Consider the following 104259-nt stretch of genomic DNA (forward strand, 5'->3'; position numbering starts at 1 on the left):
ATGATTGGTTCTGTTCCTTAAACACGAATAAAGCAACCTATGAGATAATTTCTAAGAAAGCAAATTGGTCGATGGTGACTAGCGGCAGAAAGGATACAAGTGTATTGTGGCGCTACTTTATATAGTTAGATACCTATAAATATTAGTTGTCTACTAGTTAAAAAAAAATCAGAGAATATTCCTGCTATGCACCCATAACGTTTTTGGATGTGGTTCCTACCTCCATACCATACAATCGACCTTTGAACACAACATTTTGATGTTAAAGTAGTCATTGTTTTCAAGTACTCTATTTGCTTAGACCACTTTCCCCACAAAACTTTTCAATTTAAAAAAAAATGTGTGTGGGTTTTGTTTTGTATTTTTTATATTTTTTTGGTGTGTGTCTTCAATGTGTGTATAGAAAAGACATCAAAGCCATTTAGTTAAAAGTCTAAATCAATAACCATACAAAAAGGTTTAGCTAAAAAAATAAAACAAACGCAAGTCATGTCAAAAAATTTGTAGGGAAAATAATTCGTGATGCTATTTGAGCAGACATAAATAGTAACAAGTGCACTATGAATCAAGAAATCAATTTCTAAATAGAATATTAACTGTTTCCAATTTTGGAATGCAATATAAGAGCACGTCTAGAGATAAATAGTTAGGTCGCATTTAGTTGCGAGAAGACTTTCATAAATTGGTATCTATAAATTTTTTAAAAGATGAAAGGGGCGTTTTCATTTCTGAAAACAATCATTCTCAAAATGCGTTAAAAAATTGCAAAAATTCTGAAAATGGTGGTGAATTGGGGGATAGGGATCGGCCGTTGACTGTTGTTGAATTCGCCGATGGTGGATGATGGGGGTTAGTAGAAACCAAGGATTGAAAGTATAAGAAGTGAGGCGATTAAAGTTAAAAATTAGACATATACAACAAGCAAAGATTGGTTGGGTTTAAATGTGTTATGGGTGTATTTTAGATTTGTTCTTGTTGTATCGAACTCTAATATCCAGTTAGATGGTCTTTTAGATTAACGAGAGTAGGTACCCGTACGTTGCGGCCCTCGGATTTTAAGAGTCGTCAAAAATATATCGAATGATATCTCTAATAAAAGAGCATGAAAATTTAAGAACATCCATATAATTTTTATAATTTATCGATGAACGGTTTGTGAGATAAAAGATTTTGAATGAATTGGAGAAATAAATGATTTATGAAGGAGAGAGAAAAAAGATGATTAGTTGAAATTTGAGAAGAAAAAAAGAGTGTTTGGTAATATAGAATTGATAAAAAAGACATTTTGGGGAAGTAAATGTTGAAACTTAAAATATTAGACATAAACTTTTTACTTTATAATATAGTATAGATAAAATCTTTGTCGTTCCAAAAAACAAATGAAAAAAACAAAAAAAACCAAAGATTGTTTTCTAATTTCTAGTTATATAATTGAAAATTGGTGTCTTTTGTGTGTTTTTTTTTTATTTAAATACACAAATTTGATCTGGTTTACTATTTTACCCATTTTCTTTGAAAAATTTTCTGGAAAAAAAATAAAAAATTCCGCAACTAAACATAACGCAAGTATTGTCAAATCTATTCAAAGATAAATGCGAGTACCATAAACATAGGTGTATTGAAAGGCTGAACTTGGCTGCTGTGTTCAGTGAATGGGTACAACAAAACACGTGAATACAGTAAATGCAAATGTTTGACCTACTAACCATATGACTTGAAACACAACTAAAAGAAAGATAAGAGAGGTAAGTCACCAGTAACATGATATATTATATATCAATATTTCACTCGTCAAAGATATGAAAACTGAAATATATGTATAGATGAACAATAAAACCTACAACACGAACGCAATAATTGAAATATATATATAGTAGAGTTATATATGATCACATTAGAAGCATAAGTTAAACAAAAAAAGAGTCATCTTGATTAGACAGGGTGTTGAACCCAAGCAAATTCTTCTTTATATGCCAAACCTCCATTACAAGACGCCTCACACGTATACACGACAATAGTTGCCCAATCAAGAGAATTAGAATCATTTTTAACATCAAAGTAGTAAAGCAACTGTGGCAAAATCTGCATAAGCCATATATGCTAAATATAAGAAAGTGTTAAGAGATCAACTATGGCAGAAAAAGTTAGAGCGAATTGGACGAAGAGCCAAAATGTATTTTCATGCTGGTCAAACCAAGTCGTATTTACCCGCAACCTTGTTTTTTATATTCTTTTGGGTACTTTCATAGATAGCTAACCCTGGACGATTTACCAGTTCCCGCAACTAGTTTATATCATTGACCAGTTCCCATTTTACCTTAACTTTTATTTGACCAGTTTGAGATAAAATCGAACCCAGCCCATTCGATATGTGAATGAGTCGAGTTACCAACTCTAGTAAAAGGCAATATGTGAAGTAAATAATAGAAATCAAGTGCAGTACCTGGAATTCAAAAACTCGGTGGCCGCCACAGGAAGTGCATTTAGGTATATCAACATTTGATGGCCGGCCACTCAACATGGGCCACAAAGGCTTAGCAGTTTCATACCTAGAATACCTGCAACATTAACAAAGTAAAAGGGATAATTCTGCATAAGAGATCTCAACTGTTACTTTATAATCTTAAGCTCAAACTGAAGTAGTTTCATAGTGCACTGTAACATGGAGTGGAAGTGGCAAGTGTCACCCATACTGTATTTTCAATGCCCGAAATATCTGTAATCAATTATTTAATATATATGATCTTGTAATCTGGAAATTTGAACTATTTGTTTTAATCATAATTGACGCTCTAAGTTGTCTACAAAGAAACTTAAACTCTTAAGAAAAGTATTTCATAGCGCATTGTTATATGGAGTGGAAGTTTCAACCTATTTATTCAATGCCTAAGTGCCAAATGTTGCCCAAAGTGTATCTTCAATGCCTGAAACATATGTAATCAATTATTTAAAATATATGATCGTGTGATCTTAAAATTTTGCCACCTATTATGTCATAATTCGCTAGAATGATTATTTTCTTAATCTACTAGCAGAACTTCTGTTAAGTGTCCAGGCTTAGAAAAGTACAATGTCTGAAAAGCGAAAATCTTTGGTGTATTCTCTATAGTCAAAATACTACATATATACTTGTTTTGTTTCACAATGAGCATCACCAACTCTATACTAAAAACACCTTTTTGGTCCATATGAACACATGAAACATAGAATTTTGAGAGTTATTTCATATGTCCAATATAAGCCAAAAAGGTTAAATACTCACCTTAACACTTGATCTGGAGCACGGGCCGTTCTTTTGCGAAAATATGCCCAACTCTTTGCATCACCTTCATCCTTAAATGAACAAGGTTAAAAGTTTGTTAGGATTAATTCATATTTGCCCATCAGAGCAATTCCAAGGAGAAATATATACCTCATTTTGAGTAGGTAATGCCTTTCCATATGCATCACTTTTAGATATTTCCATGTCAAAATCAGATTCATCTTCATTGACTATCTCATATTCTGGCCAGGTAACATTGCTAGCAGCTGTTTACAATAAAAACATATAGCTCAGCTCATTATATAGTTTGGGTAGGTGGATTGAGTACAAGGTCAACACAGGTTCAGTTGAAAAAAGTTTTTCCTGGTACAAGTCAAACCTGACCATGCTGGGTTGATTTAGGTCGCAAACATATTTTTCTTTTTACTATTTTAAAGTCAAGCCATCATTTACGATACAAAATAATATTTTGCAATCAATAATCTAAATTTGAACAGAACGATTAACAACGTTGTTTACATTGAAAGGAAACTTTAACATCTTTTAACCTGTTTGACCAGTTTCCTTTTAATCTAGTAATCTATTTTGATTTTGATCCTAATACAATCGAGTATTTCATATGTAAGTGATTCGGAATTGCTACCGCTAACTCCCATCCTATAAGCATTACAACCTTTTTTTAGTCAGGTTAATGTAGATGCTCAAATTAACCATCAACAAAGAAATATAGTCAATCTAAGTTAAATGCATCAATTTTAGAGTAAATTGTTCTGGGAGTATAAGTATGTTTAACATTGAACTTCTCAAGAAATTGTATCTGCAACTTTCAAAGGATATCTCAGAAAAGAGTGTTAAAATTAGAATGGAATAGAAGATGCATTATTTGAGGAAACCATTATAAGCACTTATAGTAATGCAAAGCCCACAAATCCTAACCAAATACCAAAAGGATCAAGATCACGTATATCAGAAATTCAGAAGTCAACCCTAAAGGAAAAGTACACTAACCCTTTGGTAGATCCTCAGAAGAGTTGGTAGAAACAGAATTGGATGAAGGGAGCGTAAGGTCTATACTTCTACACACGCTTTTATGAGCTGAACTCCAATGAATTGCCTGCATAGAAAAAAGGAAATCAAGGAATGAATGATTCAAAAAAACAGCAAACCGTAACAGCAATTAGCACTTAAATAACTACCTGGTGCCTCTTGGAACAGTAACGTGCTTTTTTACAGTTACCACAAACTTTATCTCCTTTCCACGTACCACACCAGCCACAAAGCGGAGCTACAAAAACATGTTTTTGAGCTAAGGTCGTAACAAGCAAAGTTCAAAGCACACTTAATGGCTCTCAGAGAGGAAATTCTATCAGCCAATTTGAGTATTTGTATAATATAGGCAAGGCTATAGTAATCCCTCAACTAAATATTTAAAAGAAGGAAGTTGTGATAATCCCTCTCCACTGAACTATAAACAGGTGAATTTGGGTTATTATCCGTAATAAGTTGAGTTAGTAATATCAGATATAATTACCTGAGTTAAGTGTCAACAGGTCAAATGAGCCGAGTGGGTTGAAAGTACCACGAAGAGGAATTTTAAATCTCATACGTTGTTAAATCATATAATTAAGCTATGTTGAGATAGTAAAACTCTCAAAATCCTAGTTGACGCTAATAACTAAAAAAGAACAAAATTTGAACAAAGGTAATTCGGGACAACCCACTCTGACAAGGCCCATTCTCACCCATTCCAAAAGTTACATGTTCTAACTCATTTGCCACCCACTCATTTGCCACCTACTCATTTTGACTCCTCTAAAAAAAAGTAATGAAACAAAACTTTCGTACCTGCTGCTCCTAAAGGCTTGTCGGTGCCATTGTACTTAGGAGCTTCACTGGAGTAAAACTGATTGTTGCGGGGGAGTTGACAACGAAAGACCTTAATACTTGTCAAATAATAAAAGAGAAGTATGAAAAAATGGACAAGAAAACAAATATTAAAATACCAAGAAATGGGAAAACAACAATAGAAGACATCAATACCTCCGAGATCTTTTTTCTGGGTGGTGTTTCCATTGCTCGTGTTGGTCTTGTCGAAGGCATGACATTGATGGGCACATGAATACAAATAAGGTCCTATGAAACGCGGAATCCTTATCTGTGAGAGGTGCATAAGCCTACAGAATAAAACGATAAATAAGACTATTGTGATATTAAGTCTTGTGTCTTTACCCCAATTCCTACAAAATACTAGTCATTAATCACAGTGAGCCATCAAACATATGCATTCTAATACCCCGATTTGTTTCATTAACCGCAAGTCACCCATATAAAACATTTGACAATCATTATCGGATAACTGAACCCTAACAGTTATACCATTCAAACACATTCAACAGCTTAAATACTTTCCATGACAGCAAAAATACAATAAGAAATCCTATAACATTTTGTGTATAAAGTACTTCAGCCCATAATTTTAAACTTCAATATAATCGGAATCTTTTGAAATACCTGAAGCAAGAACCGAAGAGGCTCGCCACATATTTCGCACAAACACGAGTCACCCAAAGGTAAGTTAATTGGATCCAACCAAGCCTAAATCATCAACAACAAATTTCACAAAAAAAAAATGATGTCATCAGCTATATTAAATAATTATAAAATTTGAAAATGTGAGTATGGAAAGAAATACAAACAGGGGTTCCTCCAGCTTTGCTCGGAAACAGCTGTCGAAAAAGGGACCATTCGTGTTCTGGTTTTTCGACGAAGCCTAACGTAACGGGGGGTTGTTCTTGTTCATCTTCTTCTTCATCTTCATCGTCATCATCTTCGTCATCAAATTCTTCATCGTCAATTTGGATGTCGGTGAATTTAGCTAACGGGTTTTCATGTTCATTACGGATTACTAGTTCTTTTGACATTATTATGGGTGGGTATATTATTTCTCACAGAGCAGGTAGAGGTTTTGGGGGAAGAAAAGGGGTTTAGGGTTTTGGCAACTGATTAAATTGAAGTATAAGTTACAAATTTAGTTCTATTGTTTCACAAATTTTATGTTTTCGGCCCTTTTACATATTTTGACAATAATCCACCACACATGTTTTACATTGTTATAGAGTATAACAATGTACTGTTGTACATGTTTTACCTTTAATTTGTTGTCGTATTTGGGTCAATTGCTAGTAGCTTTTACTCATTGGATTATTTCGGATGAAGTTTAACCTATAAAGTGGGTAGTTGACCGTTAAAAACAATATATCTCTAGTGCCAGTAAAAGAAAGTCGACAATATATTAGCAAATTGTTATAACAAATCGATATATTTAACATTTTTTGCCCTCTAAGCTAACATATCGTAACTCATTTTTCACATGTCATCATCATCATCTATACTAAGTTAACAAAACCATTATGATAAAATATCAAAAATGATAAATCTTTTAAACATAATAGCCCTCATTTTTCTAATCACAAGATGATGGATGACATATGTTAAAATCATTATCTAGTGGCTTTATGAGACTTTTTAGTATAATTTCAATTGAATATATCATTTTTAAAAAAATATAAATACACACATAGGCTTAAGTAAAATTCTTTAAAACTTGTGGCTCTACTAGCATAACACCTTGATCAAACAAACTCGGTAGCATATTAGGTATAACGTGAGGGCATACCGGCATCCGAAATGCACTAATATAATGGTTTCATTGGAGATAGTCTTATGCCACTTAAATTTTGATCCTTAACTAGACATGTTATATTTTTGTATTTTTTTAAAGGCAAATGTCATATGTCTCCTAAACTCCTCAAATATCATATATATTCAAATTACAATTCTTTAATATATGATGTACAATGTTTTTAAAAGCAAAATTTTATTGATATCTTTCCTTTGAAAAAAATATATACTGTATTATTATAGTTATAGTTGTCTGAGTATCTATCACTAGTGTTTCCGTGTTAGATATGTGAGAATACAATGTTAATAAACTCAAATTTGTTTTTAGAATAAACGAGATAAAAGTGGCAAAACTTGAAAATTTTCAGTAGGGGTAGAGATCTAGATATTTTTTTTCCCTAACACTTTTTTTTTTTAAACGGAGGTCGAAACAGAGGATATCGAAAATTTTCTAAACGAAAACCATATACCCCTATATCGCGAAAAAAATTTCGGGGGGTCCGGCGCCCCTCCCCGCCCCTATATAGCTGCGCCCACATAATGAAAAATAAAGATTGCAACCATGATAAATACCACGTCGTCTTCATGGTGCTATGTTTCATGTTGAAAGAAGAGACCGTACATGCTTATGGCTCTTTGATGATAGATCTGGACCTTTTTAATTTTTATGGCCATCAAGTAGAGGTAAGTTCATAGACCTCAAATCGGAATATAATTAACCGGTTAGGGGTATATGTATATCGATTCGAACCATAAATCATAAAAAGCAATAGAGTTAATCTACAAAAACAAACTATACATTTTTTAACATAACCAACTAATTTATTCACACAATAATTCATTGAGATAAGAAAATATTAGAATTTTAAATGGCTGGTCCATTTAACCTTGTGTCCAGATTATGTGTGTTGTAGGATTTCCTGAGCAATTAAAAATTGCTAACGGTTTCATCCCTGGTCGTCAGTGTTTAATGTTTGACATAGAATTGAAGTATCTGTGCGAACAGTGACAACCAAAGTATGTCATGCCATGAATAATATAGGCTTTTCTCTTCTTTTTTTTGGTCAAGATGACCTCAGTAGCAAACAGATACAAACAACTAGTATTGTTTCGGCATTTACATGTATCTCACATTTCATGAAACCAAAAATATATAAAAAAATAATAATAATCAACATTTAACTTGTATGTAAGCCCTCTCATCACTCACTCACTCTCTATGTGGAAAAAATGTAAAAAAATAAAATAAAATAAAAAACCAAGGAATGTTATCCTTCACTGCTACTTCCTGTTCCCATTTCTCTTCTTCATTTCAACAGCAGTTACAAGCCTCCCACCTCGCTGTGGAGCCTGAGGGTGGCTACTAAGATTGGTTACTTTCTGAGAAGGTGAAAGCCCAAGTCTCGGAATTGTTGATCTGCTACTGTAATTTTCCAACCATATATATGTGATATAGAAACTGAATGATAACATATAGATACAAGGTGGCAAGAGGGATGGGTGCTGTAGCAGGTTAAAACAAGGTTAGGACAAAACGGGTGGGTCATTTTCTAGTACTTGTCAAAATGGTGTGGGCTGGTTTGCATTGACCTGCTTAAACATTTTTGACAATTATTTTCAAGACATTGTTTGCATTAAAAATGGACTTGGGGGTAATTTTCAACTCATTTGACCCATTTAACCTGTTCCCTTTTAGCTAAACATTTTGTAATGGCAAAAATCAATCATGATGAAGTCAATAACTCCTATAAAATTTGTTTGTAGGTTGCAATTTTGACCTATTTATTTACAAATGGGAATATTCGAATAATGATTAATCTTTAAGAAGTTCACTTGGACAAATAAATAATTAGCTTAAGGCCAAACAACTCAAACCGGTCGTAAGTGATCCAATGCGAATTTTCAATGCAAAAGCCAAGATAATTTGATTAAAAAGATTGGATGAGTATTAAAATTTTGTTTGCAATTCTATATGACAACCAAATCATCTACATAGACTGCCATTTTTTTTGGCAAAAAGTGTTCTGGTTTAATCGAACTTGACCTGTACCAAAATACCAGTTTGACCCATTACCCAACCCACCCAACCTGTCCATTGTTGCCAGTTGCCACCTAAATGTATTACACAAGGTCAAGGTTACTAGTAATACCTTTGATCTGGGGTCTTTGTTGTCTTTGCTACCTTTGCATTCGAGTTGTTAAGTCTTGACATTGTCGGAAGTTTAGATTGATTGAATTGCCAAAGCAGATCAGGTTCAGATGAGTCGCTAGTGGCAGCATCAAGTTCATCCACACCATCAGTAGTCGCAATGTCATAGCCATTTCCACCTTCAAATGTGGTATAGGTCTGTTCCGAATATAATTTGGAAGAATCCAGGACATACTTTTGGTAAAATGTATCAGAAATCACAGCATTTTCTGCTTCCCAGCAGCGTGCAAGATCTTGCTTGTTTACCATTACCTTATCAACCCAGTTACCAGAGTTCATGTCTCTATCTTCCTCTAGATACGTTTCGCCAGGACTGCTTACGGGAGGCCATGGGGGTGAATTTGCTAATAATTCATCTAAATCAAAGCTTTGTGTCTTCTGCCTTAACCTAGATTTTTTTCCTATCTGAAATACAAAGGGTCAATTTCAATGAAAAGAAACAAAGTAAAGTAGAGATCACTTGTTTGACTCATTCATTTGTTTAGTTAACTATTTAAAATTTTACCCATTTATGTGCAGATGGATAAGTTTGCAACCTCTAAGATCTTGCATAGAGCAATTATGCAAATCGTTTGTTTCCATTAGCCCATTTAACCCTTGAAGCTAAATTTACAACTCTAATTGATTGAAATTATGGATTACCTCAGTATTGCCTACATCTGCCCTGGGTTTCTTGTGACTCTTTGGCTCAGGGTAGGAATCTGTGCAATGTAAGTTATGAGGGGAACGGGATGGTAGCTTGCAACCTGGACTTCCGGATACTTTATGTTGTATGCCCTCTTGGTCCTCTTCTTTCTTTGCCAGAGCCGCCTTGAGATTGGCAATCTGAAATATGAAATATGGTTTTCAATTTGAAAACAGAACAAAGATCTACTTTCATATATTATGTGAGGTTACCTGTTCCTTGAGGTCTTTTACATCTGAACTATCTTTATGTACTTGCGCTGCACCTAGTTCGACAGTTGCAACCCGCTCAGCAAACTTAAGTGTGCTAAGTGTTTCTCCAACAGCATTCAGTTCTGGGCTTATGTGAACAAACATCAGTGTCTTTGCCTGCCCTCCTAATAATAATACATCCACAACACAAGTGTAAAATTAAAATTGGAAGCAAAGGGGAATAAACATTAAAAGGGCTGAAACTTCATAAGTGTCCTTTTGTTTTACCAAGTGAATCTTGAAGTAGCTGAGTAAGTTTGCTGTTTCTGTAAGGCACGTGTGAATTCTTTTGGGCAAGAGATGAAATCACATCTCCTAATGCTGAAAGAGATTTGTTGATATGCTGTGCCTCTTTCAATCTGTCTCCAGTCGCTTCAGATTTGTCCACCCTTTCACTCCCTGCTAGATCAACCAAATGCATACAACCACGGAGAACAGCTCCAGATGTTAGATCTCTCCCTCGGACATGTACAGTCAAACAACTGCAATAGATGGAAAATATAAATATTAGACAAATAGAAATTATTGAATGACATCCTAACAAGAAATTATCAGACCTGTGGGAGCGACTGCTACGATCATTGAGAGCAGTTGCACCGACAACACGATTTCGTTGCCCAAGGTTCATTAAATCAATAACATCATACATTGATGCAACATGAACCAGGCTAGCATCTGGAACATTGAATCCATTCTGAGAATTGTTACGAATTTCTAATGTAATATCAGGTTAAGAAATCTAACAAGGACAGTATCACTCTGTTAGAAATATAAGGCCATGCCACATCAGCTTATGACATGTTAGTGGTTAGATGCTTTCAATTATATTCAGACTGAACAGTTTGTAGCTTATCAAAGTGTCAAAAATGGTACAATAGACATGTGTCAGCACCAGAATCCTTCATACCATTTTCACCGTAAGGACTTATCTTTAAATCTCACTCTTGACTCGCAGTAAAGATTAATAGAAGATCCTCATATTTCAATGTTTACAGTTCTCTTTCACATATTATATTTAATAGATCTAGACTTTTAACTGTAATTGCTAAATATGCAAGTATTTACAATAACAAGAAACCTTAAAAACTACAACTATCAGATTGCAGCAGCTAGTTCAATATATATGCCATAGTTGCAAAGTTGTAACTGTAAAGTAAAAAAGAAAAGGATATCTTTTGTTTAAACCCTCGGTAACAAGCAGATCCCGAACTTGCTCATTATAAATCTCAATCATTTGAACAGAGACATCATATTGAAGGGTATCTTTCCTCTGTTCTGCGAGAAGAAACAAGTCACTTAATGCCCTATAATTAACTCCTCGACTGTTCTCTGTAAGATCCTTTGGTCCTGTCTGGACGAATAACAAGTCAAAGAGAAATATTTTAGAAATTTGTTGTGACACATCTTGATATATAAGGTATTGTCAATGTACCTTACCATTGTATGTGTTTTCCCGGATCCAGTTTGACCATATGCAAATATACATACATTATAGCCATCAAGAACAGAGCGAATGAGAGGTCGAGTATCTGCAAAAACCTCCGCTGCAGAACACATACGCATATTGCAAATAATCAAGACATGGTTTCTAATAATGTAATGTGTTGGATGCCCAGAGCAGATCTACCGACCTTGGGTTGCCGAGGGACCAAATACTTTGTTAAAAGAGAATGATCTGCATCCTTTTCCATACTTTGCTGGGGCGTCAATGGTAATCGTTCCTTCTTCGATGTTATCCACGACACTCTTGGAGTCCAATCTTCCGGGTCTCACCCGACAATAAACTCTAATATTTCCTATTTGAAGGATGTATATCACTTCTTTTAAAGACTGCCTCAATGAACTTACAACTACGTCATTAGACTTTCAGGGAGCTAGCAATGTTACCTTTAAGATCTTGGACCTGATTATATAGCTTTCGGTTTTCCTCAAGAACTCTATGATATCCCGAAGCAGCACTGGCGAGACCATGAATGTGCAGACCTAAAACAACATCCACAACAAGGTTTCAAAATGAAGACAAACGCACACCTTTTTCCTTTTGTGATGAAGATTGAAATTCTACCGAGATTCTGAATTTCTTCATGGAATTTCATTTGCATGAACTGCATCCCAGCTTTTGTGGTAGAGATAGTTTGTTTCAGTTTCTATAAAACAATGAAGTAAAATAGGATGTCAAGAATTAAAAATGTCGAGTAAAGATGATGGAATGGGCTTCAGAATATATCATACCTTGATATCTCTTTCTTGTATACCAAAAGCCATTTGATATTTCAGATGTCTACTTTTCTTTTCTTCATCCGAGATAGAGTTCATATGTAAGTTCTGATCTTTCTTTAAAGGTGTGAATTTTTTGGCTTCCATCTTGAATATTATAGAAATAATGGGTAAAAAAGAGAATCAAAAGTCAATATTTAAACCACAAGTGAAGATTATAGCCTCCATTCTTTTCTAAACAAACAAATAACCCACCTTCATATCATCAAAAGTTTGGTTTACATGAGTCCTGTTTTCAGTAGGGGTATCTTTAGCAGCTGCATTTTTCTATCGATCAAGAATATACAAAATGGCAAGCAAGTAGGTTCGTGAGATAGCTTGGTATTAATCCTTGGACTTCCAATACTATATATAACAAGCTTACCAGTTCAAGATTAGCAATGCGATGTTCAAACTCTTCCATGACCTTACTTAGCACGGATTCTACGAGCTGCATTAGCAGAAAAGTATGACTAAAATGAGTATTCTTGAATATGCGATTGTTTTGTAATAACAAAGAATTAAGATAACTGTGGTGATGTGTGACGTTAGTAGACATCAAGGAAAATTATGTATCTAAAAACGAAAGTAGAAATGTTTTATTACATTCACGCATAACCAAATGAAAGTATATGTACTTCTATAGCTGTATGTATTTGATATGTAATAGTTGCCAAACTGTTAACCTTAGGCCATGCTATCAAGAGACAAGAACAAATATGGTACATAAACTGATCATTCTGGCCCATTGGTTCCTTAAACATAACTTCAATACAAGAATCTTGAAAGACATAAGAGAGAAGAAGCCTACAACTAGAGAGAATCTTTCTAGAACCAGATATTGTGGTGACAAACTAACTTCCTTAGCTCGAAATAACACTTACAATGGGAACTTCGTCCGGTTTCTTATCTGATAGAACTTCACGAACAAGCTTATTTAAGGATGAACTAGGCTGCATAGAAGTAAACATCAAGTATCAAGAGTGTCCATCTAACTATTAATCCGTATATAAAAAAAAATGAGAGAAAGGAGAGACTGCAAGATTAGGTTAGAAACCATTTTGTTATTCTCAGCCTCGCTTAACTGCGCATTCATTGGTGATTCATTCATCGAAATATTTCTCGGTAAGGAGGTTTTGAACGGTTCTGAATTTTTGCGTAGGAAGTTCTTGCCAGATGTGAACGGTTTCACATTTCCACCAAACTTACAAACCCCGTTACCACCTGTTTGTTTCCACTCACTAAAGGATTTTAGCGCTAGAACACAATTGACAATTCTTGATGACTTGCCTCCCTGAAAATTCAAAATGTTGAATATTGAAACCATCATGAACATAAACTGTACCCATCATATTTCTCTAATCATATATACCATGGAAAAATAAACTCCCTTCATGGTAAAACAAACAGAAATTCATCAAAATCTAACTTATCTCGTACATAGTTCACTGAAAAGAACACCTACTTGTTCCAAATCAGATGGCTCAAAGGTAGGCAGTCCCATTTGCCCAACAGCTACCAAAAAATTTCTGACATTTTCAAAACACTGGAAAACGGATAAAGCTGCTCCATCAGGCACAACGCCCGAATCACATGGACTTTCAACCACCTGAAAAAACAATCAACCTCAGTACAACATCAAGCTATCACAAAATGATATACATATAAAAAAGATTCATATTATATACAAACCTTAGACACAGCTCCTGGTTCAACCTTATTGATCGCGTAACACAGAATCAGTCCACTTCTCAAAGCAAGCCTAAATTCCTCCTCAGAAGGCTGTGCAGGCAATTCTCTTGCCCCAACAACTCCAATCGTTTTTCTTAGCCAACCCGCAGCTTCATACCTTCTCGTTGCTACAATCCGAAAACCATATCAAATCCTAATCACTCATTCAGTAAATATTACAACAGTAACAAAATTAATTTAAAAAAAAAAAAAAATACTACTGCAGTATTTTACCTATATTCTGTTTCCTAAACATATTATTATTAGTTTATTACTAACAAAGTAACAATATATAGATAATTACATCTAAATAACAGAAATTGGTAACAATTATATCAACAAAGTGACTAACTAACAGAATTCAGTTAGAAATATAAAAAAAAATACATACCAGCTTCTTCGGCTCGACGAGAATCCAAGTCGAGATCACGAGGTAAATTACCGTGTTGGTGAAGAACATCTTCCATAACAGAAGCAACCGAAAACGACAATGCAGTATCAGTTGCCATCACTAACCGCCTTCACTTTTCAAATACTCAATACATATACACATCAATTGCTATATCTATAATCAAAATTCTTGCTTAATTCATTCTGATTTTATATTATTATACATATAAATAAAAATCTCCAAGGGGAAAGGAAGTTATAGACAGAACATGTGTGAGTGATAAAAAGTAAATGTATATTATTATAGAGATAGAAAGAGTGATATAGAGAGAAAATGGTGGGGGCAGTGAAGAATGCGTGCTTTTTAAAACAGAGGTTACAACAATACACAATTCGCCATTTTCCTTTTTCGCTGTCTCTCTCTCTCTCTCTTCCTCTGTGCTTTATACGCACAACTACACAAAGATGCTACAAGAGTATGTTTTGTTTTTTTTTTTGTAAAAAAGGAAAGTGGCAATAATAATATCTATATATATTTTTTTCTTATCTTACTTTGAATACAAACCCGCTTATTTTTATTTGCGAGCCTTATTCCGAACCTAGTGGTTCGGTCCTGCCGTCCTAGAAACGAAATTTTTTATGTTTATTTAAATTCTTTGGATTTTGAATATTTGTAGGTTTTAGATTTTATGTTTAGTGTCAAGTCAACTGGTAGTTGGATATATAGCTTGATATATAAATGATTGACATGTTAACATTGTGATCAGGTTTTAATACTTTTCTTTTTATAATTAGAATAGAGCGTTTTCTCTTTCTCTTAAAAAATTAAGTCTTGAGATTGCCAAATAAATATAATTATAGTTATAATTAAATGTAATATATAAATCGGCATTCTTCAACACTACTATTCTACTGTAATATATTTTTCATTATTTTTTTTTTTCCAATAAAGGTGCAAAGCTTTTTTGCATTTTAACTTTTTTGTGAAGATTTTTACCTTATCACCTCTATAGTTGATATTATTTTTAAATATTTAAATAGTTTCAATGACTTATTACATTCAAGCATAATACACTTGAAAGGTTTTTTCAGTAATAGGTTTCGGTTAAAAGGCTTTCTATTGATCTTAAGACTTACATTGTGAATGTTTTAAGGTCACATGTAAAAATGCAATTAATACATCAACATAAGAAAAATACAGTTTTAGTGAATAATATTTGTGCATTATTACACCATTAGATGTGTGTACGTGGATTAGGGGTGTTGAAAAAAACTATACCCAATTAACCCGACTCAACCCGAATGGATTTAGGTTATATGGGTTGGGTTATTCGGGTTTGGGGTTCGTTATTTGGTTAACTAAACCCATATAAATTTAAATGCTTTGGGTTATTGGTGAAATTTATTTTATTTGGGTTAACCCGAATAACACATATAAAATTTTTCTTTTTTTTCTATATGATATTTATACGAGTATTACATAGTTGACTCACTCTTTATGCTTTTATTTATAAATTACCATGTATGATTCTGTAACATTCGTGAATTTTGACCTATTTGACTATGTTTGACTTTCATTGACTATGTGGTTAATTGTAACGCTCGTGGTGTTGGACCCATTGACTTTCGTTAATTATGTATATAACATCTGCCTTTTCCTTTTTGGATTCTTCATTCATGTGTATAACTTGTGTTTGTGATTCTCAGGGTAATAGTCTAAATAGACAGAATGAGACTAATTCGTAAAGTATTAGTCTAAATAGACAGAGTGAAACTAATTCATAGAGTATTAGTCTAAGTACTGGAATCTAAAATTTGCCTCCCACACCCCCTTTATCTCAGATTTTATTTCCTCTCACCCTCCGTTTCTTATCCTTCTTTCTCTCTCTAATTCTCTTCCATGAACACACACAAACATACCTATCTCTCTCTAGATTTCTATCATATTTATGGAAATTTAAGCAAGATTAAAACTAGAATAATAATCAACATGATCTTCTAAACAACATATCAAAGATTTGAAGGTCAAAGTCCAAGAAATTCTTCCATCTAGCTCAAATTCGGGTTTCACTATTTGAAGGTAATTTTGGTAAGTAAAATTCATCTCAAATCTACCATTTTATGTTAATAATCATGTTTCAAGTCTAACCTAAACAACGCTTAGTCAAATTTTGGTTCAAAAGCTTAATGGGTCGATTTTAGGGTTGGCAACTTGGATAATTTAGGTCAAAATCAGATTTGAGGCTTAATTGAAGTTATGGAACGACTTTTAAAGTATGGGTTAGTCTCATACACATTAATTATGTCAAATTATGCTCAAAACATGTCTTGACATTCTTCAAATCGAGGTCTAGGTCGAATTAGGGTTTTATGAGGTCAAAAACGGGTTTTGATGATTTTGTGAGTCACGGGTTAAACTTTTGAAGTGGGTTATGTTCATTGATGTTATTTCATGTCTAATAAAGCATAAAATTCAGTTTTGAAGCATTACAAACCAGTTTCAAGTGTCTAATTAGGGTTTGGATGTTCTTGGTCAATTTTTGACTTTTTAGTCAAACCATTCTTACCCATGTTGCTGCCCGTTTTCTTTCTCTATGTCTTTAACTCGTTTAATCCATGTCATAGTCAATTCCTAACATCCCCCAAATCTCATATCCGTCCAACAAACATCATTTTGATTCTCATGATCGAACGAATCCCGAAGAATGAAATTATGAACGTGTATTGATATGCATATATGTATGACTATAGGTTGTGAACGTGTGACGAATATTGTACGCTTGTGATCATTCTTAACTTGAGTCTTGTCGATCAAGGTGAGTTTCGTAAACTCTCCCTACTCAATTGAGTTTCGGGCTGAAAAGTGTACATGCTTGTTATTGTTGTTTAATCGATTGATTGATTGTTTGATTAACGTATTGACTTGTTGCTCGGTTAATTATGCTTCCGTTTATGAATACTGGTTGTGGTTTGGGTAGTTGTACATACATGAAAGACGGTTATACTTTCAACGAATAGGAGATGTGGTGGGAAGGCTGCGGGTGACCCTATATATAAGCATCAATGATTCCTTGAAATTAGAATCGTAAGAAGTGTATGTGCATTGTGTTATTGATTGATGGAAAACGTTTTGATAAGGATCGGGACATAGGATCTCGCATGATAACATTTTTCCCCTTAACGTATTATAGATTTGTGATTGTAATAACGATTAAGTCCATGTTGGTGGCATAACGATAAGCCCACGATTTGTGGCATAATTTTATTGTTAACGATGTTGTTTAACAGGTATATTGAATATGAATGCTTAGTTGTAACGTAACGTTGATATTACGCATTTGAAATATATGTAAGTCGTGTCGTGATATTACGCATTTGAAATATATGTAAGTCGTGCCGGTTTATTACGCATTATTTATTATGTAAGTCGTGCCAGAAACGTATTTTTACGCATTGTTCATCATGTAAGTCGTGCCGGTTTACTATGCATTATTCATTATGTAAGTCATGCCAGGAAATGTATTTTATGCATTGTTCATCATGTAAGTCGTGCCGGTTATCGTTATTATTAAACGTAAACGTTGACTTGTGTTGATTTGTGTAAACGTGATTAGGTATCCTAATCCTCGTGTATCGTTAACGGTTGTTATCCCGACACACTTATTTCCTGTTACTTGTCCCTACGGACTCACCAACTTTATGTTGACCCGTTTTAGTACACTTTTCAGGTGAACATGTTAGCTTAAAGATGTATTGGATGATTGATTGCTTGATTATGCTAGAATTGGATATGGACTTGGACTTCTTGGATCCGTGTTTCATTATTCCCGATTTGGGGTTTATGCTTAGATGTGACCCGGTTACTTGCACTACTGAATGGTTCGTATGGATTTACTTGATCCTTTTATGCATTTAGTTTTACTCTACATAATTTCCATGTCGTGTTGTGCTTTTCTTGTGATACCCCATGATTCCGCCTTGTTGGGGTGTTACAGATTCCCTGGTTGGTTATTTTTGTATTGTAAGTATTATGAAAGACAAAAATCAAACATACCGTTTTGCCTTTTGTTAGTGTTATACAAAAGCATTACTATATTACGAGTATAATAGTTATACTATATATATCTTGTATTAAAATTTCATATACCAATAGCTTAATTAAATTTTACTTCAATAGTTTAGTTAAATAATAGTTACGTTATATATTGTCAATATTTGTTTAATTAATTAAATGGTTTATATCATTTTTAATAGTTTATAATTTATATATATTACATATGTATGACTATTTATCGATTAATATAACCATGTTGTAATGCAATAAATTAAAAATTAGATAATCAAAGTTGTTGAAACACCTTTAAATATAAACAATTTGTTAATTTACAGTTTTACGAAGTATGATTTTCAATGTTTTTGAAATTAAAATTATATTGAAGTAAAATTTGTCAACTTTGTGTTTTAAGTTTAATAAGCTTCATGGTCCACATAATTTTTTATTTGGGTTACCCAAAACCCGACCCAAACAACCCATACCCAAATAACCCAAAACTTATTCGGTTTGGGTTACGGGTGAACTTATTATTCATCAAAACCCGAATAACCCAAACCAAATAATCCGAAACCCAAATAATCCAACTGATCAACACCCCTTGTGGATGAAAGGTGTGGGCAATAAAACTTATAAAGAAGGAACATTGGCTAGTGACACATGATGGTCTCCCAACCCTTTTCATATCACTAACAGCGTCATGCGTTTTGGCTATGTATACTAGCACCGGGGGGGGGGGGGGGATTCATTTTATCGTTGGAAGGACGCTTTTGTAAATTTTTATTTTTATTATTTATTTATTTATTTATTTATTATTATTATTTTGGGGGTGGGGGGAGGGGGTCTTTGATTTCAGTATAGTGTTGTTATAATTCAAGTTTTAAAACAATATGTTGTTGGAATATGAATAGCTTGTCTGTGATTACATTATGTTTAAGTTGTTGGTATAATATTAAACAGACGATGATGATAAACGATTCGAAAAAAAGATTTGAATGTTTTCGCCACATCAATCTTTTTTTAAACTCCAAAATTCTATTAATATTTTTAACATCAATGACCCTCAATTCAAGTAATTGAGATGAGATGTCTAGTAATTTCAATAATAAAAAGATTATGGATGCAACTCTTACATGTGATAAAAATTAGAATTTAATGTTGTGTCATAGATTTTTTTTTTCCACTTATAATGGCCTTTTCTGGTGTAAAATTGATCCGATTGGCTAGTGGCCCGTCAATAATACCGTTAACAAAATAAGGAGTAAAAGGTGAGTATGTAACAAGACTTTCTTAAATAACTTTTGTACGTCCACCTTTTCAAATTAGAACATAATTATATTATACTAATGATTAAATTAAGCAGCATTTTCCCTCTAGTGCTCGTTTGTAAGCACTTGACGGTGGCAAAAAATATTTTAACAGACTTGACGGTGGCTAAATGAGTTGCCTTTTGAGGTTTTGCTGTAATGAAAGAATATTTCAAACCAAAAGTGTTAATGTCCAAAAACTTATTAAAGCTTCCCAACACCATTCTTCAACAAAATCTTAATCTAATATATTAGTAATTAATCAATAATCTATAATATATCAACCAGTAAATTATGTGTGAAAGTTTACATTCTTCTCCAATACTACTTGTTTTCCAACTCATAATCTTTCTTGTATTCTCTAACCATAATCATGCCAGTTAAGAGTAGCACATCATTGAGTCTACGATGTGAATCCGTGCCTTTTGAACTCATTTGAATCTATCGATTCTACATGTTGCTTATATATATATTTCTCAATATCGGTCTAGATGTGTTATAGCATCAATTTCAACCTGTATATCTATATTATAGCCACACTTTTATATAATTATGCACTGTTTTTAATTTATAAAAGTAAAGTGATTTAAAGTGGCAAGGAAGCATCATTTGGTTCATGATATGTTTGATAACTTTATTTGTTTAGTTTGGTCCCTTGTCAAATCGAGAATCCAATGAGAAGTCAAAAAGGTTTTAGGACTTTTAGCTTAGAAGGTGTTTTCACCCCCACACTGTAATATTTTATTCGTGATACAACAAGCATAGCTATTTAACTTGTTATTATTAATTATCATAAAAATAAATGTCCATTTTTTAAATCGTTGGAAATGTCGGTTACACCGTTTCTACAAATACAAACATTGACCGGCGAGTTTTATATATTTTGATTGATCCAAAAGCACTAGTTTATATAACAAAAATCTCTATGTATTGCCTATGGACCTATTTTATTCGAGTGTTATCAAGTTTATTGATAAATGTATTCATCATTGTAATACGAGGATATACAAATTCCCTAAAGAAAAAAATGTCCCATTGTGATAGTGGCACATGTCTAGTATATGAGGTCGCATACTCGCATTCGACGATTGATTACTTGATACTCTATTACCATTAAGACCCATATCAACAACTATGTCCGACTAGTCCATCGGGTCAAAACTATTAGCGGTAGTGACGGAGCCAGAATTTTTAATCTGGGGTCACTGAGCAGTTTACATGATACTAACAAACATATAATTTAACTAAAAAATTAAATTGAATCAGTTTGAAGCTCTAATTATCTTTAAACTAAATAAATCATATAAATTGTACTTGAAATATAGAGTTTTATAGACATTGTATTTTTACTACTATGAATATACACACACATTTATGTATACATTTATTCATACTTTCACATCTAACTAATTGATTATAGATCAACTGGTACCGCCACCATGTGACCAAATGGACATAAATGAAGATTGCAAGTCGCATATTCAAATCTTGTCAAAGGTAAGTGAAGAAATAATTATATCTTATGATTCATACATATGTGAGAATGATGAGTCATTGGACGGGAGTTCCCACCCATTTACCTCTTTTTTTTGTTGGTATTTTAGTGTAATTGTATGGTGGTGCGAAGTGCACGCTTATATGAATTTATTATGATGATCTTAGGGACGAAGGGACGGGAGTCCGGGGCAGCGCCCCCGGGAGCGGGTTCCAAGGGGCAGAGTCCCTGGCTGTGTTCGAGCACTGACAATTCTTGTAAAGCCCCTGTCAGTGCAATATTTCATTCGGTAATTGAGGGACTTATTTTGCCATTCTTGTAAAGTCGAATTTAACTGCCATAAAGGCAGTTAAGGGCCTGGCATTCTCTCATTCTGCACATACGAATTCTCTCTCGTTTTCACACACACTCTCAAACACAAAACATACATAAAGTTCTCTAATCTCTGATTGTATCCGATTGAGTAATTTGGGGTGAACCACCGAATTGATTCAATCTGATAGTGATCACACGCCTTCGGAGATTGAATAATATATCCGGTTTTGTTCTTTATTGACTGTATATCCCCAACATTTTTCACATCTAAAGAATCAACTACGAATATATCTAGCTTTGAACACAAATACGTATGGAGAACAGGAGAAGAAGTTATGGGACGCTCACAAATGCCATAACCTTTTTATATATATTTTATACAAAGTTCATTTTGGTCTGACGCACACACATGCATCCTCACGCATGCATCACTAATCGAGAGGGACGGGTAGCACAATTTTTTTATGGCCAGCTTTATATCGACGTAAAATAAAGAAACCGACTAAATTGTTATGATTTTTAACGATTTTTTAATATTATTGGTTATTTTTAATGATTTTCAAGAATTTTTGGCACTTTGGTAATTTTGGTTTATCATTTAATTGCATAACATCTTCATGAGTTTTATTATTAGGATAATCTTTCAAAAATTTAGAATTAGTTATGTTGACAGGTATCCCATATGTATTTGACCCATGGAACTAATAAATAATACATCATTTTTCAAAAAAAAATTACACTATATGGATCTAGCGGACCCGTAGCCTGGGCCCCTAGACTCCATGTAGTTCCACCTATGGCATCACACTACAATGATACACTCATGGGTGGTACTACATGAGGGAGTTCATTCACAAAATAATAAGAGGGTTGGCAACCCACCTTTCATCCTTTTTCTCACCACTCACTTCTAACCAATCACAGTATGTCACCTCAACTCCACCACTCACTCACCACTCATCCAAATTTCATTGGCATCCGACCACTCACTTCACCACTCATTTTACAATTTTCATTTTATTTAAACATCAAATTTCATTAAACTAAAAATATTCAAATACTTAAACATTACATAAATAATTCTTGGAATTAAAACAAATAAAAAAACAACATACTAAAAATACTTAAAAGATATAACATAAATAATAGAAATACGACTACTATTCATCATCGTTGGGCTGGAGGTATGGTAAGTTTAGACCCGCCAGATGCTCTGTCAGATCATACCGGAGACGGAAATGTGTCTCCTCGTCCTGTATCTCCGGTAAGGCGTCCCGATGACTACTTGGGCGGACAACTGGATCTCCTATATGAACTGGGCAAATCGCACGACCACTATCCTGAATGATCGTGTTGTGCAGAATCACACACGCATACACCAAGTTCCTAATTGTTCCTAGTGACTGTTTTCGAAACGGTCGATCAATGATATGCCATTTTCTTTTGAGAACACCAAATGTCCGTTCAATATCTTTGCGAGCCGCCTCTTGTGCCGTTTTGAACATTTTTTCTCTCGTCTGTCGGGTATTTGTATGCTTTAACAAACGTAGATCATGTAAGATATATGCCATCGACTAGATAGTAGCCACGTCTATAAGTACGCCCATTTACATTGAATGGAACGTAAGGAGCAGTGCCCATACGCTCGGGAGGAACAAGGGAGATTGTTGCAGCACATTGATGTCGTTTAGAGCACCCGGAGGACCAAAAAAGGCGTGCCATATCCATAAATCCTGAGACGCCGTTGCTTCCAACATAATAATGGGGTATTCATGATCACCCCTTTTGTATTGACCCCTCCACATTGGACACATCTTCCAAACAAAATGTGTACAATCTAGACTACCGATCATTCTAGGCAAGTGATGCCTTTCTTTGTGTGCTTCAAACAAACGATGGAGATCATGTGTTGTTGGTTTACGCAGATATTCGGTCTTGTAAGTGTCAACGATAGCGTCACAAAAAATTTGAAGACATTCACGTGATGTTCTCCCGGCCATCTCTAAATACTCATCGTACTCATCAGGAGGATTACCGGTTGCAAGTTTCCGGATGGCAGATGTGCACTTCTGCATCGGTGTAGAACTCTTGGCCAACCGGGCATCATACGAGTCCTGAAAATACGCGTATCTCGACTCAATATCATGCACGATCTTTAGAAAATGTCTTTTAGGCATACGATACCTATCGTCAAAAAAATCATCGTCGTATTTCGGTTCTTCACAAAAGTAGTCGCGGTGCAACCTTTCTGAAGCAGTCCAACGGTTACGGTTCACGACTTTACGTTTCGCCCGTAAACGCGCCGTGGAACTTTCGGCTTCTTCGGACTCAATGGCGTTCGCAAACACCTCTAAACTACTATCGTCGGACCATTCTAACGGTTCGTCGATGATTGTGGTGGAACCAATATGTTTTTGCATTTTTTTTAGTGTGTGTATGTTTGAATTGTAGTGTGTTTTTTGAAAGAGAAAGTGAATGTGGTGTGTTTGATTTGTAGTTGTAGTGCGTGTGTTTTGTGTTATGAGTTGTATGTATATATAAGTAATAAAGTATTAAAAAAAATACAAAGCTAGCCGTTAACTAGCCGTTGCACGAGAAACAAGGAACGAAAATGGAGTGGTGAACCGCGTGGTGTGACCACTGAGATAAGAATATAAGATTATTTATAGGAGGTGAGAATGATTAATGATAAATTGAATTAATATTATATCGTTGAAATTGATATTAATCTACAACGTTCATGTTGGTTTGTTCAAACTCGGGAGGTGAGAATGATTAATCTATCGTTACTTTCTAATGATAAGTACTCGTCATACTTAAAACGGGATTTTAGCTGCTAATCAAAGTAAAACCTTCAAATCTGCCGATATAGGCCCAGCAATACAACTGCCATTTTTGTATTGTTTATATTATGGTAAAAGACAATTACATTAATGAAACATCAATGGAAACTTAATGATTGTTTTTTAATGTTTAAAAGAGTTTGGTATGAACATGAGAGGTTATTCAATTGATAGTTCATGACGTCGAGGGGACTTTAGGAGTGATATTAAATTTGAATAAAGGATTTCTTTAACCTTGAAAGCAATATAATGGATTTTTGTTAATGACATGTATAAGTTATCTGGGTGCATTAAAATTTATACTTTGTCATGCGAAAATTCAAGGGATGATTTTTTACATATAAAGTATTACTTTTTATGCATGTAATAAAATATTAATGATAACCCTTAGAGCTGTTATTGTCATTTCCCTTAAAACTATAATTAATAAATAAGAAATGTTATGTCTACAAACTATTTACAATAAAAACTTTTCGAAAATTTTAGGTTTTAATTTTGAACAATAAGCTTCCATTTTGTTAAAACTTCTATTAGTGATTTTTCTTTGTAATCACCACCAATATGCGTAGGTGTTCTGCAAAATGGCATAGACTCAATAAGAGCTTTTCGGAAGTACAATCTTTCTTTGTTGTTTATCATCACCTTAATTTGTCTCATTCTTGTATTAGTGATTTTTCTTTGTAATCACCACCAAAATGGCATAGACTCAAGTTTTAAAGCTCTTACAAGAATTTGAAGTTCGAACTAATAAAAACCTTAAGATAACATGTGAAAATTGTTTAAAAATGGTCAAAGAGCCATCCAATTAGGCCCTTAAATAGTTAGAATTAAGCAAAAGACTAATCTTTTTCGAAGATAGTATAAACAAAAGAAACCTACACTATCACTTGTTTAACCAGTTCTCATTCTAAATAAAATTAGTATAATATTCACGCAATGCACCAAATTAACCTTTTTATTTGATGACACCCGATGAATTTTTATAACTATTGTTGTAGGTGGTTTAATAGTGAAAAAGATTACACAATTTGTTATATGTACCATTTTGAAAAGAAAAAAAAAAAAAAGAAAAATATCAATGAATTATAAAACGGTGTTTAATAAATAATTTTGTTTTAAAGAATATATTTTACGTTTTTTTTTTCAATTATTTTTTCTCAAACATGTTTTCATATAATATCTGAAACATTATAACATGTTTTTTTAACAAATGATTAATTTAAGATGGGTTCGGTTTAAGCATCTGAGAAAGTGATGTATTATTTGCATTGTTAAGATTGAAATTAAAAATGATTATGAAACCCGCACAATGTATATCTTTTCAAATCCATTAAAAGGGATTCTTAGAATAGATGGGTTGATGAACCGTTGATAAATATTTTGACCATGAGGATATTTACATAAGTTTGAGTCTCACTTTTCATATTTATAAATATGCACTAGAATAATCTGTCGTTAAAAAATAATAACTATTTGATATTCCATTAATGTTTGCTAGAATTAAATGTTTGAAAAGTAGATATTTCTAATATTTAAATTTTGGGAAAATGATAGGTACTTCCAATTGTACCCAAACTACGTACAACAAAGGCAAAAAAAAATTAAAATAATTATATTTTGGCACCTTAACTTTTTTATATATCTAAAAATGCCACTGATTTTAAGTTGTGCTGTACCCAAGCATACATACAGCTATTGTACGTATGCTAAGCCCTTAAATTTTTTGGGTAAGACATTAACAAAAGGAATAAAATAGATAGATTATTATAGTTATAGATATGTGTATAAGAAATTCCGTATGAAAAAGATTTGAAAAGTTGTATTCTTAAAAAAGTGTCTTCTTCTTTGTGACTTTGCAAGTTGTAACGGCGCTTAGCCACAACGTCGGAAAAATATATTTGAAAACCTGGTTTGGGCCGAACCTAGAAGAAACAGGGCCCAGAAGAGCGTCTAGGGTGGCCCTATTCAGGAGTCAGGAGCTGTTATAATCTGAGATGGGGTCTATGAAGCATACCGTATGCCTCCAGTTATGAAAGTGCCACGTAGCATTTTATATCTTTTTGTGTAAGGAATTTAGAGTTAGAATGTAAGTTAAAGCAGGCAGGATGAAATCTATGTTTGTTTCCTTTCACGTTTCGACAAGGAAAACCACAAAAGCACCAATTCCCCTTCAACTATGAAATGTTTGACAAATATGTCCCTTTTAACTATGGATACTTTACTATGTTAGATTGTGTATGACACTACGAGACATAGTGCCCGCGCGTTGCAACGGTGAGATGGTGAGTTGATAGGTCATAGGAGGTGATAAATCATAGAGTGTGATAGCCAAATGCTTTAGTCGTACAGATTCCGCCATCAGATTTAAAAATTCGTCGAAAGTATATATCAAATGACATCTTTAATGAAAGAGCATGAAATTTTAAGAACACCCGTACAATTTTTATAATTTATCGACATACAGTTTTTGAGATAAAAGATTTTGAATGAATTAGAGGAATAAAATAATTTATGAATGAGAGAAAAAAAAACGAGGGGTTGAGATTTGAGAGGAGAGAAAAAAATGAGTGGTTGAGATTTAAGGTTATTATAAGTATATTCAGGTAAAGATGTTTAAATTAGTGAATAAAGAATAGGGGTATTTTGGGTGCTTCAAATCATCTTTTCTTAAAAAAAAAAACAAAATGCTTTATAAGATAGTATTATATGACTATATGTGGAGTAGGGATGAGAAAAAAAAAAAAGAAACCTGTGACCCAACCCAGAACCGACCCGCCCAAAGGGCTAATGGGCCAGGTCACGGGTCAAGCTTTAGTTGTATTTTTGGGTCACGGGTTGTGCGGGTCAAGCCAAAAACCGAAAAAAGGTGAAGGAAACCCGTGACCCGCCTGAACCCGAACCGAACCGACCCATCACGGGTCGGGTCACGGTTCCGATTTTCATATACTTGCGGGTCGTGGCCCGGGCCGAGTTTTCGCGGGTTGGGCCATTTGCACATCCCTAGTGATATTAATGGGGTCGAATCATGTTACAAAGATTATAGTTTGGTTTAACAACTAACGAATTTTGAGAGAAAATTATTGAATGTATCTCTATTTTGTTCAGAAACTTAGAAAGTTAGACCAATGATATGTACATGGTATTGACATCACCTTATGATTTTTAAGATGCAAGACTATTTGTTATGGATTATGGAAGACGTTAAACTGATAATTAATAATGATGAATCGAAAACTTATCACTTGCTTGTAGGGCTCTATATTAGATTGGCAAAATGAATATGGGCTTTAAAGCTCATATGTACTTTTTCTTTAAGCATCTAGAATTATAGATGAAGATTATAATTGAATTTACCAACACTTTGGCAACCATTACAAGCTCATTTAATTGGATATACCAACATTTTTCTGTAGTATATGTCTATGTTTATGACTACTACTTTATGCTTACTCAACTTTGTAAACTTCTCCATTGTCTCATCAACTTCTCCATTGTATCAAGTTTTCAAACAAAGGAGAGGGGGAAAAAATGAGAGCCATTACCATCAAACCTATTAAAACTAATATAAAAGAAAGTGAGAAGATTAATTGTTTGTGAAACCTAGTTATAAATTTTGAAAGCTTAATATGATTAGAGATCTGAATTTCTTAAAAGTGTTGATCCAAAAAAGTTTAATGAGGTGTTTGTTTCATATAACATGAGGGATTCCATGGAAATAGAATTTAAATTTCATATTTTTTTTTGAATGACATTTATATTTTATTAAATGCTATTAAGAAGCTAGTAATTTTGTCAAAAAAAAACTGATTCTTTAAAATATTGAATTCATTTTTACGAATTTAAATTCCATTTGATTTTGTTTGATTGGAAAAAGGATGAAATTGAAATTCAAAAACTTGCTTTCAAGTTCTTTAATATAAAATCCCCACAATTAACCACCATCAATAAAGTCGCTGCCAACAACAATCTGAACCAATATGACAATATCTCTATCACCAACCACTGCCAACAACTACCAAAACTAGTTTCTGTCAACTGTCAGCGATTAGAATACGACCAACTACCGCCATGGTAGCCAGTGCCGTTGTTTAGAACACAACCACCAATGAAGGACACAATTTTTGTGTATAGAAATGTGATTGGCAACACTTAGCAACGGATTAACCTAAAAAAGTTCTTTTTTGACTTTTTGTTTGCTTACTTCAGAGGGAAGTTTTTAGCTGCATTGATTTTTTACAAAAGTTCTTGTTTTTTAAACGGATTTACACAAAAATAAGTCTGTAAAAAATAAGTCCTGATATACCATAAAACTTGTTGCTACCATCACGATAATAACAATATTTTTTGAGTTGGCTAAAAGGCTAAATAAATTATTGGTGTTCTCATCTCTTGGAAAGCTAATCAACTAAAAATGTTTGGAAATATAATTAATTAATAAATCAATTATTCATTCACCTTTAAGTTTGCTGCATCTCCAATAAATTACTTTAATACCAAGCCAAATGTTTTCTTTTTAATTTAATCTATCCTTTTAAAGGCCAGGTTGTGACCAATTTGTTTTATAGGGGAAAAAAAGAACTATAGAATGGAGACCTGGATTGGATTTTATTGGATAAACATTTTGGGCATACAAAATACTGTTTAAGTTGCATATCAAAGCCAAAATCTTGAGTTTTTCTGAATAAATTGGACAAAATCCTCTCCATTTACCCTTAAATCAAAACAAACCAACTTAATGACTTTCAGATCCAATAAGATAACAACTCCATCAATCTTTATCTTTAAGATATTACGAGTATATAAGTTTATGGGCCAAAAAGTACCATCTTTCTTTGTATATTGATACGTTTTTTTAAAGGCAACAAATTTTATTAATCTTGTGAAGGCTCGTCGGGCCCATTTGATGAAATAAAGATGAATAAAGTTAAAAATAAGTAGAAAGAAAAAGGTAAGAAGAACATATATCATGAAACTTAATGTGTGCTTGAGGGCCATGAATACCATGGCACAGGCCATTTACAAATATATCATGAAAGCAAGGCACTCCTAGATGATTTTAATTTCTTTTATATAATTATATTTTTAGGTACATGAACAACCCCTAATCCTTTACATACCATGGAGCATAAAGATTATGGGGTTGTTCATTTAACAGGATAATCATGTACCCCGAAACACAGTACAAAAACGAGAGTAAAGAAGAATCAGACATATATAATGGATCCCAAGACGGAATCAGTAGTTGTAGACTATAGATATGTCATCTTTTCTTGATTCAGATATTTAATAAAGCTTAAAGAACTAGGTCAAGTAGATGAGTTGTTATGACTTCATTATAGATACATAAAAATGGGACATCCTGATAAAGGAAAGGCAAGGGCAAGTGTTTTTTTCAAGCAAATGGTCCAGTAACCCCTCCATAAAGCATGCTATGTGGGGTTACATATGCTCCTCACCAATAAACGGATTCTTTTCATCTGGCAATTCCTATCATTGTTCATGATTTCTGAAAATGCGAAGGGCTTGGTACCCTATGAGACCCAATTATATGCAAAAAAAAAAGGCGTGGTGCCGATACATCTAGATAAGGTGTAATAGGCCCAACCTTAGAAGAACAACCGATGGACCAAGATGTTGAGATATTAACATAATGTGAATATTTGAAATTGAAGTGTAAGAGTTTTAGTATGGATCTAATGTGAGATATCCAATTGATGACTGAGCAAAAACATACCAAATACATCATATAAATACTACTAGGACATGGACTCTTGACTTCCCTATTGAGCTAAAATAATTGCCACTAAATAACATACTAATTCACCATAACTAGTCTTAACTAAGGGTTTAAACACTAGACTTTTTTATTCCATCACTCTCAACACATAATGTGAGCATTTATTCCTAAAGAAAAACTTCCAAAACACTAAATTTAGTTTTATTATACTCAACATAACATTGCTATTCAAAGAGATACTTCTTCAAACTGATCAAGCATATGGGATGTTAGAAGACCAATGCCCCTTTTGGTCCTTCAAGTACATATAAATTCCACTGATCCCTCAAGTACAAGTTTCTTTGGGCCTCCTGTTTTTGCAGATGGGCACTTATGTCAGTCTATTAAGCCCTTGACTAAATGGACCTCTAGGCTACCCTAATACAAATACTACACTAGATGCCTATAATGGGCCCAGTGGCCCACTGGATACGATAACTTCAACCCAAATGGGTTGAGTTGTGTTTTGTTTTATCTCTGTTGGGTCAAATATGTTAAGTTAAAATGGTTAAATAATTAATTGAAAAGCTTACGAGTCAAATGGGCCGAATAGGTCAAACAGGTTGAAAGTAAGATATATTACACGAATATCAAAGTTTATGCCGGTAGGCCCTACCCAACCTGAACTTGTACAGAGGACTATTCAACAATGACGAACCAACTCGTAGAAACTTGATGCTCCATACACCATCACTGGTTCCTCTTATTGAATTATCCACACGACATGATCAGTCCTACGTTCAAACTTAAGTACATTGTATGCCGAGTCAATCAGCAAACACATGATGCTCCACTTCTATCATGCCCGATGGCATAAACCAAACTCTAAAGCAATTGGTGGTCACCAATGTTTGCTGCTTTGTAGTCCAAAAAGTAAACACTAATAAAAATAAAAGTTATCGATCTCTTTGTATAGAAAACCCCTTTTGACATCACATGTGACGAACTTAGGTAAATACTAGACACAAAATATCACACTTTAATGATAAAGTAGATGAGCTAAGAACACTTGATTGTTATTACCAAACATTGTATATCCTCAAGTTGAATCATTTTAGCCAAAAAAAAAAAAAAACAAACAAAAAATAGAATTAGAAAAATTGCAAGAGATCAATCATCATATGAAGTCGCTACTAACCAGAAATCATTTGAAAACTCTACAATTAAGACACTGAAATCTTATTAATCTATTTTTACCATCTAAATGCACACAACTCGACATGGAGCTTATTATGTAATCTAAACAAAAGTATTCTGCATGATTTGAATAACAAAAATATTTAAAATTCCGTGTTGATACGTCAAACAGTCTTTTAGATAGAAAGGTTATACTGCAGAATGCAGACACAACTTAAAAAAAAAAAGACAAAACAGCAAAAACTCTATTCATTGGTGCTGACAATTATAAACTTTTACGCCAAAATGAACAAATTTACCTCGCATATGATAAATATGATATGCATCTACTGTAATTAAAACTAAACTATGTGTGTCTATAGATAAGCTTAAATTAACATGAGATCCCAAATGGTTACCTCCTATTAAGAAACTTTGACACACAAAACTCCTATATATTAACAAACTTTGATACACCTGCGGATTATAAAAAAACAACATCAACATTAACTTTGCATTAAGTGTAGATTTAACTTTGCATTTACTTTAGTGTTTAGTGTAGATTTAACTTGAGTTACTCCATATAGCCATGACTCCATGAGGAATGAGCAAATTTATGTTGGACAGTTGCATAAGGCCCAAGATTCTTTTGGACCTTCACGATGTAATATAAACAAAGACATAAGCTTAGGCCCATTAATTCAAACCCAATGCTTTTCAACCTAAAAATCTTTAGTTGGATTATGGGAGTAGTATGAATAATTCTGCCAAGTTATTCAAGTATAAATAACTAGGTGGTTCGACCCGCCGGTGTCGATTTCTAAAACGTCTGTGTTTGTCGCGGTTATCTTTTTTTTTTTTCTTTTTAAAGGCAATAACGCATACCATCATATTTATATTTACCCCAAAAAATGATGTAGGAAATAAAATTTAACAACATAAATGTTAGAAAAGTTATAAAAAAAACCAAAAATTTACAAATATAAATCTTAAAAACAAAGATAACCAAAAACAAATACAAATACAAAAAACAAAAATAATATAGATATGAAAAATAGCAAAATAGCAAAAAAAAAAACAAAAAAAGAAACAAAAGTATTTGGATACTTAAAAAAACAAAGAAAAAAATAAAAAATTTAAAAGTTTGGACTAAATCAGAAAGAAACATAAGTGGAGGGGGCAAACTATAAATTCTGAAATCTTGAAAACACATATCCATAAAGTTGAAGAAAAAAGGAGGGAGGGGGCTTTAAACCCCATATTTCTAAACTCTAGTATAGAGAGGCAGAAGACATACCATTCATTCTACAAACTAATTTGCTTATATTTTCATAAACCAAATATAAATCTTATCTATTTCTTCTATGCAAAAAGACAAACTAATTATTGTTCACATTGTATTCTCATATTTAAGTATGTAATAACGTTTAATTGAAATAAATAATATCGAATTTCATATTTATTTAAACTCCATCTTTTAATTCAATCATGAATCTCAAATATTGTTTTTTAATCAATATATTTAGTTTTGAGTTTGTTTTTTAATATAAAATAAAAAGTACAATGCTCATGTAATTTGTTATTAAATTTTTTATTATCAAAAGCTGATATGTAGTTACAAAATCCAGTTCTTAAGTATAGAAAATTGTACGTTGCGGCTCAATCGAGTTAAATGGGAAAGTATCTTTAGATGACGATAAGCAACAAAGGTAAGATCCAAATATATAAACAAATATTGTCTAAAAAAATGTATTACAAAATATGAAATATAATATATGTGTTCAATGTCTTATAATTATATAGTTTTAAATTTGATTTTATTTATATTTTTAACATTTAAATTTACATATTTAACAATTTATCTTATCTTGAAAATGTTATAAACAATCTGTATCTTTGACACGAACATAAATCTAGTACTCTTTAATTAGAACTATGAGTACAAGTTACTCATGCTATCTATCTTGTTCCATATATGTTTAGTTTTAGCCAACCACATACAAGGATGCATATTGTTCCACATGACCATATCTATGTTAACTTTGATCAGTTTTCGTATTAAATGATAAAACTATTTATGATGAGATGTTCGATATGATTAGGTGATTCAAGAATTTCAAAAACAGTCTCATCAGTTGACATATTTTTGATCTAAATGATAAAATACAAGTGAAAGATATCAAGATTGATATGATGTTAATTAATAGAAGAATGAACTTAAAATGGTTGCTACTTTTTGATATATATAGATCTATGCTTAAAAATGAACTTAAAATTTTGTAAAACTATATATTTTATATATTACATAAGAATATTAATGAACATGATGAAGTAAGAAAGAAAAAAAATTCGATTATTAATGTAAATTAGACACATAATGGATTACATCATATCTTTATGTCTATTTTTATCTTATCTATTAATTCATTTCTCAATAAAACATAAAAGAAAAAATACATACTTAGATCAAATATAACGTACAACAATGATAAATATGAATAGTTTGATACTTTGATAGGCCTACAATATGTTTAAAAATCAAGTATTGACATTATGACATATGACGTGTTTATGATCGGTCTTTACGATTAAAGAAAAGAAAAGTAATGACTTTATATAAAAAAAATATATATTACTTAAATTTTAACTATTAATCATGTCATGATTCAACATCAAATTTTAAGTCTAAATTAGTCCTATGTATCATTATCCATAACATAATACATCAAGGATATGTTTAGCAAATTTAGTTTTAACTGTTAGTTGTAGCTTTTAATTGTAGTTGTAACCTATAGTTTTTAAACAAAATTGTTAGCTAGAGTTTTTATTTTTTTAAAAGTTAATTACTGAAATGATAGCTAGCGTTTGCTCCATATTACTGGTTACATACCTTTCTTTTTGAAATTACGCTGATCATACCCAACGTATGCAAATCTCCACTCGGACCATACTGGAGGCTAACGCCGTCACGTGGCCGTTAAAACCCCCCACGTGACTTGCACGTGAGGGGTAAAGATGTAATATCGCGTTTCTTGATTACTTAAATGGTACCTTACGTTTGCACGATATTGCTGGTTTCATACCTAATGTTTCTTAATTACTTAAATGGTACCAAATGTTTAGTTATTAATTTTTTTTTTTTAATTTTGAAATGTGAATTCCACTTTAAGCAAATGTCTTAAAAACTGGTATTTTAGTCATACTGGTGTGAAAAATTTTCAGGTATTATCGGTATTATCGGTATTACCAGAAATACCGGCCGGTACGACTATTTTTAACTTGTTTTAGTTTTCTTTCATAAAAATTTTCCAAAACTTGTTACAATTTAACGAAAATAGTCAAAATGCATTTATAATCCACTCAAAAATTATACCAAATAGGTTTTTTACAACAAAATATAAGTTTAAAGTTCACAAATAACCAAAAATAGCAATAAAGTATCATAACAATAATTTTTAAAAAATTTCAAATTTTCTTTTTCGAAAATACCGGAAATACCGCAATGGTAATACTGGAATATTCCAGGAATACCAGAAATACCGGTCAGTATTTACTGCGACACGAAGCTTAAAACAATGTTTTAAATACTGATAAAGACCGTCCGATATTTCTGGTATTTCTAGATATTTCTGGTATTACCGTTGCGGTATTCCTAACATTTTCAAAAAGAAAATTTGAATTTTTTATAAAATTATTTTTATGATACTTTATTGTTATATTTGGTTATTTGTGAACTTCAAACTTATATTTTGTTGTGAAAAACTTATTTAATATTATTTTTTAGTGGATTATAAGTGCATTTTGACTATTTTTGTTAAATTGTAATAAGTTTTGGAAAATTTTCATAAAAGAAAAACAATAAAAAAAATTAAAAATAGTCGTACGGGCCGGTATTTTCGGTAATACTGATAATAGCAGAAATTTTTCCACACCAGTATGACTAAAATACAAGTTTTTAAGACATTATCTTAAAGCGGAATTCACCTTTCAAAATAAAAAAATTAATAAAATAAAAATTAATAAATAAACATTATGTACCATTTATGTAATTAAGAAACATTAGGTATGAAACCAGCAATATCGTGCAAACGTTAGGTACCATTTAAGTAATTAAGAAACGCGATATTACATCTTTACCCCTCACGTGCAAGTCACGTGGGTGGGTTTTTAACGGCCACGTGACGACGTTAGCCTCCAGTATGGTCCGAGTGGAGATTTGCATACGTTGGGTATGATCAGCCTAATTTCAAAAGAAAATGTATGAAACTAGTAATATGACGCAAATGTTAGGTACTATTTCAGTAATTAACTATTTTTTAAAAGTGTTTGGCTAGTAGTTGTTGCTGCAACTTTAAAATGTATTTTGTATGGTCTTTAGAAATTAAAAGCTTCATCCAAACTAAAAGCTCCTGAAATGTTTTTTCAAGTTGTGTTTTATCTTGGAGCGTTTTATGTGAGATAAAGGCTAAAGCGAGTTAAATTTTAACACAATAAAAGTTTTTGTTCAAAATAAAAAGCTAAAGCTCCTTAGAAGTTTTGAAAAACTAAATATAACCCGAGTATTCAATATATAAAAGATGAAGTGCTAACTACTTAAAAGTCTTTCCATACATCATCCACTTAATAGTTACCGGAACATTTATTTTACCTAATTGCATTCAATTTGGTCAAGAAGATTACATTCATATTACAACAGTATTCTTATATTGTATATTTGTATTTGTATTGTATTTGGGTGTATGTAGTATCATATTATACGGTTTGATACCTTACAATAACATTCAATTTACTAACCAAGTAACCATAAATATTAGTAATAGTTATTTTCGAAATGACAAAAAGACCTTTACTTGAGGTATTTGAAATACTAATAGGATGAGTAACTTTGTCATAGAACTGAACTTGCAAACATAAATACACCTTGTACCGTAACTTGCTCTATATACTCGTATTTCTGTGTATCTCACATTCTTCTCATCATGAGCTACAATTCAGTCAATCTTTAATTCTGCATATACACACACACACAAACAATTAAAGATAGATACAATAATCCACACACAGACTGCATAGAACCAAGCTGTTTGCAAAATACTGTATATAGCGATAACAATTCCTACAATATATATATATACACACAACAATGTATGGTTCTAACTATTTTGATTCAAGAAACAATGCTGGAAATTACTATGGTAGGAACGCGTATGTTAATAATAACCGAGCAGGTGGTTATCATGCGTCATATCATCAACAAGGTTCACTTAGTATAAACTATAATTATTATTTTTATGAGCAGCAACAACAATACTATTATGAGCAGCAACAGCAGCAACAATATTATTATGAGCTGGAGCAGCAGCGTCATCATTATTATTATCAGCAGCAGCAAAAACAACAACGAAGGAGGCGGGTGGTAACAGTTAATAACAAGCAACAAACCGAGTCTGAGGATTCTATCAATCCTGATGCTCCATTGTCAGTTACTTCATCATCGATATCCTCAACATCGTTCTCTCGTCATGTAACATCGTTTGACAGAAAGACGACTAACTTGGATAGATTTCTTCGGTCTGTTACTCCCATCATTTCTTCACGAAAAATGACTAAGGTATATATTTGGATTATTTTAAAGGAAATGCTAAATGCATTCATAAAAATTTATACATATTATATCAAAATTCTCACCATTGAACTTATTGATTGAACATTAACTACAACCCTTTACATATGTATGTTTTCGTTTGTGTGGTTGATTATAATTAACACATTCAAAAATAAATAATCACATTTTTAAATCTTTTTGGTATGATTTGGAAATAAAACTTGTATCTATATACTATGTTATAAAGTATTTATTATTTATGTTATTTTAAACTAAATTTTTAATAACCCAAAATAATAATCTCTTTGATTCAGATCTACATCTTATATATCAATAATACTTTTAATGAATTTATTTACAATATACATTTTTTCAATTCATAAAATAACTACATTAACCATTTTATATCAATCATTATTACATTAATAACGACACTGCCACCGCCGCCGCCGTCGCCACCACCACTCGTTGTCGTCGCCACCACCACCACCACCACCGCTGTCACCGCTGCCACCACCACCTGTTGCTGTCGCCGCTGCCACCACCGCCGCATCACACAAACATTTGGCCAGTCTTTATTAGTCAAATGGCAAATAAAAACAATATATCAACCCTTGAACTTATTTAATGTACCTTAACTACAATCTTTATATATACATGTTTTCGTTTGTGTTGTTAGTTTTAACTAACATTCAAAATAAAATAATCACATTTTTAAATCTTTTTGGTATAATTTGGAAATAAAAATTGTATCTATATACTACATTATAAAGTACTCGTATTTGTTATTTATGTTATTTCAAACTAAGTTTTTCATAGCCCAAAATAATCATTTTTTTTAATTCACTAATTTAAACATATTCACAGAATATATCGATAATACCTTTAATGATATTATTTACAATATACATCTCTCAACTCTTAAAATAATTATATTAACCATTTTATATCAAATATTATTACGGAATACATTAATAACGACACTGCTACCGTCACCGCCGCCGCCACCACCACCGCTATTGACGGCGTCACCACTCGCCACCACCACCGCATCACGCAGACATTTGGCCATTCCTTATTAGTCGATCTGTAAATAAAAACAATATATATATAATTAATAGCGAAAATGCAATTATGAAAAGAGAAGAAGCCCAAATTAAGTACTCATATAAAAGCAATATCCGAGTTTTAACACGTTCTTCTATCTCCTTCAAAACATTGTACCAATTAATTAAGTACTCATATAAAAAGCAATGAAATGTATGATCGATGGGTACGTAATTTATTGCAGATGAAACTAAAGGAGGAAGCTGGTGGAACGCGACCATATTATCGCATTGGGGATCTGTGGAATACTTTCCAAGAATGGAGCTGTTATGGAACTGGGGTGCCATTTGTGTTGTTTGGTAGATACCCGATTACACAGTATTATGTTCCCTATTTATCTGGTATGCAGCTCTACATTGATCCACACAAATCCGCCTACACCAGGGTCGGGTGAGTATATTTCATATTTCCCGTGTCTTATTTTCTTTCAATTCGTTAAATTATTCGGATTAATTAACTGTTGAAATTTGCCTGTGAATTAGGGGTGTCAATTTTGGTGCTTAAAGCGATTTTAAAAAATGAGGTTTTAATGAATAAACTTGACATACTAATTTGTATTCCAGTTTATAAAGAGACTTATACATACATAGATTTACATACTAGTAATAGTATTTGTGCATAATGCACGGATTAACTCATAATATTTATATTTATATTTATATCTATTACATATAATATTATATTTCATAATTCCAAAAAAGTTTGATCAATAAATATGATTAGATTTTTTTTTATCATAAAATCCTTAAGAAGCAAAGTGACACCCTCCTAATACGTTATTGCAAATTTCTAAGACCAATTCCTTCATAACAGTTATTGGATCCGTTTATTCTGTCAGCAGTAACACAACATAATATAAATAATACTATAATTTTAAACATCAACATTATTTTTTAAAAATATACGATGCAAACATCTTGATATATAAAGATTATCTCAAGTATTCGGGGTGACAATGGATTGAAAAAAGAAAGTATTTGCCACTTTGGCTTTATGTGCAAACAAATATAAGGATCAATTGTTTCCGAAATAATATCATCTACCAACATGTCGGTAATAGCTAAGACGTCTTCAACAACGGCGATTATATCTCCCAGTTTCAACAACAACAAAAAATCTAACATAAAAACACACCACACACCTAATACAAACATAACTTTATTATCCAATACATAATAAAATATGAAAATTTAATGATAATAATAAAACTACCAAATCAACGTAATCAAAAATCTACCAATAATCCACCTACCGAACATATCATGCTTTAAAGTGGGCGTCTAACGTTTAGTAGAATAGGAAAATATGTATTAGAATTCAATTAGGAAACTATATATATTCATTGAGATATATATACTATAAATATTTTATTTATAATTAAGTTAATATGTTTTTTTTTTAAATGTGACTAAAAAAACATGCAGTCACTCTCAGTGATCAATAATCATTCAGATATGAGTATATGACTAACCGGACCGAAACCAAACAAAACCAATTAAACCCAAACCCAACGGTTTATGGTTTTTAAAAACCTAACCTTTTCGTTCTCAGTTTTAGCTAAAGTTCAACCTAAACTAATCCATCACCCCTAGTTTATAAGGTGTTAGTTATTTAGTGTAGTGAGACATTGAACTATATACATTAAAATAGGTTTATTTTTTTTTGAATGACATATCGTTTCTACTCATATACTATCCCAATAAACACCAAAAAGCGTTAGTGTCAGAAATTAAACCATGGTCTATTCTACTCTTTTCAAGAAGCAAGAGTCTCTATCAAGTGGGCACACTCACACATTAAGTCAAAAGTATCACAAACTCAACTAGTAAAGTCAAGAGAACCTTTGAAAGGTCTAGGGAAAGGTATTTTGTGGCAATCTCACTTAAATTAAAATAGTGACTCGTACGAGCTATTTTGTTTTGAGGGTGAAGAGAACATGTCTTATTCGAATGTGGATGACCTCTATTTATAAGATGGATTAGCTTGGAGGAAAAGTTAGGGTTTTAAGGGGATTCCCTAATTTTTTGGAAGAGATATGAGCAGCTCCTTTGACTTTAGGGGGAAGAAATATGGAAATTTCTGTATTTGGGTGATCTCTGTTCTGAGGGAGGGATCTCCGTAATAAGGTCTGGGACATTGTGAGGTGAGCTCCGTTTTGGCGAAGGTTGCTCTGAAGAGAGGAAGCTCCGTATTTCTAACATGAAGTATCTTAAGGCAGTCTCGGTAATAGGAGCTTTGTAGTAGCAGACAGACATACCAAGGAAGTGCTCCGTATGGGGTACATCATCAATGTCTAAAGAAAAACCAATTTAAAGGTAAGTTAACAACGAGATCAAAAAAGGTTCATACGTCATTGGGGATCCTTTATTTCTTTGAAAGATCAAAAATCTCATCCATTTTTGGGAACATGATTGGCTTGGATTGGGGAAACATTTAATGCACGTTTCAAATACACTCTATAGCTTGAAAGTAAATACCATTGTATTGTTTCTAATCGCTTGGTTTTTGTAATAGAGTTTTAAACACAAAATGGGCTTGGTCTGGTAGCTTGCGACCCTCAACTGAATCCATTGTGGTGGCTAACCACCAAAACGTTCTTTCAAAAACAAAGGTGAGACTTGTACTGATGAATGGAACTTCACCCTTGCTAGGGAAATTGTTCTTTCGGTCCAATGGTTAAGAATCAAGATTGATTAATAAGTTCTTATTAACTCTCTTGACGGATTACCCACCATGGTTTTCCAACTCGTATAACGGCATTGTTATTCACTCGGTTATCTGTCCCTTATGTGATAATGAAATTGAAACAACTCTCCACTTACGCATCAAGTGTAGAGTAGTTTGGGGCTTTGTCCATGATTAGTGGAAGATGTGAATTCTTATTAACTCTAGGATCAAGCTTCTTTGGAAAAATATTGTCGTTAAAGGTCCACATTATTCTTGAGTTTCTATTAAAAGAAAAAAAAAAGAAGATTGGATAGGGGAGGAAATGATAGAAGATTACATTCAAAAAAGTCATTCTCGAGTTTGAAAGGAAACTAAAAAAAATCCGCCTGCAACCCCCTTTCACCTGCAACCCCCCTTCTCTGCAACAACCATCTGCAACCGCCACCTGCAACCACCTGAAACCACCACCTACAACCGCCACTTGCAACCACCGTCTGAAACCACCACCTGCAAACGCCACCTTCTACCTGCAATCACCCTTCCACTTTCTTTTCCATCCAAATCGCCAAAATGGCCAGAAAACTTTTGGAGGAAAAAATCTTGATTTTTCCTTTTTTCCACTTTCTTTTCTTTTGAAAAAAAAAAACTCAAGAATGCAAAAAGGTAAAAATTTCTATCTTTCCCTTTCCTTTCTTTTATAAAAAAAACTCAAGAATGAAGCCTAACTCTTGATGGATTAACCACGATGGTTTTCCAACTCGTATAACGGCATTGATATTCACCAGGCCATCTGTCCTTAATGTGATAATGAAATTGAAACTACTCTCTACTTGTTCATTAAATAAAGAGTAGTTTGGTGTCGTATCCATGATTTGTCGAAGATATAAATTCTTATTAAGTCCAGGAATAAGCTTTGTTGGAAGAATATTGCCCGTCAACATTAACTCTTGATGGATTAGCCACTATGGTTTTCCAACTCGTGTATCGACATTGATATTCACTTGGCTATCTGTCCCTTATGTAATAATGAAATAAAAACTACTCTTCACTTATTCATCAAGTGGAGAGTAGTTTGGGGTTTTGTCCATGATTTACAGAAGATTCCTATTGATCATTTGATTGGATATGTATTAAGAGTATGAATTGTAAACTTAATTGATTTGATTGGTGGATTGATCCTTCATTTTTTTATGTTTAAACTTTGTAAATTACTTATAAGAAAAAATAAAAATTAATGCAAATTTATTTATTAACATAAATTGTGGGTATCATATATAGAGAGGCATGATACGTGAGATTAAAGACAATATACGAATTCCTCATTTGAACCAAGATTCTTAAATTATTATGCCCAAATTAACAATATTACCATTTGTGCTATCCAAAATGAAATTCGTGTAACCTAGATAGGTAGAATCAACTTCTTTTTTTAGAAAAAAAAAATAATAATAATACATTAAGAACTCGTAGCAACGATATGTTTCATCTCCTAATGTTGAACTTGAAAACCATTTTTTAGTGGAAAAGAAAACTGAAAACACCTTATACATTACCACAATTTCTTTTTTGTGTCGTTTAGTGGTCTTTTGCGACGACACATGTCGCTGCAAAAGGCATCAGTCTCACCAAATGCCTTTACTTGTAACGAAAGAGATATCCAATCATTAAAATCTATACCTAACATAAGAGTATGTGTAATTTCAAAATGACTCTTCGGGGAAAAAAATGACTTTTTGAAATGACAAATTTGTAGGGTTTTTTCTCTAAATTTTTTTGTTACCCCTCAATTAAAAATTGAATGTTAAAATAATGAGTATGTATGTACTTTAAGCAAGAATTCTATAATGCTATGTTCTTGAGTCCATTTTTTTAAAAAAAGAAAACAAGTGATATGATAAGAAGAGATAAGATTTGATCCTTTCAAATCATCACAATAATGAGAGGTACATTTTTTAAACAAAAACAACTAAAACTTCTTTTCAAATCATTTCAATTCATTTCCTTTCCATCTTTAAAAAAGAAAAACTCAAGAACCCAACTTGTTTTAAAATCACTTGGATTGTTTTATTTTCTCGTTTTACAAAAACTCAAGAACATAGTGTACATGTTAATGATATCTATAATTAGCAAATTTGTTATACAATCATTGTATCATACATATAATCAAGATTACTAGATATACAAGATTTAGGGGTGTTCATTTGCCGGTCCAAACCGAGAAACCGGACCGACTTTGGAACCGAACCGAACAATACCGAAGACACCGGTCCGGTCCACGGTCCCATTTTTTAATGATTTTCGGGCCTTGTTTCAGTCCATGGTTGGCCCGACAGAACTCATGTTCAGAACCGAACCGAGATGGAAATCTAAATTTAAATAGGATTATACTTCTTTTATTTAGTTAATACTGATATAGACATTCCTTTTTAAGTGGGATTATGAGTTTATGACTCCTTTTATTTAGCAAATATCGTAAGTTAATTAATTTACTCTCCAAAAATTTCGATCACAAATTCTCACATCATATGATCATAACTAGGGGTGTTGATGGGTCGGGTTAAATGGTTTCGGGTTATTTGGTTCGGGTTATTCGGGTTTCGAAGAATTATAAATTAAATCGTAACCCAAACCAAATAAGATTTGGGTTATTCGGGTTTAGGTTGTTCGGGTTCGGGTTTTTTGGATCAGGTTTTGGGTAACCCAAATAACATGTGATTGACTTTACGTGCATTAGTTACACAACATTGCAACAATCTAATTTCAATTTCGAAAACTTGAATTACAGGGATACTTATATTGATTAAGTTTGTGCGTTTTTGGAATTCTTGCATGAAAAGATGATTGTATTATTAGAGTAAAAGTCATAGACAAAACAAAAAAAAATTATAAACTATATAAAAATATAAAAACTATTGATATTAAATAAACAAAATTTGACAATATATGACTCTTTTTATATTCATATTGTTATCATCTTTTATTAGTGTATTTTTAAACATTTATTATTATTTAACTTTGCACAATCCTGATTTTGTTTATAAATCAAAATTTAATATTTAAATAATATATACTTTAAATAAATTTAATGTGTTGTATTAGTGTGTGTATATATAAACGCATCTTATTTGAGTTATTCGGGTTAACCCAAATTATAAAATTTTCACCCGCAACCCAAACCGATTAAGTTTTGGGTTATTCAGGTTGACCCAAACGATGACCCACAAACCAAATAACCCAACCCATTTCATCCAAACCCATTTGGGTTGGGTCGGGTTGCTTGGGTTTGGTTATTTTCAACACCCCTAATCATAACCCTAAGAGGCTAACACGAATACAACTATAAGAGACTACAGGCGGTGACAACTGCATTCTTCAATCTGATATACAAAATTAGTTAAATATTAGATCATATGAAATACAATGTCTTGAGAGGCTGACACATATGTTCAATTCGAACCATTTTTTCCTCTTTTGATGACTTTACAAATGAAGTTACTTTATTTTTTCCCTCTTTAGATGACATCCTTTCACACTTGCCCATTTACTTAATGTCCGTATCATAGTGTTTGCATTAAGTCAATTGTAATGTCTGCTAACCATCAAATAATGTTTTGTATAGGTATTAAATTATTAATATTAATAATTTAATATACATTATATATATCATTAGCAGATTAGGTAGTTTGTGTTCGTGATTATAAGTAGTTGTTGCTATCCAATTTTGTCCTTCAAAATGCAATTCTCATGTAACTTTTACTCGGTTTCGATCCAACAAGTAAAACCTGAAAACCGACTCTAAACTGAACATGGACCAAACCGAAGACAACGGTCCGGTCCTCGGTTCTACTTTTTTGCAAAAACGGTCCTCGGTTCGGTCCTAAATATGTCCGGTTCGGTCCGGTTCCCGGATCATGAACACCTCTAACAAGATTACTAGTCACCGGAAGCCACAACGCAAAATCAAAATGGAGGATAATAGAAAGAAGACGTTACATGGTAGTCCTACTAATATTGAAATCCAACCGAATGCCGAGCGTAAATCCATTAAGTTCTACCGAACCTTTAGTCCTAAACTGCTTAGGAATCTTCCTTAATCATGTGTACTGTTTGCATGACCAGTTCTTTGTATCCATCAAAACTCGAATTATTTCTGATATCCTGAGCGTCACATGTAACACCACCAGTGGCGAACTAAAGAGGGCGGGGTAAGAGGGCTCATGTCCCTCTCAAAATTAAAATTTTGTCATGTATTATTAAATTTTTTATAGCTTTTTAAAATTTTCTTATAAATTCTTAACATTTTACCTTTTTTAGATTTATTTTTCATGAGTTTTTTAATTTTGCCCCTTTGAGAGTTTTTTTCTCCGGTACCGTCCCTAGACACCACCATGATAATATGCTTTTATATTTTAATGGAAGTGATAAAACTACAATATGTTTTAGCCATCTACAACAATGTCTGTTTTATACAGTCTTATACTGTGTAGTAAAACATGTACACTTGTTAATAAATGTTGTAGATTTATCACTTCTTATATTTTAGAACCTTGAAGATTTGCGACCAATTTTTAAAGGGTCTTTAACTTTAGAAATAGACCCACGGTAGGGAATGTGAACCCAAGCCCATATCTTCCACCATACACACCATGCCCATAAACACAATATATATGATCCGAAGTTTTCAATTTCTAGCCCGCAACTGCTTCACTCGGGTCGGTTAAAAGCAGACTACCACGTATCAACCTGGATTTAGTAGGAAAATTTTCAAGCCAAGCCTTCTAAAAGAACACCATCCAAAACTCCTCTTAGTTTTTGGTTTATGAACAAACACCACGAAGCTAGAGGTTTTGGATTTTTTTTATATGAAAAAGCTATTAAACTTATACCATCTAACATAATAGTCAAAATTTTATTACAATCTACTCAAAACTAATAACATATATTTATATTAATAAAAAATGAGTTTTAGAGTTTACAAACAACAAAAACATTAAAATATCACATCATCATATCATATAAGGGGAAGGGAATATGAGGCTGTTAGACACCTAAGTTGGGTGAAAAACCTCTCACATACCTTTTTTTAAACTATAAAAATCATGGGGGACAAACATTTATTCAAAATATTAAAATATTAGTATGTGAGGGGTTTTTCACCCAAGTTGGGTGCATAACAGCCTTATACTCACTTTTCTCATCATATAAATAGTTATATTAGAAAAAACTAGAAAAGACCGGCCGGTTCAACCCAGGAACAGTTCGGGTAAAAAAATCAGTCATAAAAAACCGGCCACCACAAGAAAACCTGGTCAAAGCGGTCCGACTGGCTGGTTCCAACCTGTTTTTAAACATTGCTTCCAAGACCTCAACCCAAAGTTGTTCAGGAAGTTTCTTAAAACCCGAACCCAATGGATTGTTGATTTCAAGAACTAAACTTTTCGATCAATTTTCGGTTTTAGCAAAAATTGAATCATGCTCGCTCTAACTTGTATCTATATAACGATGACGAATGATAAAATAAAATCATTAGGACACTACTACTAGGTACATCTTTCTTATGTGGTCTGTGTCATATGCATGACTATCAAAGTACATGCATGAATATTTGTATTTTAACAATATTCTGCTATGTTTTTGCTTGTTTCAAATAGATAAGGATCAATTCATATTTAATATAGACGAGAGTTAGTGTCCGCGCGTTGTGGCGGTGAGATGGTGGAGGTGATAGATCAAGTCATAGAGTGTGATAGCCAAATGTCTTAGCCGTACGGGCTCCACCATCGAATTTAAAAATTCATCGAAATTATATCGAATGACATCTTTAATGAAAGAACATGAAATTTTAAGAACGCCTATACAACTTTTATATAAAAGGTTTTGAATGAATTAGAGGAATAAAATGATTTATGGAGGAGAAAGAAAAAATTAGTGGTTGAGATTTGAGGAGAGAGAAAAAAATGGGTGGTTGATATTTAAGGGTATTATAGGTATATTAGGTAGAGATGTTTAAGTTAATGAATAAAGAAAGAAGGGTAATTTAGGTAGTTCAAATCATCTTTTCTTAAAAAAAAAAAACAAAATGATTTATAAGATAGTATTTGAAGTATTATATAAGATCCGTCCAGTTATCTATGTATACCATATATCTGATCAATTAATTCTTACATTGAATTTACCAACAGCGAGCAACAGTCATAAATATCTGAAGCAAAATCTGATTCAGCTTTAGATATTAACAACTTGTTGGTAATGCAGATACATTTTGGTGGACGTTTTTAGCAACCGACTATCTGTAACAGGCAGTATAATGATCCAGATGATGATCGAGCATCATATAGAACCAGAAAGATATATTAATTATTAGACCATATATTTATTTTTTATTTTTTATTCCAAATTGTTTTTCTGCGCAATCAATCATGATTTCTGAACCAGGATATGATACTTTTACATTCATTATAATGCTTATGTTGAGAAATCTCAGTTGATAATGAATCAGGAGTAGTAGCAGTTCTAGTGACTTTCACTCTGAAGCGGATTTTGTTTTGAAAGATGCATTTGCTCCCCACATGCTTATGAACAAGAACAAACGCCCGGTAAAGGAAAATAATGAAGCTGAAGCTTGTGGCTCTCGTGAAACACTTGCTTTCGAGTACATGGAGAAAAAGCCACCACATACTCGGGAGACTTTAGGTCTCAAGGTTAGTAGTTAATTACAAATTGGATGATAAAATCTTTTGATTGACAGACTGTTCAGTGTTCACTTGTGTATGCTGAATCTTATGTCATTTTCTTAAAATAGGCTTCGGCTCTCTCTGATCTATTTCCAGAGCTGAACAACTATAAGAGCTGCGATCTAACGAATTCAAGCTGGATATGTGTTGCTTGGTATGTCTCTTACTTAGAGGTGGCAATATGGGCAAATGGGTTCTGGTAAAAAGTAGTCATCTTAATTTAAATGGGTCAAAACAAGTTATGTTGACCAGGGTGTTAAACATAACCTTGATCGACCCATTCATAAGCAAATGGGTCAAAGTTGTCACCTCTACACTTACAACTTAAGCAAGGGCCATCTGTTAATGTTGATCACATGATCAATTCACTTGTTCGCAGGTATCCAATTTATCGAATTCCTGTGGGCCCAACACTAAGGGATCTGGAAGCCTCTTTTTTGACCTTACATCCCTTGTCAACACAGCCCGGAAGTACTTGCTTCTTTCCCTCACCTCCTTTACTTTTTCCATAGACGCGCCAAATGGTTTCTACTTTCTCGTGAGCCATATAATAATTTTGTATATATGCTCATACAGACGTTGGTGAGGCTGAATCCTCAAGTATGGGAGCTCGAGGGGAAGGTATCCGTCTACCAGTAATTGGGCTGGCAACTTACAAGCTAAGAAGTTCAATCATAGCCCCTAATGATCCAGAAGAACGTCAGCAAGAGCATGCTCTTTTGGAGGCGGCTAGCAAGTGGCTCCACAAGTTGCAGGCCCTTCTCCCTGATTATCAGTTCTTCCTTGAGCGTAACAATTGATGAAGGGAAGTACATCAGCGTGATTTCAAGTCTGTTAAATAATATGTATTTGGATGGTGTTTCTTTTAAACTGATGTTTATGATGCAGATTTTGGATGGTTCGTACTCAGTAGAATAAGATACAAAACATGACTGTTTTACTGCCTTTATGACCTTGGTAGTTAGTATTATGAAGTTCTTAGTGTTGGTCATTCTATCTACATCTTTCTTGTTAAGAAGTTTATCCTTTGGTTTAGGTTGATTTGTATCAGAAGCATCATTACTACATATAGACATAAAAATTTGAACAGATGTGATTTTGTTCATCCTAACTGCTCTGGCAAAATATAACCTAACTAGTTACATTGTATGAAAAATAACAGGAAATTTAGTCTCTACATCAAACCTTACTCTAGTTCCTTAAAGCTTTGCTGTATTTTGAGCAGAGTTTGGTGAAGGTCTTGCCCGCGTGTTGTTTGTCTTGTTACAAATTGTCGGCAAAAATGGTGGATAATAATATCGTCTGAATGAAGTCAGATTTTGGAGTGATCTCTTCATGGTCATTACGTGAAAAGGAATCAGATGAGATGATGATACCACTATCAACCAGGGAAAAAGAAAATTAAGAAAGATCTAACACAAAGATGGTTGCAAGGGATCCAAAAATCAAGACTGAAGCGACAAAATGGGTTGAGTGGGTAATAAGTCAATATAATTAAAAAAAAAATCCTCCTTAGAAAAGATAAAGAAGAGAAGAACTAGAAAAAACTTGTACCTTCTTTCTAATGTAACATCCTCTTGAAGTGTCTTTGGTGAAGAAGTTGGTTCAGCAGAAGAATCAACTGTGGGCTCATGACTTTGAGGTGGGTTATAGATAAATGATAATATCAATGGACCTGTTGCTGCACTGGTAGACGACAATGCTGAAGAAGTCGACTCTTTGTGAGATAGTGAATGTTCTTGCAGTGTCTTCCTCAATTGCGATATAATAGAGTAAGATTCATCATCATACAGCTCCTTCTTACAAAGACCTTGAACTTTTTAGTCAAGGAATTTAAGCATTGAAACCGATAGTCCATATTACAAATAGTCGGATACTATACACAAAGTCCATTTTCCTTTTTTTTTTCTTCCTAATAAAACATACTGTGAACCAATTTACCTAAGGTGGCATTTGGAATTGGTTAATAGAACAACATAAATGCTATTTGCCTTTGAAAATTACATGTTTCAAGAAAAGCTACATCACCCTGCTTATAAAAAAAAAATGCTTAAATCACTCGCAAATAATAATATCAAATGTATCAAGTAAATCTTAAAATACCTACAGAACTCCTTATTTGTTGTATACTTGTACAGTATCAAAACATAATGCGCAGATAAATAGTTTTAACAAGCTATGTCGAACACCCCGTAAAGATTAGTCTTTCATGGAAATTATATAGTACGAGTAACGTATAAGACAGTATGGCCTATTTAACCTGCAAGGCCTACGACATAACATGCAGACAAAGGACTATGGTACTTGGGCCTACGTCTTATCTTCGTGGTTTACGACCTTTACATGAGCAGGATCTATTCGATCTATAGGCTATTACATATACTTGTATTGATCTGGATTCCAATAAAATCTGGGGTTTTCTTATAACACGTTATCTTAGCTAATGAAGTTCATCATATAGAGAAATGTGATATATATACCAAAATATGGCAACACTCTACTAAACTAGTAAAAGCACTAAATAAAATATACTAATGTCATAATTTCCTTGTCAAATTAAAAAAAAAAAAAAGATATCATAATTTCACCAGTTCACTTCACAATTAACCAACCTCATAAATCAAGACAACAATATTTACTGATAGTCATATTAGTTGTATCAAATGAATATAAAAAAAAAGGATATTTTAAGCACGCGTTCATTTTGAGTGATCTTATCCTTCCCAAGATTAGTAATGCAAAGAGGACACACCTGCAAGATCGACTTATCAATATTAAAAGAGATACTCGTATAACCTTTTTAATTATTAAACCTTGAAACTCATAAAATAAGTACAGTAATTAGTTTACTATGGTCAAATATGAATGCATACATTATACATCAAAGATAATTGCCTCCTAAAATAATGATTAATAATTACCATATATTGTTATTCAGCCATCCGGGTATAATAATTCTTTATAAGAATAAATAACTATATATAAGCTATGGTTGATACTTGATAGGGGAAAGATAAAATGAGTCCAGCTTATTTTGAATTCAAAAAAGTCCATTGATTTTCTTCCATCTCCTCCAATTCCAACCACCTCCTACCACCACCACCGTCATCTCCGACCACCACCATGATCATCCGGCGACAGCGACCATCTCCGGCGAGACTTACACATGTGTAAGTACAACTTACACATGTGTAAGTACAACTTATGTACACAACAATGAAGGTTAAAGGCGGAGTCCGTCAATCCATGGCACTATGGCAGTGGCCAAGGGCGGAGCTCGTCAGTCCATTGCGGAGCCCGTTAGGTAGATCACCCATCACCGGTCACCCCTATGACTTATCACCTTCAATGACCTATCACCCCCACCAGCTTTGGTTTATGAATATCCTTAAGGGCGAAGCCCGCTCCGAATCATAATTTTTGATAACCACCACCAGCCACCATCATTGCCGGAAATTTAACTTAGACATGTGTAAGTTGTACTTAGTTACTTACACATGTGTAAGTCTCGCCGGAGATGGTCGCCGTCACCGGAGGATCATGACGGTGGCCGGAGATGATGATGGTGGTGGTGGTGGTCGGAGTTCACTTACACATGTGTAAGTTACATTGACTTTTTTTGACTCAAATTAGCTAGTCTCAATTTATCCCACCCATGGTTGATATATATATATATATATATTCTTGTAGACATGCATAAATATTACAGTAGTGTACCTGATTGTTAAACAGAACGTTTAAGGGGGTGTTTGGGTGTGCATATTCTAAAGCTTAAGCCAAAAAGAAAAAGCTTTGCTTATTTATTGAATTACTCGTAGCGAGATAGTAAGAATAAGCAACTAATGAAGATATCTATAAATAGATGGCATGGTTTAGCAATTTATATATTTATGCGTGTCGGCTAAAGACTTAAAAAGGGCGAAAATAAATATATGTAAAAAAAAAAAAAAATACCCCGGATTGAATTTGCTGTTGGTGTTGATGCTCAAGATGAAAACATAATCCAGAAGCATCAAATCCATCATCACTACAATATGGACACCCGATTTCTTGATTATTTTCTTCCATACTTGAACATTCTTCTTCTTCTTCCCTATCAATATAACATTCTTCTTCTTCTACTTGTTCTTCTTCGTTATGATCAGTATAATATTCGTCGTCATCATCGTTGATAATTAAACTCCACATAATGATAATTTAGGGATGAGCGATCTATAGTACGATTGTTATAAAATTTATCCGATTTCAGAGGAGTGAATTGTTCAGTACGATTGTTATATATAAGGAGAGAGAATTAAGTAAAACGTGCCAAACACGGGTGACGTTAACCCTGATGGGCCCTCACGTAATGTTTTTTTTTAGTCGTATGTTTTTAATTCCCTTCAGGCCCCAATGGCCCAATTCACAACCATAAACAACAACTTCTGTGCTGACTGCTGAGTTATGAACTCTATATATATGTCAGCTTCAGTCCCTGTTGTTTGGATTGATAGAGTTTGTTTCACAACTCTGGTTGTAAGCGAACTGAATTTTCGATAAATTGTTCGTAAATAGTTTTTTAATTGCTTAAATATAAAGTAAATTAAACACCTAATGCCATTTTTTTAATAAAATTTTATCTCAATACTTTAAAGGTGTAAAGTTAAGATCAAAGAACACCTCCGCCTTACAAAACATGAGAATATAACCCTTTCTCTCTTGTTTCTAGAGTCATGGGTATTGACCATTAATCCAACTATGTTTGTTTGTTTTTAATTGTTTTTAAAGAAAATTTATATGTTTAATTCAATGAACAAACATGAATATATAATTTTTTTTTAATTCATGTTCAACTGCAAATAATATCAACTTTTTTTCGTGAACGTTCGATAGTTTGTTTACAAACCTTTGTTTCTTTATGACTTTATATGAATTTGGATACTTTTTTATATTTAACTTACATTGTAAAGTTATTAGTTATATATAATTTTGTATTTTTTATGTTTGTTTGTGTTTGTCCATGAACACAAGCAAATAAACATAAACACAGTTTATTAATGAATGAACACGAAACACAATTTTATATTTTTGAATCATATTTGTTAAATTAAATAAGTGAACATGAACAAAGCATCATTCGTATTCGATCTATTCGTTTACAATCTTAATCAATCAAACATTTACCTGTGTGTATTTAACTAATTATTTAATAAATATAAAAACATATAATCATCTTTATGAACTTTGAGTTTTTTTATTGACATAAATAAAACGACATATGTATTTTTTTTCTCTACTCTAAATATTAAGGAACAATTACATTTCAAAAGTAAACTCACCTTGATAATTATTTTGAAAATTAATATTTTTGGGGTTTTGTTAAATATCATAAAGCTGATGCATAAAATAATTATACAATTATCTTAAAATTCATGATGAACTTTAGATATAATGTTAATTATTTTTTACATACAACTTTTAGGGTTGTTTTTAGCCTTTTTTTCATATTCTTTGATTAAGTTTGTCTATCTTACTTCTTACGAAAACTTTCTAATGTCTAACTTAACAATCATTTTTTTTTTTTTAAGACAAAAATTACCAAATATATTTTAAGAACAATACACTTTATTAATTGCTCCGTACTTAATTTCCATAGTAAATAATCTATAACACATTTAATTATAGAATGTAAGTAAATACGAGTATTAAACTATTAATTTCCTGTTAAAAAAAGGTAATATTAATTTGGTAATAGTTTTAAACACGGTAAGTAGGGTAATGTAATTTTAGCATGACCCTTTCTTTTCTATATCGATTTTGCCATTGTATCAAACAAAATTAATCAACTAATGCAGAGTTTGTTATATATGCTGATAACTCAAATTTGTCAAACAAACTTCCCTGTTTTTTCTCTTTCAAAAATTCCATTTCTTTCTCTTTATTTTCATTAATTAATGACTTCATTATCACCAATATTAATGAATCCAATAATGAAACATGGAGATTCTTTTAATCCGAATGGCCTTAGAGTTCTTCTTGTTGAAAACAATCCCACTACCATCTTACTTTATTCCAAGATGCTGCATTCTTGCAACTATCAAGGTTTTAATCCTTTTTTTTTATGCTATAACAATATTTTTATATACTAATAATATAGTAAATACATGTATATGTAACAAAGATAATGTGGTGTTTTGTTTCTTGATCATGTTTGTAGTGACACATTGTTCAGGGCCAACAGAAGCATTATCTTTGATAAGAAGTAACGAAAACAAGTTCGATATTGTGTTAACAGAAGTTAGCTTCTTTCCGGATATGAATGGAATCAAGTTTCTTGAAATCATTGTTCAAGAAACCGATTTACCCGTTGTTAGTAAGTCAAGAAACATGATTTGTTTTTCAAGGTTTTTTTTTTTTTTTTTGATGATATTATTGAGGATTGATGATGCATTTGTTGTATAATAAATAGTTGTATCAGCAGAAGAGAGAACCAGTATGGTTTTCAAGTGTGTAACCAACGGTGCATGCGATTACATACTAAAACCGGTTCCATTAGAGGTTTTTAAGGTGTTATGGCAGCATGTTGCACGTAAGGAATTTCTTCGTTTGGGGTCATTGAAACAAATTGATTATGTGGGACAGATGAACCCGCTTGATAGGGTAGAGAATAGAGAACCTGGTTCAAGTAATTCTGGTGAAGAAAAAGAGGTAAGTGGAAGCCCGGATAGTGTTCCATTGGATTATGAGGGAAACGATAGGGAGGATGAGCAAGAGAAGGTCCGAGGTAGTAAAAAGCAACGAATGGTTTGGACCGACGAGCTTCATCTATTATTTGTCAGAGCTGTGAAACAACTTGGAATTGATAGTATGAACTATATCGATCCGCCTTTTAACCTTTCTGATATATTGACCTATTTATTTATATTTATAGATGGGTCAAACTGGGTTGTATTTTATAGCAACGGGCCAAAGGGTTTCGAATTAGTTGAAAATCCCTGAACATCTTTTTGTAATGCAGACATGTTCCCAAATTCAAGAATTGAGATTGTTATTGTAATAATACTAATCTTAACTAACACGAAACTAAAGGTGCTTGTTTTGACCCATTAACCAAACCCGTGTGACCCACCCATCTTGCAACATATGTATGTTATATCTGAACAACTTAAAAACTTTAACTGCAGATGCTGTCCCGAAAAAGGTCTTGGAACTGATGAATGTACCAGGGCTCAGGAGGGAAAATGTTGCAAGCCATTTACAGGTTCGATTCAGTCTTGACCAAAATTTTGTTTATATATTTTAGTAACAGTTGAGAGTTAACTATATGTATGTTAATAATTCAGAAATACAGGCTAAGCCTCAAAAAGCTAAAAGAGCACATGCCAGAAAGTTTCAGCGTGCCACATTCTAGCCCAGCAGCTCCAGCGCACGAAGGCATGTTTCTAAGTACTCCTCCGATCGCTGAAATACAGCAACAGCAACTTCCAGTGGAGTACAATGACGTCCACCCAATTATTTTCCCTTTTCATGAGCAAGATCCTCTTTTCAATCAACTAGATTATGTCTAGATAAAATGTTTTAGCATTAGACTATTTTATGTTGATCTCCGTTTTTGAAGTTATAGAACAACAATCTTCTTTAAAGGAATGCGAGAAATGCATTTTTGAGATGTTTAAGTTGTAGATTACATAACAGAATCATTTACCAGAAATATTACAAAAAGAATATGGAATGTGATTGGGAATTGTTTACATTGTTAGAACGAATCTTTTAGAAACAACAACACAAAGAGTGTAACTAGAACAGAACCAAAGGCCATAGTGATTCGGGAACCATGGCTAGTAATAGGAAGAATGGGAGGAATCGAGCATTCTAAACCATTAAAATATACCTTGGTTGGGAACCCATCGCCTCGGGCAACATTGAGCCCAGGTATGTTCTTTTTTGTGAAGGAGATGACTGATTGTTGTGAGCCAGGAATACGTGGATCTTTCTTTGGGTTACGCCCACTTGTCTCAGCCACAATATAGTTTAAACCCGGGAGACCTTTTACGAAAATTGTGTTATTAGAACTCATAAGGCGGGTGCCATTGAAAGAGAACACTTCCTCAAATCCTGCCATTGATGTATCGAGCTCTACAGCCGCAAACCAATCAGCAAAACTAGTATCACCCCAGTTGAAAATGGTCATCCTTGCTGTCCATCCATCTTTGAAATCTGATAGCAAATGCCAGTTGATACTGACGCCACAGTTATCTGTACAGGGCAATGGGCTGGGCAGGTCCCAATCATTGTTCTTGGCAAAATCAGATGCCAGTTTTGTTCTGTTTTCGAATGGCACCAGAAGTGCATTCGAAGGCAGAAGAAGTGCGGGGGTATCCACACTGCAACTATCTGCGTTTGTGCACCCGCACGCACAAGTGCTGCATGGCACTACAGACTTGTTGAAAAACGACGAAAATGATACACAACATTTTGGTGTAGCAGGTTCGATCCGTGTCATATTGCAAATAAGTTGCCAACTAGCAACTGCGGTTGAATCAGAAGTAAGCCCACTAGGGTTTGGGAAACGGGTAGGACTAACTCGTACAGGCGGCCCACATTGGTAATCGGGGTTCATACTACCATTGATTTTCCAATTCTGAGGTGGAGTGAGTTGAGTCCGGTTTAGATCTGGTGGCATCTTGTAAACTTGCATCACAAAAGACGAAACTGACTTGTCGGGGTCCATTGATGGTGGTAAGAGAGTCCCGTTACGACAACAGAACGGAACCAATCCTAACTGTGAGTCATTTGTCTTGTCAAGTGGAAGGTCGACGATAGTGGGCCGCCGGTCACAGTTCAAAGCCTTTGAAAAGTCGAGTTTTTGGTAAAACTCGCCTTGCCGACCAAATATACAAGCGTTAGTGTCTATAATAGATGGGTAAGCTCCTTTCATTGAATAAATAAATTCATCTCGCATCCAGTCCCAACTTAGCTGCCAATAATCAAGGCGGCCGAGGGGATTGTGATTCGAGATGGTGACTTGTGCCATGTAATCAGTTTCTTGGGAACTGATTACATCATACATAATGGTTATATCGCCTTCTCGTCTCCCCTCAAATGTTTGATCATCCTCTTCAACCGCTGGTGTGGGTGTCGCGTTTGGGTCCTTTTCACAACAAACATGTGTTTCATTGTTTGCTGCACAAAACCACACCTTTGTTGGAAAACACTAAATAGAAATTTTATAGAGCAAAAGCTTCATAAAGGTTCTTCTATAGAGTATATTTGCTAAAAAAGAAAAAAATTATATTTGGAGAAAGTAAAAGAAAGATGATTCATAGGTTTATACCCGGACTTGAAGGGGCAGAGCACAAGAACCCATCATTCACAAGATAGATATTCACGGGCAATGAAGCGTTTGGTGGGGGGACACCAAACTGAGTCCCCACCAGCTGTATCCGCGCCTGCATTTGATTAAAATCCCCTGCAGTTTCAACAGCAGTCTTCAGATCAGTAACCGGAAACCCAGCCAAGACAACCCCACCAGTAACATTCGCAGGGAGGGATGTTCCATCAGCAAGAACAGCATTTGAAGCGGAAACTAAAAACTCGTGGTGTTGAAAACCAACAAACACACGCCACGACTTAAGCCTGTCAGCTGCAGCATTGGTGAGGGTCAGAGTAGATGCGAAACTGTATGGCTGGTCAGCGGTGTTGGTGACCGTTGGTGGGATTTGGAACCCGGAATTGTGTACGTATGATATTGAAATTCCATTGCAAATGGGAGATTGAGAAATGGCTTTTGGGATTAAAGTTAAGGTTAGTGAAATAAAGATGATGAAAACAATGCCCATTTTTAAGGTACAAAAAAACATAGATAGGAAAAGAGATGTATATATATATGTGGAATAGGCTTGACTAGTTCAAATCAAGCTTTGTGAAAGATGTTTTTAATTAATAGTCTTATTGCCGGCTAGTGAAGTAGAATCAGCCGGAAAAGCCAACTGCCGGCCTGCCTTTATAATCTACTTAAATGGTTAATATATGTATCTGCATGATCCTCATTATTTATACAAATTAAACAATGCATATAAAAAGAACAGAACGTACATGCACGTAGGTATATTAATTTACTTATATAATCACTATATGTAGCTAGCTCAACACATCATCAATTCTAAACAATGCATATATATAGTCTCTGAAATCTATGAAGTAAGCTCAATTCAGAATATAATCAAATAATTAGTATAACCATGCAAAACATTACTTTCTTAATTTGTTTGTGAATGTTCTTAGCTTATAGAATTCAGGAATTGTCATGATTTCCTTTCATCTAATTAATGAATTCGGGTAATTAATTTCCGCTCAAATTGCAATTATTATATATAGTATGTGGTGTTAAGGGAAATGAATAATCCTCCTAACAAAATAGCCTAAAAATCCTTCTAACTATATTGGATGATGACATGTTATGAAAAATCAGGGGGAAAGATTAGGAAAAAGAGTTAATGGATAACATATGTCACCTTCTTAAAGTTTTAGGAGGATTTTTAGGCTAATCTTTATGAAGATTTATCATTTTCCGGTAGTTAATTATGTTTGGAGGATCCTGTGAGTAATTATTATTAACAGATCACTAAAGAAAATAATCAGAAAGCCATACTGAGTTTACACCGATTCAGCATTCCATGTTGAGACTGATGTACTTTGGCGTAAAATCATTCTCACTATACACGCTAATTAAGATGCAGGTTTACACCAACACTATACACGCTAATTAAGATGCAGGTTTACACCAAGCGAGCGAGGTTGAGCTTACGCAATGGGAAGCATATGCGTTTGAAACACTGTTCCAAGTGCTTCTCGATATATCTCTCAGTTGTAGTTTTTAACATGCAGGGGAGTTGAGAAATCATCAAACTTGTAAAGTTTGTACCAATACAAGATTAGTGTTAAAAAATTGTGTTATGGTTAGTTTTCAATCCAACTCCTACCACTAGATTGAAAGAAGACCCAACATATGAACATATGATTATTTATGTAAGATAAACAGATCTGCAAGACATCAAGTCATCAATGAAAAAAAAAAAGATAAAAATTCCATGTGGGCTTAGCGATGTCTACCGTGCAGCCCAGGAGTAATTGAACTTTACCTACTGGCTCAGTGGCCCACCACTAAATAAATTTCAATAAATGTTGGAATTAATGCGAACTATGACTTACCAATGGTCAAATATCAATATCAATATGTATGTATCATTATGTTGATGGACCTCGACCCATTCCATCGTGTTAGCTTTTCCTATGAAATCCATGTGTGAATTTTTATCCCAAAAAGTCTATTGATTCAGTGAACCAATGTTACTATAACGTGTTCAAAAGGTGGAACCAAATTCTGCTTATGAATTAATCATAGGAAGACTACCAGCGCACTCGCACGAACTAGGCAAAACGTTGCTGTTAACGAATGGAATTGAACTTTTTGTTTTTCTTTTTATTTATCCTCATCGACTTACATGATATCTATATTTATACAAGAATTGAAAACTATATATGGAAACTTAGGTCTAAACCAACCGACTCTAATTATGGACCTTGGGCCTTGTTTCTTGATTCTTGATGCTGTGGGCTTTTAGTCTCGACTTTGTATCTTAGGGAAGTGATGAATTGATTTCTGATCCCACATTGTCTAACACTCCCCCTCAAGTTGAATATCGGGGTTACCGAAATTCAACTTGCCTAGACATTTATGAAACATAGATGTTCCCACTGCTTTGGTTAGAATATCAGCGAGCTGTTCATCAGACTTAACAAACAGAAGCTTGATTATTCCACTTTCTAACTTTTCTTTTATAAAATGACGATCAATTTCCACATGTTTGGTTCTATCATGTTGAACTGGATTCTCTGAGATCTGAATAGCAGCTTCGTTATCACTCATAATTTGAATGCTTTCTTTTGGAGCGAATCCTATTTCAGACAGAAGTTTTCTTAACCACAACGCTTCTGCTAATCCTCTAGCTATACCTCTAAACTCAGCTTCAGCACTCGACAAAGAGACGACTTTTTGTTTTTTACTTTTCCATGTAACCAAATTTCCACCAACCATTGAAAAATATCCAGAAGTTGACCTCCGATTACTTTTGTCTCCTGCCCAATCTGCATCTGTGTATATTTGGATCTTGAGATGACAATTAGCTTTAAATAACACCCCATGACCTGAAGTTCCTTTAAGATATCTGATAATCCGCAAAACTGCATCCATATGATCTTCCTGAGGTTGGTGCATAAATTGACTAACCACTCCAACAGCATATGCTATGTCTGGACGAGTATGAGCCAAATAAATAAGTTTCCCTACCAACCTTTGATATCTATCTTTATCAGTGGTTTTAGCATCTGTCTTTATAAACAATTTCTGATTGAGGACCATGGGTGTGTCTGCTGGTTTGCAATCAATCATTCCTGTTTCAGCTAAAAGATCCAAGATATACTTCTTCTGACAAATAAAAATTCCACGTTTAGACCTTGAAACTTCTATTCCAAGAAAATACTTCAGATCTCCCAAATCTTTCATTTCAAATTCTGCAAACAAAGCTGTTTTTAGTTGATTAATCTCCTTTTCATCATTTCCTGTGATAATCATGTCATCAACATAAATTATTAGACATGTTACTAGATTCCCTCTATGACGAAGGAACAATGTATGATCAGAATTGCTTTGTTGATATCCATATTTCTTCATAGCAAGAGTAAATCTTCCAAACCACGCTCTAGGTGATTGTTTAAGTCCATACAAGGACTTCTTCAACCTACAAACTTCGCCATTTTTAAAATTATGGGAAAAACCTGGAGGAGGGTCCATGTACACTTCCTCTTTTAGTTCTCCATGCAAAAAGGCATTCTTCACATCGAACTGATGAAGGGACCACCCCTGATTTGCTGCTATTGAGAAAAGAACCCTTACTGTATCTAGCTTTGCAACTGGAGAAAAGTTTCTGAATAATCAATGCCATAGGTCTGAGTGTACCCTTTGGCAACAAGTCTTGCTTTATATCTTTCTATATCTCCATTTGGTTTATATTTGATGGTATATATCCACCTGCACCCTACCGGATTCTTTCCTATTGGAAGAATACACTTCTCCCATGTATCATTTTTCACAAGAGCCTCCATTTCACTATCCATAGCATCCTTCCAATTTTTTAATTGCAAAGCACACTCTACTCCTGAAGGTATCTCTTCTGAATATAATTTCGCTGCAAATGCCTTTGCTTCTTTGGAGAAAACACCTTCTGCAATATTAGCAATGTTGTCTACTGGATACTTAGTAGATCGAGAACTCTTTTCTAGAGAATATCGCTTTGCAGGTATTCCTCTGGTAGATCTTGGTGGGAGAACATATCTTTCTGGAGCACTTTCAAGAGTTACTTCTGGATTAACATTTTCCTGCAGTGTGTCATTCACTGGAACATTCATATCATTAACTGGTTCAGAAACACTTACCTCGGATATCAGGTCTGGACTTGGGTTTTCACTTTGAGAGAAGGACTGTAAATCTTTATCTGTAGTCTGGACTTCTGATGGATTAGTGATATGAACTTCTGATGAATATTGAAGCCAACTCAGTGTGTCACTTTGTTCCTCCCCCTGACCACTGAATTCTTGAGAATAGTAATACTTGGTTTCCAAAAAATCACAAGTCATCGTAGTAAACATACGACGAGTTTTAGGATTGTAACATCTATACCCTTTTTGAGTGATCCCATATCCCACAAAAACACATTTTTCAGCACATGGTTCGAGTTTATCACGAAAGGATTTTGGAATATGAACAAATACTGTACATCCAAATACTCTAGTGTGCAAAGTAAGAACCGATGGAAGCTTATGAAACTCAGAGAGGACTTTCAAAGGGGTTTTCATATCGAGGATCTTTGTAGGAAGACGGTTTGTCAAGTAGGTAGCAGTAGCTAAGGCTTCGGGCCAAAAACTCTTTGGAACTAAGGACTCAATAATAATTGCCCTAGTCATCTCTAAAAGTATCCTATTTTTCCTTTCAGCTACACCATTTTGTTCGGGGGTATGAGGACAAGTAGTTTGATGAATTATTCCTTTGGTTTGAAACAACTGGTCCAGTTTTGAATTCACATATTCTCCACCATTATCTGTTCTTATTATTTTGATAGATTTTTGAAATTGAGTTTGAACCATGTTATAGAAAACAATGAATCTATCATAAACTTCATCTTTATTTTTCAAAAATAAATCCATGTCATTCTGGTGCAATCATCAACAAAAATCACAAAATACTTGAAATTATTACCTCCAACAATTGGTGCAGGCCCCCACACATCTGAATGAACTAATGAAAAAGGAAATTCAACTCTAGTATTACGAGGTTTAAAAGTTTGCCTATGACTTTTTGCTAAAATGCAAGTTTCACAATCAATCTTTTTATTCAAAGGAAAAAGTTTCGGAAACAAAACATGTAAATAACTAACTGACGGATGCCCCAATCTTCTATGCCATAACCATGCTTCTCTTTCACTAGTCCCATGAGCAAGCATGACACTGCCACCTTGAGTAACTTCATCAACATAATACAGTCCTCCTCTCTCAGTACCACGCCCAATGATCCGTCCCGTCCTGATATCCTGTAACAAACAAAACGTTGGATGCATGAGAACTGAGCAATTAAGTTCCTTTGTCACATGACTTATGGACAAAAGTTTGTGAGACAAAGATGGAACATAAAGACAATTAGTTAAATTTATGTTTGGAGAAATCATAACAGATCCTCCATTCATAACATCCATTTTTCCCTTATTAGCAGCTTCAATATGAGTTTTCCTAGGTTTCGAAAAAACAGAAAAATATGATATATCATAAGTCATAGTATCGGTAGCACCACAATCGAAAATCCATGACCCATTCGATTTAGAGTGATCAGATCGGGCCACGATCCCCTTTGCTAATGACTTTGGCCTAGTTATACTCCCTGGCCCAATATAATACCCGAGCCCAACACATGACCCACTAGGGCTTCCTATACACTTATTATTATTATAGGTAATGGAAAAAGATTTTTTTTGTTGTTTTATCACTCTTGAAACCGAATTTATATGTGTGTGTGTCTGGTATTGCTTTGGCCAAAAAACACACTTTCTCTTCTTACCATTCATCACCGAAAAACTTCCCCCATCTTCAACTTCGGCCGCCGCTACCCCTCCGAAACCCTTCTCCTTTTTCCGGCCATCAATACTGCTGCTTTCTTTTGTGGGGCTAGTTCGAGCGGTAGAGGGTTTCCCTTTTTCTGATGGGTTATATCGACGACCTTTATTGTTTTCATACCACCATGTCGGATAACCGACTAATCGGAAACACTGTTCTTTGGTATGTCTTTTCATACCACATTCATCACAAGTAAGATTCGATTTGTCATCTTGAACCACGGGTTTTTGATTGTCATGAACCCGATTAAACCTTTTGGTGGCGAACCCGAATCCATTTTCTTCTTTGACCATTAATCCGGCGGCAATACCGGACGATTCTCCGGCGGAGTGAGTTGCTCCCAGAATATTCTGGTGAGCGGCTTCTTTTCGAACGGTGGCGTAAGCTGCTTCGACCGCCGGTAAGGGATCGGTTCGAAGAATCTCTCTTTTGATAGACTCGAACTTCCGATCTAACCCATTTAAAAATTGGAATAGTTTCTGTTCAGAACGAATCTCTGCATACTTTTTGATATCATCGGCACACTTCATCGGGTTTGGATCTACACGATCTATCTCACCCCAAACTCCTTGAAGTGAAATCCAAAAGTCTTCTAATGCTTTATCAGTTTGTTTGATTTCATTGGCTTTGACATGGAGGTTAAAAGCTTGCAATTTATCTTTACCACTACTATACGTAGTGACCAAGGCATCCCATAGTTGCTTGGAGGTGGAAAACTCGGTCAGATTTCCGGCAAGGTTCGGTTCGATATTTTGTATGAGCCAAGAGAACACAATAAGGTCCTCTTGCTCCCAAACTTCATATTTTTCTGATGTTGTCTTCTCAGGAGGTACGTCTGTAAAGTGATTTAAAAGATTCTTTGATTTTCCGCCTATGGCGACTCGAATCATTCGAGTCCACAAAGCATAGTTTTGACTGTTTAACTTCAGATTAATCGTAAGATTATCGGAAAGTTTTGGAATTTGTGGTTGATGATTTGAATTGTTTTGTAAAAGATTAGTTAACTGTAAGACTAATTCTGAGTCAGAGCCGCCGGGTTTATCGCCCATGGTGGCTTAATACTGACGATGATGATTTTGATGATTTGTATGGTGAAACTAAAAAGTAGATGATGATGCCAGAATTAATCGTGGCTCTGATACCATGTTAACGAATGGAATTGAACTTTTTGTTTTTCTTTTTATTTATCCTCATCGACTTACATGATATCTATATTTATACAAGAATTGAAAACTATATATGGAAACTTAGGTCTAAACCAACCGACTCTAATTATGGACCTTGGGCCTTGTTTCTTGATTCTTGATGCTGTGGGCTTTTAGTCTCGACTTTGTATCTTAGGGAAGTGATGAATTGATTTCTGATCCCACATTGTCTAACAGTTGCATCGATATCGAGTATATTAAATTCCTGTGTTAGGACGTCCGGCTTGAATTTGAAATACCCTTTTTCCATGAAAGTCTCATTTGATGCTTGGAAGCTATGGAAGGACTTTTAGCTGGTGGAATACCACTCAACTGCATTTGATATAAGATAAAATAGTAATTACACTTCGTGAATAGGTTTATCAAGCCATCGAGGATTGTCCATATATGTTGTAGATTTTCTTCATCGCCTTGATTTGAATTTTAAGTATATAACAAAACTTTTGGGCCTGGAATATTGTTTATTGGGCTAAATTCTTATGTAACCTTTTTAATACTATGGTTTATTTGGTTAATAAGGTGACCAGGGTATGAAATATCCGTAACTTTGGTCTGTCACCCAAATTATGACCAAACCTCTTTATTTGTTACTCGTTTAGGCACTTTAGGCATTAGCAATCAATGATTATTGCGGATTGCCCCATCACCATTATTAGACTGCATATAAGTGCTACACATCTAAAGTTAAAATAGTGACGGAATAGATTTTACACTCGTGTCAAATACACGGGTTTTGCAATAATACCAATATAAGACTTAGTATATGGAATTAAAAAAAAATACTTATATATTAATCGTAAAATTGACTTAAAATTAATGGTGATTTTCAAATGTAAATATTGAATGCTATATCATATCAATGTTGGATGGTGTAGCAGAGTTTTTTTATACAAACGTTTCTTGAGAATCAATATCTTAACTTTGATTACACAATTAACTGAGTTCTCATTAATGTATTGTAAAAAAGTAATTTTATTTTCATTAGTTATGTTTGTTAAGAACAATAAAAGTATAGCAGCTTGGTTTTCAATGGTTTAGACAGGTGTCAATTTAATTAAATTATAAAATTGAGGGTTGTGATTGGTCAATTGAGGTTAAGTCAGTTGTCTTTTAGTATATACTAGATTTTAGACCCGTGTCAACACGGGTTTACTTTGTTATAAAGATTAGATTATTTTAAGAGTTTAATAATACGCAAGCTAAAAAGTCTTATTACTCGTAATTCAAAAGATAAAAACCTAAGAAACAATCATGAAAGATATTTAAAAAAAAATAAACTTGGAAGAATGTTAAGAACGTAAATAAAATTAAAGGCATTTAACAATTTTAACATTAGAAACATGTATCTTCCTTCGTCTTTTGCAACACTTTTTTGTAGACGGCATTCGTTATAGTATTTTTTGTCTTCTCATCTTTGTCGCATATCAGCACCTTGAGTCCCTTTTTTGACTTAATCCGAGATAGCGCAACATACAACTGTCCGTGCGTGAAAACTGGATGTTGTAGATACAAGTCAACGGTCGATTAAGATTTGCCTTGACTTTTGTTGATTGTCATTACGAAAGAAACGACCAACGGGAACTGTCTTCGATGAAACCTGAACGGTATTTTTTTATCTTATGGTAATAGCTTTATTTGGGTGATGTAAGTTTTGTACCCAATGTTGTTGCTAGATATCACTTCCGTTTGAAGCACATGTTTTCACAAAGATTGTTAACAACAATGATAATTAGAATAAAAAAATAATAATATAGTTAGATTAGAATGCTAAACTAATAAGAACAATGACAATCATACCGTATGTTTTTGAATTGATTTGGGCCTAGCCGTGTTGGGCTTAGATGAAATTTTGAATAGGATATTACTACGTATGCTTTAATCGATTAACATTTAGATTTAGATAGATATTGATATCCGTAAATTTTAGATTTTAATATTGTTTGTAATTATAATTATGACATCATTAATTTTTAATTTGATGAAATCGAGGCTTATGATTGGTCAATAAACTATTAGGTCAGTTGTCTTTTAGTATATATAAAAATAAAAATAAAGATTAATGATAAAAAAAAAAGCAAATTAGTTAGGATTTTTTACTGCTGCCCTTTTTGAACAAGCACGGATTGCGGAACATACAATGAACAGACACGGATTGTGGACGTGCTATAATATTGGAACTATAGAAGCATAGAAAATCTTTTTATCTTAGGTAGTGATTAAGTAGTGATATATCTATATCTTAACCTATCACTAGATTTTAGACCCGTGTCCAACACTGGACACGAGATCTATAACATCATTAATATTAGATATTAATACATGTAACTCATAAAAGCTTATAAGTTCGAAAGTGAAGATATAAGTAGATATTAAGTGTTCAATTCAAATGCCAATAATGTTAAGTTAATAGATAGAAAACTAATGTAATAAAAGAATATTTGAAGTATACACGTACCTTTCTTCATCATTTAAAAGACTTATTTATAGACGAAATTTGTTATAGTGTTTTTTGTCTTCTCATCTTTGTCACATATTTTCTCAACTTAACTCGAAGTTTAACTTATCTTTAATTATATATATATATATATATATAACATATTAATGGATATAGGGGTTGGTTATTGTAAAACAAGTATTAAAGTAAAACAAATAGGAAAAAATCTTGACTCTTAGATTATGGTTAAATTGATGCACGAAGATTCACGAAGCAATTGATGCACGGTGATTTTCAGTAAAAAAAAGCCTATTGTTTTATTTGTTTTACTTTAATACTTGTTTTAATTTACCTAAAACCATTTGATATATATTAATTATTATTTTATTGGATAAAATTTAGCTATTATTCTAGCGGATATAAATTAGCTATTATTATTTATTCATTATATTAAAATTATTGGGTAAAAAGTGTAAATTTGTGATGGAAAATAAAAAAGTGTAAATTAAAGTCAAAATTGAAAACAAAAGTCAACATTAAGAAATTGAGAATTGTGATTGGTCGATAAGTTATTAGAGCAACTGTGTTTTAGTATAATAAAAGATTGAACAAATATTAGCTATTATTCTAGTGGATATATATTAGTTATTATTATTTATTCATTATATTAAAATTATTGGGTAGAAAGTGTAAATTTGTGATGGAAAATAAAAAAAATGTAAATTAAAGTCAAAATTGAAAACAAAAGTCAACATTAAGAAATTGAGAATTGTGATTAGTCGATAAGTTATTAGAGCAACTGTGCTTTAATATAATAAAAGATATTAGTCCTCAAATTTTATGTTATATTATTAGAAAATTTTAGGTGTTGGTTTATTGATATACATATGCGATAAATTTGGACAGGGACCACGAATGACAATACGACTATAGAAAGTGATGTCTACGAAATAAATTCGGATGAGGGTTCCCTAAAGTTATTTATAACTTTAGTATAAAGTTGTTAATCTTAACTCTTAAATTAACATCAAGGATCAAGATTCAAAGAGACATTTGATTTCAATCCAAATGTCAAGATATTTTCAACTTTACCTTTTATAACTTTAAAGAATCCTCATCTAATAAAGTCTAGTTTTATAGAATAGCAAAGTAATAATAATTTATTGTATATTTATAATTTATAAAGTGTTTGTATTTGTAATAAAGTATGTACCATGTATACAAATTTATTGGAAATTATTTCTCAACATCTTCTCATAAGTTTGAACACTACATGTCAATCTAGCACTTTCAGGAAAAAATATAACTTTTCATATAAAACATCATTTCCGATTACATGTTCATTCTTAACAAAACAAACGAAATTAAACAGAATTCATATTTAATGACTCATATATGTATACAAAATAGAATGATTAAATCGGACAATAAATAAATAAAGAAAAACGAAAATATAGAACTTGAAAGATACATAGCTACAAAACCCACCCAACTCCATTAAATTCAACACACACACACACTATATATATATATATTTCATCATTTCATCACCCCCTCTTTATAACCTCCCCGGCCCACTCTTTTTCTCCGGCAACCCACTATCGTTTTTTGGTCCTGTCCACATTCCATCACCATAAACTTCATTACATTTCATTATGTTTCAAAAGTAATCATTTCGACAAAATACAAAAAGAAAAAATAACAAAGAAAAAAGATGGATGGTATTTCGAGTCGAGTGTACAAAGGAGTAAAAGGCTATTGGCGAAGGAGACGTTACCAACGTCTCGGAAGAAACACACGAGACGAATCGGGATATCGAAAGAAGCGGTTTTGGCAAATAAAAATAACCCGAAAGTTGAAACTAAGGCTGAAGCTGAAATGCTCCCCAAAAAAGTTACTAATAAAAATGCGTGATGGTTACGTGAGAATGATGATGAGAGTGGCAAATTCACCTGGGATCATCGGGAGCGTTGGTTATGGATATAATGATAGAATCTCTAGTTTTGGTGCAAGACCGGTTAAGGAATATGATGAAAAAATGATCATCGAGATCTATAAGGTTTTGGCTATGAGACAAGCCCATTTGGTACCGGTTGAACACTAGGTAATCTTCAATCTATTGCAATCTAGCCAAAAATCAAATATATTATAAGTTAGTGATGAATTATGCAAGGGCAAATTGATGCACTAAATTTTTGTAACATAAGTTCACGATTTTGTGAATTTGGTTATGTGAAGTTGTGAATCAATTAATTTTATAAAAATTTGTGAATCACTTTGTTCCTTTTTAGTATGATTTTTTTTCTATATATTTTCTTTCAAGATCCTAAGTTTAATGAAATGTAAATTTAATAATGAGTTGTTAATCAACCTTATACGGACTAGTATATTTTAATATATGCTTAAAATTTGTGTTGAGTAGTAGTGGCATTAGATAGTTGATATTTGCTCAACTACGCATTTAGATGCACATGGAATCCACAAGAAATCCTCAAGGATATTTATTTTTTATGTATTTCTAATAATGATTTTTTGCTTATAAAACACAAATCGAACTTTGGCTTCCATCAATTAGCAGAATTCTAGGTCGGTTTTGAATTTCACGTGATCTTTCTTTTCTAGCTTTTGAATATCAATTTTATACAATTTTATTGTTTGTTTTTGTATAAAATTTTTTATGGTTTCAACAAAAATGTAATGAACCCGACCAATAACCCTTTTTTTTATATAGTTATCAGATAAAGCAAATAAATAAAACTATTTGGGCCAAATTTAATGCAGGAAATAGTTGCAATTCCAGTTATGATCGAAATGACCGGAGCTTTTACCCTTAAAAGAAAACCAACAATAAATTATTAATACATTGAAATAGTTTATACTAAAATGTTAAAAATAGTACTTGTATATAGGGATGAGAAAAAAAACCGAAACCCGTCACCTGACCCGGAAATGACCCGCCCGATGGGCTAACGGGTCGGGTCACGGGTCAAGCTTTTGTTGTATTTTCGGGTAACGGGTTGCGCAAGTCGGGCCGGGCCAAGCCAAAAAACGAAAAAAGTGAAAAAAACTCGTGACCCGCCTGAACCCAACCCGAACCAACCGTCATGGACCGGGTCACAGTTCCGATTTTCATGTACTTGCAGGTCGCAGACCGAGCCGAATTTTCACAAATTGGGTCGGGCCATTTGCACATCTCTACTTGTATACCATTAGCGGTAAAAAAAAATTAAAATCCCACTACCTAAAGGAAAAAGTGAGTGTCCTTTATAAAGTTGTTGCCCCATTAAATTCATTGTTACGCATTAACGCGACGAGAAGCGAGTTGCGTATTGAAATTCACTAGGTGATAAATTACGTACTAACAAATATATATATATATATATATATATCTACTCTCTAATAAAACAGATTCCCCTTATTAAATATTTCTATTTTTAAAATACCTTATTTGCCTTTGAACTTTTTGGTTTTTTTTCTTTACGTAACTACCCAAAATCTTAATAAAGCAGACCGTTTTCACCACTACTGCCGCCGCATTGCGCGGATACCATGCTCGTAAATATACAAATAAAATAACTAAAGAAACCATTTACTACGTTATTGAATGAGGTAAACGAGTTTTTAAGAGCATGATATTTCCTCGGTCTTTATTTTATTCTCTGACCAACAAAATAAATAAATTCAACTTAAGGATTTAAGTTAAGTATATTTAATATAGTCAATGAATAAGAAGTTCATTTTATCTTTAAATTATAAAGGAATCTATGATAGTAAGTTTATGAAAAAAATTTAAAAACCTAAAATAATTAAACAATTAAACCTTCGTAATAAGATAAAATTTATGATATGCCAGTTTTTTTTTATAAACAATAATAATTAGTTTAAATTTAGTATGCATTAACATGTTTGTTTTTGTTGTACGTAACATTAAGTATTATGAATATACCATAACTCATAATTAAATATCTAGTTTATTTATAAAGGTTTATATGGTCTATACTTGATGGATGGTGTTATGTATAAACTCAATATGCTTACAACTTGATGACATGTCTAGTTTATAGATCTGTATTAAAAAAAATTGCCATTGGAGATAATTAAAGCTCGGTTTATTTTCAAAGTAGAAGTGTCAAAAATAAAATAGTTAAGAATAAATTGATAAATCTAAAAACTACTCCGTAAAAAGTTGTTCCTATGGTGAAAATGTGGAAAGCTAGATTTGGTGGAAGTGGCAAATATCTTACTTTAAAACAACACTCAGTGAATGCCATAATTAAATTATCATTTTTTTCTTTGTGTAGCAATATGCTCTTCTATTGAGGTTTTTTAAATGGGTCAACAAAAAAAAAATCCTTTAATAATATATTGAAGAATCAATTAAGCAACACTAGATGGTTATATGTCGATTATTTCATTTTCACGTAATTTGTTATGCCGTACATGTCTCTCTTTTCTGTTGCATAGGCTATTAAGTTTGGTAATGATTTATGCTTCTTTTTTCTTTCCTTTACATTTTTAATCGATATTTAATTGACAGATTTTTATATCTTAAAAAAGATAGGTAACTTTCATTGTTGAACTTTTGAACCATTTGTATGATGTTAGGCAGCGACAAGGAAAACACACTCATAAGTAGGATATTAAAATATTAAAAAGTTAGATAGACATGAATATTGTTAGGAAGATGGGCATACAAATGATAAAATAAATAACGAATGATATTGTGAATTGTGATGTGAAGTGTGTACCAGATATAGACTTTATGAAGAAAGAGAAGGTCATTTATGAACTTTGGTATCGGTTGATGCCACGTACATTATGACATAGACCTCTCACAGTTTCTCCATCTATCTTAGGGCTTGTTTGTTTTAAGTGACTGAATGGAAAAAGTGACGGAATGAATATACAATGTCTGTATAGATTAAGTCAATATAGTTATCTTTTTGTTTATTAAGTCAAAAACAAACATATTTTCTTGACTTAATGGATTAAGACAACTAAAATTAAGTCATGACTTTTTAATTAAAAATTTATCAAACACCACCTTAATCTTACCCCAAGATAAACAACGTGGATATTTTGGGGGATGCATCTAAAGAAAAGGGTGTACATGTTTATAAGAAAAGATGGAAATAGTCAAATAGAAGCCCTTACTTAAACAATAGTATCGATTTATACTCCTTATGTTCTATTTTATTCGTTTATCATTAAGAATTTATAGATGATGTAAATGATTAAGAGAATGTTGAGGACTCTTGTTCTGGAGAAGAATGTGAAAAGAATGATGAAGATATCAACATAACAGAACAGATGACGAATCAGACATTAATGCTTCATTTCTTTAGATCACATATCTGATGGAATAGACGAGGTGCAGTTAGCTATAGCCTATACTCCTATAGAGATGAGGCCAAAAAAAAAAAAAAAAAAAAAACAAAGATGCTAAGAATAAATTTAAAGAGAAACAACGTGGTGTTTGGTACAATGTAATGGAAATAGTAAAAATGGAATGAGAAAGATTTCTCATTTTGGTGACAATAGAGAATGGGAAAGAATTGAAAAGTGAGAATCGATTCCATTCCTTCAATTCTCTATAAAATATAGAGAATGGATGGGAATGGAAATTTTATTTTATTTTTTGTTGGTTTTAGTGATGTTATAAGTATTAAATTTAATAATTATTTAAAAATTTTTATTTTTTGTATATTCATTCTCTGTTTGTACCAAATGACGAAATTTATTCCCGTTCCAAATACTCATTCTCTTTCCCACTATATTCATTCTCTATTATATTTTTATACCCTTTGATTAACTTCTACCAAACACCCTTTTTAAAATGAATATGTTGATAGTGAGGGAATCAGAAGCATATATATAATCAAAGCGAGATCATGAAATATTAACAAATTAAGGATTAATATTATTATTAGCAATATTGATAAAAGAGTTCAGTGTGCTACCTGACCCACAATATTACTGAATATATATGGACTAGGACTGGTTCCTGTAATTTCTAGTAGGGTGAGCAAAAATCGAACTAGAAAACCGAAAATCGATAAAACAGAACCAATAAAACCGAAAACCGAACCAAACCGATCGGTTTGGTTTTGGTTTTTCAAAAACCGAACGGATCGGTTCAGTTTTCGGTTTTATGTACAAAAACCGACCCTCAAAATCAAACCGAACCGAATACTATATATATAATTTTTAATTTAGTATTTATATCATTTTGTATCTATTACTAGTTTAGCTCCTATACGTAACTAATGCTTCATTAAATTATGTACAATACGAATACGAAAGTCACATTAATTTGTTTTTGCAACTACTCCTGCTTAATAGCCCAGTTCTCCATAAATATAAGTTATATTATGTCCTATGTTTTTTGCTGGTAGACATTAACAATAAATGACCAAAACTTAATAGTCTAGCTTTTATAAACTTTTAAGAATTTTACTACATAATAAACATTTTTTTAGTTAACACTACATAATAAAGCAAAAAAAACAAAAAACAAAAAAAAACCCGAAGCAAAACCAAAAACCGACCCAAACCGAACTGAGAAACCGAACTGAATCAAAACCGAATCCAATGGTTTCTGGTTTTCAAAAACCGAAAGTTTTGGTTCGGTTTTGGGCCAAAACTGACCAAAACCGACCCAATCTCACTTCTAATTTCTAGCTAGTGTCACTCAGAAGTCAAAACAAGGAAATGAATATAAAGTGTTTAAAACCATTATTCATAGAGATTAGTATCTTAAAATGTAGAGTAACAAAATTTAGATAAATATCTATAGTGCGAAATAACTAAAGTTGTGTTCATTGTATATAAAAAGGCATACGTACGTGTCAACCATATATAGCTGTCACTTGTTAGCTAGTTTTTTATTGGTCACATACTTTTTTTACATACAATAGACATAATTTAGAGATTATTACATATAATGAATACAACTTTAGTTATTTCACATTATAGACATTTATTCAAAGTTTGTTAAATTCATGATATTTATCCCTTATTCATATGTATGTTTTAACAACATTGACTTCATAAGATCAACAGTACCATGAGTTTATATATATACTAGCTTAAAAACCCGATTGACTACCCGGGTAGTATATTGATAACTAATTGTAATAAAAACAGTTGAGATGTAATGTTAAACGTGAAAACACGAATGCACTAGAAGTTTAGAAATATCATATGATTTTATCATACACATACATGTAGGGATGACAAAAATATTTGTACCCGGTGGGGAATCCAATATCCAAACCCGATTTGACCAAGAAATCCCTTATTTGACCGGGTATGGAGACGGGTATGAGGATGCAATTTTATTCCCCAAAGGGGATTAGGGAGGGGGATGGGAAACGACACCGTATAGAACTTGACGTTTTAACAACCATCTAATGTTCGACCTTTTAAAAAACCTATGTATGAAGAATAAGAGATTAGATTTTCAGATGTTAATACATAATATATGCATTATATTTCATGTTTCATTTTCAAGATAATTGACCTGTAAATGATATATATGAAATTAGATATATATGGATCAAGTGAAAAGTTTGTTATGTGTATTAGTTTATGGGTGAGAATCAAGAACCGATCGATTGGATACATTGAAGATTCTTGTTTATTTTCTTTTTTCAATAATATAGAGAAAATGCCAATTTAACATCTTGAAATGGACGTACATGTTTTTTATAATTTAATTAATTGATAATTGATATTATTAATAAATAATCATTGTTTACGTCATAAATAATTTTTTAAAATTAAATTTAATTAATGAAAGGGATTAAATTGTGCCAACTAAGCTATTTTTTAGTAAAATTTTAAGAATGGACTTCAACTTTATATATACAAAAGATTGTACAAAATCATATCCAGTTAAAAATTGGTCATTTGGCCGATTCAATTATCTCAAATTTGATCTAAAAGATCATATGTATCACAACTTAAGTTTATAAGCAATTTGTTCAAATTCAAAGATCAAATGTACGTGGCTGATGTGATTAGTGATTACAACTCAATGTGAGTGTTGAGATATATATATATTGTTATTTTAGAGTATATCAAATTGGAAGAAAGGTTATTTAAGAACCTACAAATAAAAAATAACTTAATAATCATTCTGGACCACACATTTTTTTTTTCTCTCTTTTGAATTAAATAATAAAATTCACTCAAATCATTCAAAATGTTTTATCTCACAAATCGTAAATTGTTAGACGAAACAAAAAAAATGAGTAGTCTTAAAAATTTGTCCTCTTTCATTATAGATCCAATTCGATATATTTTTGACGACTTTTTAATTTTATTTTTTTTCTTCTTGTATTTGTGTACCTACACATGTGTAGGATCATTGTTTTCACATGTAGATTAATAAACGAACATATGTACACAACAATGAAGGTTAAAGACGGAGCCCGTCGGTCAATGGCGGAGCCATAGCGGCTAAGGGCGGAGCCCGTTAGGTAGATCACTCATCACCGGTCATCCCCTATGACCTATCACGCTTTATGACCTATCACATTATGACCTATCACATTATGACCTATCACCCCCACCAGCTTTGGTTTATGAATATCCTTAAGCGCGAAGCCCGGTTCGAATAATAATTTTTGTTCAACCTACACATGTGTAAGTTATGTATAAGTACTAAAAAGAAAACCAAAATTAAAAATTCGTCAAAAATATATCGAATTGGATCTCTAATGAAAGAGGACGAAATTTTAAGACTACCAATGTTTTTTGTTTCACTTAACGATTTACAGTTTGTGAGATAAAGCATTTTGAGAGATTTGAGTAAATTTTATTATTTAATTAAAGAGAAATAAAATGTGTGGTTCAGAATGGTTCTTGAGTTTTTATTTTTATGAGTTCTCAAAATAACTAACCCTATCAAATAGTATATATGTTCAAAGTCATGTATTGCCAAATTCTCAAAAGTCTGTAACAAATACGAAATACATTGCATGCTATTTATAGCCATATATATAGTCGTTAGGAGGAGTAAACCTTCGATGCCTTAGTGGATAAATGTCCCTTCAGTCATGTTAAAAGGAACTAGATGACGTTTTTGGCTCTTCGGTTTCGCAATTGATGACCATGAGCTAAGCCATGTTTGCCCTTGGCAATGTTCACGCTCTGATCTCTCTTTTCTTTCTTTTTTTTTTCTTTTCTTTTTTCTTTTATATAAATCAAGACAAGTTTTAAGCAAGTACTGTACGTTCTATATGGTATAGCAATTGATAATTAAACGTGCAGTTAATCATGTTTCTTTTCCCTTTGATCAGATGGCAACTATCATGTTTCAACTTAATTAGGATTACTACTGATGACACAAGAGTTTAGCAGCCTCTGGAAACAGTGGGTTTCTTTTCCCTTTGATCAGATGGCAACTATCATGTTTCAACTTAATTAGGATTACTACTTATGACACAAGAGCTTAGCAACATAACCAACTAGGTTGGATCAGTGGTTGGAGTTCATGCCTCTGGAAACAAAGGTCATAGGCTCGATCCTCATGCCCAGCAAGGCTGGAGGTCCTTTTCTACCTATGGTAGAACCTGGAAGCAGCCTCTCTACCTTTGGTAGGGGTAAGGCTGTCTACATATCAACCTCCCTCATACACCGTCGAAGACGGTATTGACAGTGCCAGCTTAACCTTTTTGGTGGCTCTAAGCGGGATCAAATTTTGGGGGCCTTTTGTTACCGTCTCTAATAAAAGTTATATTCATTTATACTGTTCGGAATTAACAGAAAAAACTTATAAAAGTGTTCCCATGTGTAAAAGTTCATCCATTAAATCATACATGAAAAGCAAAATAAATTTCACATTTTAAGGCATAATATGATTCCTATGATAAATATTCCCTCGTACATTTTTAGTAAAGAAAAGATATCCGAGTTATTTTATGTGCTTGTGTGTTGGACAAATAGATTAGCAAGCAACTAATAGAAAATTGAGAATCCTATATCTATTTTTTAAGCCCAAAACTTAGTTTGTGTAAAAGAATTCCAACCCAATAGAAGGAAGTTTTGGGGGCCTTGACTTATGGGGGCCTTAGGCAATGGGCTAGAGCAACATGCGTATAGAGCCGGCTCTGTGTATTGGGACCTAAAACTCATGAAAAACGACATTGAGAGTTATTTTTTACACAAGAGTTTAGCAAACTTTGACAAATCGCTATTGTATAACACGTAATTTTAAACGTTCATTTAATGATTTAGTGATTTTCTTTTTAGTACTTTATTATAGTACGTACGTATTTATTATTTAATTATTATTATTGTTATTATTAATTATACATGAATTAATTGGTTTTACAAAAAAGAAAAGTATCAACCATGTTACATATATTTTCAACATAATTAGTTATATCGAAGTTCATGGAAGTGTAGTTAACAACAAAAACAAATCCATCTAAATTTTAATTGAAATGAATTAATGAACTCGCTGTTCGTGCTTCATCTTGGTCTTTATATTCAAATCTGGACTAGGATGTATCTAAATTAATCGAACTTCTGTCTTAGCCAAGCCTGACCTTATATACGGGCCTCCTTTAAGCCTTCTATCTCTATGTGATCTGGTCTCACTTCGGATCGAACTGTTTTGGGCTTTTGTTTTACATGCATATGTAGTAATGATATTTAGCTTTTAGCTTTGACATAGTTAATAAAAGATTATCAAAATTCTTAACAAAAATTTCCTAAAAAAAAATTTCATGATATAGAATTGTAAAAATTTAAAGTTAACTCCTTTTTGGGTTCAGACTATGATGATTATTTACTCGACACTAGCTAATTAAAAACTAATCATTGAGATATATTCATCATATCACACAGTGAAAAGATAATTTTATACATCTACTCTAATTATCCAACATTCTAACAAATTTTTAACTTAACTATAATACACAACTTTCCACTTCATCGTTTCTCATGTTTTTTCTTTACTCCATGAAACTAAATTTGTTGTAAAAGCGACATACCTAACTCATTTAGCCGTTGGTGTTATAAGGTGTTTGGACTCGAACCCGAGACCTTAAACCTATTACTTTTAAACAGTAGTATATCTTTATTTATTTTTCTCTATCTCTACTATATTTTAAAATATTTGTCCCTTTCAACCTTTTCAACCAAATAGTTGATAACCTCAAAATATCATTTTCTTTGTTCACTAATTTAAACATTTTCACTTAGGATACAGATAATACCCTGAATAAAATCATTTACAACATGGAGAAAATGGGATATATGCAAATAGTAAAGAGTTGATTACGAAATTACATGATTAAATGACAATGAGTGCACATGTTTGGTGAAATTTGGTTTTCCATTTGTCCAATATGAGACAAAACAACAAAAGTGAGTGAATAGGCACATGTGTTTCTTTAAGTGTTATAGTGATCAGTACGTAAATAAGTAAAAGCGATTCTCTAATTACACAAAAATGCAATCCTTTTTTTCTTAAATTCGATTTTCCAATTGATTGAATAAGTTCGTTACCAGTATAGAAGAAACAAATTAAAATACAAGGGTTTACATACATTTAAATTTGTGCTATTGCAAACAAAGAAAACATCCTAATTTCATTTACAAATATGTTTATTACCAAGTGTAATTATTATGTATAGTAGTAGCTTTGAGTTTCAAAGTGAGAAAAAGCAAAAAGGAAATGTTAAAGCAAGTGTGAGCAAGAAATATAACTTAAGGTGCACTCAAGTTACCGATATATGTAATGTATGTACGTATGAATGTGGTGGGGTAGGGTGTAGTATAAAGTTTTGACTTTTAAACAGGTTTCGATATTCCATCTCTAGGGTTGTTATTTGCTAATGTTGGTGGAAAATATAATTATGATTGACGATGACGATGACGAACGGTGGCGTATGCTACAAAACCCACCCAACTCTGCCTCCCACTTTCCTACCTCCACACTTTTTTAGTTTTCAAGTTAAGGAAGTTTCATTGTAGTGTGGAGACACGGAATTAGGAATTTTATTATAAGGTAGCTGGACATTTTTCATAATATTAATAAATATACATTAAATTACAAAATTCAGTAACATCTGTCTTTGGTTACTAATTACCTTAACACTAAATAAATTCATAGATATGATACTTGAAATATGGAGTTTTATAAAAATGATAGAGTTAGCATGACCACGTACGTACCTTTAATCACCACATAGCTCATCACTGTTCCTATGGCTTTCTTATTTCTTTCTTGTTAATTTCAATTCTAATGTAATTTGGTTATGTTGCTAATTGATTACCTAGATTGAAATGTCTTGCGGAAAGAACATAAAACGATGGATTAGCAATACATTTCAATGATTATCTTCAAAAAAATAATAATAATTTCAATTACTTACGTAAAGAATGCTTGGAATATAAAAAAGTAAAGAAAAAGTTGTGCTGTTATTTTTCCACAATTCCCGACCATAAATATCTGGGTGAACATAAATAGGTTATAGAAAGAAAATGACTACCATGCTTTTTATTGATGTATCAAAAGTTTACATTATTAATATGTATTTGATGGTTTGTTAGTAAGGGGTGGGTTATTTTGAGAACCATAAAAAAAAAAGAACGCGAGAACTAATCTGGCCCACACATCTCATCTCCTTTTTTCTCTCTCATCACTTTCATCCAAATTTTTCAAAACGTTTTATCTCACAAACCGTGCATCGTTAGACGAAAAAAAAACCATGGGTAGTCTTAAAATTTCGTCCTCTTTCATTAGAGATGCGACTTGATATACTTTTGACAAACTTTTAAATTTCGAAATTTTTTTTTTACCTGCACATGTGTAGGACATACCTACACATGTGTAGGATGTATAACCTACACATGTGTAGGATGTGTATGATGTATTCCCTACAGATGTCCTGCACATGTGTAGGATTATCGCTAAAAAAAAAAATTAAAAAAAAAATCGAAATTTAAAAGTTTGTCAAAAGTATATCAAGTCGCATCTCTAATGAAAGAGCACGAAATTTTAAGACTACCCATGCTTTTTTTTCATTTAACGATGTACGGTTTGTGAGATAAAACTATTTGAATGAATTGGGTGAAAATGAGGAGAGAGAAAATTAAATATCATCAAGATCAAAATCAATGGCCAGGATTGGTTCTCGCGTTCTTTTTTTTTAAGGGTTCTCAAACTAACTTTCCTCTTGTTAGTAAAGTCTTAAATCTTGTAAAAATCAAACAAGGTTCTCACTTTTTATATTTGTAGAAGTATATTATTGGAGTTCTCAAAAATCGTGAGTTTTATAGCTAACTATTAACTCGTTACTCAAAAAAGGTATATAACTTTGTTGATTTGTAAATTAAAGGTATTTAACTTTTCTTGATCGATAAAAGATATCCAACTTTCCAAGACATCGAATATTCAAGTTTTCGGATAAAATCGGTTCGAATTACGGATTCAGATATGGATATTTTTAAACACCCTAGTAGTTTCTTTATTTACGAAAATTCAACGAAAACCGCGGTTAAAAAATGTCAAAAAAGGTTTCATTTTTATGTTTCAAAATGTTGAATACCTTATATTGATATAAAAAAGTTGGATAACTTAAATTTAAAAATCAACAAAGATTTTTAATGCAATTAACCCTATAGTTTATTATTATTAGGGTGGGGGTAGTACCTTCCCCTCCCCGCCCGCTCTCTAATTGCAAAGAATACCTCCCCGCCCCTCCCCACTCAAATAATGATAAAAGACATCAAAAGACTATATATATATATATATATATATAGGGGGATGAGAATATAAGGCTGTTGGGTATCTAAGCTTAGGTGTGGAACACTCACATATTGTTTTTTTAATCCATAAAAATCATGGGGGCCCATGCATTTATTCATTAAACAAGAAATAATAAAATATTAGTATGTGAGGGGTTCCACACTTAAGCTTATGTGCCGGACAGCCTTATATTCCCTTTTCCCATATATATACATATATATATATATATATATATAGTGAAAAGTTGTTTTGAGAACCTTTTTTTTTGCGAGAACCTTTGAGAACTTTTCAAATATAGCCCAACCGATGATTGTTCTTTACATAAAAACTATTTTTTGATTGTTTTCGGAATAACTTATGTGTAATTTTGAAGTTTATATTGGTGTGGAGGCATGGATTATCATCCGTTATACAATTATATGGAGATTTGGATTCTTGATCACATGTGCACGAATATTGCTATGATTACATGTGATCGACTTGCATACATGTGATCATAGCAATATTCGTGCACATGTGATCAAGAATCCAAATCTCCACATAATTGTATAACGGATGATAATCCATGCTTCCACACAATTATAAACTTCAAAATTACACATAAGTTATTCAGAAAACAGTTAAAAAACAATTTCCATGTAAAGAACAATCATCGGTTGGGCTTTATTTGAAAAGTTCTCAAAGGTTCTCGCAAAAAAAAGGGTTCTCAAAATAACTTTATCCGATATATATATATATACACACTTCGGTGAGAACACTCTTAAAATAAGAACGGTGAGAACACCTTAAAAACATCATTTTGATGCATTAAAAGTCCATAAAACTAACATAGTGCAGAACTAATTATAGTGCAGAACTAATTATCTTTATTTAAGTGTTTAACAACACATTCATCCGTCAAAATCGAAATAATCATGTTTTTTGTTTTGTGCATCCATCTTGGATGCATAATCATCAAAACGATGCATCCAACAAAAAACATGATTTTTTTGATTTTGATGAATCAATGTGTTGTTAAACACTTAAATAATGATAATTAGTTATGCACTATGTCAGTTTTATAGACTTTTAATGCATCAAAATAATGTTTTTAAGGTGTTCTCACCGTTCTTATTTTAAAACTGTTCTTATTTGATTGTCCCTATATATATATATATAGGGAAAAGGGAATATAAGGTTGTCCCACAACTAAGCTTGCAACCCCTCACACACTAATAATTTTATCATATCTTGTTTAATGAATAATGCATGGCCTCCCATGATTTTTATGGATTAAAAAATTAATATGTGAGTGTTCCACACCTAAGTTTACATACCCGACAACCTTATATTACCATCCCTCATATATATATATATATATATATAGCTGGAGACAGACTCGGTGACCGCCTTCCCCACCTTCATCCCCGCCTATTAGGTACCGATACCATGGGGTGGTGTTCAATTAGGTACCGCACAACCTTTGAGTCAAAAGTTGTGGAGAGTATTGAAGGTGTATGGGCCAACAAGTTAGATGAACCAACTAGGTGGACGAACCAGCATGCCAAGTGAACCAACTAGTTGGAAGAACCAGCACACTGGATGAACCAGCACACCGGATGAATCAGTTAGTGGGATGAACCAGCATGCCAGACGAAGCAGTAAGTGGATGAACCAACGTGACTTACAACTAAGAGGAATCTCGTTATTATCTAATGAATATTAGGAAGTCCAAGACAAAGGGAAGTCCAATATTCGGGTAATGAAGCAGCTCCAATACGAGACACTCTATTACCCAAAATCGATACTATAAATAGGTGATCCCAGGTTCCCATTTATGGCATTTCCAACTAACCTTATTTTGGTATTAAATTCTCCCATACAAGAAACCCATATTTATTCTCACGCCTCCTTTTTTGACGAGGCTAACAGTGTGTTGTTTTGAGCACAAGTGTCGCAGCTGGCCAAGCTTATTCAGTCATCTCAAAAGGAGGTGCAAATTTCCTTCTTCAAGTATATTAAAATGATGATACCACTCATTGATACAAATGTTATACCAGACCAAACCGATTATTTCAACTTTACTAATTTAAACACTAATTTCTAAGTTGTTTGGCTATTATGATTGTTCTGTCAACTAATTCAGATGTTTCTCATGTCTATGTCAACGTATCGACACATTGTTTATTTTGCTGTTTAGCATTTCGATTTTGAAAGTATCTATAATATCAAAAATGTTGTAAAAAATCATTAAAATTAAATGACGGTGACAACACTGTGGACTCGGATTATTCCGAGGCTTAGTTTAAGTTTTATTTAAGTGTTTTTTAGTCGTATTTAAGTATGTTTTATTATGTATTGTGGTTTTTAGTTTAATGAAATTATGTTTTATATTTATATGGTTTTAATTATATGTATTAAAATTAAATGAAAAAAAAATGAAATTGGGTAAGAATTAGGTATGTATTGCCAGTGATTTGGATAAGAATTGAGTAAAATTGGGTAGTTGTGAGTTGTCGAGTTTTGATTGGAGGATGAATTGGGTAAAATTTGGGTATGTATAAAGTACTCCTTCCTGCCTTAGTAGCTACTTTCAACCCGATCAGAGCCCCATTCAAAAAAAACCATGAGATTTTAGCCGGTTTTGAGCACTCTTATGATTTCATCCGTAGGTCATTGTTATTATATTATTTTTCTTAACAATTATTATTTTATTTTATTCCATATTGTATTATTAACATTAACTATTTCATAATGTATATTGCCTACTCGAGTATATATTATGGGAAAATGATTTTACTCTTAAAAAATTAGCCTAAAAATCTTCCTAATAACTAGATAGTGACATGTGTATAATACTAATTTTCTTTTTTAATCCCACTCTTTGATTTTTTCACATGTCCTCATCTAAAAGTTAGGAAGATTTTTAGAGGATTAATCATTTCTCTGTATTATGCATTTTATGCTATAATAATGCTAGCTAATATATAAACATTATTTTTCTTAACTAGGTATTGTACCCCGCGCGATGCGCTGCTAATTAAAAAAGTTATTTTATGCATTAGTAAATAGTTAATCTACAAGTTTATCTTGTGAAAATCAATTGTGTTATAGTTCATGCCTTCATGGTTAAATCCCGGAACATTCTGATCACCTTTTATCTTGTCTGACTTCCCCCCTATTTTTGCCCTATCACCAGTGTCCCGATCCTAAGCACCCCTTTTCCATTATACACGAATAAAGAAACCACTTTTCTCTTTTCTACGATAATTTTTGTTTCGCTACGGCTATACGACATGAGTTTCAGTATCCCGTCAACTCCCGCTGAAGCACTGGAAAAATGTTGACCACGATTTATAGCGCTTTTCAAAAACATTTGCTTGCGTGGACAGGTAAAAGAGTAAGCCCACTAGAGCCTTCATACTCTTACTAAAGCACACTGAACACTCACCAAATCTTGCTTGAAAGCGGAGTGGAATCAAGAAATTGGCATACCTTGAATCAAGAAAGTGGTATACAGAAACATCTGACCAGCAAGGGTGCTTGAAAGGCTTACAAAGCCCCTTTGAATCATCATTTTCCATTCCATTGTGAAAAATTTTCGATCTTGTACCCGCTTGCTTCTATCTATAGAAAGATTCTCCTCTCCAACTGCTGCCCTATTCACTACCAAGATTGACCTGAGAGTATCCGCCTTCATGCTTACACGTCCCCTTCCATCCTCCTTTTCTCCTTTATTCTCTGTTCTTTTTCCTCACGCTTCTCTTCCTAGGAAATTAGGCTTCCTTATAACCTATAAAAAGTATTTAAAGAAAGTGTAATTTTGGTATAGACTCACGGAGACTAGATTCTCTTTTTTGCTGGATCAACTGTGCGAGAACTTTAAATGCAATTTACTAGCAAAAAGCGTGGGTTAAGGGATGCTGTTGAGGCTCTCTGTTGCAAATCCTTTCTATACGTTATTTTTGATCCAATCTCGCACTTGGTCTGATCCTATTCTTTACTAATGGTTCACAATCGATATCACAGTCATTTAACCTACTTTGGTGATTACACACCCTTAATAATCCTAAATACAATTAAGAAATAAGGTAATTTATCTCCGTTAATCCAAAACCCAATTGTAAAACTCAAGTAACTATTGTTATTATCATTATATTATAGACTTTGTTTTGTGGTTAGAATAACAACCAATTTGATTACTTTATTTTATGTGTTTCCGCCAAGAGAACGAAGGAGGGAAACAACACAATTGTGTTGGACAACTTTTTATTCTTAATTTAATATGAGTTTTGTTTTTTTTATATATATATATCTTATGTATATAGTTTTGATTTAGTATTTTTATATTATATTTAATAAAATAAATTATATTGGTTTGAGAAGAAGTATTATAAGATAAATATTATGAAAAAATGTATGGAGATGCCAAATAGGATAAAATCCTATGTGGTAATTTAAAATTGATGTATTATTACAAACTTAATTAATAAACATATTCATGAGTATTAAATTAGAAACCATAAAAAGATGGTATAAATGTATAACATACCAATACCAATAGGTGAAGCCTAAATGGGGTTTCTACGGTTGAGTTAAGGGATGATGATGTTCGTGGATATATACAACACAATGGTTGTCCGCTTCGACTACCATTAAGTGTACAGTCTGTAAAACCACGGACGGTTTGCTTTCAATTTTCGGTAAATTGCTTATAATATATTAAACGTTTGATTCAAGGTGATGAATAAATGACCATAAGTCGTGGGTCTTTGAATGGTTATGCCAAAAATTATATACACATTATATGATTTAAGCAAATATTATCAAATATGGATATTCATGAATTTTACGTTGTATATAGAATATATGTGAATGATCTCAATCCATAAACAGTTTGTCAAATATGTTTATCAAATTTAGATCTAGTGGATCTAAATTTTCAAACAAAGGGTGCTTCTTTTTTTATTTACGTACGTAACTTATTTTTTAAATATTGTATGTATATAGTTTCTATATATTTAAAATTTAGTAATGTATTTAATTTAAGATAAATATAGTAAAAAAATTATGAAGATGTCACGTAAGACAAAATCCTATGTGGCAATTTTTAAAGCTAGCATTAAGTTGAAAGAAGGCTTTAGAAGACCAGGATTGTTACTGTTTTAATCCTAAGTATTTTACCCGCGCGATGCGCGAGCTAATATAATTAGTGTCCAAAAATACTTAAAAATAAAAGTTCAGATGTACATGTATTCATGATTGGTTCATGATGTTTTGTTGTTTTTATTGTTATATCACCATATTATACATAACCATTTGGTAGATATTTCTAAATTATACAAAATTCATAAGATAAATAAAAAAAGAAACATTAACGACAATCACTTGTATTCCGATTTTTTTTCTGTGGCTCCATCCTATGATTGGTAAACAACTATCACTTGCAAATCACAAATAGTGATAAAGCTAGTCAACAAAAAGTTTCAAATCATACCAGGTCATTCTCACTCGTTACTCATATTAAATGTAAAAGATCAATAATATTATCAACAAAAGGCAACGTACTCAATAAACTTATGGTTATGCAATTATATTTATAATGTATAATAAAATTATGTCAAGAAAGAGTTTCAATAACATTTTATGGTGTTGCTCGTTCTTCAAGCATTCAAAATAATACATAAAAATTCGATAAACAAATATATAGTTTTTATATTAATGCAATTTGTAAACAATATCAACTACTAAAACTTGAAATATATAATTCTCTATAATCTTGAGATTTCATGATATAACTTCCAAGATTGCATTTTTTTCCCCATACACGTACGATACTTTTTTTTTTTAAAGTAACAGGATTTCCATTGTTAATTTTGTATTATAAAGTTTCATTTATTTATTGCGTAATACGCGAGAAAATATATTTTTATACTTATATATATCAAAAATACAATTTTCTCAAGTAATAATTAACAAATTACTAAAAATTCAATTTCATTTTATTAACATTTTTTTTTCTGACCTTTATAGTTTCACAAAAATTTATTGTGTTGTTCATTAAGTCTTATTGATTCAATGCCAAAAGTTATTACTTATTCATATCATCACAAAGATCTCGATGTCATTTGAATTTTCATGTCATATCATAAAAATATCACACATGACACATTCTTTAGATGGTGCCTAGGCATACAACCTCTAAACCGAGTTGCAAGATTGCCACCATTAAGCCAATGATCATTCGAGAATCTTGTCTTATTTTCACTCCCAACTATTCTTAAATAACATCATAAGGGGGCTAGCAATCGAGTGTGTCTCTCAGAATGAGGAACATATATTTGTCCAAATATTATTACCATTTGTTTTACATAGGAACACAAACTTATAACCATGAATCACATGGATAGTTTTAAACCTTGCGGCATCAAAGTTTTGTACCACATGTCATATCCATTTGTACATATAATGCTAAATTAAGAGCATCCAGACCACCAAAACGTAAACCACCCACTTTTTTACCTGCCTTTCAGTCGATCAATTGCATTTCATTTTCCTTGTTCGACCCCCCTGCCCCCTCCTCCCTTACCCCTTCCACACACAAAAAAGATGAAATTATGATCTTTATCAATCGAATAAAGAAAAATAATATATCCCAAATACTTTATATTGACGAGTTAGAATCGATCATATGTAACACATTAGTATTGAGTTTAGATTTTATTCTAGGGATTAGTACTTCAAAATGTAAACAACTTTACATAAATTGTCATAGTATATATCGAACTTCAATCATGTTCATTGTAGGTAACAACTTTCAAATCATGTGCATTGTTTGTATCCGAGTATATGTGACAACCACATACGCTGCCACTTGTAAGTTTTTTTTATTTGTTAAATACATACAATGCGCAGGATTTGAAAGTTCATTACATACAATGCATAAGATTAAAGTTCAATACACACTATGATAAATCGTGTAACGTTGTTTACATTTTAAAGTACTAATCCCTTTATTCTATAATAACTTTGAAAAATTTATGAAATATAACCATCAATGGAGTCCAACTCTAATTTTTGGAACAATGTAAACTTTTTTAAGGGTATATTATTAATTTCGTTTCTACAAAATTTTAATAAATAAAGAATACTTTCAAACGTTAACTTTGTTATCATAAGCCTCTTCTTTGAAAGTACATCACTTGTTTGGAAACATTAGTCTTGAGATAAACTTCTTTATTGGTAGAGTAAGAATTTTGAATTGTTTTGATTTTATAATAGAATAGGACGAAAAAAAAGGTTGGAAAAATGGTTTTTTTTTTTTGTTTGGGTAAATGTAGAGTACATTGATAATATAGTTGTATGTTAATATGTTATATTTTTTCAATTTCTTTTATAATAGTAATCACAATAGTCACGCATATTTACAAGCTAAATTATATATCATTAATTTTGATAGTTTATTTCATTTTGTTTAATAAAGCGCAAATTTTCTGACACTACATGCTCCAAATTTGCATATCAATGTTAAAGGTTGATGTTCTCAAAGTTGTCACTCACCTAAGTTAAATTCGGTCTTTACAACACTATATCACTTTTTCCATATATATATATAATATTGTAGATACAGGGTGTTACGACATATTAATATTCAATTTTGCTTTATTATGGTTTAAAATATAGCTTAGTATTTTTATCAATAGAAAATTGATCTATGTATTTTAAATGTAACATATCTTAAATATTTCAATTAAAATATGCTTTGTTTTTTTATATGATATTAACTATTATTCTATTGGATAAGATATAAGATAAATAGTATGATTTTATTATCTCTAAATATATATATTTAAAAGAAACCTTAATTCATAATTGAATAAGTTTGAACCCTTAGATAAATTTTAACTTTTATTTAGAGGCATTCAATCGATTGATGATGTCATATATCTTATTTAACTTTTATATATTTAATTTTATTTTATTAAATTTAAGTTATTATTACTTCATTCTTCAAGTTTGTAGACATTAATAATTAACGTATTTAAAGATATAATTATGTAAACTAATATTTTTATATTTTACATCATTTTTTATCTTTAAAATTTATTTTTAAGGTTATTACAATAAATATTTCCTTCTATTAAGTTATACTGTTGTATAGGATTTTTATCATATAACAAATAAAATTTGGTTATAAGGATTTTTGTATAGGATTATTATCATATAACGTTTTTATTAAATCAATATTTTGAAAACTGGACCGGAGTCAACCCATCCTTGTTAATAAAAAACTAAAAAACAAATATGGAATCTATATTAAGCTATCACAGTTATATATCAGGAAAATAATTGTATAAAAATTGCAATGATATTATGCATAATTTTAAGTTAGATTAACACAACATGCGATATATTGATTGATAATTAAATTGCTTAGCAATTTTAGTATATGACTAAATTATTCGAGCAAAACGTTAAAACACAAGTGCAATGACAATGCAGACATATCCGGATGAGTGAAATACATCCAAAGAAATGAAAACCTTACTTAGCGAGACTGTTGATAGATGATGTATCTTTTTTCAATACTGTGGCTAAATAACGCACAAATTTATATGAGAAACAATGACTAAGGTAATTTACAAAAGTGAACTTCATGCCTAAAATCGAACTGTGTGGTTACTGATAACTGGAATCTAATCGACGACTAATGTAGCCTCATGTTTTCTAGTGGTTTAATTCTTACCTGGTTAAATATTTGTCACCTTATGATATTATAAAAACTTAACATGTCATTATTTATTTTTTTAACGACATGCCATTAATTATATATGTTTTTAGCGTATTACGCGGGTACTAATCTAGTTAGGATATACTAGAAAGGTACCCGCGCGTTGCAGCGGTAATTTCGGAAAAAAGATGGTTAAATGTGCGGTACCTTTCTATTGCGTGAATGAACAAACAAAACACATGGGTTGTATACAATAGAAATACAAAGGCGATGCGACTAATAATCTTAATCAAACGTACATAATGTATTATTCAACATACAAAAATGCTCATTATAGAAAAGATTATACATATGTTGCATAAAAGATTATCAGGATAAAAGTTGCTTTGCTCAATATATTCAATAAGACCAAGATGCTTCCGTGAGAAACAACCATGAACCATCCTGCAAAGTCTTCCACCCCCATTTCATTTTCTAGACCCATGGGTGATGACGAAGGCAACTGATGCACTTTTATGGCAGATTGAAATCCAACAGTCATAAGAAGAGAAAAGCTTGGGTCATACAATATTACAAGCATAGCCAAACTCCCTGCCTCTGCTCAACATATAAGCAAAACTGCTTACACTCTTGTTTTATCTTTAATAAGACTAAGACTATAGAAGAAGAAGACCATAAAAAATAACTTGCAAACTGTCTACATTTTATTTGAACTTACATGTGCTTTCTGATTACTCTAAGCTGAGTTCCATATCCAGTTTCAATTCCAATTTAGTTTTTCACGTGTTAGATTACTAATCTATATAGTGACAGTTGATTATAACCAGTTACTTTATCTAATGATAAAATTGTTATTAATATTATTATGAGAAAGGTCAGTTTTCTTGAAGAGAAAAAACCTCTTCTTAAAAGATACTTCAAGTTCAATAAATGTGGCATAAATAATAACAAAATAATACAATCACTTTACCCAAGCAACCAAAAACTGGTTACTACTGGGTGCTTATAATCAGTGCAAACACAATAGAAGGGTGGGAGGGTGAAATACCTTTCAAGAGCATAATTGACCTCATTTGTCAAATTAGGAAAAGAAAGAGTTGATGCAAACTGAGATATTTTCTACATGCCAACATCGGTATGATTTGAAAAGAAATTCTGTCTTCCCGGAAGATCTGTAGTATTTGGGGTGAAACTGGGATCAAAAGCATCAAGAAATCTAAAAGGTCCATAATCAATCATGAAACCCAATACGGGCATGTTGTTGGTATTCATGACACCGTGTGCGAAGCCAACATTATGCCAGCTAGAAAGTATTGAAGTAATGTTTAGCAACGTCTGCTACCCAAGCTAAAACCTTTTAAAAATTACTCTTTATGTCCTATTACACAACCCACCCCAGTTTCCTACCTAAGTGATATTGCAAACAGAAAATTTGATGAAATGACAAAATTAATCACATTATCTCCTGTCCCATATTATGATTCAGTAACAATAACAAAAAATCACGTTATCCTTATCTTGTTGACTTGTTGGTTGAAAATAACTTCCCCTAAAAGAAAAAAATGCAATGAGTAAAATGAGCACCCATAGGGTAATACAGAAGACTAAATATATGACTTACAGTGGATAATAATACAAAAATTAAAGAGTTAATCCTTGGGGGTGAGTAACAAAATCTATTGAGATTAGAAGATGACCCTGCATTATTAGGCTTACCAAAAACAAATAGCGATTCAGTTAAGCTACACGTAAATGACGATTCAATTAAGCTACAACTTTTAGAAAAATCATTATATCGTTAAATATGAAAGTTAAAAACAACATGAGCAAGGAAAAAGACACACTTATTAATTTCTCACAAAAGATCATTTGTGAGAATTTAAATCTCACATGGCATGATTTCATTACCAAGCATATACTCATATAAAGATCATTTGATTTACTTTCAATTAGCATACACTCATGAGTCATAACTCATAACCACGCATAAATATATTGATTTTCGATTTTTAGGTTTTAATCAAAATAATACATGGAATAAAATATATTAATAAAAAAGATGTATTTTACCTTTAATTCATATCGATTTTCGATTTTTAGGTTCTAATCAAAATAATACATGGATTAAAATATATTAATAAAAAAGATCTATTTTACCTTTAATTCACATAGACGGTGGCTCAATCGGCGGCGGCGGCGGGGGAAGTATACGGCGGCGGCGGGGGATGTATGTGAGGCTGAAATAACAAAGAATCAATCAAGGATAATCAAAATAAAACATGGATTAAAATATTTTAATAAAAACCCCTGTTGGTGGCGATGAATCCGGTGGCAGTGGTTGGTGGTGATGAATCCGGCGGCGGTAGTTGGTAGTGATGAATCCGGCGAAAGAGAGAGAGGGGTTGCGATTTAGTGTGTGTGTGTGTGTGGATTTGGTTAACATATTGGTGGCGATGAATCGGACGGTGGTTCATGGTGATGACTCGGCGGCGGAGTTTGGTGCGAGAGAGAGAGAGAGTAAGAAGATGTGTGTGTATGAAGAGTAAAAGGGATAATGAGGAAGGGATAATGAGAAACTTAGAAAAGGTATACGAAAAAAGGAAAATGTCCAAGGGCAATATTGATATTTTAAAGGCAGAAGTTCTAAAAATAGAAAAGGGTGTTTTGCTTTATTAGGTAATAGAGATATTAGCAAAAAGTTTAAATTAAATTAAAAGGGGTATATATATATATATTAGCTACTATTTTTGATTTCTTGATTAAAATTAATGGGTAAAAAGTGTAAATTTATGATGAAAAACCAAAAAGTGTAAATTAAATTTAAAGAGGTATTTTTTGTATAATCATAAAAAGTATAAGCATTAATATTGTCATTTAAGAAAGATGAAATAATTAAATTTGATCTAATGGCTCTAAATCAAAGATGAAATTTATCTAAAGGTTTTTGTTTGTTTAGGAATGAATTTAGCACCTTGTTATATATATATTGGTAGATAATTATTTTATTTTATTTTATTCTATATTCTATTGATAACATTAACTATTTCTTAATGTATATTGCCTACTCGAGTACAGTATATATTATGCTAGCTATATATAAACCTCTCCACCAACATCTGTGCATCCTTTCCTTCAATTTTCAACACACTCCCATAAATCCCCATTCCTATGGCTCAATTTCATTACCTTCCCTTCCTCTTTACTATTTTAATCGTCGCCGTAACCACCAATTCCCGACCAACCGCCACATCATATACTCGAGATCAAGTATCATGCACCATGTGCAGCGAATGCGAAAACCCGTGTCAACAATCTCCTTCACCTCCACCACCATCACCCCCACCACCACCATCCGACACTACTAATAATTGCCCACCGCCACCTTCACCGCCATCCTCCACCTATAATCCACCTCCGGCCACCCCATCAACACCCTCTGTTCCGAATTTACCATACTACCCACCACCGTCGCCACCTTCCGGTGGTGGATACGGCTACCCTACTCCCCCGCCACCCAACCCAATTCTCCCTTATTTTCCTTTTTACTATTATAACCCTCCCCCGCCAGATTCATTCGCTGTTCAATTGAACATTAATCCACTTCATATTATTCTTCCATTATCAATTTTTGTATTATTTTTATTTAACCTCTAGCTAGCTAGTATTATTATTTTTTTACTTTCTTTTTTATGCTCAGTTTTAAGGTGATTAAACAAAATTGAAGATCGAAGAATGCGGTCGCTAGGAGAACTATACATATCAACCATATATATGTCACTTTTGTTTCATCAAATTCTTATGTAACTTTTTTCTTTTCTTTTCTTTTTATTTAACATTTGATTAAATGTAGTTGTTTACCATCTCAAACAATAATGAGAGTAAATTTTCCGTCTAACTAACTCATTGATCAGATATAGCCTTGTTGTATTTATTTAGTTCTGTTAATTTGTTAGCTTAAGCTTCATGCCTACTTTTTTAAAAGGACTGCTTTATTAATTTGATGCTACAATTGAATTGAATTTCTTATGTCGTTGCTTTTATTTTTGTATCTTCCTATTTGGGAAAAGAAAAAAAAAACAAACTTTTAGTAGTTTAATCAAAATGTATGAAAAGATGATTCAATTTAATTAGCAAATAAAATATATCAAAAGTTATCATATATAATAATAATGTTATTTAAATATATTACGAGTAATAATTTGGTTTGAAGATAATGTCTTCCGTTCACATCATATGCATTTTTAATTCACCCGTATCTACTTTATTTTTGTTTATATTAAAATATATATATGTGCCTTGATATGATGTCATGTTTGAAAATACTTAAATTTTAGAAAGTTACAAAAACGTAATTAAAATGAGAGATACGTACTCTATACTGTTTATAAATGTAATCTTATACTTTTTAATAAGAAATCATCAATTATTGTTAGACAAACTTATTTATCATCTAAATTTAATTTCCAAATATTTGTATTAAGATATATATGATAATTATAATGATACAATTAATTAAATTAAGAAATTGCATTACCAATAACATATATAAAATTAGAGTCAAATATATAACAACTAAGAATAATGTAATTTGTAACTAAGATCCGAAATCAAAGTTTAGTAACGATTGCATTGTCTATATTTAATGTAAGTAAATCATAGCTAAAAAACAAACATAATTTGGTTCAATCATTCATTAATAAATTGTAAATAGCAAGCTGTCAAAAGCATAAAGTGGCAATCAATAATATTTGGGCTTTAAGTTTTATTCGCTTTTGGGTTACCTTTGCAATAGATGGGCCAGGATAAAAGGAAAAGAAGGATAAATCTTTTGTTTTTTTAAAAAATTGTTTAGCATACAAGCAAGCAACTCAACATAACTTCGTAATAAAACAAAAGTGTCCACTCGCTTCGTCTTCTCCTTGCATAACCGTCATTGGTTCTAGCCTCTGTTTTGTCCAGCATAGTAATTACAGAGTATAATTTTTCCAATGTAATTTATTCCATCGATTTTCGATAAAATAAAACAAGTATTAAAGTAAAACAAATAAAACAAGTAGTTTTTCTTCACTAAAAATTACCGTGCATCAATTGCTTCATGAATCTCCGTACACTAATTTAACCATGATTTAAAGGTCAAGATCTTGTCTTATTTTTTTTACTTTAATATTTATTTTACAATACTCAACCCCTTCTTCCATATAACAGTAAACGTTCTTTTTGTAAAAATCATTACAACATAAACATTGCTTCCAAAATTTCCTTAGAAGTTTTCTCTTTTCCGTAACAAGATGACTGAATATTCTAGTTTTCTTAAGAAATAAAATATTATTATTTATAATAGATAAAAAAAAATTCAAAACCATAAACATTGATGGTAAAAGTGATATAGTCCCAATAATTTTCCTACAATTAATAATGAATAAATAGTTTGTGTGATTTTAAATGTTATCAAAATGGTAATTTTATTATTTGGTTGGCTAAAATCTCTCATGGAAACAATGATGTACTATTTGGATATTTGATCACTTCATGAGGGGGGTGGGGAGGGGGTTGTGTGTTTAATATTTGTTTTATATAAAATGATAATAGTATACTCACGTGTGACTGCGGGATAAATTATAGCGTGCAACATGACGAAGGGAGGTTTGATGGTTGCATTTTCTTTCGACAATGTGAAGTGTAACACTCCAAAGATTTTAAGGTAAATGAAATTAACTCCTTTCTATAGTTTTGACATTTAATTAATTTCATAGTATTTTATTTTTAGATTTGGGGTTAATTTAGTTGGAACTTTAACGGATAGCGGGTAAAATACCCACAAAAAATTGAGAGATGAGGCGTGGCATCTCCAAAGAGTGCGAGCCATCTATTTTGGCTTATGACTCACTCCTCCACCCATTATTTTCTTTTTCTTCATTTTCTACATGCACTCCATCTCATTCTCTCAAGATCAAAGCTAAATTCCTTCAAATTCAAGGATAAGAGCATCCATAATAATTATCACCATCAAATAATCTTCATTCAAGAATTAAAAAAGTTAGGGTTTGGGGGTTGTGGTGGACTGGTGGTGGCCGAAAATTTAAGAGAAAAAGGGAAAGAAATTGTGACTGAAAACCCTAATCTATTGTCTTCCATTTTTGAGGTATTAATTTCCCCTAATTTAGTTTTCATCTTTCTTTTGAAATTAGGGTTCATGGAGTGAAACCAATTTGGGGATTTTTGCTAGAATATGATTAATAGTTAATTTTCCCCAATTCCTTAGATAACCTAGTTGTCATTGAGTTAAGTGATGTGTTTGATTATGAAATTGTTAAGTTCATGAGAAAATTTTAGTTAATGAGAAAAGATGAGATTTTGCTAGTTATTGAAATATGGGTGAAAATGGTAGGTTTAACTACCTAATGTTACTGTTAAAGATGAAAGTAACTCAATGACAAATGGGTTGAGTTTGGGTTTAGAAAGGCTAGTGTTTGAGTATGACTAGGTTGAGCTAGTCAAGTTGTGAATGTAAGCTTATGCACTTTTATGTTATGATCATAGGTTGAAGCTTGTTTATGCATAATCGTTTTAGCGTTATTGTTCAAGTTGCGGAGGAGGTGAGTATATTTGCATACCTTCATGTATACGTTGGGTCAATCAACCACATCATGTTGAAGTTGTTTATCCATGTGTGGTGATTGATTTGGCATAGGCCCATATGGGGCATAGTATTGAGGCCTAAGAACCCTGATAGTTGATCTAGTGAGGCCTAAGAACCTCCGGGGCCTAAGAACCCCGATAGTCGATCATGTTTATGTTGTTTGCTTATATGGATCCATGTAAAGTGTTTAGTGTGCAAAGGTGAGTATGTAAATGTGACATGACGATGTCATAGGTTACATGTAATAGTCTTTTGTACGTTGCCCTCATTCGTGTTTATAAATGTATGCAAGTATATTCACTAAGCCTTTGCTTATATTTTAGTTGTTTACCATTTTATAGGTAGTTCCGGAAGAAGGAACTAGTGTTGAGGATTTGAAAGAGTTGATTTAGAGCTTGAAGTTGAATTTTGCAAGACTTGAAGGTATTAGGTCATTCATGGATGAATGACAACCTTTTGATTAGAGGCTTAGAAATCCCTCTCCTCATGGCTCTTGATACATTTTGATATGATGGTCATACTTTTGTTAAAATTATGTACATGATCAGGTGTAAAGCTTTTAGAAAGTTTGTGAAGTTGCATTTAGGACAAAAATAGTGTCAAAGTGGGTAAATGACCCATTTGATGGTGATCATGGGATTTGAAACAATTTGATGTTGTAAATATGTTAAAATGTGTCTATGGAATTGTTATAAATCTCAGGAATGTGTTTTAAGATGTTTGTTTTGCAATTTGAAGGTTATAAGTTTGATCAAGGTTGAAATGAGTTTTTGGCTTGCTGATCAGGTTGCCCACTACGGTGCAGTGGGGGTGGTTTTGCCCACTGCGGCGCAATGGAATCCTACGTCCAAAATTTTTATTCCTCCGACTGCGGCGTAGTGGGGCTTTTCCAGACTTGAGTCCGAGACTTCCCACCGCGGCGCAGTGGGAGTGCTCAACCCCACTGCGGCGCAGTGGGGGTATATAAAAGTAAATAAACGATTAAAAAATAAAATTTGTATTTTCGGTTTTCGAGTCTAGCCCTTTCATGAAGGGAGAGTTGTATCTGCGGAAAATGTATTTTAGATGATTCCTCCTGTGTAACTTTCAACAGGGGTGCGTTTTTTTATTAAGTACTCGTAGTACATATTATATATTAACTAGTCATATGTCCGCGTGATGCGGCGGTGCTGTGGTGATCGCGGCGGCGTTGGGTGGTGGCGGCGGCGGTAGTGACGTGGTTATTAATAAAAGTAATTGATATAAAACACGGTATTGTATTTATTTTAAGGGTTAATGGATGTATGTTGTAAGTAATTCTATTAGACCATTCGTAACCGTTCACTCTTTCACCTACACTTTTTCCTGCCACATCAGCATTACGTTCTTATTTCTTTCACCTTCTACTTTTTTCCTTAACCATTCACTTATCATTTGGTCCCCACTATTATTTAATCAAAAACAGAAACTAAACTAACTATATGTGTATCTTCATTAGAAACAAAACAAAGTAACATTATTTGGTCCCCACATATATGTTATCTTCGCTAGAAATAAAACAAATAGAATAAAAAGCAATCGGTGATCAGTTTAACCGATGGACACATCACCGACCTATCACCTCCATGCCCGTAACAGTTCACCGACTTTTCACCTTTTGTGTTCACCTACTGTTACCAATGGTCTTATTGGTATTATAGGTATATTAGGTTGAAGTATTTAAATTAATGAATAAATGAGAGGGTTATTTGGGTAGATCAATTTATTTTTTGAGAAAAAAAATGGTCAAATGCTTTATAAGATAGTTAAGATTAAGAATCTCGATAAGTATATATAATTTAGCTAACCACGTCTACAGATTTTCAAACATAGATACTAGTTCAATGATTAGGAATATTGACCCAAAATACAGGATGTGCACCTAAATTTTTCATGTTTCCATTGCCTTTTCTTTTCAGAGACACAAATACTCTCTTTTTTGTTGTTTGAAACATACATTTCGACGGTAATACAATTCGAAAATCTGTCGTAGTATACTATTTGAGAGTTTGTGTACTGAAGTTACAGGCCAATAACAAATGATACAAAGTCACGTAACTAACATGTATAGCCTGAGTCTTAAAGATCTTTGATTCAAATCCTATTATGAACAAAATGCTCCTAAAAATGAAGACATGGGTTTTCTATAATAGATGTCCACTAATATTGGAATTAGATGCTGAGCCCAAATTTGTCATTAAAAAAAAAAGGTAACAATATAAAAAGGTAACTTAATATATAAAGAAAACAGGAATTATGTACTGCAAAAAAAGGTTGTTGGCGCCAATAAGCTTTTGGTGTAGTGGTCTAAGGGGGAGGGGCGAGCCGGCGAGGTATTGCGTTAGGTGTTCATTTTTTGAAAAAAAACTAACTATTAACGACTAATATTTGTTTTTAGGAAAAAAGATGGTTACATATAGCAGATTGGGTCCCCTGTAGACCATAAGATGTGATGAAGGACCATGATTGAGTAGAAGCATCGTCTATATGATTTTTCACAATGCCTTTCCCTTTTATGTATGTGCAAAAGCAAGGTCACCATTAATCTGTTAGAATCCATTTTTAGGACTTTTGGACTCTTTTGGCACATGATACATTGGCGTTTTCAACAATCTATTTGCCTTTCCACAAATAAAGCATTGCTTCAAAATGATTACCACGCACTGATATAGATGTACTTTTTCCTAGGAGAAAATTTCTACTCTTACTGCATATTTGCATAAAGCCAAGAAAGTTGCTCCACATACATATTCACTTAAGAAATTTTCTACTCTTATTGCATATTTGCATACAGCAAAGAAAGTTTGCATATTCACTTCGTCCGGCGGTGCTTGTGTGGGGGTGAGCCACTAGAAATCGTGGTGGAAGCTGTCACCATACTATATACACTAACAATTAGTAGAACACCATCGGTAGCGTATTATGTAATTTATGTCACAAAATCGTTTTAGCTTGAAAATAGGATTGGATTGAATTGGATTGTAACTTGTAAGTTATAGGCACGGTTTGTAACTTTATGATAAGAATTATAAGGATTTAAGGAACATTCAAGTTGAAAAACGAAAATGATTTCATTTTCCTTCGCCTCCTTTAAGCGCCCTCTAAATTGGGTAAATAAAGCCCAAATCCAAATACAATAGTTTAAAGAGCTTGATTAGCCCAAAGCCCAAATGTGTTCTTGAAGGACTCTGGTTGGGGTTTTCTACGACAAGTGAAAGAGATAAATCAAGAGATGAATACAAGTTGACTAACAAAATCTTCCATTTTTTTATTTTTTTTAACGGCAAATCAAGAGATGGATACAAGTTGATTTGCTCAAGGTAATAATTACTATGCACAAAGAATAAATTATCTAATGACTTCATTGCCCCTAATCCTACTTTTGTTATCCCCCTTTCGCTTATAAATTTTTTACCTTAGTACCGTATACATATATTATTAGTCCAATATGTCAAACCCTATAACCCTATCATAACCCTTTTGATATTGAGAATTATATCGTCGGTGGCATCATTGATCAAACATTTTTTTCAGTAACAAGTCATGAAGATTTTGTATAATTATATCTTGATTCACCTTTAAATTAGTGTTAGGGTAGATCATTTATTCTAATTTCTATAAATATATTCGATATTATCTTTTATGATTGATTTCATTTACTTCATTATATGTATATATAGTTTTTGATTTATATATATGCTTTTTTATCTGCTAGAATAAAAAAAAAACTTATAAGTGTTTATTTTATTGATAAAACATGTAGTATGTATTTATGTTTGAGAGATAGTAGGATATATGTTGTGTAAATTATTTGCTTCAATATGATTTCGATGTATTAGGCTGTTATAATATGATTGGCCACTCTATATAGTTTGTTAAGTTAACTAGTGTTTTTTTCTTTTAACATTGTAATATCTTTTATTTATTTGAGAGAAATAGATTAAATGATTATATTGTTATTCATTTTCAGTTTTATTTTTGTACCTTATATTAGCATGAACTCTTGCCATTGTCTTGTAGGTGAAGAGTGGACTAATAATATATCTATATGAGATTACAGTAAACGATTATAAGTAGAAGGGGATTTAGTAAAAATAAGATTAGGGATATTGAAGTCATTTGATAATATATTCCTTGTGGGAAGCGATGTATACACCACTAATTTTTGGCGATACACCACTAACTAAGCTTTACAATGTTGTATTGTACAACCCAATAATACATATTTGGTGGTGTATTGCCAAAAACTAGTGGGGTACAGATCACCTCCCATTTCTTGTACATAGTAATTCTTTTATTGAGCAAATCACTTACCTTTTTTTATTGGAAAGTCTACTATTCATCATACATGGTTGGTTTTCCGATCTAGTGATCGTGTGCTTTCTAGATTATAATATTCAACTAGATTATGATCACACTAAATTTGTAGGTATTACTAATAAGTATCGTTTAATGATACATGTAATATATAATACTAGCTTTAATACTTGTACGATATGGTAAATATATAAATTGCATCATAAAGAAATTCAAATATACATCATACATGATTCGTAAGTATGAAATAAATTGTAGTTAAAGTAAATTGACGATCTAAACTAAATTATAATAAACATTAAATATAATATATATTTAGTTTAAGTTTTGGAGTTACATTAAGTTTTTAAAATCACATCACAATCAGAATTTGTAAGTATAGTGGATAACGACAAATATCCTTGTGCTTTTGGATTTACAAGCAAATAAAGTTATAATGTATTTTGTATCTATAAGTAAATAGTTAGAGTTTAATTCTAAGTGTAATAAAGAAATTGAATATATATATATAATTAAAAAGTTAATTTAATAAATAAATTAATTAAAAAAAAATATGTCGATCAAAGATTACGCCACATGTCATTTCAGGAATATCTCAATCCTGTTTTAGTTTATTAGTAGATAACATAATTTCATTTTATATTTGTTCAGTACTATACTACTATATGATAAAACTAAAGCATTTATTAAAAGCATTTGATTTGAAAACATTGATGATAACATTTATTTTCATTTGAGTTATGAGTTATGTGTCGCCCGAATATATTGAAATGATGAACGATAGCAAATAATTACTCGTTTTTTTTTTTCACTAGAAATTCATCTAAAAAGAAATATTAGGTTTACAAAAAAAATTATAAATACATATTTTTTTTAATAAAAGAATATGTCACTAATAGATCGAACAAATAGAAATAATGAGAAAACATAAACAACATTTACATGTAGTTGGTGATGGTCTTACTCATTTATCACGTTAACTTGTAAGAATTCGTTTGCAGTTTATTTGTAGTTTGTAAACCTATAAACTTTAAAAATTAGGTTTTTAAGAAGAATTGAAAACATAAGTAGTGGCTTTATTTTAAAAAAGTTATATTTTCTACATTAAGTCCTATATTGCATGAAGAAAACAAATAATTATAACTAATTTGATAGAATTTATATGCTATAGATTAAAAGTAAAAATTAAAAGAGAGAAAACAAATAAAATTCATATATTAACACTAAATTTTAAGACATACGTTAGAATCTGTCAGATTAATTACCCATGTCAATAGCATTTTAAGATGTTTCTTTTATTTGATCAAAATCTCTCTCTCAAAATAGGAATAATTATATGGGGGTCAATCGGTCATGTGGTATGAATAAAAAGGGGTACATATGAACCGATTTTTTTCGTGAGAAGTTTGTATATAATGCCAAATGCTCAATGCATAGTTACCCCATGTAAAAGTAAAACTAAGGCTATAGTTGACTTTAGGTTAACAGTATCAAAGTATTCTATTACTTTTTCGGATGTCACCAAAAATATATATAATCTTGCATTTGAAGCTTTATAAATTGAAATGATGTGACTTATAAAAGCAAGTAGCAATGTTCTCTTCATAAAATACAACCCCGCCGGTTATTTAAGTATCAATTAAATAAGTGATCAATGATTGAACTTTTATCATTTCGTATGTATTCTGAAGTACAAGCACATCAATAGTTATTTAAGTATTATTGTAGGTATCTCATATGGTTTTAATCAATGTTTTAAATACCGGTATCGGAGGATACTCTGGTATTTTAAGTCCAGTATTTTTTTCGGTATTTTCACTATTCAATACCGGCCGATATTTATAGTATTCTCGGTATTTTTCGTTCTGGTATTTCCAGGTATTTAAAAAAAATTATTTTCATGATACTTTAATGTTATTTTTTGTTATTTGTGAACTTTAAAATTTATATTTTGTTATGAAATATTTATTTGATATTATTTTTGAATGAATTATACCTGTATTTTGACTATTATGGTTAAATTGTAACACGTTTTTTTGGATTTATATAAATAAAATTATAATAGTCGTACCGGTCGGTATTTCCGGTAATACCAATAATACCGGAAATTTTTGTCACACCGTATGACTAAAATATCTGTTTTTACATTGGTTTTAATAGAAATACAGGCTCCTTACACAAAAGACTTTAATTGTGATGGTACCATAAGTCCATAACCACATTATTGAAAGACAGACTCACCAAAATATTAGTTTTGGACCTTTTGGACGTTATATAAATCTCAAGCCATTTAGTTAGTACCAAAACCGAATCAGCAAAGCAATGCAAAAAAAAAAAAGAAAGAAAGTTATGGACTAATTTCAGTCTCTTTGTAGACTAGGTCTGGTCTTTCTGGACTACAACCGGTTTTACTTATAACAGATTTTGGATAGGATTTTAAGCTGAAATTAATCAATCAAGATTGATCCTAATACGTCTAGTTTTTTAGAACCGATTTCAAATTTAGACCTCTAAAATTGGCTTCAACCCCACGTTTTTAAAAAAAATGCTAGATAAGGCCTTCAAAGAGAGCCTGCTACTTTTGACATAACAAAAGTTTGAGAAAATTTCATTAGATCACCCTATGGTTTGTTGTATTATTATTATTTTCCCCTGTCGTTTTTTATTATTATTACTTCACCCTATGGTGACTTTTTGTATCATTAAAAACCCCTCTATTTAACAAATGTTTATTAGTCTTCGTTAACTTTCTCATGTGCATATTGCACAACTCTCTCATGTGCATATTGCACATGAGAGAGTTAACGGATTCTAAACATAAATTAATATACTTCCTGTAAAACACACTAAATTGTACAGTAATAAATAACAGATTTGGAAAAGCCATTGACACACAAGTGTTTGTTTTGTATGTACAAGTCAAATGCTTAAAAAATACTCGCTCTATACGATAAGCATATATACATTCAACTTTATTCACATTTGCATAGTCAAATTATCTCAAAATCTATCTTTTTCGTACCAGGTTTTATTTCTTGATAATTTATTGCAATTTGTACTCAAACAAGCCAAGCCAAAAAATGTACACACGAGAGATGTCAAAATTTGACACTAAAAAAAGGCAAATCTAGCTTACATTTGCAATAAAAATTAAGAGTAGTACAAATACAAATGAGTTGTCAACAAACCACCACAAATTTATTTAACCAAGGTCAGGTCAGGTTAGGTTAGGTCAGGTCAGGTGAGTAGGTGAGTGAGTGATTTAGCAGTCAGGTCAGGAGGGGAGGGGAGGGGTTTTCCCCAAAATTTTAAATTTTGAAAATGAATCAATTAATAAAAAGATCCACCACAAGATATAGCCATTAACAGTATAGCAGCTTGTTCTTCTTCTCTTAAGTTGTTCCACCATGGCTTCCCTCTTTCATATGTTGATCTCTTTCTCTTGATCATTTGTTGTTGTTTTTGTTGATCTTGCTTTTTTTGATTGATTACCATTAGTCTCACTTTTAGCTTCACATGATCTCCTCGTCCTCCATTTGTCGTTTTTGCACTTTTTCTTCTTTTCTTGTTGTATTTGATCCCACATGCATTGCAAAGTGACTGCCACAAAAAAAAAAAAAAATTATTATAGTTAATACCAAAAATGTTACATATGATGATCAAAATGTGTGACGATCGATAAATAAATAAATGTAATGTAACAAACCTTAGGACCAGCTGGACCTCCTCTCCAAAGAGGTGTTTTAGTAGTGTTACAACCAGTACAACATTTTGTTTGCTTTGATGAACAATTTATCGTCGGTGGAGTACTCCTGTTACTTTGGGATAATGTTTCTTGGTCATCTGCAACAACTGATCCCTACAAAAATAAATGGTTGCATTTGAATTTGTGTAAAGTTTGTACAAATTTTTAAATTCAAAGAAACAGACAACATATATATATATAGTAGCTGATGTTGTGTAGGACTATACCTTGTCTTTTGGATCCCCCATGATAATGATGATGAGTGTGAATGTAAATATCAGAATGTATATGTGTATAGATATAGATATGATATGATCACTCAAAATGTGAGTGAGTGAGAGAGTGAGATGGTTTGGGAGGTCAGGAATTAATGGCCGTTGTGGGTTGTATTATATGAGCAGCCTTTCAAGTTATGACTTTGACCATTTCTGACCAAAGTTTTGGTAAAATAATATAGAAAAATTTAAATTTGAATTTTTGGGAAGAGAGAGTAGTGTTGTGTGTGGGTGGCGCTGGTCGGCGGGACACAAAACCCTAGCAAAGTTTTATGCTTGGTGGTTAGTTACTATTCTACCCTTCACTTCTTTCTACTGGCTTGTACGAGTATTTTTTTTTTTTTTTTTTTTTTTTTAACTCTTGTTACTTTAATTTGTTAGTTTTCCCTTTTTCACCTCAGTCAACCATTGCATACATACGATACAAGGTCACAAACCCCCCTGTTGTTTTTCTCTTCTACTACACCA

The 104259-nt window shown here is 32.5% G+C and overlaps 13 protein-coding genes across 14 annotated transcripts in view; 6 read left to right on the top strand and 7 right to left on the bottom strand.

Annotated features, from left to right (window-relative positions):
- Positions 1–1746: 1746 nt before the first annotated feature.
- On the bottom strand, positions 1747–6272 carry LOC122593324 (programmed cell death protein 2). The gene is made up of 10 exons (XM_043765719.1): positions 5959–6272; positions 5774–5857; positions 5303–5436; positions 5108–5205; positions 4459–4547; positions 4271–4376; positions 3413–3528; positions 3263–3333; positions 2444–2558; positions 1747–2082 (listed from the first exon to the last, which is right to left on the bottom strand). The coding sequence occupies exons 1-10, from the start codon at positions 6181–6183 to the stop codon at positions 1933–1935; spliced, it is 1188 nt and encodes a 395-aa protein (XP_043621654.1). The 5' UTR covers positions 6184–6272; the 3' UTR covers positions 1747–1932.
- Positions 6273–7973: 1701 nt separating this feature from the next.
- On the bottom strand, positions 7974–14918 carry LOC122591309 (kinesin-like protein KIN-14I). Of its 2 annotated transcripts, none has more exons than XM_043763564.1 (19): positions 14467–14918; positions 14037–14203; positions 13810–13953; positions 13402–13638; positions 13229–13297; positions 12730–12795; positions 12561–12632; positions 12321–12452; positions 12154–12235; positions 11976–12071; positions 11720–11884; positions 11526–11632; positions 11261–11439; positions 10646–10807; positions 10317–10570; positions 10050–10213; positions 9795–9977; positions 9094–9557; positions 7974–8363 (listed from the first exon to the last, which is right to left on the bottom strand). In XM_043763564.1, exons 1-19 carry the CDS (start codon positions 14582–14584, stop codon positions 8225–8227), a joined length of 3000 nt encoding a protein of 999 aa, XP_043619499.1. In that variant the 5' UTR covers positions 14585–14918; the 3' UTR covers positions 7974–8224. The 2 variants fall into 2 exon arrangements, with proteins under 2 accessions (XP_043619499.1, XP_043619498.1); XM_043763563.1 differs by having other exon boundaries at positions 7974–8366; positions 14467–14913.
- Positions 14919–22793: 7875 nt separating this feature from the next.
- Positions 22794–23138, bottom strand: LOC122592117. The gene has a single exon (XM_043764327.1). The coding sequence runs from the start codon at positions 23136–23138 to the stop codon at positions 22794–22796; it is 345 nt and encodes a 114-aa protein (XP_043620262.1).
- A 102-nt stretch (positions 23139–23240) lies between these two features.
- Positions 23241–24053, bottom strand: LOC122592118. The gene has a single exon (XM_043764328.1). It carries the CDS (start codon positions 24051–24053, stop codon positions 23241–23243), a length of 813 nt encoding a protein of 270 aa, XP_043620263.1.
- Positions 24054–36511: 12458 nt separating this feature from the next.
- On the top strand, positions 36512–38584 carry LOC122592119 (myb-like protein P). The gene is made up of 3 exons (XM_043764329.1): positions 36512–36979; positions 38265–38470; positions 38563–38584. The coding sequence occupies exons 1-3, from the start codon at positions 36512–36514 to the stop codon at positions 38582–38584; spliced, it is 696 nt and encodes a 231-aa protein (XP_043620264.1).
- Positions 38585–47385: 8801 nt separating this feature from the next.
- On the top strand, positions 47386–48394 carry LOC122590641. Its single transcript, XM_043762818.1, has 4 exons — positions 47386–47448; positions 47550–47635; positions 47861–47952; positions 48058–48394. Exons 1-4 carry the CDS (start codon positions 47404–47406, stop codon positions 48279–48281), a joined length of 447 nt encoding a protein of 148 aa, XP_043618753.1. The 5' UTR covers positions 47386–47403; the 3' UTR covers positions 48282–48394.
- Positions 48395–48562: 168 nt separating this feature from the next.
- Positions 48563–51712, bottom strand: LOC122594260 (protein DEHYDRATION-INDUCED 19 homolog 6-like). The gene is made up of 4 exons (XM_043766735.1): positions 51436–51712; positions 50168–50233; positions 49036–49292; positions 48563–48859 (listed from the first exon to the last, which is right to left on the bottom strand). Exons 1-4 carry the CDS (start codon positions 51667–51669, stop codon positions 48745–48747), a joined length of 672 nt encoding a protein of 223 aa, XP_043622670.1. The 5' UTR covers positions 51670–51712; the 3' UTR covers positions 48563–48744.
- A 1738-nt stretch (positions 51713–53450) lies between these two features.
- On the top strand, positions 53451–55028 carry LOC122592120 (two-component response regulator ORR21-like). Its single transcript, XM_043764330.1, has 5 exons — positions 53451–53562; positions 53678–53833; positions 53930–54325; positions 54645–54721; positions 54804–55028. The coding sequence occupies exons 1-5, from the start codon at positions 53451–53453 to the stop codon at positions 55026–55028; spliced, it is 966 nt and encodes a 321-aa protein (XP_043620265.1).
- A 92-nt stretch (positions 55029–55120) lies between these two features.
- LOC122594439 (COBRA-like protein 7) lies at positions 55121–57320 on the bottom strand. The gene is made up of 2 exons (XM_043766891.1): positions 56795–57320; positions 55121–56643 (listed from the first exon to the last, which is right to left on the bottom strand). Exons 1-2 carry the CDS (start codon positions 57318–57320, stop codon positions 55217–55219), a joined length of 1953 nt encoding a protein of 650 aa, XP_043622826.1. The 3' UTR covers positions 55121–55216.
- A 10520-nt stretch (positions 57321–67840) lies between these two features.
- LOC122593872 lies at positions 67841–68593 on the top strand. The gene has a single exon (XM_043766326.1). It carries the CDS (start codon positions 68036–68038, stop codon positions 68423–68425), a length of 390 nt encoding a protein of 129 aa, XP_043622261.1. The 5' UTR covers positions 67841–68035; the 3' UTR covers positions 68426–68593.
- A 23327-nt stretch (positions 68594–91920) lies between these two features.
- LOC122594492 (leucine-rich repeat extensin-like protein 1) lies at positions 91921–92691 on the top strand. The gene has a single exon (XM_043766941.1). It carries the CDS (start codon positions 91965–91967, stop codon positions 92448–92450), a length of 486 nt encoding a protein of 161 aa, XP_043622876.1. The 5' UTR covers positions 91921–91964; the 3' UTR covers positions 92451–92691.
- A 10199-nt stretch (positions 92692–102890) lies between these two features.
- Positions 102891–103873, bottom strand: LOC122594279 (GATA transcription factor 16-like). Its single transcript, XM_043766752.1, has 3 exons — positions 103744–103873; positions 103478–103630; positions 102891–103371 (listed from the first exon to the last, which is right to left on the bottom strand). The coding sequence occupies exons 1-3, from the start codon at positions 103762–103764 to the stop codon at positions 103102–103104; spliced, it is 444 nt and encodes a 147-aa protein (XP_043622687.1). The 5' UTR covers positions 103765–103873; the 3' UTR covers positions 102891–103101.
- Positions 103874–104231: 358 nt separating this feature from the next.
- LOC122593205 (kynurenine--oxoglutarate transaminase 1-like) overlaps positions 104232–104259 on the top strand; it is a 3274-nt gene continuing 3246 nt past the window's right edge. Inside the window, exon 1 of the mRNA XM_043765581.1 lies at positions 104232–104259. This exon is cut by the window's right edge and continues 252 nt beyond it. The gene's annotated coding sequence lies outside the window, so the exon portion shown is untranslated.

This window comes from Erigeron canadensis, chromosome 3 (genome assembly GCF_010389155.1).
Source record: "Erigeron canadensis isolate Cc75 chromosome 3, C_canadensis_v1, whole genome shotgun sequence".
NCBI lineage: Eukaryota > Viridiplantae > Streptophyta > Magnoliopsida > Asterales > Asteraceae > Erigeron > Erigeron canadensis.

Bases quoted from the DNA above. Each gene is read 5' to 3' on its own strand.
- LOC122593324 (XM_043765719.1), bottom strand. From the start codon at position 6,183: ATGTCAAAAGAACTAGTAATCCGTAATGAACATGAAAACCCGTTAGCT. The intron at 3,334-3,412 runs GTATATATTTCT...TGTTCATTTAAG, and splicing joins CATTACCTACTCAAAATGAG to GATGAAGGTGATGCAAAGAG. The intron at 2,559-3,262 runs GTGAGTATTTAA...TTAATGTTGCAG, and splicing joins GCTCCAGATCAAGTGTTAAG to GTATTCTAGGTATGAAACTG.
- LOC122591309 (XM_043763563.1), bottom strand. From the start codon at position 14,584: ATGGCAACTGATACTGCATTGTCGTTTTCGGTTGCTTCTGTTATGGAA. The intron at 12,796-13,228 runs GTAAGTGTTATT...CTGCTAATGCAG, and splicing joins AACCGGACGAAGTTCCCATT to CTCGTAGAATCCGTGCTAAG. The intron at 9,978-10,049 runs GTAACCTCACAT...TTCATATTTCAG, and splicing joins TAAAAGACCTCAAGGAACAG to ATTGCCAATCTCAAGGCGGC.
- LOC122592117 (XM_043764327.1), bottom strand. From the start codon at position 23,138: ATGTTCAAAACGGCACAAGAGGCGGCTCGCAAAGATATTGAACGGACA.
- LOC122592118 (XM_043764328.1), bottom strand. From the start codon at position 24,053: ATGCAAAAACATATTGGTTCCACCACAATCATCGACGAACCGTTAGAA.
- LOC122592119 (XM_043764329.1), top strand. From the start codon at position 36,512: ATGTATGGTTCTAACTATTTTGATTCAAGAAACAATGCTGGAAATTAC. The intron at 36,980-38,264 runs GTATATATTTGG...AATTTATTGCAG, and splicing joins CTTCACGAAAAATGACTAAG to ATGAAACTAAAGGAGGAAGC. The intron at 38,471-38,562 runs GTGAGTATATTT...CCTGTGAATTAG, and splicing joins TCCGCCTACACCAGGGTCGG to GGGTGTCAATTTTGGTGCTT.
- LOC122590641 (XM_043762818.1), top strand. From the start codon at position 47,404: ATGGAGAAAAAGCCACCACATACTCGGGAGACTTTAGGTCTCAAG. The intron at 47,449-47,549 runs GTTAGTAGTTAA...TTCTTAAAATAG, and splicing joins GGGAGACTTTAGGTCTCAAG to GCTTCGGCTCTCTCTGATCT. The intron at 47,953-48,057 runs GTACTTGCTTCT...ATGCTCATACAG, and splicing joins CTTGTCAACACAGCCCGGAA to ACGTTGGTGAGGCTGAATCC.
- LOC122594260 (XM_043766735.1), bottom strand. From the start codon at position 51,669: ATGTGGAGTTTAATTATCAACGATGATGACGACGAATATTATACTGAT. The intron at 50,234-51,435 runs GTATTTTTTTTT...TCGATCTTGCAG, and splicing joins AACAGCAAATTCAATCCGGG to GTGTGTCCTCTTTGCATTAC. The intron at 48,860-49,035 runs GTACAAGTTTTT...CCTGGTTGATAG, and splicing joins GATGTTACATTAGAAAGAAG to TGGTATCATCATCTCATCTG.
- LOC122592120 (XM_043764330.1), top strand. From the start codon at position 53,451: ATGAAACATGGAGATTCTTTTAATCCGAATGGCCTTAGAGTTCTTCTT. The intron at 53,834-53,929 runs GTAAGTCAAGAA...TATAATAAATAG, and splicing joins AACCGATTTACCCGTTGTTA to TTGTATCAGCAGAAGAGAGA. The intron at 54,326-54,644 runs GTATGAACTATA...CTTTAACTGCAG, and splicing joins GAAACAACTTGGAATTGATA to ATGCTGTCCCGAAAAAGGTC.
- LOC122594439 (XM_043766891.1), bottom strand. From the start codon at position 57,320: ATGTTTTTTTGTACCTTAAAAATGGGCATTGTTTTCATCATCTTTATT. The intron at 56,644-56,794 runs GTATAAACCTAT...GGTTTTGTGCAG, and splicing joins CTCTGCCCCTTCAAGTCCGG to CAAACAATGAAACACATGTT.
- LOC122593872 (XM_043766326.1), top strand. From the start codon at position 68,036: ATGGATGGTATTTCGAGTCGAGTGTACAAAGGAGTAAAAGGCTATTGG.
- LOC122594492 (XM_043766941.1), top strand. From the start codon at position 91,965: ATGGCTCAATTTCATTACCTTCCCTTCCTCTTTACTATTTTAATCGTC.
- LOC122594279 (XM_043766752.1), bottom strand. From the start codon at position 103,764: ATGGGGGATCCAAAAGACAAG. The intron at 103,631-103,743 runs GTATAGTCCTAC...TTATTTTTGTAG, and splicing joins TGGGGGATCCAAAAGACAAG to GGATCAGTTGTTGCAGATGA. The intron at 103,372-103,477 runs GTTTGTTACATT...TTTTTGTGGCAG, and splicing joins GAGGTCCAGCTGGTCCTAAG to TCACTTTGCAATGCATGTGG.